Below are 144179 nucleotides of genomic sequence, written 5' to 3' on the forward strand. Positions count from 1 at the left end.
AATGTGGGAATTCATGTAAGAAAGGGGGAGGGGGATTGGATGGGGTAGTATTGATAAGATTTTGAATGTTTTATTATTATATATTTTTTTTTTCTTTATTTATGGGAAATGTTTTATAATGAGGTGAAATTTGAATGGTAAATATTGAATGTATGTCTTAAAATCTAAAATAAAGAGAAATTTAAAACAAAAATTTACAGGAATTGGAGGCTTTTTGCCAAGAGAAATGGTCAGCTTTAGCATCCGAGAACATAAAGAGCCTCATCCACAAATATCACAAAAGACTTCAAGCTGTCATTGCTGTTAAAGGGGGCAATAAATGGTATTAAAAACTGGGGTATGTAAACTTTTGATTGTGTCGTTTCTGTAGTTAAGTTGAAAGCAGAAAACATGGGCATTGCAGATGGCCGGGTGTGTGTGCGTCACATACCTGGAGATGAGAAAGAACCAGGATGCACTTATGGAAGAAGGCAGAAAGCCAGTGGAGGTAGTGTGATGCTCTTGGCAATTTTCTGCAGGGAAACCTTGGGTCCGGTCATTGAATGTTATTTGACATGTACCAACTCATTAAACATTGTGGCTGGACAAGTGGTTAATGTAGCTTCATGGAAAAGGGTATTCCCTGATGGCAGTAGTCTATTTTAGCAGGATAATGTGCCCTGCCACACCACAAAAATGGTTCAAGAATGGTTTGAAGAACACAATAATGAGTTTGAGCTGTTGGCTTGGCTTCCACATTTTACAGATCTTAATCCAAGCTTAATGAAGCATCTGCGGGATGTGCTGGAAAAACAAGACCAATTAATGAAGGCCCCACCTTGCAACTTACAGGAATTAGGGGTCTACTACTGATGGCTTGGTGCTAGGTAGCACAGCATTCCTTCAGATGTCTAGTGGAGATCATGCCTTGATGTGTCGGGCTGTTTTGGTGGCAAAAGGGGGACCTACTTAATACTGGGCGAGGGGTCATAATGTGGGTAAAATACGGGTTTTAAAAAGAGGCCAAAAGGCCATCTGTGCCATATGAACATTTTAGAGTTCTTACCCAATGCTTTGAAGGCTAAAAAGTGGCCATGTGCAAGAATAATTACATTGTTTTCCATTTCCCATTCTCAGACCAATCTAGGATGGTTTCCAGTAGCAAAAGCCTGAAAGTATAACTAAAGACAAAACTTTTTTTTACATGTTTCAGATTAAAATCCATTAAAAAAGAGACGTATGGGTTTAATTTTTTATTTTATTTATACTTACCTAGGTGGATGCTGCATCTGTCCCCTAGCACCTCTAGACTGAGAACTGAGCAACTGAAAATACAGCCGATCGCTCAGTTCTGACAGCTCCCCGAACCAGAGCTGCTCTGCCCACTCTCGCTTACTGGAGCGCTGAGCTGTGGAGGGGCAGGGAGCAGCTGGATCAGGCTCTCAGCAGCTCACTGAGAGGCTGAGCCGGGTGTCAGTCCAGGCACCAGGCAGATCCAGACTTTACTGTTGTGATGACACGGTGCCTGGACTGTTATCAGTGATGTCAGCAGAGAACAGACTTCAGCCCGCTCTCTGCTGAAAATGGATCACAGGAGTGAAAAATGAAAAGCTTTAGCTACACTTTTCCTTTAAACTGTAGGTTCACCTTTACAGAAAAATCTGTAAGGTGAACTTACACAGGTCCCCCTCTTGTGCCTGCTCTACAGGAAAGGCTATGGGGCTGCTGATTGAACGGTGCCGCCCATGTAACGGCGCTGACCAATTAAAATGCTCCATAACGTTTTGGACATTCACCAAAGAGGATTTCTAAGCCCCGACTCCTGACGTGTGTATATATCAGGGCTTAGAACCAGAGATTGGGGGGGGGGGGGCTGTGTAAATTCATCTTACAGAGTTTTCTGTAAAGGTGAACTTACCCTTTAAAAGGAGATTAACTCTCTCTATGGGGTTTATTTACTAAAGCTAAAGAGGGGAAAATTTGTCACAATTCTGCATGGAAACCAATCAGCTTCTAACCTCAGCTTAAGCTTTTTGCTACACAACCTGGAAGACGATTGGTTTCTATGCAAAATTGTGACTAATTTTGCCCTCTCTAGCTTTAATAAAAACTCTTCTTTGTTTTGTTAACCATTATAATTGAAAGTAAAAGAAAATCCTAATTTTTGGGTTGACATCAGAAAAGTAATAGAGGAGAAATCTTCCAATGGGGACACTAGTTCTACTGATCTGGGGGTCCACAAGGAATTACCTTAATTTCCATGGAATGCCTCTTCCTGTTTTGGCTATGGGACAGGTAAATCTCCCCAATGGGACAAAGATTGGCAAAAATAAACCTTATAGGCGTTATAAACCTCCCTTACTCTGTCCAAAATGAAAAAAAGTTTTTCCTATAACTTGATTTAAATATTTTTAATGCATATTTCAAATAACCTTCTCCTAAACACAGGAGTTAGCAATGCAGTTTGGTACATCAGCAGCTAATAGACCCATTTTGTAATGCCACATTTCTGCCTTTGATCGAGGATGAACCCAGCTTGTTGAGAAAGCCTGTGTTTTGGTTTCCTGCACTGCAGATTTACTCGCAACTTTATAAATGTGCAAAAAAGCTATGAGGTCCGACATGCAGGACTTATGTGTGAGTGGAAACTTTTTTATGACAGTGTTACTCTAAGGCTCGATTCACACCTATGCATTTTTAGTGCTTTTGCATTTTCCAGATTTGCACTACAGAACGTGTTCCATAGGAAACCATGTTAAATGGACCGTAGTGCAAATCTGCAAAATGCACTAAAAATGCATAGGTGTGAATCAGGCCTAAAAGGGAGAAACATGATTGTAGGGTATCGTACGCTGAGGAACATTTATGTAGAAACATAGAGTGATTGCAGAAACAAAAGATCAACTGGTCCATCAGATTTAGCCCTTTTGTGATTTTTTTTTTAACATTTTTCATGCGAGTAAAGATCTAGGTTTGTCCCATGCATTCACATATTGTTGCACCTCTTCTGCTGATCATCAACTACTGTTTGACAAAAAATATTTTCTAAGGTTAGTTTTAAACTTTCCTTTTGCTAGTTTGAGGTCATAACCCCATATTCCTCATCTTAGCATCATATTGAAAATACTGCCCTGTTCACAACCTTAAAACCCAACTCTGAGGAAGAAAATGCTTCCTTGTAGTGGGCCAGCCCCCACACAGCAAGGGTTAAATGCTTGTTTAGGTCTAGGGTACAGGAAAAGCAGTTTTGCTTCACAGATAGTCTGCTCCCCTGAGCTCCAGCAGTAGACTGTTCCTCGGGTCCTCACATCTAATTCAGGGCAATTGGCCCAGCACCGGTCTTGATGACATCAAATGACATCGAACTGAAGCATAGAGGAGAAGAGGTTGTGGAGATCAGTCTTACATCGCACAGGAGCTTGCGAGAGTGGATGACCATGTAAGCAAATGCATGAGAGTGAAGGATGTCATGTGGCTTTCTGAAGGATTTCTGTTCCCATCATCATGGAACAGGTACATGCTCTTGACAGCCCCCGGTGGCGATTTTAGGCATGAAAACGTTCACTTAAAAGGAGAAAACCCATAAGAATTGTGGCAAGTAGGGTCATCTCTTCTGCCCATCCTAAATTGTCTGTGTGGGGTATAATACATTTGGTGAAGGTATCGTAACTGTATAAGTTTGTCCCGAGCTGAAATGACTATGGGCCCATAGGAGGTTAGAACTTCCTCCCACTGGGCCTCAGTCATTTCCGGAATCACCTCCGTCCATCTGCTCCTCATTTTTTCCTCACTGGGCTGTTTTTTGGCCATAAGGACCGCATAATAGGTAGAGACACGTTTTGTGTGCTCCGGTTCTGCAAGCAATTTTTCCATTCTTGTGTTTTCCAAAAGTATTGGCCCAGTCCCAAATTGAGCATGAGCCGCATGTTTCAGTCTGGCGTACTGGAATGCCCATGAGTCAGGAATATCCAACTCTCTTTTCAATTGTGCAAAGGTTTTAAGGTCCCCATTGTCAAAGAGCTGATGCAAATAGACCAGGCCATGCCTCACCCACTTATGTCCATTGTCCAGGAGGAAAAAATCTTTTAAACAGGGGTTAAACCACAGGGGGGCATTTGGCGATAAATAGGAGGGTGCGTCCTGTATATGCCTTGTACATGTCTCTAGCACTTGTTTAGCCGGTTTGAGGGCAGTCATGCCACTTTCCGTCGGTACTTCACCTCTAAAGAAAAAATTTAAGAGCGTCTCATAGGAGGAAGCCGCAGCTGCCTCCACTGCTGTCGCTGCGTTGTTCAGCTGCAGAAACATACGCCAATAAGCCTGAACTGTGACGCCAAGTAGTACATGCGAAGATTAGGGATTGCCAGACCCCCTCTCCCCACCAGTAGTTGCAGAATGGTCAGCGATACTCGAGCTGCCTTGCCACCCCACAAAAAGGAGGTCAGCAAGGAGTCAATATAACCGAAAGTCTTTTTAGGGATAAATCGCGGGGCATTGGAGAGTATGTATAGAAATTTCGGGAGATAAATCATTTTAAACAAGTTAGCTCTTCCTAATAAAGTGAGCGGGAGTTCCTTCCATTTTTGTATTCTGTCTCTAAAGTCTCGAATTACCGGCCATAGATTCACCTCCGTGAATGACTCAACAGGCAATTGAACGTGTATCCCTAGGTATTTAAATTGGGTTGTGACTGTCAGAGGACAGCGAGGAGGGGCACTAAACCTGGCTGCGGGTCTAGGGGAAATAGCGTTGATTTGGCCCAGTTAATCCGAAACCCCGAAAAGTCTTCGAATTCCTCGATCACACGGAAGGCTAGCGATTGGTCAGGGTCCCCAAGATAAAGAAGCTGCGTATAACGAAACACGCTCCTCCAACTCCCCAACCAAAAGACCCTTAATGTCACCCCGAGTCCTAAGTTTGGCAGCCAGGGGCTCTATAGCCAGAGCAAAAAGGAGAGGGGATAGGGGACATCCCTGCCGTGTCCCCCTCCTAATCTGAAAAGAGTCCGAAATGTGTCCGTTCACTCTGATACATGCTCGGGGGTCATTATATAGTAATCTAACCCAATTCACAAACCTCGGTCCAAAACCCATTTTATCCAGTAGAGAGAACATGCATTTCCACTCGACCGAATCTAATGCCTTTTTTGTATCAAGTGAGGCTATCACTCGGCTACCGATATTAGCATGGGAAATTTGCATATTCTCATAGAGTCTCCTGAGGTTCATTTGAGTGCAGCGGCCTGGGATAAAACCTGTTTGATCGGAGTTGATCAGTTTGAGAATCACCGACTGCAATCTACCGGCCAAAATTTTGGCGTCAGTATTGATCAAAGAGATCGGTCTATACGATTCACATTCTTGTGGGTCCTTGCCGGGCTTTGGAATAAAAACGATCAGAGCTTCACGCATGGATTCCGGCAAGATACCCTCTTTTTCTGCAGCCACAAACACTTTTAGAAGGCGAGGGACTAAACTCTCCGTGTGGAGCTGGTATCATTCCGCCGGAAAACCGTCCAATGCAGCTGATTTACCCGGTCTGAAGGAGGAAAACCAGCTATTTCTTCAGAGGTGATAGACTGCTCTAAAATAGCACTGTCCTCTAGGGGCAGTAGTGGAAGATCTATATCCTCTAAATAAGAGGAGAGGAGAGGTCTCGCTCCATACAGTTGTATTGGGATTGATAAAGGTCACAGTAAAAATTTAAAAAAGTGTTCAAGATGTCCTACGTATCAATCACTAGGTCGCCCGCTGGGCGTCTGATACTTAATACAGATGTAGGGGCATATAGAGGTCTCGCCAAAAAGGCTAGCAAGCGACCACCCTTGTCCCCAAATTCAAAAATGGAGCGGGTTTGCAATCTAAACTGTCTCGTCAGGTCCTGCCATGCTTTATAAGCGTCAGGGGATGGGTCCTGTATGTATGTCGTTTCTGCAAGAGTAATGTCACATTCTAGCTGTTTCACCTCACAGTCCAGGGCCTTTGCAAAGTCTTTTGTCTCTTTAGCAAAAATTCCTCTCATGGTAGCTTTAAAGGCCTCCCACTGTGTGTGTACCATGGTCACAGCACCATTCTCCCTCCAATAGTGACCCATAGCCTCCTTGCATTTCAATGTCACATATTCCTCCTGCAGCCACTGTGTTTGCATTTGCCATTGCCATCTCCCAGTAGGGATATTTAGGTCCAATGTGACCTCCAAAGGCGAGTGGTCCAACAGTGCCCTGGGAAGGTACCTAACCCTGGAGATAATGGGGAGACCATCTATCGAGGATAGGAGCATATCAATTCTAGTCAACATCTTATGGGTCTCCGAGTGACACGAGTATGCACTGACCCCCGGGTTTTTGTAGCGCCACACGTCCGTGAGAGCATAACTGTCCAGCCATGATGCAAGGGTATTATGTGAGCCAGATGCACACCTGTGCCTGTCCAGAACCCCATTCGACACCACATTAAAATCTCCCATCAACAGCAGTGGGCCTTGTGCTATCAGTACAGTTTCATGTAGAATACTGTCCAATATTTGGAAGGAGAATGGCGGTGGAACATACACACATACCAGACTCAAACACACATTAAACATTTGACAAACCAAGATAGCATATCTGCCGTTAGGGTCTGATTTAACCTGCACAATATGAGCTGCTGCTTTTTTTGTGACTAAAATAGCCACCCCTCTGGAGTACGTAGAATATTCAGCATGTATGACTCTCATAATGTTGGCTTTTTTCAGAGCCATAACCTTAGAACCTTGGAGATGTGTTTCCTGAAGCAGGATTATATGCGGTTTATATCGTCGTATAAAGTCAAAGACAAGGGAGCGTTTTACCTTTGAGTTCATACCACGGACATTCCATGATAATATACTTATTTCACGTACCATGTCTAAGACAGTTATAATATAACGTATGCATTGGGAGAGCATTACCTGTCCAGGTCTCGGCCATCTTTTCCAACCTGAGGGGATACAGAGAGAGACAACAGCACACAGCACCAACCAGCACAACAGAACTACCCAACCCATCCCACCCTGCACACAACCCAAACATCCCAAGCCTATACCCTATAACCATAGCTATATCGACCTCAGGGGGTCATAGGTCGTATTCAACTAAATAGAGCACAAAGCATCAAAAAAAAAAAAAAGGAAAGAAAAATAAAATAAATAAATAAATAAAAACGGGGGGGGGGGGGGGGGAGAAGCAAAAAGGGGAAAAAGGGAAGGGGAGGAGGCTCCTGAGATAGGGAGAGATAAAAAGGAGAAAGAGGCAACAAAAGAATGTTCCCCTTCTGTTCAAGGTGAAAGTTCCGCTTTCTTCTTCGCCCACTGTCTCCTACCAGGAGAACCCCACAAAGGGAACAAATCCTAGGGTAGTATAGTTCAGGGTACAGTCAGAAAAGCGACCTTTACGATCTCAGACAAAAATAAAAAAAAATTCGTATAAAAAGGTCGGACAAGAGAAAAAAAACTGTCCAAATGAGGGTAAAGTATAGGGGGGGGGGGAATATACCCCAACTTATTTTGGAGGAGCGGTAGAGGCGGTTCGTCTGGATACAAGATAGAACCGCACAGGACTAGTTACTTTATAATTGCAGTGTCACAACATAAACGAGGGAAATAATCTTCAGCCTCCTGGCTAATTTCAGGAAAAGATGTCACGGTGTTGCAGGTTTGGTCAAAGAATGTAGACTATGCAGTCAGCTGCCAGCTTCAGGGTGCGGGCGTCCCCTAACATCCAGCCATCGCGATGCTTAAGTAGGGGAGTTAAAGAAGGATACTTTACCCCCGTCTACCACTCTCAGCTTTGCCGGGTAGAGCATGCTATAAGCCACTTGTAGATCTCTAAGCCTCTTCTTAACATGCACAAAGCTGGATGATGTAATCTTTTTACAAAACGCGTAGGGCTGAGCGACGTGCTAACGTCACCTCGTGTGAAGGAGTGTATATCCAGGAAGGACGGGTTTGTCCGTGTGCGTCCGGCTGGCGCAGCGGACTTAAGGCTGACCTTTTTCTTGTACATTGTAAGTGCATTTTATTTTATATTTGGATCCATTTAATAAAGGGTTTTATACTATTGGAGCTTCATCTCTTTTCCATGTAATTGGCGTATATCTTCGAGACATTTAAGTAAACGGGAGATGGTTTGAGGAAGTGTATTCAATAATCTGGTTATGAAAACGGTGGAGTGAGGAGAGCAGCCAGGATCCTTTTCGAAGTGGGGCATAATTGTATACCTACACGCTCTATGTGACCCTCTGTAGTGGGGGGGTCATGAATTTTTGGTAAGGCCTCTTTCACACTGACGTCCCGTTCAGGCCCGCCTGTCAGTTTTTCAGGCGGACCTGAACGGGTGCTCCATAGAGGTCTATGGAGCGTCGGATGTCAGCGGTGACATGTCCGCTGACATCCGACCCGCTCCGATCCGAAAAAGTGTAACGGAGGAAAAAGCTATTTTTCCATCCGTCTGCGGATCGGATCGGATGACGACGGGCACTGTGGTCCGTCGTCATCCGATCTCCCATAGGGGAGAGCGGCGCTGTGACAGGTCCGTCCCTGCGCAGTGTGCAGAGACGGAGCTGTCATCTCCCTGCTCAGCGGGGATCGGCGGAGTGATCCCCGCTGAGCAAACGGATATCCACGGGGCGGATCAGAACTGATCCGCCCCGTGTGAAAGGACCCTTAGAAGTGAATCTGGATATATGGTGGTGGATCAAGCACTATTCACAAGTGGAAGATTTTATTTCTTCATTTGTCTACATTTCATTTTATTTAAAAAGGACTTTTTCTGTATTTTGTCACGATTTATATATTTTTATTAACACACCCCGGGTGTTTATTATATTGTTTCATTTGGATCACCGCTTATGATTCATCCTGAATTCCCTATTTCACCCATGAGACAGGGTGTAATAGGCTTATCTGACATTGTCACATTGTTGCAAAAGGATATGCATGGCGGGTTCTAACCTTCTAAATTTTGCGTTAGATTTATGGTTTAGCGCAGCTTTTTTATTTTTCCGTGTGTTTTTTCCAGATTGGATGAGCAAGATCACCGCATGGATGTTTGCCTTGGCGTTACAAACGCTCCTGAATCGCACGGCTCACCTGGAATCCCCCATGGTGGCTGCTCCGGTACAACCTGAGTCGCAGGAAGTCCCTGCTGCTGCGCCAGTCTCTGTGCAGGCACCCACCTCGAGTATTACCTCTATAAGGGGTGTGTCTGGTTCTGCTCTGCTTCTCCATCGATTTGGGGGCGATCCAGTTCAATGCAGAGGGTTTCTCAATCAGGTTGAGATATACTTCGAAATGCTGCCCCAGGCGTTTCCCACGGACAGAAGCAAAGTAGGTTTCGTGATATCTCTGCTTTCTGAGAGAGCCTTGGCCTGGACTAACCCTCTATGGGAGACGCAAAAACTTGTTGTCTTGAGTTACCCTCCGTTTGTGGCCTCCTTTAAAAGGGTTTTTGACGTTCCCGCACGCTCCGCTTCTGCTGCCAAGTGCCTCATGTCCATCAAACAGAGTACGAGAACTGTTGCCGACTACGCCATTGAATTCCGTACTCTGGCAGAAGAGATTGCTTGGAACAATGAGGCCCTCGTGGCTGCTTTTTCTCATGGTCTCTCAGATTCCATCAAGGATGAGATAGCAGCCCGAGATATACCCACTGAGCTGGAGAGCTTGATCTCGTTTTGCCATCCTCATTGACTCCAGACTCAGAGAAAGACTTTCTCTTAAGGAGTGCTTGCGGAAGCCTTCTGTACGTTTGCCTCTGAGCTTTGTAGTCCCACCCATGCCTCCCTCAACTCCCATGGCTCCTGGTACCGAGTTGGTCAGTGAAGATGAACCCATGCACCTGGGCTTCACGTGTCTCTCTGCGGATGAGAGAGCCTTTAGGAGGAGGGAGAGATTGTGCCTTTATTGTGGCCAGGCAGGTCACTTTTTGAAGTCTTGTCCTACCCGTCCAAGGAACACACGAACCTTGAGGTCCTGTCATGGACAGACCTTAGGTGGCGTTGTTTCGTCCCCAGTTATCCAGAAGGATAAGCCCCTGGTTTTGATCACCCTTTCTTGGGCTGAGTCGTCCATCAAGATACAGGCTCTAATTGACTCTGGGGTTGCAGGCCTGTTCATTGATGCTGCATTTGTTTCGCAGCACTCGATTCCGCTGCAGCTGCGTGACACTACACTTGCCATTGAGGCTCTTGACGGGAGGCCTTTACATCCTGCCCATGTGACTCATGAGACGGTTCCATTGTCTATGGCCGTAGGGGCTCTTCACCATGAGATAATACAATTCCAAGTTATTTCCTCACCCAAATTTCCGCTGGTTATCCTTGGTTACAGAGGCACAACCCTTCTTTTGATTGGCTCTGTGCTGAGGTTCTCTCTTGGTCAGCACAATGCAGTGAGACATGCTTCCTGAAGGTATCCAAGGTCCTGTGCACCGCTTCACTCCCCTTCCTGCCGGAGGAGTACCGTGATTTTTGCGATGTCTTTGATAAAGGTTAAGCCGGTAGTTTGCCTCCACACCGGTCTTATGATTGCGCAATTGACCTTCAAGCTGGTGCCATACCTCCTCGTGGCCGGGTTTACCCTTTGCCGGTCTTGGTGGATAAGGCCATGGAGGAGTATGTTGCAGATGCACTTTCTCGAGGTTTCATCCGCAAGTCCTCGTCTCCTGCTGGTGCTGGTTTCTTCTTTGTGAAAAAGAAGAGCGGTGAACTGAGACCTTGTATAGATTATAGGGGTCTCAATCGTGTCACGATTAAGAATGCCTACCCAATTCCATTGATTACAGAGTTATTTGACCGCCTCAAGGGAGCAACGGTTTTCACAAAGCTTGACCTGAGAGGGGCATACAATCTTGTGCGCATTAAGGAGGGCGACGAGTGGAAAACTGCGTTTAATACCAGAACAGCCCATTATGAATACCTGGTAATGCCTTTTGGCCTTTGTAATGCCCCGGCAGTTTTCCAGGAATTTATTAACGATGTCCTCCGAGATTTGTTGCAATTGTGTGTGGTGGTTTATCTCGATGACATCCTCATATTTTCCAAGTCCCTGGAGAGCCACCACACAGATGTCTGTCGTATACTTCAGAAACTAAGAGAGAACAATCTCTATTGTAAACTGGAGAAGTGCGAGTTCTATCGTGAACAGGTTACATGTCATTTCGAATGCTGGTTTATCGATGGACCCAGAGAAACTGTCGGCAGTCCTACAGTGGCCTCGACCCGTGGGTTTACGTCCTCTGCAGCGTTTCCTGGGCTTTGCCAACTACTATCGGAAGTTTATTCGTAACTTCTCGTCTCTGGTCAAGCCTCTGACTGATATGACCAGAAAGGACGGTAACCCACAGAGTTGGTCTCCGGAGTCCATTAAGGCCTTCGAGACTCTCAAGGCTGCCTTTGTTTCTGCTCCTGTGTTGGCACATCCTGATCCTACGTTGCCTTTTATCCTAGAAGTTGATGCTTCTGAGACTGGAGTTGGTGCCCTTCTGTCTCAACGTCCTAACTCAGAGTGCTATGCATCCGTGTGGCTACTTTTCCAAGAAATTGTCACCTGCTGAGTGCAATTATGAGATTGGTGACAGAGAGCTGTTGGCGATCATTTTAGGCCTGAAAGAACGGAGACATCTCCTTGAAGGTACCACTGTGCTCGTTCTTATTCTTACTGACCATAAGAATCTTACATTCTTGTCTGAGGCTAAGCGACTCTCTCCCAGAAGGGCGCGATGGGCTCTTTTCTTGTCGAGCTTTAATTACATTGTCTCATTCTTACCCGGTACTAAGAATGTAAGGGCTGATGCCTCGTCACGACAATTTTCCTCCACTTCCAAGTCGGAGTCGGTTCCTATGATTCCTCCTGATCGTATCTTGGCTACAGTTCGCACCAGTCTTACTTCTCCTTTGGGTGACAAAATTCTTGCTGCTCAGGTCCATGCTCCTCCTGATAAACCTTGTGACCGCTGCTTTGTCCCAGAGAGTCTCCGTACTGCAGTGCTCCAGACTTACCATTCTCCCATGGCAGCTGGCCATCCTGGGAAGAATCAACTCATTTGGGCCATCTCCCAACAATTCTGGTGGCCTTGTCTACGGGCTGATGTTACTGCCTTCATAGCTGCCTGTCCCCTGTGTGCTCAGAGTAAGACTCCGCGACACCTTACAGTGGGCCTCCTACAACCCATACCCAATGGATAGAGGCCCTGGACTCACCTGTCTATGGATTTCATTGTGGTATTGCCCAACTCCCAAGGCAACACTATTATCCTTATGGTGGTTGACTGGTTCTCAAAGATGTGTCATTGTATTCCACTTAAGAAGTTGCCCACCTCTAAGGACCATTTTTGCTCGGGAGATCTTTCGCTTACATGGGCTACCCAAGGTGATTGTCTCGGATAGGGGCAGTCAGTTTGTCTCCCGGGTTCTGGCGAGCCTTTTGTGCACAGTTGGGAATCCATTTTGCGTTCTCTTCTGCGTATCACCCGCAGTCTAATGGGGGCGCAGAACGAGCCAATCAGTTCTTGGAGCAATTCCTACGTTGCTATATTTCTGAGCATAACAACTGGTCTGCCCATTACCTTGGGCAGAGTTTGCTCACAACAGTGCCTTGAATTCTGCCTCCCGATGGTCTCCATTTATGGCGAATTATGGTTTCCAACCTTCCATGTTGCCTGACTCGTTTGTTCCGCAGAGTATTCCTGCGTTAGAGGAGCATCTCCGTGGTCTTTGTTCCACTTGGGTACAAGTCCAGGAGACTTTGCGTCATGCTAATGATGGGTACAGACTCCATGCTGACCGCAGACACCTGCCTGTGCCTTCCTACCAGGTTGGGGACAGGGTCTGGCTGTCATCTCGCAACCTCCGGCTTCGTGTTCCCTCACTGAAGTTTGCACCTCGGTTTATTGGGCCTTTCCGTATCCTTCACAGGATTAACCCAGTAGCTTACACGTTGGACCTTCCTCCTAGTATGCACATCTCAAATGTGTTTCATGTCTCCTTGTGGAAACCGTTGGTCTGTAACCGATTTACCACCTCGGTGCCACCTCCTCACCCTATTCAGGTTGAGAACCATGAGTAGTATGAGGTGCAATCCATTGTTGACTCCCGTAGGTTCAGTGGGCGCACACAGTACCTGGTGCATTGGAAGGGGTAAGGTCCGGAGGAACGCTCCTGGGTTTCATCCTTCCTCTGACATACATGCCCCTGTCCTCCTCCTCGAGTTACATAGACAGTTTCCCCTCAAGCCCGGTGGCCCTCCGAGGGAGAGGGGGTCATTGGGGGGGGCACTGTCAGGCTGGCTTAACCCTTCCTCCTCTGGGCTGGCCGCTCAGCTGTTGGCTAATTGCCAGCTCTCTTCTCTTTCCACAGTTAACAGCTGTTCCAGATGATGCTCATTTGACCTGCCTATTTAAAGCCTTCCAGCTCACTTTTTCCTTTGCCTTCGCGTTGGTCACATCACAAGGAACCATCTCCTGCTGTTTGCTTCAAGACTGGCTTGCTGACATCCCTCCTGGTTTCTTATCCTGCTTGCAGTTGCTCTCCTTGCATCCCTGACTTCTGGCTTGGCTGATTACCCGATCTGGTTAATGAACTTTGGACTGGCTGACTACCCGATCTGGCTACTGGACTCTGGCTATGCTTGACTACGCTTTTTTCTATTTACCTTTTTATTTTTATTAATAAACAAGTGTGATTTGATTGTACTTCTGTCTCAGTCTGTTTCATGGTTTCTGACACCCATATAGTTACTACTATGGCTCTGTGTCCCGTGATGTACGATAAAGAAAGAAGGCCAATTGCATAGCGAGTTACAAACAAATGGAGGATTTATATTTTCTTGAAATCACATTCAAATCTCTAGTTTAAGCAAAAAGAATGCAGACGCACGTTACAATTTCACAATAAGGATAAGTTCACCTTGAAGAGCATGTTAAACCCAGTTAGGGCCTCCCAAGATGCCCTCTCTGTGACAGTGGCTGAGGGATCTTCTACCTGAACCGGCTGACATTTTTTTAAAACAGCGCAGCTGTGCTGGACTTCCACCCACACAGCTCCGTCATTCATTCACAGACAGCTGTGAATGAAAAAACTACAAGTACCATCTTCAATTGCGGCAGATGTACTTATAGTTTGAATGGGCTGTGGGCACGCGGCTCAGCACCCTTGTAGTTTGTGAATTCTTCCACTAGTACTGAGATGCGGCACAAAGTTTGAGGAAGACTGTGCAGGAGCCTGATATTGCAAGCATGATTTGCTGATTGAGTGTGCAATGCCCTGTAGGCTCAGAAAAAAAAAAAAAAGCATTTTTTTTTTACTTGCAAAATCATGTGCATTTATTTATTTTTTTGAAATGTGAACCTAACCTTTACATCGTATAGGGTTTTTTTTAAGCCATTTCAGCAATTTTTGTATTTATGTCACAAAATACATTCCACATAGCTGAATATTTATTACTTGACGTTCATGTAGCTCTCAACATTTCATGTGTTAACATCCTAAGTGATTTTAACATTTGCATATTTAGCAAACTGCATGGACAAGAGAACATCTGTTTTCAGTAGGGCAAGTTAACAACAATGCATTCTGGTGCAGTGTTCTAATAAAAAATATCTAGTGTGTTGGAATTTAAGTGCCTAGCTGCACTGGAACGCACATTAAACCTTGCAGCTTAGGATACAATACAGTGATTACATAGAATCATTTTTTGAGTGATAAATGGCCCTTTATGACTGTACTGCACTGAGAACTGAAGCATTTACTACTTCACTCTTTATGCTTGTTACTTTTAAATGCGCTTGTCAGGGCTGGCTTAGCCCTTCCTTCTCTGGGCTGGCTGCTCAGCTGTCGGCTAATTGCCAGCTCTCATCTCTCTCCACAGTTACCAGCTGTTCCTTATCCAGCTCGTCTGACCTGCCTACTTAAAGCTGTCCAGCACACTTCATATCTGCCTTCGCCTTGGTCACATCACAAGAAACCATCTCCTGCGGTTCTGTTTTAAGACTGGATTGCAGACATCCCTTCTGGCTTCTTATCTTGCTTGCTGTTGCTCCACTTGGATCCCTGACTTATGGCCTGGCTGATTACCCGATCTGGTTATTGAACTCTGGACTGGCAGACTACTCTATCAGGTTACTGGACTTTGGCTATGCTTTGAATACGTTTACTCTACTTACCTTTTTATTGTTATTAATAAACAAGTGTGATTTAATTGTACTTCTGTCTCAGTCTGATTCATGGTTTCTGACAGCGCTGCAAAACATTACCTGGCTTGGTTTACTGACAGTATAAAGAATACAGAATTTATAGTTAAAAAAATACATCAATTACTGTACTGGTGAATTCCAGATTTACAAAATGAAATGTACTTGTTAAACATTTATAATGGTATTCTACAATTAAACTATTCATGCTCTAGTTTCAGAAATACCAAATAGCTGTAGATGAGGTGTCTTCTCAGTTCAAATTTCACCTTAAAAAGGCAAAATGTTTATAGCAGATTTGATGCTGGCTCTGTTAGTTCATCTGTAACATGTAAATTTAGATAGTGTGTTTAAAGTTTTATTAAATACAGTTCACACTCAAAATCGGGAGGATAATAAGATCAAGACTATCAGAAGAGATGCAGCATGTTGGAAAAACAGCAAAAACATACTTAAATAAAAGCTATTAAGCATAAGTTAAATGTAGTTTTTTTAAATGAGGACTGGAAAGTTTGCCATAACTGCCCCAATAAGCTGCCAGTGCTTGTTTATAGTAGAGCAGTACTAAGGTTAGCGCACTATGTTGCCTTTTTGACCAGTCCACAGTTCTCGGAGTTCTACTTTACAGCCAAGATCTCGTAGTGCTGCCTTGGCTATATCATCACAGTCCTTGTGAGTGCTGCGAGCCTGTAAAATTAGGGATTCAGCTCCCATTTCCAAGATGGGTTGTGAGAAATCCTGGGTACGTGAAACCAAGTTCCGGATAACCATACACGCCTGTTTCTGAGGGAGAGATAAGGAGTGAGCAAAATTAAAAACATTCAGAACAGTACTTTGCAACACTTGCACATTTCCTAATCACTTATTCTTTTAATAATTCCAAGTAAAAAATCCTGTTCATCTTCCAGAAATCCTTACTTCTAGTTTAGGCTTGCCTGCTGGACTACAGAACTTTGCATATCTGCTATCCCTCCCTGTCCCACGCCACATGCATACATCAATTTCTTTCCCAGTGAAATAATGCTGCTGCCTTGACTCTGTCTCATGACACAGGGCTCCATTCCCTAAAGAATATCTCACGAGATAACTGAACCATGTGACACTTTTGTTTTTCCAAAGATTTAATGCAATGCTGAAAATGTTAATTCACTATCACCTTATACGGTATTTATCTTGAAAAGCAAAAAAAAAGCTCAGTAAATACCTCATAGAAAACACCATTAAAGTCAATTCACTAAAGGAAATAAATTCATGAGTTAAATAAGTAGCGGTTCAGGCATGCGGTATTTAACCACCTGCCAACCAGCAGCCGCAAAAATGGCACGGCTGGGCGAAACAACGTTATGTTACGTTGCTTTTCCCTGTGGCCATTAGGGGCACGCGCCCGCTTCTCTCCCCCGGAGCAGATCCCCGCCGGGCTCCCGCGATCGCTGCCGACACACCGAGAACCCAGGATGCGTGTGTGTAAAACACACAGTTTCCGGTGTTCTGCCTAATAGAGTCCGCCCATCAAATGGTGTCCGCTCCGTACTGCGCATGCGCAGTACGGAGCAGACGAAGCTTCGGAAAATCTCCGAAGCTGAATGGTGCCTGCGCCGTGAGTGGAGGTGGTAGCCCCACCATCCAAGCGGACATAGGGTTGTGAATTTTAGAGGGCCCCTCGCGGGCGAGCTTCGCTCGCCACGCTTCGGGCTCGGCCTCGCTGCGCTCGGCTCTTTTTTATTCTAACTCTATGTCCACTTGGATAGTGGGGATAGAACCTGGACTCGCGGCGCAGGCGCCGTTCATCCTCGGCAATTTTCGGAATCTGTGCTCCTGTGTACTGCGCATGCGCAGTACACAGGGGACACTATCCGATGGAGGACGCTATTTGACAAAACACCGGTTCTCTGAGGGGAGAAGAGACAGATCATCTGTTCATACAGAGTAAAAATAAAAGGACATCAATTTTGTCTGTGTGCAACGTCGCACGGCCGTGCAATTGTCAGTTAAAGCGATGCAGTGCTGAATCGCAAAAAATGGCCCGGTTATTCGGCAACCAAATCTTCCGGGGCTGAAGTGGTTAAGGAATGTAAAAATAAAATAGCCAATTTTGAGTAGTCTCTACCTGTTTGGATAAGTTTCTCAACAGTAATGCATAGAAACCTAAATATGGAAAAACACAGAATCATTGGGGTTGATTTACTTAAACTAAAAGGCAACACTTTTTTTTACTTTTGGATGGAGTGTAGAGGGATTAGACCATCTGTCAGGTTTTATTGCTGTCTGTGCCCCTGTTTCCAGAGATTCAGACCCTTTTCACACTAAGGTGCTTTGCAGGCGCTATGGCATTAAAAATAGTGCCTGCAAAGCTCCCTGGAACAGCAGCTCCATTTACTCCAGTGTGAAAACCTGAGGGCTTTCAAATTGGAGCCATTCACTGGTAGGACGTCAGAAAAAGTCCTGTCAGCAGCTTCTTTGGAGCACATTAGAAGTGGTGAACTCACCACTCCTAAAACGCCCCTGCCCACTGAAAACAACGGGGCAGCGGTGCTATACTGCCAGCAAAGTATCGCTGCAGCGGCGTTTTGGGGGTGGTTTTAACCCCTTTTCGGCCGAATAGCGCCGGTGAAATGACGGTAGAGCGGCACTAAAAATACCACTGCTTTATTGCTGACGCCCAGGGCGGCTCAGTGTGAAAGGGGTCTAACCCTTTCTATTTGTTCTGTTTACCATTATCTTTGAAAGTGAAAGAAAACCCTAAATTTTCCCTCAATAAATGATAGAGGGGAAATCCTCCAATAGGGATACTAGTTTTGGTGACCCGGGGCTCCCAAGGGATTCCTTTAATTTGTAGGGATTGTCTTTCACTTCCTATTTTGGCTATGGGACCGAAATCTCACAATCGGCTTCTGTCTAATGAACATGCTGGGAAGCCAGCATCCAATCAGTGTTCAGGCGGGAAGGGGGGCAGTCCCCTTGTCAAAACACAATAGCTCAGCAGAGAGATCGCCGCACTAATATTGGATGTTTTAGTACGGCAAACTACTTTTTTTCTTTTTTTTTTTGGTGCAGTATATTATGGAAAATTTGAACAGATAGATTGACACTTCTGGACTACGTAATTAGTTTGGGACACATGGCTATCAATAATATGTATATTTTCATAGTATCTTATTTACTAGAAAAACAACAACACTGTACACAATATATAATTACTATTTTATATCTCCCAGGTTAAAAGAACTCTCACAGAACTAATCACATAGCTGACTTAACCACTTAAAACCCAAGGACGTCATATGACATCTTTGACTTTAGGTATCATTCAGGTATCATCTTTTAGAGCTGCCGATTCTGTCCAGTTCTGCCGCTTGATCGTACTTACAGGCAATGGACATCCCCTCCCTCCCACGGCCTTCCGGTGCTTCTCCCCGGGCTCTCCTGTGCCATCAGGGCCCCAGAGAAAGAATCTGCCACTGCTGGATGACGAGCATAGAGATTTTCGTTGTTCAGATCGTCACCAGTCATCAATATGACCGTCGGAGGTCCGAGCGCGACGTTATGACATCACGTAAGGGCAGCAGTTGTAAACAAAGCTGGAATGCATGGGATTGTTACACTTTTTTTTGAGCTCATGCTTTCCAGCCTGAAGGAGAGATGTGGGGTCTTCTAGACCCACATCTCTCCATAAAGAGGACCTGTCACGCACTATTCCTATTACAAGGGATGTTTACATTCCTTGTAATAGAATAAAAATGATCAAAAAAAATATATTTTTTTTAAAGAAAGTGGAAAAAATTTTAATAAAGTAAAATAAACAATAATAAAAAAATAAAACAAAGTAAAGTGCCTCCATCCCCGTGTGCTTGCGTACAGAGGCGAACGCACATGTAAGTCCCGCCCACATATGTAAACACCGTTTAAACGGAGAGCAACAATTCTAGCACTAGACCTCTTCTGTAACTCTAAACTGGTAACCTGTAGCCATACCGTTTATTTTTCTATATTGTTATGTGATGTTCTGAAAACTTAACGCCATGTCTGTGTGTCTGGCTATCCTGTACTTGATTATATTTCAATATTTTTATTGAAAGAACAAACTGGTAACCTGTAAAAAAGTTTAAAGCATCGCCTATGGAGATTTTTAACAACCAAAGTTTGGCGCCATTCCATGAGTGTGCGCAATTTTAAAGCGTGACATGTCGGGTATCTATTTACTCGGCGTAACATCATCTTCCACGTTATACAAAGAAAATTTCTAACTTTACTGTTTTGTTATTTTTTAATGCATGAAACTGTTTTTTTTCCCCAAGAAAAACGCGTTTGAAAAATTCTTGTGCAAATACCATGCGACATAAAAAGTTGCAACAACTGCCATTTTTTCCCCCTAGTGCATCTGCTAAACAACATATATAAGGTTTGGGGGTTCCGAGTCATTTTCTAGCAAAACAATTATGATTTTTACATGTAGGAGAGGAGTGCCAGAATAGGCCCGGTATGGAAGTGGTTAACTAAGTAGTATTTTATTGTGCGGAGACTGTAAATTATGAAAACAGTACAAAAACTATTTCAACTTATACAACACAAATTCTTTGTTTGGTTGTGACAATGAGGGGATAGTGGAATTAGTTACCTGTACATTGACATCTTTAGGATGTATCTTCATTGCTTGGAGAGCAGTTAATGCTCCGCCTCCTTCCATAATAACTTTACAGTTCTCAGGCTTACGTAGGGCTAACATAGCAAGAGCTGCACAGCCCTGATCACAGATCTGCAGGGAGAAAGCACATCTTATATCATCCATTCAATTTCCTTATTTCAAATTACCCATATACCTTTCGTCATATACAGTACACACATTGGAAAATAAAATATTAACACTCACCAATGCCTGCATCACTTAAAAGGCCAAGTTCACTTTTTTTAAATAAAAAAAATTTTTTTTTATAGAAAATGTAAATTTTTTTTTTTTTTAACAGCAAAAATAAGTGCCTTTATTATTTTTTTCCGATAAGCCTGCATAGCATTTCACCCACGATCAGTAGATTGTGGGTGCAATGCAAGGCTCCAGGAGACACTGCCTCCAGCTACCTTCAAAAGAGCAGACAGTTACAAAGCTGGAGGAAGCCTCAATGAACTACGAGGGCACTCATCAGCACCCTCACAGTTTATTAAGAACTACAAGCTTGTAGTTCGTTCATTCACAGATTTCTGTGAATGACGTAGATGTGTGGGTGGAGTCCTGCACAGCCGCACTGTTTTTGAAAACGTGACAGTGAGTGTGGGGAGAGATAGACCTGGAGCATGCAACACATTACACACTAACTATGGGTGTAACATGTCACAGATGAACTTATCCTTTGGCTGAATTTCTGGAGTTCAGCCTTAAAGTGGTGTTGCCATCAAAAAATGAAAAGCTGCTTAAAATTAATAAAAAAAAATTAAAACAAATAATTGGCAAAAAAAAAATTTTTTACTCACCTCTAAATACCGGTTGCTAGGGGGTCCCTCGTAGTCTGCCTAATTCATTGCCCGGGCTGGTGACATCACTTCCCCTTGCGCCGCACATTCACCTGGGACCTGTCATGTGTCCCAGGTGACTGTACGGCGTATCACGGTGCCCTGCGCCGCTCGCGCATGCGCAGTGGGTGCCTGGCTGTGAAGCCACAGCCGGGTGCCCACAGTATGCATGACGGCGCCGCGAGCGGAGCGGGGAACGAGGGGGGGGGGGGGCTTCGTTCCCCCGCATCGCTGGACCCTGGGGCAGGCAAGTGTCCGATTATTAAAAGCCAGCAGCTGCAGTATTTGTAGCTGCTGACTTTTAATTTATTTTTTTTAAGGGGTACCCCACTTTAATTTGGAAAATATTCTTGATTACTAGGGGGTTTTATCTAACATGGTGCATGCCACTTCAAATTTACAATTTACATTTTTACTGTGCACAAGAAGCATAACTATTGTTATACTTCTGGAGCTCCAGCACTGGTCCTTCAGGTCTCAGCTCCAACAACTGCAGTGATTGATCCACCACTAGTGAATGTTTGGTGAAAGTCACATTCACTGTTTAAAAGATACCCCATGGTGTTTTAATCACTCCCCGGTGACTCCTCATATTATCTCATGGTAAACTACCAGATCACTACTTTAGGAATTACACAGTATTATTATTTATTAAACAAAAAATGTGTTAGTTCTCTCAGTAATCAGCACTGGGTAACTAAAAGACCATATCAAACCCACCCTTTCTATCCCTATACAATAACCCATCTGTTCTAGGAACACTTGAGCGGATGAGTGTAGTTTTTACTTATCTCTACCAGAATAGAGCATCAAGTGGGAAGAGATCTAAAGCAGCATTTCCACGGAAAGACAGAGATTTGACCCTGCCTAGTCTCTGAACATGGCCTGCCTTGAATCCAGACTGCCATTGGACCACTCTGCCTGTATGCCAACCCTAAGAACCTGTTTACTATGCTTAGCTTGACCCATCAAACATGTCCATGGGAGAAACTTAATTGCAAAAGGAAAAGGGAGAAACCAGCAAGGCTGACTTCAACGCCATTTTCGTATGTTTCCAATGGATGAATCTTCAATGATGTGTGAATCTATGTCTTACTAGGCTCCTAGAATGGGGAGTCTAGCTATCCGGTAAGGGCACATCTTTTACCTTAACGGTGGAAGGTGCACTTTAGGTGTTTCTGTCTTATTACCCCAAGAGACGCGATTTCACGGATTTTCTCATGTTTGGACACTTTATGGACTAATCACCATTATTTAGTGGTTATATTGTTCACAAGTTATTAGCGCTGCAATCTTTTGGTTTTTACACAAAGTGTTCTGTTGTGTTTTTGGCAGCTGCTTTTTTGATTATTTATCACCACTCTTCACCTGAGCAATTACTTAAATTTCTTTTTTTTTTCTGGTATAATGTTTTTATTGATATATAAAGAAAGGGGGAAACCAGATAAATTCCCACGCAGGTGATATGGACATGAAACATGAGTTCACGTAAAAATACATAATAAAAACAAATTATAAGGGTATAGATTATAAACTGACACAGACCCTCAAAGGGGGTCAGTGCACTATGCCCGAGCCTTGAGATCCAGGGGCTAAGGTAGACAAGGTGGAGGGGACACAACAAAAAAACAAACAAACACACACACGCACAACAGTGGGGGGTGGGACAGGTAGGTGCAGAACAGGGTGGTGGGCAAGAGACCCAGAAACGGGACGAGTAAAAAAGAGGGACAAAGAGGGGGTGGGAAGGAAAAAGAAAGGCCCCCCAGGCTGGAGATGGGGTCAAATTAAATTTAGAGTCCTATGCTAGTCGGGAGTAAAGTAGGGAATGCGTAGGACCACCATGGGGCCCACCCCTTAAGAAATTTGGCATGGGAGTCGTGGTGGACACTGGACATTTTTTCATGAATCATAAGGGTCAAGGTATTTTTTATCCTGCTATTGTTCGTTTGGCTGCGATAAATAGGTATGTGGCTAGTTTCTGCTGGTGAGAGAAAAGAGGCCCGGGATCGGGCAATACAGTAATGAAAATTAGGGGTCCTTGCAGAAGGGCACATGAAATAGGGAGGATAGTAGGCAAAAGACTCTTGACCAGAATCCTACAAGATGGGGCAAGACCACCGCCATGTATGCAGTTCATCTCGCTGATCACAACCCTAGAAGTATCCGTCATTGATGATGGGTTTGACTTGGCAATATGGGCTGGGACCCAGTACCAGCGTAAGAGAACCTTATAGGCTGCCTCCAACATGGCAGTGTTAAAAGAGCACTTTGCTATGCTGGACCAGGCCTTACTCCAGTCTGAAAGATCTATGGGGGACAGGTCACGCTCAAAGGCAGTCATTTGATACGACAAGGAGCCAAGACGCCGGAGGGAAGTTATCCAGTGTTACAGCTGAATGTAAAGGAAGCGTTCGGCTGGCGGAGCTTCATGGGTCTCTTGGCTTGAGGACCACGTGGGGAAAGTGTGGGTACTGTGGCAGCACGCAGGTAAAGTCACCTGGTTGTATCCAGGATGGGAAATATGTGTGCCCTAGATTCAGGCTTTATGCAGACTTGTACAACTAGAGGGGAAGAGTTAATGAGCCCAGCTGAAGTAAGTGGGCTCATTAAGACCTCTACAAAAAACCCCAGCATGCTTAGGGAGATGCTCCATCCTGGAACCAGTTTTGTGTGTATAGACTGGGGAGTGTGACACCTGTTCTGTGCGGTGAGTTAACGCCTGTGTGGCAAACCTCTACAACAGAGACAGGGACTGGTGCAGCACAAGGCTGCACTCAGTTGTTAGACAGGGAAACTAAGTGTGTAATTAGAGGTCAAGCTGACCAGGATTTATTTTCATGTTTTTCTTTTGTTTTGGCTGTTATATTTTTTACTGCATGTAGCATGAATAAACCGCACCTTTTGTTTTTTCCACTTACAACGCTGTCTGCTGTGCCTGATTTTGTGTTGTGAACCCATCCAGGGGGTCACACACACCCGCTGCCGAGCTAACCCCTCACAGTACCAAGAAAGTGACAAACCAGTGAAAACCCTTGGGCAGGCCACCACGAGAAAATGCGAGGTTGTTCCAAGCCAGGTGGGAACATAAAAGAGGGGGAGTAGTGGCAGGAATGGGGACATAAGTTTGCCAGAGTACCGTATCGAGTCCCATAATTTCAGACTGTGTATCATGAGGGGCCTGGCAGAAGGAGGTCACATTTTAGGGGGTAGCCACAGTAAGGCAGAGATAGGGACAGGCGAGCAGTTAGAAACCTCCAGGAGAACCCATAGGGGGATGTCAGACGTTGCATGGAGCATGGAGAGTTGGGAAATGTGAGCTGCTTGAGAATATTTCACAACGTCTGGAACGCCCCATAACCTATGAGTATAGAGAGCAGAGCCCAGATAAAGGTGAGAAGTCTGTTCTGGAGTAGCCGCAGAGAGAAAGCAGGGACCCGGACAGGAAGAGCCAGAAAAAACTAAAAGAATCTTTGGGAGGATAGTCATCTTGACCACGTGAATACGGCGGATCCAGGATAAGGTGGGGAATCGCAAAAAGGTCATGAGAGCTGTGATGTGTGGTCATGTGCGCAAAAGCGAGTAGTAATGGTGGAGAAAACTGAAGCGCAAGAAGGGGTCAACTTGATGCCCAAGTAGTCTAGAGAGGAGCTTGCCCAGCAGTAGGGGAAGGAAGATTGGAAATGTGAGGCAAGCGAACCTGAGAGAGTAATGTTCAGGGCAGTTGTTTTGTATGGGTTGATTTGGGGCCCTGAAATAGCAGCAAAGCGGTTAAGAAGGGTCTGGAGGTTTGGTAGGGTGACGATAGGGTTGGTGAGGGTCAGGAGGGTATTGTCTGCTAATATGTTCAGTTTATAGCAATCTCCCGCATAGGGGATGCCCTTGATGTTAGGGTCTGCCCTAAGGGCAATAGCCAGCGGTTCAAAGACAAAAACAAAAAGGACCGGGGACAGAGGGCATCCTTGCCTCGTTCCCCTGGAGATGGGAAAGGAGGAGAAAAGGCAACCAGCACAGTGGACTGAGGCAGACGGGGTTGAGTAGAGGGCCGTCAACCATAGCAGGATCGAGTCTCCAAAACCCCAAAAGCTGTAGCACATATCGCAAATAGTCCCACGAGCGGACATCAAAGGCAGGAGAAAACCGGGGATTTTGCGTTGTTGCAGTAAGGTGATCAAGTGGACAACTTTGCGGACATTGTTTCCCGCTTAACAGCCAGGTACGAAACCAACCTGGTCCCTATGAACCAAGGAACGCAAGTACTTGCCAATGCGGGAACACAGGATTTTCCCTAAAAGTTTCAAGTTTCATTTAACAGGTAAACGCCTGGGGTTCATTGGCCTCCTCGTTAGTCTTGGGAATCATGGAGATGTGAGCCCGTAATGAGTCTGGGGAGGGCAGCACACCTTGTTTCATGCAGTTAAAGTAAGCCATCAGGTGAGGAAGCAAGAGGGGAGAAAACTTGCGATAGTAATTGTCCGGTGAAGCCACCTGGGCCCAGAGCCTTCAAAGTACAAAATGCCCTTAATGGCCTGAGCCACCTCCAATTCGGTGACGTCAGCACTGAGAGTCGCGCAGGCTGCTGAAGAAAGAGGAGGAAGATGAAGATCGTGGAAGAAGTCATCCCAGAGATTAGGCGGGAAGGCTTGCTATAAAGGGAGACCAGAAAGTCTGCCAGGGCCGCAGAGACTTTGTTGGGATCCGAGGTGAGGTCCCCATTGGTGGAACAGAGGCAGATAGGTTTATGGCTGCAAGATGCGACTAAATTTATTTTTAATAAAAATGACAAATGGCAACTCAAGCTGATTGAAATATACAAGCATATTGATTGTACAAGTGTCTGTCTCAGGGGTTCTCCGGACTATCCTATTGCCGCGATAGCCTCGCTTGCACACGATGTCACACGGAGGGCCACCCACTTCACATCAGCGTGCCCTACAAGCCCTCCGTGTGACATTCCGCCCGGCTTCGTGCCATTGTGCATTCCACGCTGGTTACTGCAGTGTTCATCCACTTCCTGCTTGCATCCAGGTGATATAGCGGAGACGGGTGCTTGTACATACAATATCCTTGTATATTTCAATCATCTTGTGAGTTGCCATTTGTCATTTTTATTAAACCATTGATTTTATATGCTGCACTTAGTCTGGCGCCCCTCTGTTTCTGCTTTTTACCTACAGAGTTCACGGCTTCACACCAAGTCATTAAGCGTGTCTTCATTTATGGACCGAAATATATAGGGGTTAAAAAAGGGTTAAAACCGCCAGCAAAGCGCCGTGCTGGCCCATTGATTTCAATGGGTAGGAGCGGTGAATACACCGCTCCAAAAGATGCTGCTAGCAGGACTTTTTTTTACCGTTCTGCTAGTGCACCGATCCACTGTGAAAACCTTCTGGTTAGAAACACTTTAATGCCCCGTACACACGAGCGGACTTAAGTCCGACAGACTTCCAAAGGAGTTCCGTCGGAGTTCTGCTGGAATTCCGACGGAGTTCTGACAGACTTTTCGGCCGAACGGACTTGGCCACACACAATCACACTAAACTCCGACGGATTCGAACGTGATGACGTACGACCCGACTCGAATAAGGAAGTTCATAGCCAGTAGCCAATAGCTGCCCTAGCGTCGGTTTTAGTCCGTCGGAGTAGCATACACACGAGCGGAGTTTTCGAAGGGGACCGGGTCCGGCGGAGTTCCTTCGGGAAAATTTGAAGCATGTTCCATATTCTAAAGTCCGTCAGACTTTGGTGAATCAAAAGTCCGTTGCAGCCCACACACGATCGGATAGTCTGACGGACTCGGTCCTTCGGACTTTGGATGTTGAAAAGTCCGCTCGTGTGTACGCGGCATAAGGGTTTAAAGTAAACTTGGGGAACCCGAGTGAACAACAGAGGGTGAAAATACTGAGATTGGTACATGGTACAGCAGTAGATGTAAATACGATAGAAATACATTTTAAATGTCTAGCATGATGGTATATAAACACAGACTATGTTATATACCATTTATATGGTATAGAACACATACGAAAGCAAACAAATATCAACCAGAGATATCACCATTTTGTTGGCGAGGTTGTAAGATAAGAGGTACAATGGCACACTTATGGTGGGAGTACCCAAAAATACAGAAGTTTTGGTAGAAGGCTAGTCAGATACAGGAGATTACATGAATAAAAATCCCAGAAGACCCTTGGTCTTATTTAGTTCAGAACACAAAACTTCTAATCAAACACTATAAAAATACTGTAATAAATAATTTAATAAATGCAGAAAAATGGTTACTACCAAAAATGTTGGCAGGTAACGGCGAGTCCAACAATATGAAATTGGGTCAAAAGGGTAGATTACATCTATAATATGGAAAAACTATATTATAGTGGAGAGGAGAAAATAGAAAAAAAATTTAAGAATCTGGAGAGGGTGGCTTGAGTTTAAGAGCTCAAGGAAATATATTGAAATGGTTGGAATATAGGAAGGGGCTGAGTGGACTGAGAAAAAAAAAAAAAACGAAAAAGAGGAGCGAGAGTTAAAAGATTAAAATATTATAGAGGAGAGAAGAGAGGATCATTTTTTTTGATGGTTTAAATAGTATAAGGAGAAAGAAAGCTAATTAGGAGGGGGGGGAAGGAAATTGGAAAAGAATGCTGTGAAGGGGATTGTGATGATTGTGTGTGTGTGTATATTTGTATAATGAAAAATAAAAATAGAACAAAAAAATAAATAAAAAAAAACGAAAGAAAGAATCGGCTTACAGGTTGTATTGTCAAAGATTAATTAACAAGCTGAAGTTAGAAGCGGATTGGTTACCATGCACAGCTGCACCAAAATCTCCCCATATGTCTATTCATTTTTACCTGGGCATTAGAAAGGTGTCTGGACATCGCAAGAACAATCAGGTCTGTCCCTCCAGAACTAACTATGGCATCTTTCACATCATCATTGCCAGCAATTGCCCTGAAGGCACTCAATACCTGCTTTACTAGCTCCTGAGAAAAAAAAAAAAAGAAGAGGATTTTACACTAGTCATTTAAACATATTTACATTTAGATTTAAAGTGGTTGTAAAGTCTAAACATTTTCTACCCTAATGCATTCCTTGCATTAAGGTAAAAAATGGTTAGGTGTCAGCATCCCCCTTTTACTTACCTGAGCCCTCATTCGATCCAGCGCTGTGCACGTCTGCCACTCTTCTTTCCCCTCACTTCCAGCTCTCGCTGGCTTTGCTGGGGCATTGGGAGTCATTGGCTGTCAAGCAAAGCCAGAGACGAGGGAGCGGGAGGCAGAGTCCCGCTGTCTGTGTCAATAGAAGCAGCAGTGGGGCTTGGGGACGAGGTCGCACTAGTGCCCCATGGAAAGCGGCTTCCCTTGGGGGCACTGGACAGAGGGGAGGAGCCAGGAGCCCCCGGGTGGGGGATTTGGGAAGAGGTTCGCAGCCGCTCCATGCATTTCCATTGCACAGAGCAGGCAAGTATAAACATGTTTGTTATGATTTTCTTTTACAATCACTTTAATCCTATTCTAGATCTTTTTATGACACAAAAAGCCTCCAATATCCTGTTGTGATCATAGATCTCCTCTATGTTAGAGTTCCCATAACTAATCTTCCTGTGAAGGCAACATTATATTCACAGTCAGAATTTAAAAGTATAGTAAAAAAGGCAAAACTCTTGTTTTCGTTTTGGATAGTGTGCAAATGGATTAGAACACTTGACAGTTTACTGCTGTCTGTGTCCCTGTTAAGGAGAATCACTCTCTATTTGTCTTGTTTACCATTATCAATGAAACAAAATGGTAAACCAGAAAAGTAATAGAGGGGAAATCTTCCCAATAGGGACACTAGATCTGGTGACCTGGGGGTCCCCAAGGAATTCCCCTTCACTTCCTGTTTGGCTATGGGACAAGAAGTGAAGGGAAATCCCCACACAGATGGGCGAAAAAAAGTTAGTTATAATCCTCCCTTGCCTACAGTTCCACTTTAAAAAAAAATACAGTAACTGCTTTACAAATTCACTTGTACATAAACCATTGAAGAAAAATCTTGGTATAATGAAGAATTGCCAAACAAATTTTTACAGCCCACTACTAATCTGACCTTGAATCCTGGCAATTGCTGGGGAATTGGCATGCTTTCCTGTACACCTTGCTGAAGGATCATAGATAGCTAGTGACCTGTGATCCTTTCTTTAAACAGGTACTCTGAGCACCCCACATGTATAAAAAACAAAAAAGGTCCTATCCACATTAAATAAGCAACATCCCCTCAAAAAAGATGAAAACCCAAAAATACAACCCCCTGAAAAATAAGTCCAATTTTTTTCTTAAACCACTTGCTAGCAATAGGCTGTATGTAAGTACCCTGAACTTCAAATAGTACAAAACAAGCCCACTGTTTGCTATGGAAGGGACAACAGTTGCCACAAATCAACAATAAACTGAAATGTAAGAGAAAAAAAAAAAAAAAAGCCTCCCCTAATAAGAACAGCATAAACAGGCAGCAAAGGGGGCGATTGCCCAGACATACAGTTTAAGTGTGGGTTTGGAGAATGTAAGTTTTTTCAGTGGAAGCTGCTTGCCTGTATTGCAAAGAATAATGTCTGTCTTATTACCTGATGATCGATGCAGTCAGCTAGGAGAGCCACCATGAAATTTAGACCACCCATGTCAACAACATCTTGACAGAACTCATTACGTACACAAAGGCGAGAAACTGTAGCACATAGTTCGCTAAGTACTCCAGTGTTATCTGTAAAAGCTAGAAGACAAGACAAAAATCAATCCAGCAGAAGATCAGTTTATTGAAAATTAATCCTTCAGAGATTACAGGTATTGGTGATGTGTTAATATGTCAAATTATTTAGCTGGCATATCGCACTAGTATACTGGGACCACCTGCTTCTGCTTTCTCAAAGCACATTACTAGTTTACTTTAAAATAGTTGATAGGCAAGATCTGATATTGTCCAGTCTTTAACACAACATAACCAATGACCTATCTCTTTACGTTTCTTAATATGAGCTACAACACACTTTCAATGAAGCCCATCATTCTCCTCCACAGAACAGTAAACAAACAGTGGGGAGATTTTTTTGTAAACTGGATAACTTCCCTGTGTAATAATCAGAACTATCTGAGATGCCACATATCCTCCTCAACATTGGAAAAGGCCTGGTAACCATAACTGATGCTTTCTAGGGTTGCACCGATACTAGTATCGGTATTGATACCGAGTATTTGCCTTGTACTGGTACTCAGTCAAATGCTCCCAATGCCTGACCTAATACCTTTGCATAAAGAGGTGGCTCCCGGAAGTTAGTGGGCAGAGAGGGAGGAGCGGACAGCTGGCAAGCTGGCAGCAGTGAAAAGTAAGATGGCCGGGGGCAAGGGTGTGGGTCGCAGCATCGGTGACCCGGGCCGTCACATTTGTTAACAGAATTGGTCTCTGTCGGAGGTTGAACAGTGCAACGCCCTCCTTGGTACACCCTGCACTCAGCATCAGTAAGCAGCAGTCACAAGGTGGCAGCGGACATCTCGTTACCTATCAGTGACAGCCATTAGTGCTGCAAAGATATTATTAGTCTGTATTGTGCTTTGAAAACGGTCACATGACCAAAAAAAAAAAAGTATTGTTAATCGGTATCGGCGAGTACTTGAAAAAAAAAGTGTTGGTACTCGTACTCGGTCTGCAAAAAGTGGTATCCGTTCCACGCTAATGCTTGCTTTTACCTTATGATGAACAAATACCAAATATATAAATATGGACATTTGTAAACATTGGTAGCTTTAGTACATTCATTATTTTCAGGCTTACTGGTCATTTACCTATGCAAGGTTCTGTTCAAAAGAAAAAAGTAGGAATCTACACTGCCAGATATTATATTAAAGCAGCCAAAGCACCCATGGCTGCTGGAATACCTGAACAGTAACTGCACCAGATAGGCTCCTTCAATTTTGCTGATTGGGGTGTTGCCAACAGGGCCACCTACATCCTGACTTTCAGCTGATTCAGCAGGAACTGGGCTAAATTTGAGTCTCGCTTTACACAGCACTGTTAATATATACTTTCTGCTCATCTTTATGCATACCCTTGAATAATATTTATGTAGGAAACAATGGTTACCCAGACTAAAACAAGAAATAAGACTAGGGCCAATTCACATCGATGCGATAACACGAGCGTTGGTGCCATTCTTAATAAATGAATGCACAATGCACCTGCGCTGCAATGCACAGCAAGAAATGGTTCAAAACACAGCCCACTGCTGCAAAATTGTGCATCTCTCTTTTTAAGTGCATTCTGGTACAAATAAATTACGTGTGTTAAAACTGCGCACCAGATCAGGGTGCTGTGGATGGGCCCTTTGGGTGGCTATAGAGGGTATGGTAATAATAAGCAACCTTCTCAGTTGCGACTGTCACTTGCAATTTGGTAGTTTCTAATCTCTTGGGATGTGAAAACAAACACACTATCTGCATTTGGGGACATGCATCCGCACAGATGTCACATTGGAAGCGGCAGCTGTGTACGTGGGACCCCCGCATGCAGATGCACAGAATACTTCTGGATTCTGTGCAGGTAAACACGGCCCTTTGCAGGGATGTACGCTTAAGTATGCCCATGTGAGCGAGGCCTTATCAGTTAACATTGTTCACAGATGTTTGCATATGCTACACAAGGAGTCTTAAAAAAAGTTTCCTCACTTTTATATTTTCGTTGGAAATGGTGAGGGCGGGAGTAGTAGTATTGGGTTGTGCCTGAGAGCGTCCTGTGATTAGTCTGTCTGGCAAGCCCGCTGACCCCGCTGACCTTGCAGTTTTGTATAAGAGTTGTCATGCTGTGGTAAAGATGGCTGCAAAACTGTTGCCACCCTAAGCCAGGAATGGGTTACTTGCAGGATCACCAGGTGTAATTAAAGAGAAAAAGCCTGAAAAAAGGAAATTAATACAACTAATACACCCTGGGACTGGCAAACTTAACTATATTTAATTCTTGATCTTGGGTTTAGACATTCTTTAATAAAGCTCTTTGCCTTTTTTCTGAAACACAAGCAGAATATATAATGCATACCTTTTGCAGCTTCTATCAGCAGTTTCAGGCCTCCATTCTCCAAAACAATCATCTTTGCATGATCATGTGCTTGTCCAAACGGAACCCTAATGTCATCATCAAAGGTCATAATCCTCAAAGCAGAGCAAGCTTCACGCACCACATCTGGATCTGCTCCATGGTTTGATATGGCTCCTGTAAGGTGTCGCAAAATACCTGCTTTAACAAGGTTTTGTCGATTCTGCTCATGCTTCAGGCATGTGTGTCGAGTGAGACGGATTGCCATCAAGGTCACCTCAGCATCTTGTGAATAATTCTCTAAATTATGTATTAACAGGTCCTGTCCAACACCTTCCAGCAAATCAGGCTGTCCATCAGTGAGAGATGACATTGCATAAAGAGCATTCAGTAGCGCTTCCCTGTCATGCTCAGCAAGTTTCCAGGCTTCAAGAACCACTGGATAGGCAAACTTCTGTCCTGCTAGGTACCGATACCCCATCCCCTTTTTACACTGATCCCCAAACTGAATAAGAATTTGAGAGAAACCGCTTGCAGACCCAGAATCCACAGCCAGTCTCAATGAATCCAATGTCTGCAATAAAAAAAAAAACACAAAAACAAAAAAGATAAAAAATATGCCCATCAGTGCAGTCTTACCAGTGCCCATCAGTATGCTTTTACCAGTTTAGCTTATCAGTGCAGTCTCACCAGTGCAGCTCATCAGTGCCCATCAGTGTGGTCTCACCAGGGCAGCTTATCAGTGCAATCTTACAAGTGCCCACCAGTGCAGCTTATCAGTGCCCGTCAGTGCAGAGTGGGGATCAATGACAGAAATCATCCGCATGATAGAGCAGAGATGAGTGATCCCAGCTTAGAGAGGTGGCAGGCGGGTGGGACGGGCGGAGCTCACAGGGAGGAGGTGGAGGACACCACCTCCATGGGCGCCACAAACCAGGGGGCTGCGAGACTCCCTCCGCCCACTACAGTGAGCAGGGCAGAAATACAAGTCCCTGCTCGCTTTTAGACAACTACAGGTGGGAAGTGACAAGACCACTGGCTGAGTATACAGGAGTAATAGCAGCCAGCGGTCTTACAAACAGGATATCACTGGGCAATACCATTGTTTTCAGCAAGATCAGCAGCTACTGCAGAGGAACTACAGAGCTCAGAAGAAGATAGATGGCATAGTTGGTGATCAGCAACAGGGACATGGAAAATAATTTATTCCCGGAGTTCTGCTTTAAAGCAAAATAAGAGATTTCCTTTCCCTGTCACTGGGAAAAAGTAAAAGGGAAACCTCAAGCACAACATCAACCTGACAGGGCTTTCAGCCCTTCCTCAATCCATTAAAAAAACAGACATTAAAAAGATTTTCAGCTGCACTTGGGGTTTTAAAAACCCTTTCCATTCATGTTCTCAAAAGAAAAGAAAACCTACCTGCAGAATTTCATGGCCTGAAGCAGCCTCACTCCCATCACTTTGTTTTTGAACTTCCTTTATTATGTTTGTCAAGTCAACACCTAAATTAACCAGAGAAAAAAAGAAATACTATTTTAAAAATCAGCCGATAATTTTTCTAAATATATACGTATTAAAGCAAAGCTTTATCCAAAAAGAAGCTAAAAATGAATAGCCCAACATAGGAGTTAAAAAACAAAACAAACAAAAAACACTTTTGCGACATTATTCTTCTTCAATACAGAGATTTATTCTATTCTGAAGTATCTTTTTTTCTGTCACTAGACACCTTCACTGATGGCCTGCCCATTTTGTCTGAGCCCAGGTGACTGGATAGTGAAAGGAGAAGCAGCAAAGTGATAAACTCATGTCTCGGTCATTCTCCTCCTTCCCATTAGCATGCTTCAATGTCAGCACATAAACTGACTGCATTAGTGATTAAAGTATTAAGCTGGTCATACATTATACAATTTTCTTATTCAATTTCCTTAAGATTTACCTTCAACTACAGTGGGGAAAATTATTATTTGATCCCCTGCAGATTTAAACCACTTTGACCTACAGGTAAGCCTAGATTAAGGCTTACCTGTAGGTCCAAGAAATATCTCCTAAACCTATATGGTTTGGGAGATATCTGCCCGAAAACAGGCACCGCTGTCTACGGCACATGCCGAATGACAGCGGCAGAGCTGCGAGACCCCACCAAGAAGATGGATGCGGCGGACTACAGGGGACAGCGGCGACTTCGCTGGCTCCCGTGTCAGGTAAGTGACACATAATGGACTACTATGCGATGCATAGTAGTCCATTATGCTTTGCTGCAGGGAATGAAAGAGGAAGTAAACTCATCAGGGTTTACTTCCTCTTTAAGAGTCTATAATTTCTATCATAGGTGTATTTTAAAATGATAGAGACAGAATCTCAACCAGAAATCCAGAAAAACAAAAAAAACAAAAAAAAACACATTATAAATTGAGTTGCAGTTCAGTGAGTAAAATAATAAATATTTGATCCCCAAGAAAAACATGACTTAGTACTTGATGGAGAAACCCTTGTTGGCAAGCACAGAGGTAAGGCGTTTCTTTTAGTTGGTTACCAGATTTGCACACATCTCAGGAGGGATTTTGGTTCACTTTTCTTTACAGATCTTCTCTAAATCCTTAGAGACTGTAAAGTCTTGTTAAAAAAACAAAAAAACAAACAAAAAACAAAAACAAAGTATACTTACCTCCTCTGTGCAGTTGGTTTTACACAGAGCAGCCCGGATCTTCCTCTTCGCTGCTTCTGGCCCCTCCCTCCTGTTGAGCGCCCCCACAAAAAGCAGCTTGCTATGGGGGCACCCAAACCGAGTCACAGATTCAGACACAAAGCCCTGACCTGCCCCGTCCCCTCTCCCTTCTGATTGGCTAATTGACTTTGACAATGGCGCCCCTGCTGTGTCTCAGCCAATCAGGAAGAGAGTCCCGGACATCTAAGCCCCCGTACACACGGTCGGAGATTCCGGCAACCAAATCCGTCGGATTAATTCCGGGAAGAGGTCCGAAAGTGATGTTGCATACATACGGTCGGACTAAGTTGTCGGAAAATCCGATTGTACATAACGTGATGATGTTATTTCGTAACGACGGGACTACGTTCAGGCTAGTAGCCAATAGCTTTGGTCTAAGAATTTGATCTGAGCATGCGTGGCACTTTGTCCGTCGGAGTAGGCTACACATGATCGGAGTATTTCCGATCGGAGCATTTTGTCGGAAAATTTTACCGGCAAGTTGAAAAAGTTGGTCCGTCGGATATTCCGACGGAAACAGTCCGATGGAGACCACACACAGTCGGAATATCCGACAAAACGGTCCGATAGGAAACATTCCGTCGGAATCTCCGACCGTGTGTACAAGGGCTAAGACACTTGTGGACATCGCTGGAGAGAGGTGGGGCTCAGGTAAGTAATTAGGGGGTGCTGGGGAGGCTGCTACACACAGAAGGTTTTTTTTATCTTAAAGCACAGAATGCATTAAGATAAAAAAACCTTCTGCCTTTACAACTCCTTTAAGGTTTTTTGGCTGTCTCTTGGCAATTCGAAGTTTCAGCTCCCTTAATAAATTTTCTATAGGATTAAGGTCTGGAGACTGACTAGGCAACATCATGACCTTAATGTGCTTCTTCTTGAGCCACTACTTTGTTTCCTTGGTGGTATGCTTTGGGTCATTGTCAAGCTGAAAGACCCATCCATGACCCATCTTCAGTGTTCTGGCTGAGGGAAGAAGGTTCTCATCCAAGATTTTACAATACATGGCCCCATCCATTGGCCTCTCAATGTGGCAAAGTCAGTCTGAACCTTTAGCAGAGAAACACCCCCAAAGCATGTTTCTACCTCCATGCTTGAATGTAGGTATGAGGTAGTGCTCATGATCAAGGTCAGTCCCTCTGCTAGGATAACAACTAGTATATACTGTGCACAGGCCTCTTCAGATCACCCCACAGATTTTCAATAAGATTCAGGTCTGGGCTCTGCCTGGGCCATTTCAAAAACTTTAATCTTCTACTGATGAAGCCATTCGTCTGTTGATTTGGATGTATGCTTTGGGTCGTTGTCATGCTGAAAGATGAAGTTACTCTTTATGTTCAGCTTTCTACCAGAAGCCTATATTGACTGGTATTTGGAACTCTTCATAATTCCTTGGCCCTAATTCCAGCTGAAGAAAAACAGCCCCAAAGCATGATGCTGCCACCATCATGCTTCACAGTGGGTATGGTGTTCTTTTGGTGATCTAAAGTGTTTTTGCGCTAAACATATCTTTTGGAATTATGGCCATAAAGTTCAACTTTGGTTTCATCAGACCATAACACATTTTCCCACATGCTTTTAATGGGCTTCAGATGCGTTTTTCCAAAATTTAGCCAGGCTTGGTTGTTTTTCTCTGTAAGAAAAGGCTTCCATCTTGCCACTCTACCCCACAGCCCAGACATATGAAGAATACGGGAGATTGTTGTCACGTGTACCACACAGCCAGTACTTGCCAGATATTCCTGGGGCTCCTTTAATGTTGCTGTAGGCCTCTTGACAGCCTCCCTGACCAGTTTTCTTCTCACCTTTTTTATCAATTTTGGAGGGACGTCCAGTTCTTGGTAATGTCACTGTTGTGCCATATTTTTTTCCACTTGAGGACGACTGTCTTCACAGTGTTTCATGGTATATCTAATGCCTTGTAAATTATTTTGTACCCTTCTCTGGACCGATAGCTTTTAACATCGTTTGGCTGAGCTTCTCCTGGGTCACAGGAGTGCAATTAGTTTTGCACTCCTGTGACCCGTTTTCAGCAGAGAGCGGGCTAAAATTCACTTTCTGCTGACGTCACCTATATCAGTCCAGGCACCGCGTCATCACGTGAGCATAGAGGAGCAAAGCAGGAGGATTGACAGGCAGCAGCTCTCTGCTCGGGGAGCAGAAAGAACCGAGCCATCGGCAGTGTTAGATGGCTCGGTTCTCAGTGCAGAGACGCCAGGGGACAGATGCAGCATCGGACCAATGCTGCATCCACCTAGATAAGTATAAAACTGCAATAGCCCCCAAACCCATACTTCTCTCTTTTAATTCTGAACACAGCTACAGTGCCTTGCGAAAGTATTCGGCACCCTTGAACTTTTCAACCTTTTGCCACATTTCAGGCTTCAAACATAAAGATATAAAATTTTAAATTTTTTGTGAAGAATCACCAACAAGTGGGACACAATTGTGAAGTGGAACGAAATCTATTGGATTTTTGAAACTTTTTTAACTAATAAAAAAATGAGATGATGGTTCACAAATAAACGTATCCAGGTGTTAGAATGGCCAAGTCAAAGTCCAGACCTGAATCCAATTGAGAATCTGTGGAAAGAGCTGAAAACTGCTGTTCACAAACGCTCTCCATCCAACCTCACTGAGCTCAAGCTGTTTTGCAAGGAAGAATGGGCAAGAATTTCAGTCTCTCGATGTGCAAAACTGATAGAGACATACCCCAAGCGACTTGCAGCTGTAATCGCAGCAAAAGGTGGCTCTACAAAGTATTAACGCAAGGGGGCCGAATAATTTTGCACACCCCACTTTTCATTTTTTTTATTAGTTAAAGAAGTTTCAAAAATCCAATAGATTTCGTTCCACTTCACAATTGTGTCCCACTTGTTGGTGATTCTTCACAAAAAATTTAAATTTTATATCTTTATGTTTGAAGCCTGAAATGTGGCAAAAGGTTGAAAAGTTCAAGGGTGCTGAATACTTTCGCAAGGCACTGTACAACCCAAGTTATAATAGGGTGTGCACACTTATGCAACCACATTATTATTTTTTCCCCCTTCCCCCCACAAAAGATTTTCGTCTGTTTTTTAATTGAGTTTTACAGTTTATAGGTCACATCAAAGGCGGAAAAGGTTCTGAAATGACTTATCTTTGTCTCATGTTTTTACATTACAGAAACCCGACATTTTAACAGGGGTGATTACTTTTTATACCCATTGTATTTACTACAGAGGGAGGGGCCGAGATCTCCCTCTCATGTCTGCCGGGTGGTCAGGTGAGCTCCCTCTGTAGAACGTACAAAAGTGGAAGAGAGCGACGGGCGGCCACATGACTGCTGATCAGCAAGGAAAAATAAGGTATTTAGAAGATGAATTAAAAAAAAAAAAAAAAAAAAAAAAAGATATACACTACATGTTATCCTAGCAGAGGGGCTGGCAGTGATTGTGAGTAGTCATTTTTATACTGTTGAGAACGGTACTAGAAGAGGAGGGGAGGGGCGGCTCACAAACGGAGCTGACAGGCATGGAGGGAAGGGGGGAGAGGACGGAGGAAAGCAGAGAGGAGAGCTGCGGATGACGGAGGCATGTAAACTGCCCACGGTATCAGGGCTCAGTAGCCATGATAACCTGTGGTCTGTTTACAGAGGGGAGGGCAGAACCAGCTGGGTATTTTAGGTGATAGAAGGGTTTCAAGTTACACAGCACAAGCACTGTGCTGTTATTCATGATTTAAAAGGAACAGGCCCCCCCTTTTTTTTTAGGGTAACAAATACTCTAAGGAATTATAGAAGATCTGTATAGAAGAGTGGACAAAAAACCCTCCTAAGATGTCTGCTAATTATAAGAAACTTTACCTGCTTGCCAAGGGTTTTTGTCCACCAATTTAGTCATGTTTTGCCTGGTTGCATACAAATTGAAAGCATTTAGTTTTGACCTTATATAATATGGTTTTGGCAAAATTAAAGTAAATTGCATAATGTATGGCCAGCCTTACTATAATTAAAAGATAAAGCATGTTTTCTTTTAGGCTGGGTTCACACTTATGTGAATTGGATGCAGGTTTCTCCACATCCCATTTGCATGACAGGAGGCTGTGACCGGCTCTCAATGGAGCTTGTTCACACATCTCTGGGGCGGCCGTGGAGCCCATTACACAGGGGTCCTGTGCATCTTTGGCTCTACTTAAAGTCCAAATTCAGGCAAAAATTCTGGCCCGATTCGTCCAGGAAACAGAGACGCACCTGACCCCTGCTGTGAGCGGCATCCAAAATAAGTGTGAACCCAACCTAAATCTTGGATGGAGTGGAGATCAATTAGAACACCTACCAGGTTTTTATCACTCTCTATTTCTCCATTAGGTATATTCACCTTCTTCATTTGTCACGTTTACCAATATTACCAAATGTAAAAGAAAATCCCAAATTTGGTTTGTTCACAGAGCAGGAATAGAGGGGACATCTTCCAATTGGAACACTAGTTCTGGTGACACCCCAAGATTCCCTCACTTTGGAGGGATTTCCTCTCACTTCTTGTTTTAGCTATAGGACAGAAGTAAAGAAAAATCTGCCACACCTGGCAAAAAATAAATAAATAAATAACCGACAGAGGTTATAATCCTCCTTACTCTATCCAAAATGAAAAAAAAAAAAAAATTATATAAATAAAACTGTTTTGAATTTAGTTCTACTTAAAAGAGCTGCAATAATTTGAAGCCAAAGGCCCCAGAAGAGGACCTTAGAAGAAGACAATTGGGGACACTCTGTGCATAATCATTGCACAGAGCAGGTAAGTATAACAGGCTTGTTATTTAAAAAAAAAAAAAAAAAAAATTACTTTACTATCACTTCAACCAATCAACATTTGTAAGTACAGACATAATAAATCAGCTGCAAGGAGTAAATACTGAGAGCACCATTTACAGTTCAGACCAAATCTTCATTATATGTCAGCTGTCTGGTACCTTGCGATTCAAACTGTTGAATAGCTTCATTCAAAGCTTCTTCTTCTTCCATATCAAATTCTACCATATTTTCTTGCACAACAGCATCAAACGTCTCCTGTGTTATCCATTTGCATGCCATTTTCAAATATTCTGTGTTAAGTGTTATCTAGAAAAAGATGTTAGAATGGTACAAATGTAAGAGAACACAGATGCTACAATGTTTCCTTAACAAGGTTTAACAATTTTTTTTTTTAAATTTAGGTCCTTTCACACATGCGGACCGTCCAGGACCATCCGACCGTGACATGTCCGATCCGACCCGCAAAATCCAGACGGATGGAAACCCCATTTTCCATCCGTCTGCAAGATCGGATGAAAAACGTGCATGCGGATTGGTTTTCATCTGATCCCCCATAAAGGAGAGCGGGGCTCTGCACAGTGAGCAGAGATGGACCTGTCATCCGCCAGCTCAGCGGAGATCAACGGAGTGATCCCTGCTGAGCAAGCACGGTCCGTGAAAATGGACATACTGTGTGAAAGGACCCTTAGCCTCTGCTGGAGAGCCCACCATGTGGTAACATGGAAATGTTACCCTGCACCATATGCAAAACTAAACCTAATCCAGCTGTTATTATTAGCAAGTACTGGCACTGTAAATGTCTTATGAGTTACTTAAATCAGCGAGTACACACTATAGAGCGATATGCTTTGTTCATATTTCATGTCTGACGTTTACAACCACTTTAATGCATTCCCTGCATTAAAGTGGATGTAAACCGCATTCATGACATCTGACTTGGGCATTTCTCTCCAAAGCCTCTAATACACACTATTAGATTTTCTGCAGATTTTTGTCATAAGATTTACCAAAACCACGTAGTACAAGGGCCTACCTGATTGCATACAAATTGAAACGCTTAGGGTTTGACTCATATTATATGGTTTTGGTAAATCTGAAGATAAAAATCTGCAGAAAATCGAATAATGCGTATGGGATCTTAGTCCCTTCGTTCCCCTGTAATCAGCATGATAACGTCTGACAAGTTCTCCAACACGGGAGATAAAAGCAGCTGAAAATTTGTGTCAGGCAGGGTGCAATAGATTAGCAGAGAGCTTGTCTATTCAGATTACAGCTCTGCAAGCTTCTTTGCTCCTCTGCCTATGTCGAGGGGTGAGTGTGCCTTTCCTCCAATCAATTCTCACAGTGTATGCCCAGACTGCCCTCCCACTGCTGGAACAGGAAGACAAATTTACAGTATCTCTACACCTCTCACATTTTTGTAAATATTTTATTATATCTTTTCAAGTGACAACACTGAAGAAATGACACTTTGCTACAATGTAAAGTAGTGAGTGTATAGATTGTATAAGTGTAAATTTGAGGTCCCCTCAAAATATCTCAACACACAGCCATTAATCTCTAAACCGCTGGTTTACTCACAAAAGTGAGTACACCCCTAAGTGAAAATGTCCAAATTGGGCCCAATTAGCCATTTTCCCTCCCCGGTGTCATGTGACTCATTAGGGTTACAAGGTCCCATGTGTGAATGGGAGCAGGTGTGTAAAATTTGGTGTTATCACTCTCACATACTGGTCACTGGAAGTTCAACATGGCACCTCATGGCAAAGAACTCTGAGGATCTAAAAAAAGAATTGTTGCTGTACATATAGATGGCCTAGGGGGTGGAGCTGGCGACCAAGATGGCCGCACACTGATGTGGCATGCTACAAGGAAGCATGCATCTAGATGATGGGTAGCTGAGCAGCGGTCGTTCCTGTGCAGTTCCTAGTAAAATCCTGTGCTTGGAGTGTGGAGAGAAGAACCCAGAGTAATAGTGGAAATTGATGGTGATGCTGGGAATGAGGTGGACGGACTGAGATGGCTCTTTTGTTAGGTCGGCGGAGTGGGCTCTCCACACGGGTCTGGAGCCGCCTTGCCATCGGAAGAGTTTGCATGGATGGTCCTCGCTTTGAGAGTTGGCCCAAGCTCGGATATCTCCGGAGAGACTCGTAGTGACTCAAGACAAAGCCGTCCTGCGATTTGATAGCGGTGGGCGAGCCAAGGAGAGCGGAGGAGATATTGGCCGTAGAAGGAGAGCATCAGGAATCACAGCTGGAGCGCCGTATAGTCCTGTAAAAGCAGGCAGAGAGCAGTGGTGACCAGCGGAGACCAATACGAGGACTCTAGACGGGAGTGTGGAGAGCTGTCCGAGGGTCCCAGGAAGACTGGTGGAGACGCCGCCTCGTGGCGGGGGGGGCGGAGGGTGGTGGAATCTAGCTTGGAGAGCAATAAAACTGAGTAATCTGGATATCTTGTAGAGAACAGAAGCTTGAGCCTCTGGAACATTGGGCAAGTGAAAATAAAAACAGCATACTAAAACTGTAATAATTATTGCTATTAGGTGTAAGACGGTGATCAGGGTCTGAAAAACATGGCACCCAAAAAAAATCTTAAATTCCCCAATCTAAAAAAAAAATAAAAAAAAAATAAAAAAGGTACAGCAAATGGAGCAAGTAAAAGCAGTACAGGGGCACAATCAACTCAAACAACTGTCATAAAAGAATTCTTTCAGCAACTACAACCACAAGGATTATCAAACATACTAAAGAGTCATCTATGACCTCAGGAACATCATAGGAAGAGATGGGGGCAATTTAGCAACAGTTCACCAATTAATATATTAACAGCACAAACAAATTAAACGGAAAAAGGGAGTTGGGACATGAAAGCATATATTTGCTCTTTGCCCACCAGGGAAGATATATACAGGCTAGGAACTTCATATAAAGCAGAATTATAAGATCTTAAAACATCTGTGCACAATACTCAGGAGAAAGTAGACATAATGGACACTCGGTTAACAGTTAAGGAAAAAAAAAATTGTGCAAGCTGAGGCTAAATTACAAGAACAAGATCAAAAACGTTTAAAGCGTACTATAAATATAATGGATCATCTAGAAAATAGAAATAGAAGAAATATTAGGATTAGAGGCCTACCATAAACAATAAGCCCTGATGATTTAATACCAACACTACGGGGCATTTTTAACATCCTACTACAAAATTCCCCTACAACAGAAATAATATTCGATCAGGTTCATAGAACAGCAGGACTCAGAAAAACAGATCCCTGAAGACCAAGAGATGTAATTTGTAGGATACATTACTTCTACATAAGAAAAAAAAATGATGTTAGTTGCTTGTCAAAATAAAACTATAGATTTTGAGGGGACACAATATTGTTTCAGAACCTTTCTAGACATACATTGATCTTAAGAAAAGCAATGAAATCTCTCCTGGTGCTTCTTCAAAAGAGAGATATTCAATATAGATGGGGATTTCCATTTCAACTCCAGGTGCAACATAATGGCTTAATGGCTACATTTTGAGATATAGAAGACCTGTCGAGATTTTTGAAAACTTTTCCACTCCCTGAAATATAATTACCACAATGGCCTAAAACATATTTTGAGCCTATATCTAGATCTATGAGAGGAGATCAGAGATTCGTCCAGTAACTGTGTCAAATGGACACTATTAGAAGATTGGGAAATAACAACTTGCTGGGGATTGCGGGTATGTGTTTTTGGGATCTACACGTATGGACAAAGACATTTAAATGTTTACAAGGATTATTTATATTTATCACATGCTGTGATACAGGGTAAAAAAGATATTGGGCCAATGACTCCTTTCTTCTCTAAACCTGAGTTTCTACCAGCACTGGAGGCTACCACTTTTTTAAGTGGAATAGGATAGATAATACAAGGATAGTTCAGACCCTAGTGGATAGTAGGATTCCTCAGCTATCTGACATGGGGCCTGAACATGAGCATAAATGGATGCAGTACCAACAGTTATATACCGTATTTATTGGCGTATAACATACACCGCAAGTTTAGGAGGGATCTTTAAGGAAAAAAAAAACAAAGAAAAAAAAAAAAAAAAAACAGACATTTAAATGCTCATCAATGCAGCTTTATCAGTGTCCATCTGCAGCCTTGTCCAGTGTCATTGCAGCCTTGTCATTTTCAGTGTAGCCTTTTCATTGCAGCCTTGCCCCAGTGTCATTGCCGCTTTCCAGCTTAGATCATAGCCGAGTGTACTCGGGTAGACTTGGCTCCACTCACAGTCACAACCAGTCCCACCCTATGATGGACACAGGGACTGGGCGTGACTGTGAGCAGAGCCGAATCTAGCAGAGTACACTCGGCGGCTCGCTCCTCCACTCACAATCAGCAGCAGTATAACACACACCCACGATTTTCCCCTGATTTTAAGCCTCTTCTAAAAGGTGATGCACAAGAAAGCCTGCAGTTTGCTGAAGACAAGCAGACCAAAGACGTGGTTTACTGGAGCCATGTTCTGTGGTCTGATGAGACCATGATAAACTTATTTGGTTCAGATGGTGTCAAGCGTGTGTGGTGGCAACCAGGTGAGGAGTACAAAGACAAGTGTCTTGCCTACAGTCAAGCTTGGTGGTGGGAGTGTCATGGTCTGGGCTGCATGAGTGCTGTCAGCACTGGGGAGCAACAGCTCATTGAGGGAACCATGAATCTCAACATGTACGGTGACATACTGAAGCAGAGCAGGATCCCCTTCAGAGACTGGGCCGCAGGGTAGTATTCCAACATAACAACCCCAAACACACCTCCAAAATGACCACTGCCTTGCTAAAAAAGCTGAGGGTAAAGGTAATGGACTGGCCAAGCATGTCTTCAGACCTAAACCCTATTGAGCATCCTGAAATGGAAGGCGGAGGAGCGCAAGGTCTCAAACATCCACCAGCCCAGTGATGTCGTCATGGAGCTGGTCAAAGTTGATGGGAAGATGGATGGAGCCAAATACAGGGCAATATTAGAAGAAAACGTGTTAGAGTCTGCAAAAGACTTAAGACTGGGGTGGAGGTTCACCTTCCAGCAGGACAAAGACCCTAAACATAAAGCCAGAGCTCCAATGGAATGGTTTATATGAAAGCATATTCATGTGTTAGAATGGCCCAGTCAAAGTCCAGACCTAAATCCAATTGAGAATCTGTTGGAAGACTTGAAAATTGCTGTTCACAGATGCTCTCCATCAAACCTGACAGAGCTTGAGCTATATTGCAAAGAAAAATGGGCAAAAATGTTACTCTCTAGATGTGCAAAACTAGTAGAGACATCCCCAAAAAGACTTGCAGCTGTAATTGCAGCGAAAATTGGTTCTACAAAGTATTGACTCAGGGGGGCTGAATACAAATGCACGCCACACATTTCACATATTTATTTGTAAAAAAAAATTGAAAACCATTTATCATTTCCCTTCCACTTCACAATTATGTGCCACCTTGTATTGGTCTATCACATAAAATCCCAATAAAATAAAATTTACATTTTTGGTTGTAACATGTCAAAATGTGGAAAATGTCCAGGGGTATGAATACTTTTTCAAGGCTCTGTATATAGCGCCATCAGTTTGTACAGCGCTTTACAACATGAGGGAAAACATTACAGTTACAATACAATTCAGTACAGGAGGAATCAGAGGGCCCTGCTTGTTAGAGCTTCCAATCTAGGATTGTACAGTCTCTTTTAGATCCAGGGCTGGTGCAAGGATTTTTTGACACCCTAGGCCAGTGATGGCAAACCTTGGCACCCCAGATGTTTTGGGACTACATTTCCCATGATGTTCATGCACTTTGCAGTGTAGTTGAGCATCATGGGAAATGTAGTCCCAAAACATCTGGGGTGCCAAGGTTTGCCATCACTGCCCTAGGCAAAACCTAATTTTGTCTCCTCCTTGGCCTCGCCCCTGACTTCACCACCTTTGCCCTGACCATGTATATGGTGGAGGAGGCAGGGGTCAGGAGTGTGTAATGCACAGATTGCAGGGTTTGCACTATGTACTGAGTGCAGGGGTTGTGGGGTGTGCTACGTACTTAGTGCAAGGGTTGAGGGGTGCGCTACGCACCGAGTGCAGGGTTGCGCTACGCACCGAGTGCAGGGTTTGCGGAGAGGAGACAAGGGGGGGGGGGGGCAAGTGAGAAATCCCTAGCCCAGTAGAGGTGCGCATGCTCACTGGTCTCAACTGGAGTACGATGATCTGGTCAACGATTCGTTTTGATGCCACGATGCATTGCGATTACTGACGAGCTTCCACTTCTGCTTGGGCCGCCTAGGCAGCCCTCGCTCCCTGCAATCTTCTGGGACACATCACAGGTCCCAAAAGATTGCACAGCTATGTAGAACAGCACAGTGAGACATGCTTGCAGCTTCACAGCCGGGTGCCCACAGTAGTACCTTCTGACTTTTAATAAAAAAAAAAAAAATAAAAATAAAAAAAAAAGACACTCACCTGTCCCACAATCCAGTGAGGTGGCCACCCAAACCCTCCCTTCTCTCCCCCGCCTGTTCACTGCGCTGGATTGTGGGACAGGGGAATGTCTTTTTATTCAAAAAGTCAGAAGATACTCTTTTTTTGTAGCTGCTAACTTAAAAAAAAAAAAAAAAAAATTCACTGGAACTCCGCTTTGAGTTAAAAATAACCTCACTCCCTTAAAAAGTGCACTAGAGGGTACAGACATTCACACACACTGCTGCTGGGAGGGTAGGAGGGATTACAATCCACAGCTGACAAACAGCCCTGTGAAGTTCCCTGTGCTGACAGTACCCTGGCTTTCCTGTTTGCACCTTCCAGCACACTAGTCGTTAACACAGTGGAATGTGCAAAGAGGAATCCAGGGAACTGTCAGCATGGAGCGTGTACGAGGTGTAAGTAGAATACAAACAAATATGTACTCTACTTACTGCTGTTAAAATGACTGTTTTAATAAATACCATGTTATAATCAATTAAGTGTCCCGCTGTGTGTGCTTTTAAAAAAATATGGAACTTCATACCTCATTTCTCAGTACAACACATGGCGCTCATTTGACTGCCCGGTCCACCTCTCTCCTCTCAGATCTTTCCTGATTTCAGCGGAGAAAAACTCAGCTCCGCCCGCCTCTTCTGATCTGATAGCTACAGTCAGCGGGTGGGGCTGAGAATTGCCCAAGGATGTCAGGAGAGATGCGAGCAGAGAGAGGCGGGCCCGGGCAGTCCCATGAGTTGCATGTATTGTACTGAGTAATGAGGTATGACGCTCCATTTTTTTTAAAATGCACACACAGTGGGGCACTTAATTGATTGTAACACAGGATTTAATAAAACACAGTTATTTTGACAATACGCTCAGAAGGCTCTCCTAGGAGGGGCGGGGCAAGTCGGGATGACATCACCCGGCAATCGATTTTCCGGTAGTATGCATCGATGCCACATCAGGGACCCCTGAATCGCGATGCATAGATTAATTTCAGCACCCCTATAGCCCAGTCTGCAGTCCGTGTCTGTAGGAAGGTGTATGCGACATGCCAGCAGTGGGCAGGGCCGGGTTCTTATGGCTGGGTGAGGACAGGAGGTCATTGAGCTGCTTCTTCCAGAGGATCGGTTTACTGTCAGATGCAGCTGTCCCTGGCTACCTGCACCTCCCGCCCGTCCTCTGGCCCTGGTCAACCTGTCCATCAGTCCTGGGAAGGTCTTCAGAACTCTTCTTCTTCCAGGCCAACTGGTCCTGGCCGCCCTTGCTGGTCTTTGCCCATGCCGCCTCCTGGTGCTGTCCTGCTCCCTGCACCTGCTTTTCTATGATCGCCTAGAGCAGCACCTGATTGGTCAGTCTGCCCCTGGGCCACAGAGTGCCAATGGGGGGGGGGGGGGGGGGGGAGTTGGAGTCACCAGCGCTGAGCGCCAACAGGGAGCTGCAAGGAGAAATGTGCAGCACCGCCAGCTTAAAAAAAATAAAATCCTCGCTGGTGCCTGCACCAATGGAGCCAAGTGCTGGAACAGCTGAGGGTTGGGAGGTATGCCCACACACCGACTGATATGTGCTCTAGGCTGGCGCCTATCTTGCATATGGGTAGCGCTGGCCCTGTTTAGATCCACCAAAAACTATGCAAGGACTGCCCTGATGTGATCCTTTTAGTGATGGTAAAGCTTTGTTTATTAAAAAACAAACAAACACGTCATACTTACCTTAACTGTGCAGCTCGTTTTGCACAGAGTGGCCCTCAACACAGTCTTCTGGGGTCCCTCAGTGGCTCCTCCCCACATCAGATCACCCCCTAGGAGAAGCACTCTCCCGAGGGGGGAAGGGGGTTGTGGGTGTGCTCCCCAGCCACTCATTCGGCATCCATATGTACGACTTGGCCCCACCCCCAGGTCATTGGATTTGATTGACAGCAGCGGGAGCCAATGGCTGCACTGCTATCAATCTATCCAATCAAGAGCCGAGAACCCCGGGCACAGGAAGAGACCATCCCCGCCGGATGAAGTTCCAGGGCTCAGGTAAGTAAAACGGGGGAGATGGTCACTGCCAGGTGTTTTTTCACCTTAATGCAAACTCAAAGGTTTACAACCCCTTTAATGCATAGATTGGTCAGGGTTCTCCTTATAGTACAGAGTTTTGGTAAAGCTAAAATGAGATTGCACAATCAAATTATATAACCAACTTAAGCCCCATACACACTATCAGATTTTCTGATGATTCTTTCCTTCAGATTTACCAAAACCATATAATATGAGGTCAAACCTTAGGAGTTTCAATTTGTATGCAATCAGGTAGGCCCTTCTATTATATGCTTTTGGTAAATCTGAAGACAAAAGTCAGCAGAAAATCTGATAGCGTGTATGGGGCTTTAGACAGTTCCAGATCCTTCTATAACCGCTTATGGGTACAGTACCTGATAAAAACAGACGTCTGCAGTTGGCTGGTTGCCATGGGCAGCACATGAGCTCATTATGCCCTAATAACTGATGATAAAACACACAACGTTAACTAGTCAGATTATACCTAAACCTGCAGCATTATAACACTACCTGTACACAAACCTCCTCTCACTAGCGGTCGGTTGTTAGGCGAATTTATTATGGATTTCACCATTCAATCCCCCTCACTGGATCTTGTGTCCGCCCCTCCCTTCTGTGAGCCAGGCCTCGTTTCGGAACATCTCCGCAGATCACATGACCTTCCAAAAGCCCCGCCCACTCCTGTAGACCTGTGCGCCAATCACGTGGGAGGTCCCCGAACGAGGCTTGAATTTTGGTAGGGCATTGCGCGGCGCTTTGAGAACGAGGCCTGGCTAGCGGAAGGAAGGCGCTAAGTACGCGGAGAGGAAGGCCACAAGATCCGGTGAGGACAACTGAATGGTGATATTTGTCCGTGTTTGATTCGTCTAACAGCCGACGACTACTGAGAGGAGACCTGTGTACAGGTAATGTGATTGACTGCTGTAGGTTTTGGAGCAAGAGGGCTGGCTGACCCTACGTGTGATATTAATAGTGGGGTGTCGCCATTCTAGGGAACAATGAGCGCATGTACTTCTAACCTTCCTCACACTGCACCCTTATACCTCAACATTTACCGACCAACAGCTGTAATACATCACCTTGTAGCTGGGCATGCGGCCTCCGAGCTCCTGGCTATGGGTGGAAATGACGTCACAAAACAAACATTAGGCCTGGGGAAGTGGCGGCAAAGGGTAATGATTAGAAAACAATTAGAGCTCCTTTTACAGCTTGCATGGACTTCATCACACATTAAAGTGCCTCATGCTTTTGATTATGCTTTTTATTTGGTTGTACTCCTATGGATCACAGAAGTGCAGTTCGTTCTGCACTCCGATGCCCCTTTTTTCAGCTGACAGGCTGAAGCCTGCTGATGTCACAGAACCAATCCAGGCCCGGGATGGTCAGGATCCACCCCCATGCCTGGACCAGCACCCGGCTCAGCCTCTCAACGAGCCAGCCATTCCCGCCCTTCCACTGCCCGGTGCTCCAGTGAAGCAACGCTCTGCTCACGGAGCCCTCAGAACCGATCGGTGGTGTGTGATCACTTTGCTCTTGTGTTAGAGCCGGGGGGGGGGGAGGCAGATGTATCCACCTAGGTAAGTATTGTTCTGAAAAAAAAAAAAATCCCATGCATCTATTAACCACTTCCTGCCAAAGGTATGACATCATGGATTTTGAGTGGGGATATCTGAATGAAATGCAGCTGCTGGCATCATCCTGATATTTTGTTCAATCAGTGATTCTGTGCACCGTAAGAACAATCATAGTGTTCAGCCGCTTGATTGTTCTCACTAGGGATGAGCTCAGGCGTGTTTGCATGCGCCACGTTCAGAGCCCGCCAGGAATTCAACGCTTCACTAATCACAGCCAGTGAGACCTTGCCCGATCTCTGCAGCCGCGCATCAGGGCAATGTCTCACTGCCTGTTAAGCGCTGCGCCGTCTTACTGATGCATACGAACACGCCTGAGCTCATCCTTCGTTCTCATGGGTGGGGGGGGTAGGGGTGATGCTGCTCGCCTATTTCAATCATTGGATTTGATTGACAGCTATCATTCTATCTAATCAAAAGCCGAGACACCGGCCAGAGGTTGTGCACATCTCCGGCGTGGGAATGAATGGGCTCCGGATGAGTAAGGCTGGGGGGCTGGTGCACTACAATAGGTTTTTCACCTCACTGCATAGAATGCACTGAGGTGAAAAACCAGGAGGGTTTATAACCCCTTTAATGTGCGTTTTAAGTCAAAGCAAGTGAGCCCCTAAATTTTAACATGGCACAGGCTTTTCAATATAAGATTAATGATTTTTACCACATGCAAACTTGAGTTAAAGTGTTACTAAACACAAAGTTGCCTATCTCGCCAGATGCTGCCCAGCTAAGTTTCACAAAATTTGCCACGTGGTTAGAACCAGACATCACAAACGCAACACAATAGGATCTGGATCCCTTTGTTTACTTTAACAAAATGTCTTGTAGCAGTGAAGGCCTAGTTTTGCTGTTATCTGGTGGTACACCTAGATGCGTTATCCTCCACCTCGGCATCTCTCCCTAAAGTATAAGATCCATTATCTTTCCCTGTATCCCTCTAATTTAATGACATGAGTAGTTTAAGGTTGTGCAAAATTATAAAATGTTCAAATAAAAAAACTGTCACAAAGAGAAACACTGCATCAAACTCAAATGTGCACATTAATGAGAAAATAAGCAAGCATAAAGTCCATAAGTGAATAAATCCCAACACCAAAAACGGAATACTGAGATAAAAATTCTAGATCTTCCACCACGAGTGCTCACTATGAAGATGGCCGCTCACCAGAGCTGTTTGACCCCTTTTTACAGGATGGTCAACAAACACGTTGGGAACACTGGATTGATTCCCCTAATGGCATGAATCCACTTCAATGGCCACTCAGGAGCTAGAATGTAAAAAAATTCTCCACAGATTAGTCTCATAATGTAGTCATTTTTAATAAAGTAAAAAATGGCAGCAATAATAGAAGGTACACTCGCATAGCGCCTGGCACTAGATGTAAACGGCGTGAGGGTCAGCTGATCCCTGGGGGTAGCATGCAATCCACGTCTCACTCCGAAGGGGCAAAGCCTAGTGTGGGGTATCAAATATGGACCAGGAAATGACAGATCCGCCGCTAATGGCTCTTCCACTGGCTTGCCTGAGAAACTGTGCTGCCGACTGGTCACACAGGCGATTTAAAGGGTAGATTTGATCTGATCACCTCTATGTCCTAGGAGAACAGGAGCAACATCAATGCGTCACTTTATGTCCAGGGTCTAAATACATTTTTTTTTATTTTTGACCTATTGCATTTAAAGGTAATGAAGAGATCTGGGGTCCCAGATCTCTTCAGAAAGAGCACCTGTCATGCTTATTTCTATTACAAGGGATGTTTACATTCCTTGTAATAAGAATAAAAGTGATAAAAATGAATTAAAAGGACAGTGTAAAAATAAATTAAATAAGAAAAAAAAAATCACTTGCATAGGTTGTGCACGCATGTGTAAACGGTACCGTGTGACATACAAAATTGCAACAATTGCCATTTTATTCCCCAGGGTTTCTGTTAAAAATAAATAAAAGTATGTTTTGGGGGTTAGAAGTAATTTTTCTATTTACAAGTGTAAATCAGTATTTTTTTTTTTTTTAAACAAAGAAAAAATCCTGGTCTTTAAGTGGTTAATGCGACCATGTAATTTGCCTACAAAACTTTAAATGGCCATTCCATGTAATAAAAAAGCTATTGTACACCCCTCTCCAGTGGCCCATGTCTCCTAGATTCACTCTTTCAACTTTTGCTTCCACCTCAGACTTTTCAGTATTCCACTCTTCCTGAAGACTGATACTTGTGTGCCCTGCTATAGTTATACTCTGGTTTCAGTTCTCTGACCCCCCCCCCCCCCCCCCCCTACTACAGGACACAGAAGATACATAAAGGTCAGAGGATGAAACCACTGGGCACTAGGGGTGCAACGGATCGGCACCAATCCGAACGGGCCCCCTCGCTTGGATCGGCACGCTCCGTGGTCTCGGCCTTAGGAAAGGCTTCGGCCTAGTTCCGCAGCGGAAGCCATCTTGGTACGCCCGTCAGCGTTTACAAAGTGATCGCTCCGTGACGGAGCAATCGCCTGTAAACAAACGCCGGTTTCTCTCTCCTCTCTTCTGTACAGTGGAGGGGAGAAAATGGATGGCAGTCACAGCCATTCCAGCAATACTCTGCCAATACTCGCCCAATACTCTGCAATACCCTGCCAATAGTACCCAGCCATACCCATCCATGCTCAGCCAATATTACAGTGGGGGAGATGACGTGGATATTACAGTGATGTATATTGCAGTGGGGACTATATGGTGGTGGCATTTTCACAGGTTTTTTTCAAATTCAATTATTTGCTGATCCGAAAAATTATCCGAGGAACGATACGATCTGTGAGTTTTTTGATCCGTTGCAACCCTACTGGGCACAGAGGGACACACAGGCATCTGACACTCCCAGAAGTGTTAAACTCTGAACATAGGGGACACGGCCACCAAAGACGTTAGTAAATTCGCTCTTCTCTTGCAGGTTTTTTTAGGTGACTGACAGGGTCACACGATACAATGCACATCTTTTCATGCGTGTGGTGTGCTGTAATACAGGAGCCTTGTTTGTTTGTATTGGTAATGCATTTAAAGTGGATGAAAGTGAAATGTACCAACACTTGTGTTGGTATATAAGGCACATTGTGCTTTTTTTTATTTATTTTTTGAGGTTCCTGAGCCTCCAGTAAGGCCAGGCTGAAAATATCACCATGTGCTTGTATACAGTCTTCTTCAATTGGCAACACAATTATTTAGTTATTTTTTGGTACGCAAAAAATTATGAAAGTTACAGCTGGGTAACAGAAATATTGAAGTGGTTCTAAAGGCAGAAGGTTTTTTATTGTGAAGCGGAAACTTTTTTCATAACTTGATAAAAAATAATTTTCAGCAAGGAACTTAATTTCCCTTGAATAATTCTGACACCAAAATTAGTGTGTGCCGTAAATTGCCTCCAGCATTGCTCGTGTTTCTTGTTGCTGCGGGCTGCCCCTGAGCAGCAGTAAATCATAAATTGGAGCTAAACCCATTGATTTAACAGTTTCAAAAAATAGTTCTATTCCAGGAATGCCGGTATTGCTAACTGTCACATTTGCTTGTGTACTCAACCAAACTGTCAAACCATCCAGTGGCTGATATAACTGATCACATGTGCAGCACCATGGCAGTTGCAGATCAATCAAACGGCTTCCTTGGCTGTAAGGGATAGCAAGGTTTAATTCTGCTTTAAGGCTGTCTGCAGATCGTCCTTTACAAACTCGGCAGTGCCTACAAATTTAAATGAACAGAGCATCAGAGCAGGGTGATAGAGTAGCACAGTATATTACTGAATTTTAAATAGTATAGACGCTTTTATTTTTAATGTTTTATGTAGCTGTACCTGGGGCCAGCCTGACGTGATCTAACAAGCCTTATTTTTCTGACTAAAGTTCCACTTTAATGCATTTTATGAATCGAGGTAAAAAACCTCTCTGCAAGTACCCCCTTCCCTACGCCTGCCATACTTGCCTGAGCCCAATCTCAACCCAGTGCTGTGCCAAAGAGCCTCTCTTTACTGGGCAAAGGCAGCAGCGGGAGCTGCACACATTTTGCCACATGAAAAAACATTAACATAAAACACGCAAACAGCAGTAGTCAAAAATGTCCCATGAGCTACTTTGCCACATGTATCCCACATGCATGTTATAGTTTGATTGTTGTGTTTTTATTTTTCTCTAATTAGCGCAAACACTTAGTCCTGCGAGGGAACAGTATTTTATAACTGTACAGATTTTGTGCCCAAGTTCTTGTAACCAATTAAATATTTTTGACTTGCAGTGTTCGAAACATGGCAGGCCAAAGAATTACGCGGGATGCCTTTGATGCTGTAGTACAGGAGAAGATGAAGAGATATAGAATAGGAATGGACCAGGCAATTGCTAACACTGTACGAGAGTTTCAGTTGGAAGGTGAGTACCATGTGAGAGCCTTGTTTAAATATAAAAAAAATAAAAATATATATATAATTTTATACTAAAGATGTACAGCAACACCAGTACTAGAAATATTAATGGCGTACACACAGAAATATTTACTGCTTATAGTAAAGGATTAAAGATAATCAAATTGCACACGTTCAGGTAAAAAATATTCAATGAGGAACATGGAGGCTTCTGACACATTCCTGTTTTACCCACATGTTCGTTGTCAGTCCTTTGGAAAGTATTGTTGCTGGTGGCCAAGCATAACAGCTGGTCAACTAGCAATTTATTTTAGCTTAAGTTTTGCTAGCATAGTTGTAGAATGGCAGAAATGCGTACCTGTGCTGCCCATGTAACTAAATTCCTGGGCACTTGTGATCTCTACTGAAGGTAGGATCAGAGTTCAGATTGACTGCTTATCCCATTGAGCAGAGATCACATGACCAAGTACCTAGACCTCCAGACCTAAAGCCGGCCATAGACTGGTTTTAATCTCGGTGGGTTGAGCAGGGACCAGCTGAAATTTGAACCATATGTGTGAATGCTGATTGTACCTAAATTGAGTACAACCAGCCCATAAGATTCCACAAGCAGTTATTGCTAGTAGCTATTCTAGCCGCTAGCATTAATTGCTGTCTGCTCCTGGCAGGGACAGCTCTACCCCCCCGCTGGGAGAACACAATGGCTCTGCAGCAGGGAATCTCCCATCAACACTGACTGACCACCCGTAATTGCAGAAAATTTTAATTGCTCCGTCTTTGGCTGGCTTAAGGATTCAATTCACAAAAACCCGCTCACTGTCACAACTGGAGATTGGGGGGTGCAGGGGAAGGTGCTACAGTAACATTTTACACCATGTATATAGGTGTACACATAGTAGTAATATTTTAACCAAAGTCATTAACAGTGCTACTAATAAATCTGATAATCAACCAGAGTATAAAATAAAACTTTATAACCATAGATTTAAAAAGAAATAGAAAAGTCCATAAAGTCCCAAAGCAGGTAATTCTTGACGTGCAAAGCAGTGCTCCACGGAGTCCCCAGAGGAAAAGAAAGGATCCTTTAAACAAATTCACCACACAGCAAACTCATAGAAGTAACCTCATGCTCTGTGTCTCCCCCTTTTGGTTATGCACTTACCCATACAAGTTAATTTCAAGCGCTTCTCAAATCACCACTTATTCTACTTCGTATGAGTACTCGATTAGTAAAATCAGTGCCCATTAAAATGTTCGTCAATGGGAGGCTCATTAACAATCAGATTTAGTTGGAAATGTCATGCAAAAAACACAAACAGAAACAACGATCCATAGTGTAACCTGTTTAATTAATAAAAACAGGTTAAACTATGGATCGTTGTTTGTGTTTTTTGCATGACATTTCCAATGAAATCTTGGAATCATACTTGTCTTGTTGGATGCAGCACCAATGCTGCATCTGTTCCCCGGCTCCTCTAACACTGAGAACCGAGCAATTAAACACTGCTGATTGATCGTTTTTCAGAAATCCCCAAGCAGGGAGCTGTTTGCTGTCAGTCACAACTCTCTACTCTGCTCCCTCCTTACTTATTTTGGTGCTGAGCTGTGGAGGGGGCGGGGAGGCTGAACTGGGTGTTGGTCCAGGCATCTGGCGGGTCCAGACTTTGTCACAATGACACGGTGCCTGGACTGACTTCTGTGACATTGGCAGAGACCGGACTTCAGCCCGCTCTCTGTTGAAACCGGGTCACAGGAGTGCAATCCTGTGGTCCATAGAAGTACAGCCAAACGAACTTCGGCTGGACTTATCCTTTTAAGATCAGCACCAGCTGCCTATATAGTGTTAGTTGGTGTTTAGCTTCATTTTGTTAGTCAATCTAAATCTGCTAGTCTAAACCTCCCCCTCCCTCTACACTGACAACATAATTTTCTTCAGGAGACCTTTAGTTAACCTTATTGGCCTGCATGCGATTCAACATCAAACTTGTATGCAGTTTTGTATTTCTTCATACCTTGTTAGCTTTATAAGTACCTGCGGTCAAACACACAAGACATTTGGTCACGAATACTTCAAGCAGTGTATATAAAAATGATTTCAGAGTATGCTGAATTATTACGTAAAATTGTACCCCAAAAACAAATGTATTACACTGCAGCTTGCTAATTCTAGTATGTGGTGGCTACATTTGTTTTATTTTTTTAGGTTTGTTTCTTCTTTTTTTTTTGCCAGGTAATCTAGCCAGTAAGTACATACGTGGCCAAAAGTTTTGAAAATGACAAATATTTTTACAAGGTCTGCTGCCTCATTTTTTTTTCTTTTTTGATGGCAACTTGCATATACTCCAGAATGTTATGAAGAGTGGTCAGATGAATTGCATTTAATTGGCAAGTCCCTCTTCGCCATTAAAATGAACTTAATCCCATAAATGTTTCCACTGCATTTGTGAAGATGGCCTCAGGGCGCCGAAGAAAGTCTAGCAAGCGCCAGGACATTCGGTTGGGGCACCACCAGTGCAGAGCTTGCTCAGGAATGGCAGCAGGTGGGGTTGAGTGCATCTGCACGCACAGTGAGGCAAAGACTTTTGGAGGATGGCCTGGTATCAAGAAAGGCAGCAAAGAAGTCACTTCTCTCCAGGAAAAACATCAGGGACAGACTGATATTCTGCAAAAGATACAGGGAATGGATTGCTGAGGACTGGGGTATGGTCATTTTCTCTGATAAACCCCCTTTACAATTGTTTGGGGCATCCAGAAAAATACATGTATGGAGAAGAAAAGGTGAGCGTTACCTTCAGTCCAGTGTCACTCCAACAGTAAAGCAGTCTGAAATCATTCATGTTTGGGGTTGCTTCTCAGCCAAGGGACTGGGCTCACTCACAATTTTGCCTAAGAACATATCCATGAATAAAGAATGGTACAAAAACATTCTCCGAGAGCAACTTCTCCTGACATCAAAGAACCGTTTGACAAGCAATGCCTTTTAAAAGTTATAACTGAGTGGCTTGGGGAACAAAACATCAAATTATTGGGTCCATGGCCAGGAATCTCCCCAGACCCTAATCCCATTGAGAACTCGTGGTCAATCCTCAAGAGGCGGCCGAACAAACCCCCACAAATTCTGGCAAACTCCAAGCATTGGTCATGTAATAATGGGCTGCCATCAGTCAGGATATGGTCCAGAATGCCAGGGCGAATTGCAGAGGCCTTAAAAAAAAAAAAAGGTGTCAACACTGCAAATATTGACTCTTTGCATAAACTTAATGTAATTGTCAATAAAAGCCTTTGACACTTATGAAATACTTGTAATTATACTTCAGTATACCATAGTAACATCTGACAAAATGATCTAAAAATACTGAAGCAGCAGACTTTGTAAAAATCTATATTTGTGTCATTCTCAAAACTTTAGGCCACAGCTGTATGTTTCAACTTTCTTTACCAGACCAAGCTGTCCAGACAAAGTTGCAGTTAAAGGGTTGAGACAAACCATTTAACATTGACTGGGATGATAATGGCCACTTTATATAAATTTATTTAAAAAAAACAAAACCTGTACTCCAAAAGCAAAAAAAAAACTCTTTGCTGTTGCTGCCTATATAGTGTTAGCTGGTGTTTAGCTTCATTTTGTTAGTCAAGTCTATCTAAATCTGCTAGTTTAAACCTCCCCTTCCCCCTACGCTGACAATGCTTCTGTCCAAAGGTGTCTGCTTTACTATTTCATCCTGAATGCAGACGCTTTTGGACAGGACCTTTTTGTTACTGTAAAGATCACCAGGTGAAATAAAAAGGGGGAAAAACAGCCTAAGATGATACTAATGTGACCACCACATTGGTAAGCTGAAATCTATTACATTTTTGTTTTTGGGTTTTCTACTGCTTTGATTAGCCGTATCGTTTTTTCTATTAATCCCTATTTACACCTAAGCATTTTGTAGCTCGAAGTTCCAAAAAGCTCATCATCCAAAGACTTATGGTTTTCAGTTATACCTGTCCACACCTGAGCATAATGTCACTTGACGCTTGCAGCTCATGCATTGTTCCGAGCTACAGATGTCAAGCGTTTTTGGCCTCGACAACCTTTACTGGGAGCAGCTGAAAAATGAAAAACATGCAATTTTTTTTTTTTTTTATCTCGCTTTCTATTGGCTAAAAATATATAAAATAAAAAAACCTAAGACTTGGACACTTGCAAAAACGCACAAAAATTCATATGTAAATGTTAAACTTTAAATGGTGCCAAACGGCCAAGAACTCTCAGCAAACTAATGTAGATTAATGCAGATGTGAAAAAGTTGGATGACATCCCTGTATAATTTTGTTAACTGTACATTGGGGTTTTATTTCAGCAGGAACATCAAAAATGGACAGCTATGATCCACGTTTTAGAGACCAAGAAAGACTTTCCTTTCGTGATGTTCCACGTGATCATATGAGCAGGAAGTGGGATACCGACGGCAGAAGAGACCGTGTTTCAAATCCTTTATATTTTCGTGAATTAGAAAGGGGATCTTCGGGTGGATTACTTTCAGATCCTTTGTTGGACAGATGGGGTTCTGTTGATCCGCTTTTAAAGGAGAGGTTATACAGAGAAGAAATGTTAGCCCGGGATTTGGATCTTAGTCGCAGGAATTGGGAACTTGAACGTAGTGCTTTATCTAGCTCAGAGCTCAGCATGACCAGGTCAGATGCATATAGAGAATTTCAAAACTCCCAAAGTTTAGAGCTTGGTCATGGACCAGGTAAGCCAGCACGTGGGGTAATGCAGATTTTGGGAGCTAAAGGGCAAGGAGGGCAGCGTCTCAGTGGTGGCGGTCTTTCATCTAAAGCTGGGGAAGCCTCCAGTAAAAAATATAGCCCTAAAAAAAGAGATGTACCAGTTGGAGACGGTGATTTGAGTGAGCAGATTGTAACATGGGCCAGGTTCCACAAGGTTAAAGGTGATCCTGACCTTTTGAGACAACACAAAGCCCTTTTTAAGGTGAAAACTGAAGCTTGTGACATGATTGTAAACTGTTTCAAAGGTCGCCTATCTGTCCATCACACAGAGCTTTGTTTTTCAAGTCTAAAACCCATAACTCATCCAGCCTTGTATAGTCCAAAGATAGATAATGATCTTTTGGATTTGTTAGTTGCTACAAAAACCGTGACCGCTAAGAATGATTTCTTTGATGTAATCAAACCATTTGACAAGGAAATGATGATTTTACAGCAGCGATTGCTGAAATGTGCAACTCCGTTGCTGTTGGCCTGTAATACATTTGAACTAAAGTATCCTATTCTCACAGATCCAAAACAACTGATTAGTGCTTTGGACAACACCATGTTTTTGGCAAGGAAGTCCATGGTGCTTTTGGGACAGACATTTGCATTAGCCAGTTCTCTCAGACAGAACAATGTAATGGAGGTCCTGGGGATCAGTGAAGCAGAGTTAAAGCCCTCAAAGTATCCCAATTTTAGGGACTCTTTTCTGTTTGGGAAGGAATTTATTACAAAACTGAAAGATTGGCTAAAAAAAAGTGGACGCAAGTTAACACTGAAATCCAGAACCGCAGTACCCAAGGAGACCACCGTTGGTAAAGAAGAAACCAGCACTGTATCAGAGAGTGAAGGTTGGTTATTTTCTGATATTTGCTAATATTTTTCCACTAAAGCTTGGAGAAAATAGAAACTTAAGCTTTAGCATGGTGCTAATGTGAAGTGATGTGTTAGAATGTCAATTAACAGGTGTTTGTTGATTCCTAGAGAGATCACAGTACTGTTCCTGGCAGTGCCTCTCCTGTTAGGAGAGGCACAGCCTTAACAAAAAATCCTCACTTGGTCCTCTGGAGACTGCATTTTATGTGAGGAGTCATTCACTGCAGAACTGCTGGAGTATGGCTCACTATAGGAATTAATACAAATCTGACCATGCACAGGCTTAAGAGGACCTAGCAAGAATGTTTTGTGAAACATGGATGTGCAGTGCCCAGTAGGGCCACCCTGTAAAGATCTAGCACAAGGGTGAGTAAAAGACCAGTTGGGCTGCACCTGGGAGTTTGCTTCATTCATTAAGACAGCTTAAACCTAATGTACCGTTTGCCTGTAATTATTTTAATACAGTATATTGCTGTAAATTGTCACGTGTGATACATATTTATGCCACTTTGTAAATGTATTTAGTGGTCTACTCCAACCAGCAGAAAAAAAAAAAATCTTTAAAAGGTCTACACGGCCGTTTGTAACTGTAGAATTATTATAGTTAAATGAGAGACAAGATTAATACCCTTTCTCTAAACAAAAACTGTCATACAGGTACAGATAGTTTTTTTATTTTATTTTTTATTTTATATACCGTAGTTATGATGTTGGGCAGAATCAGGGTTGTTATGCCACCTTCAGGAGAGTACTAGGCTTTACATGTTAACGTGATAATAAAACTAGAACTTTCTAGTTCCGCGATCCCTTAAGTAACAACCCTTCAGCATGCTACTGCAGCCTCAGTTATATTTTGCCTAGTGAAGGAGAAGGAAATGGGAACCCTGCAGGCCCATTGGTCCGTGTTTTTTCCTGCAGATGCTTTGTTTTTTGTGCAAGATGAAAGATCCTGTGATCTGCTATCAACAGCCGACTGGGTGACAGGCTGGATACTCTTATCCTTGTAGTTTCCCCAGCGCTGCCAGCGAGCATGTGCAGGCCGCAGCTATGCGCAAGGCTGGCCACGACGTACCTCAGCTCCAGAGGTGGTCGTGAGCTTTTATGCTCCGGGGCGCACATATGACCGGGCTACTGATGTCTGTCAGTGTGCCGAGGCCAGCAGCCACCCTGTACTGATCAGAGTGTGGGTATGTAAGGGGAATGTCTCCCAGCTTTTCAGGACTGGTAAGTACAGCTCTCCCTGCCTTGGTGGGGCTAAGCAGCTGGGCATTCCCTGGGAGGTCGATTCCGGTGCCCCTCACCTCCCTCTCTTCTCTCCCTGTCCCTATCCTCCCTGTGGGGGATGCTGCGTGTGTGTGTGTGTGTGTGTGCGCGCGCGTGTGTCGTGTGCAGGTGCTCTCCGGGGGTGGGGGGGCTCTCGCCTGTGGGGGGCTGGCTGGCTGTGTCATGAGTGGTTTTTCATGTCCCTCGGGGTGCCTGTGATATCTGCAGTGCTGATCACCGCCATTTTCTATCTCTGTCCCTCAGTTTTTCAGTGTCAGCGGCCATCTTGGGTATGGGCAAGGAAAAGCAAAGCATGCTCTCCTGTGTCTCTGGGCCATTTTCCTTGTGATTTGTCCTTATACTGGATGCCAGCGGCCATTTTCTAGAAGCTTGAGCACGTTTTTTCAGCTTCTCTAGAGACAGCATGTGTTCCTGTAATCCGGCAGCTGTTTTCCCAGTGCTTTATGACCTTATGCTGGACGCTGGGCGGCCATTTTCTTTGAGCCTGAGGACATTGCAGAGCGGTTTCAGCGATATTGGCAGCAGCTTTGAATGACAGAGCGGATTCCTCTGCACCAACCTTTGGGCCCCATAAGCCAGCCAGCCATTCACCTAAAGGTGTTCCCATATCTAACTTATTTTGACAAGTTCCTTTACAAGGAATGGGGTCGACTGCAACAGACCTTTTCGGTCCCCAAATACATGGTGGTGCGTTGCCCCTTTGAGGGAAGACTTCGCAAAAAGTGGTTGGCTCCTCCGGTCGTGGACCCCCCCAGTATCCAGGTTTAAATAAAGTAACTACAATCCCGGTAGAGGGGACTCTTGCATTTAAGGATCCCACAGACAGGAAGGCAGAGGCAGTGGCTCGTTCCTTCTTTACGGTTGTGGGGTCAACCATGCGACCAGTACTGGCAAAACTGTTGCACCGCGAATTGGGAGAACAGCTGGCTTCTCCTGTCTGCGTGGAACTAGCAGACCAACTAGTGCAATGCCTTAAGTATGTTTTGTGATGCGGCCCTTGATACCCTCCCCCTGTTATCCAGGGCTTCAGTGTCAGCAGTGGTGCTGAGGCGCCTGATTTGGTTGAAATGCTGGTCTACTGAACAGGCATCCAAAAAAGCCCTGACGGATCTTCCCTTCCTTGGCAACTGGCTCTTTGGAGCCTCTTTGGATGACATTATTAAGAATGCCACAGGTGGTAAGAGTACTCTACTGCCCACAGGCCAGGAAGGCTAAGGAGCCACACCGTAGGCAAGGGCCCTCTTTTTCCGCTTACAAACTGCTTTTTTTTGTCTGTCCGGAGCCTTCGGCTAAACACCCCCAGCTCGTCAGGAAGGACAGAAATGTCCCTGGAACCACAAGCCTGCGAACAAAAGTGCTACCGCATGAAGGTTTGCCCCCACCAATGACTCGGGTGGGGGGTCGCCTTCTGGAGTTTGCAGCCCGGTGGTCCTCTCCATTGTCTGACCAATGGATCTGCGATCTGATTTGCTACGGCTACAAGATGGCGTTCCTATCTTGGCCGCAAAACAGATTCTTCCCCTCCCAATATTTCTGGTTTACCGGGAGGCCCTCTTGGGGGCAGTAAGGGACCTGCTGAATCACGGGGTGATTGTACTTGTTCCGGAATCTGAACCTTTCCAGGGGTTCTACTCAAACCTGTTGTTCCCAAGAAGGAAGGGGTATGTCCAATCTTGGATCTAAAAAGCCCTCAATCACTTTGTGAAAGTGCAGAGGTTCAGAATGGAATCCGTTTGCTCAGTAGTTGCTGCACTCCATCAAGGGGACTCCCTGGCGTCCTTAGACATCCAGGATGCGTACCTGCACATACCCATATGCCTCCGGCATCAAAAGATTCTGCAATTTGCAGTCGGGAGCCCACTACCAGTTTGTGGCTCTCTTTTGGTTTGGTATCGGTCCCCCCAAACCACCCCCCCCTCCGCCTCAGAGTTGGAGGATGTGGCGATCACCATGCAGGCCCTGCAAGAATTTGGGGGGCTGTTGAACCTAAAAAAAAAGGTTGGTGATAGTACCAAATCGGCGTTTGGAGTACCTAGGCTTGCTGCTGGACTCCGGGGAAGCGAGAGTGTTTCTCCCTTCAAACAAGCTGAAGACTCTCAGTCGCGGTAAAACTGCTGATGAACTGCAAGTGGTCGCCGCTGAGCTTCTGCGCGCGAGTCCTGGCAATCATGGTGGCCTCTTTCGAGGCAGTACCATATGCCCAGTTCCACACCAGAGTCCTGCAGAAGGAGATCTTGACAAAGTGGGACAAATCTCTGTTGTCCCTGGATCGATAGATCCAGGTGAACCAGTTAGTCAGGGGTTCCCTGACCTGGTGGCTGAGGTCTCCGGTGCTTCAGTCCGGGAAGTCCTTCCTACCTCCTGAAATGGACAGTGATAACAACGGACGCCAGCTTATTCGGCTGGGGTGGAGTGATGGGAGTTCAGTCGAGTCGGCCTCTGGTTGACGGAGGAATCCAAGTTGCCGATCAATCTGCTCGAACTGAGAGCGATCAGGCTATGCCTCTCCACGTGGTCAATGAGACTGCAAGGGTGTCCGATCAGGATCCAGTCAGACAACGCCACTGCTGTGGCATACATCAATCACCAAGGAACAACAAAAACCTTGCGCGCCGCACGGGAGGTCACTCGCACACTTCGGTGGGCAGAGCGGCATGTACCGGCCCTGTCGGCCTTTTACATCCCGGGTGTGGAGAACTGGCAGGTGGACTATCTAAGTTGTCAGATGCTGGACCCAGGAGTATGGGCGTTGCATCCGGAGGTGTTCATGCTACTGTGCCTGTGGTGGGGCACACCAGACGTGGATCTTCTGGCCTCCCATCTCAACCGGAAGGTGCCGATATTCGTGTCCAGGACAAGAGATCCGTGGGCAGATGTGTCAGACGTGCTGGTGGCTCTGTGGGATCAGTACCAGCTGATCTACGCCTTTCCTCAACTGGAACTGTTACCACGTCTGCTTCGCAGCATGGAAGCTGAGGAGATCCCAGTAATACTGGTTGGCCTCAGCGTCTTTTGTACACAGACCTAGTGCGCCTGGTGGCAGATGCTCCCTGGCGACTGCCGCTGTGAGAGGACCTTCTGTCTCGAGGTTCAATTCTCCATCCTGCTTTACCGTCGCTGGCTTTAACGGCATGGCTATTGAAAGCCAGGTGTTGAGGAACCGGGGTCTTTCGGACTCTGTGAGCCCAACTATGTTGAGAGCACGTAAACTTTCTTCTCGAAAGATATATCTTCGTGCCTGGAAGGCCTAAATCTCCGTGTGAGGAGAAAGGATGGTGTCCGCGCTCCTTTTCTATAGCAAGGATCCTGCTGTTTCTTCAGCAAGGGGTGGACCAGAAATTGGCATTAAGCACCATTAAAGGACAAATATCAGCTTTGGCTGTCCTTTCTCAGCGACCTCTGGCTTCTCACTCTAGTAGGTACTTTTGCTCAAGGGGTGCAACATGTAGTCCCTCCGGTGCGTCCACTGTTACCTCATGGGATCTGAAACTGGTATTATCAGCACTTCAAAAACCGCCATTTGAAAATATCGGTTTCACCTGTTGACTTTTTCCCAGAAAGTGGTCTTTCTAGTGGCCATCACATCGGCCAGGAGGGTTTCGGAACTGGTGGCCTTTTCCTGCAAGTCGCCCTATCTGGTTCTCCACAAGGATAAGGTGGTGGTGCGTCTGCAACCGTCTTTTCTGCTGAAGGTAGTCTCGCGTTTCACATCAATGAGGACATTGTGTTACCATCTCTGTGTCCTAAGCCGACACATCTTAAGGAGGTGGCCCTTCCTGCTCTGGATGTGGTTTGGGCTCTGAAGGTGTATTTGTCTGCCACAGTTCCCTTCTGGAAGTCAGGCTCGCTGTTTGTTTTGGTGGCTGGTCTCGTCGGCCACCTTTTCCAAGTGGATCAGACAGATTGAAATACTAGCCTATGCCTTGAAGGCGCAGATGCCCCACTTTCTGGTCACGGCCCATTCCACGAGGGCAATTGGAACGTCTTGGACCTTCTGACATCAAGCGTTTGTCTCTCTAGTGTGTAAAGCGGCGACCTGCTCGTCTGTCCACACGTTTACAAAGTAGATAAAAAGGAGGAGGATGGAGCGCTGGTGGGAGCGTCTAGTGAACAGTCATAAGATGGTTGATTAAAAAAATGGAGGTCAGAAAAGGCTTGGGTGTTTTTTGTATGGCAATTCAGAACAGTTTAAAGTTCAGACTTGTGTTAATAAGTTCTGGTGAATGTTGTCAGTGGCAGCCAGCTCCAGAGAGCAGAAGAGACTCTAACATAGGAGAAAAGAGGTAGAGCAGCGCCGCTCTGAGTAGTATGTCTATTAAAACATGGCTTTATTTATAATTTTAAAAGATGTGCACTTAAATTTGAGTAGATAAAAACAGGCATAATAGTTCTCCTTGGCCGTCCTCAGCTATCATCCAGTGTGTCTTGCTGAGCTGTAGTAGGGGATCAGACCACGGTCGCTTCCGGTGGCGTCCGTCACTCCGGGGTGTTTGTGTCCTACAATGAGCACATCAGCAGGCGAACGTCAGCCGCTTGAGATCAGGGGGCGTAGCTACAGCGCTGTCAGTGCATCGAGTGATGCCTGTTGAGGCCGTATAGTTTTGTATAGTTGTAATTGCATATGCAATTTTTTTTATTTTTTTTTGTTAATGCACTGTTGCATTTGTTGCCGCAGTTTTGGTGCGGTTTGAGGATAATGCTGCTCTGAGGGGCACCCTGTTTTATTTATTTATTTATTTATTTATTTTTTTGTGTGTGGGTAAAGTTTGTACTGGCTCCCACATGCCATGGTGGATGAAGTTTTATGCTGTTTTCCCACCCCTCGTTTTGGCACTGCTTGGGGATGCCCCAATGGCTAAGAGAAGCTGTCAGTCGGTGAATATAAGAGAAAATAGGATTTTTTATTATTTTTTTGCACTCGCCATAAAATCCTTTTCTCTGTAATTCACCGACTGACACAGCACCTGCCTTTCATGGTTTTTCTTTTACGTTATACTGCTTGTTGACATACTGAGGCTGCAGTATCATGCTGAGGGTTTGTTACCTAAGGGACTGCCCCTTGGGCGGAACTCGAAAGTTCTAGTTTTATTATCACATGGTAACATGTAATGCCTAGTTCTCTCCTGAAGATGGCATAACAACCCAATGGTCTAAAGAGAGAAGCTGTGTCAGTCGGTGAATTACAGAGAAAATGATTTTACGGTGAGTACAAAAAATACTATTTTCACCAAGTTGTAGGCAAGTGTCTTTCAGTACATGAAAAAATAACTGGCATGTAACTATTACAGCTCTAATTAAATGGCATAAACTACTGTTGTATACCTTCATTAACTAAGACATTGGTAGGTGATGTTAAGGAAGAGATGGCCATAAGACATATTTCAGTGAAATAGGAGTAAGCAATAATGAATAATTATAGCCCCCAGAACGCACTGAAATGTACCTAGCAACACTTTGTTGATTATAGTGGTAAGATGTTCAATGAGGTGGATCTTAACATAAAAGCAGTCAGGTGTGACAACTTCACCAAATGTTGGTGTTGATAAAATATTAAATCGTATAAAGCCAAATTGTGTTAAGCTCCACCATAGCAAGTTACAGTACTTAAAGCATTGGTTCTCAACCCCAGTCCTCAAATACCCTCAACGGGCCATGTTTTGTGAACTTCCCTTAGATAACATGGGTCTTATACCATGTCATTGATATTGATTTTGATTTTAAGCAACTTTGCAAAATAAGATATATCGGTCCTTATACATGGCCCGTAGGGCTTACTTGAGGACTGAGGTTGAGAACCACTTAATTAAAGCATCTGCATGAGTCATTGTATGATCAGAGTTGGATGAAAGCCTTCACAATGGCGGGATAGGACATTATTTAACATGTCGTCATCGATATGTCCAGATGTCTGCCATTCTGTTTCGGTGGCTTTTTTTTTCTAACTTTTATACTTTGATGTTAATAGCTGGAAACTTGCCTGACAGCTATGTAATCCAGCCCTTGTCCATTTTTGATTAGTACTATTTGTAGACTTATTTCAATGTCTGTTCCCTCCATGGTGGCTTTGTAAGATGCATGAGCTGCGGTTTCTTTTTTTAGGGGCTGACTTTTCTTTCTTTATCTTGCAGTAAGACTATCTGCTGACCCTAATGTTGTTGCTACAATAGACCAGCTTCTGGAATACGCAAAAAAAGAAGATAAAGGAGAAGAGGAAAAGCCTGCATTTTGGTAAGCATTTGTGTGCGGTCTTGTTTGCTGGTAGCAAAAGAGAATTCTTTGTCTAGTCCGATTTCAGCCCTGCATAACATACGGTAATTCATTTAGTCAAGTTCATTTAAATCTGCTAGTGCATCTAATGCTGTGTACACACAACCGTTTTTTCAGCCAGAATAAACTCTTGACAGTTTTTCCGATGAAACGAACTTGCCTACACACGATCACACCAAATTTTGATCGTTTAGAACGTGGTGACGTACAACACGTGCGATGGGACTAGGAAAAGGAAGTTCAATAGCCAGTAGCTGCCCTTGCTTCGTTTTTGGTCCGTCGGAACAGCATACAAACGTTTTCCCGATTAGAAATTGATTCCGTCAGATTTAAAACATGTTCTATTTCTAGGTCCGTCAGAATTTTCTGGAAAAAAGTCCGCTGCAGCCCACGCGCGATCGGAATATCCAATTAAATTATTCCGTCTGGCTTTTTCTGCCAGAAAGTCCGACCGTGTGTACATGGCATAACACTACTTTCTCTCCACAATGACTAGGTTCCTGTCCATAGGTGTCTCCATTGCTGCTCCTTTCAAAGTTGGGGGTACCCTAATCAAAAAGTGTTTTGCTGGCTAGATCACCAGCTGAAAAAATGCATATATAAAATTTTCATTTTTGACTTTCACGTTACTTTAGCCACTTCCAGACCACTCGCTGTCTGAGTCAGACATTTGACATTAAATACCGTTGTTATGGCAGCAGATAGTTGCCAAAACCCTGGTAGTTTCTTCAACGGCGGGCAGTCCAAATGTTCTTTAAAAAACATTTCTCTTATATTCACCGACCGACGCAGCTCCTGTCGTAACCATTGGGCAGTTCTGCCCTATTACTAGGAGATACTAGGCATTAGTTGTAATACAACACTCAGAACTTAGTTCCGCCCAGATCCCTTGGGCAGCAACCCTCCATCCTGCCATGCAGTCATCGGTTTTAATTTGCCTAGTGAAGAAGGACCTAGGAACCCTGCGGGCCCATCGGTCCATGACTTTTTGTGCAAGATGATTGATCCTGTGATCTACTATCAACAGCCGGCTGGGTGACAGGCTGGATACTCTTATCCTTGTAGTCTCCCCAGTCCGGCCATCAAGTGTGTGCAGGCCAGAGCTCCGCGCTGGGTCGGCCATGATCAAACTTCAGCTCCAGAGGTGGTTGGTAAGCTTTTATGCTCCGGGGCATACATATGACCAGGCTACTGATGTCTGCGTCACAGTATGCCGGGCCAGCAGCCACCCTGTACTGATCAGTGAGTGGGTCTGTGATGGAATGTCTCCCAGCTCTTCAGGACTGGTAAGTACAGATCTCCCTGCCTCGGCGGGGCTGAGCAGCTGGGCATTCCCCGGGAGGTCAATTCGGGCATCTCTCTCCTGTCCCTATCCCCCCCCCCCCCCTCTCTGGGGGGGATGTATGTGGCTGCTGAGCAGTGTGTCTGTGCAGGGGCTCTCCGGGGGTGGCTCTCACCTTGGGGGGGTTCCTGTTCTTTATGGCCCTGGAAGGTGTCTGTGAGGTTTTGCTGATGTCCTGTACAACGCTGTGTTTACTGCCATAGTTTTCTCCCTGTACCTCATGGAGCTGCTTCGGCGCCCATTTTAGGTGTGGGCAAGGCAGCATGCGCTCCTGGACTTCAGCTGGCATTTTCCTGGTCATCTCCTATACAGGACACTGGCGGACATTTTCTTGAAGCCTGAACACGTTTTTTAGTGTTCTCTAGCGGCAGCATGTGCTCCTGTGCTCTCACATCCACTTTTCCCTGTGTTTTATGTCCTTAGTGCTGGGCGGCCATTTTATTGAAGCCTGAGCACACTTCAGAGCGGTTTTGGTGCCATTTGCAGCTGCTGCCACCGATACAGCATCGTTTTCTCTGCACCTGGGAGCCAACAGGGACTACAGGCACTACTTTCTGGATAGGGTGGTGAGTCTGGCAGGAAAAGGCCCCTCAGCCAGCGACAGTAAGGAGGGTGTGACTGTCACTGTCTTAAGTCCCCTCAGGGTGGCAGACAGGGTAGGGTCAGCATGGCCTCAGAAACTAGTGTTTCTAACCCTGAAATTCAGGCAATTGCAACCAGGTCACCTGCAGACTGCGCAGTGCCCCATGGACACCTTGACGGCGGTCCTCAATTTGTTTGTTGCCAAGATGGAGGCGGTGCATGGGGCGAAGAGTGCAATAAAGTGGCCCCTGACGCCCCCCCCCTCCCCTGGGGAGAGCTTTGACGCAGACTTTAGTCCTGCTGAGGCTGGTGACCCCTGCTCTGTCTTGTCAGATGACGCTGACCAGGACCATTCGGACAGTGAGGATGAGTCCCCGTCCAGGTCCGTGCACGACAAAGCGCTAGTTGGAGCACTATCACAGCTGTGCGTGATACCCTGAAGATTCAGGAGCCAGCAGATCCCTTCGCTGATAGAGCGGTCCCTTTTGGGTCCCGCAAGCCAGCACGTTCACCTAAGGTGTTCCCTTATCGGAATTATTTTGACAAGTTCATGTACAAGGAATGGGGTCGCCCGCAACAGACCTTTTCGGTCCCCAAATACATGGCGGTGCGTTACCCTTTTTGAGGACAGTCTTTTAAAAAAATGGTCGGTTCCCCCAGTCGTGGACCCCCCCCCAGTATCCAGGTTAAATAAAGTAACCACAAGAGGGGACTCCTGCATTCAAGGATCCCATGGACAGGAAGGCTGAGGCAGTCGCTCGTTCCTCCTTTACGGTTGTGGGGTCAGCCATGCGACCAGTACTGGCATCCGCACTTGTGTCGCAGACACTGAGTGGGCAACGCTTTTGCACTGCGAATTGGGAGAGCAACAGTCTTCTCCTGTCTGCGTGGAACTAGCAGACCAACTAGTGCAAGGCCTTAAGTACATCTGTGATGCAGCCCTGGAAACTCTCCTTCTGTTATCCAGGGCTTCAATGTCAGCTGTCGTGTTGCGGTGCCTGATTTGGCTAAAATGCTGGTCTGCTGACCAGGCTTCCAAAAAAGCCCTGACGGATTTCCCTTCCTTCGTGAGCGGCTCTTTGCAGCCTCTTTGGATGACATTATTAAAAATGCCACAGGTGGTAAGAGTACCTTGCTCCCACAGGCCAGGAAGCCTAAGGAGCCACGCCGTAGGCAAGGGCCCTCCTTCTTTTTTTTTTTTTTTTTTCGCTCACAAACTGCTTTTTTGTCAGCCCTGAGCTTCGACAAAATGACCACGGACGGACAAAAACGTCCCTGGAACTGCAAGCCTGTGAATAAAAGTGCTACGGCATGAAGGTTTGCCTCCACCCATGTCTCGAGAGGGGGGTCGCCTTCAGGAGTTTGTAGCCCGCTGGTCCTCTCAGCTATCCGACCAATGGGTCTGCGATCTGATTTCCTCAGGCTACAAGATAGTTTCTCTCTTGGTCGCCAAACAGATTCTTGCTCTCCAGCATACCCGTATCCCCGGCTCGCCGGGAGGCCCTCTTGGGGGCAGTAAGGAACCTGCTGAGCCGCGGGGTGGTTGTACCGTTTCCAGAATCAGAACGTTTCCAGGCATTCTACTCAAATCTGTAGTTCCCAAGAAGGAAGGGGTACGTCCAATCTTGGTTCAGAATGGACTCAGTTCGCTCAGTAGTTGCTGCACTCCATCAAGGGGACTCCCTGGCATCCTTAGACATCCAGGATGCATACCTGCACATACCCATATGCCTTCGGCACCAAAAGTTTCTGCGTTTTGCAGTCGGGGAAGCCCACTACCAGTTTGTGGCTCTTCCTTTTAGTCTGGCATCAGCCCCCCCGAGTCTTTACCAAGGTATTGGCTCCAGTTTTGGCATTGCTGCCGCAACATGGGATCGAGATCGTGGGATACCTAGACTTTCTCCTCCTGAGGGCATCTTCCGCCTCAGAATTAGAGAAGGAGGTGGCGATCATCATGCAGACCCTGCAAGAATTTGGGGGGCTGTTGAACCTAAAGAAGTCGGTGATTGTACCGACCCAGCGGCTGGAGTACCTAGGCTTGCTGCTGGACTCCATGGAAATGAGAGTTTCTCCCTTCAGACAAACGGCAGACTCTCAGATCCACGGTAAAACTGCTTATGAACCGCAAGTGGTCGTCGCTCCGCTTTTGCGTGCGAGTCTTGGGACTCGTGGTAGCCTCTTTCGAGGCAGTACCTTATGCCCAGTTCCACGCCAGAGTCCTGCAGAAGGAGTTTTTGCCGAAATGGGATAAATCTCAGTTGTCCCTGGATCGACAGATCCAAGTGAGCCAGTTAGTCGGACTCACTGGTCTGGTGGCTGAGGTCCCCTGTGATTCAGTCCGGGAAATCGTTCCTACCTCCTGAAGTGGACAATGATCACAACGGATTTGCCAGCCTATCCAGCTGGGATGGAGTGATGGGGGTTCAGTCGACTCAGGGCCTCTGTTCGACGCAAGAATCCAAGTTGCCGATCAATCTGCTTGAAATGAGAGCGATCAGGCTGTCCCTCTTCACATGGCCGATGAGAATTTAAGGGCATCTGATCAGAATCTAGTCAATCACCAAGGCGGAACAAGAAGCTCATCCGCTGCACGGTAGGTCGCTCACATACTTCGGTGGGCAGAGCGATGCGTATCGGCCCTGTCGGCTATTTACATCCTGGGAGTGGAGATCTGGCAGATGGACTATCTGAGTCGCCAGATGCTGGACCCAGGAGAATGGCCGTTGCATCCGGGGATATTCAGGTTACTGTGCCTGAGGGGCACACCAGACGTGGATCTTCTGGCCTCCCGTCTCAATTGAAAGGTGCCAAGATTAATGTCCAGGACAAGAGATCCGTGGGCAGACACGCTGGTGGCTCCGTGGGATCAGTACTATCTGATCTACGCCTTTCCTCCACTGAAACTGATGCCACGTCTGCTTCGCAGAGTGGAAGCTGAGGGGATCCCAGTAATGCTGGTTGCCCCAGATTGGCCTCGCCGTCCTTGGTACGCAGACGTAGTGCTTCTGGTGGCAGACGTTCCCTGGCAACTGCCGTTGCGAGAGGACCTTCTATCTCAAGGTCCGATACTCCATCCTGCTTTACCATCGCTGGCTTTAATGGCATGGCTTTTGAGAGCCAAGTGTTGAGGAATCGGGGTCTGTCGGACTCGGTGATTCGTTAATATTATTATTATTATTATTATTATTATTATTATTATTATTATTATCATTTATTCTTACTACTTCCTAAATTTTCATGACTCCATCAAATCGTATGTGCAGAGCATACTAGAATTTCTTAAGGGGATGTCCAGGACTGTTTGCTCACATTTTTAGTGCCACTGTCTAAATGAAAATCCATAAAGTTTTGTATTGGCAGGGTGAAATATTCCTCCTGACTTAGAACTTAAGTGCAGAGGGCAACCAAACTGATTAGAGGCATGGAGGAGCTCAACTATAAGGAAAGATTTCAGGAACTGAATTCTTTTCTATTTAAGAGAAGATTCGAGAGATATGATCAACATGTATAAATACATAAATGGTCCATATAGTGACCTTGGTGTTGCGTTATTCACTTCAAGGTCCTCGCAGAGGACAAGGGGGCACTCTTTACATCTAGAGAAAAAAGGTTTCGTCTCCAAATACGGAAATGTTTCTTCACAGTAAGAGCTGTGAAAATGTGAAATAGACTCTCTCCAGAGGTGGTTCTGGCCAGCTCAGATTGCTTTAAAAGGGCCTGGATTCTATCCTAGGTGTACGTAATATAAATGGGTTCTTAAATAGTATAGGTAAAGTTTATCCTGGGAATATCAGATTGTTTCTCAGGGGATCAGGAAAGCTAATTTTTCCCCTGCTGGAGCAAATTGGATAATGCTTTTTCTGTTTTTTGCCTTCCTGTGGATCAACACTGGGTATAGGATTGTGTATATGGGATTGTATTGTAGTGTCGCCCGTCGTTCTGCTCTGCCCTGAAAGTGTTTGCCAGAGAATATGGAGAAGAGATTTCAAATCCGCAAACCACTGAACTGGCTGTGTGGGCTTTGACCACTTAACCTCCCCAAAGGTAGAAGGGTGTTAGGGTGTTCAACTTAAAAAAACAAAACAAAAACGTTCTGTAAAGGTGAACCAACGCTTTTAATAGCATAGTAGTAACTTATTGGCATATATAATCTTTTTTTACTCCTTGATATAGTACGTACTGGGATGCAAGGGTCATATTTTTAAAGCAAATATGACTCTCCAAACCTTCACTATTGGTGAATCATTCACAACCTTTCAAAATGGGCACCTGAAACATTCACCTGCATTGAATGTTACATTTCATATTCATCGCTTAAAAAAAAAATGTGCCCCCAGCTGTTTTGTGAGTAGCCAAAACTCTCAAGTCTGCCAAATGGTGCCTCCAGTAAGAAGAGCCAGGAGAGGATAGCATTGTTTATACTAGTATAAAACTGTATTAAAATGCATGTTGGGCTCCCTGTAATTGGGATAGAAAATTTATATGTGCAGTGGTGTTCAAAAATGCTATACACAAAACTGCTACAAGTGCATTTTGGGTACATTTTGTCCAAAGTGTAACTACTAGGTATGCAAAGTAGATACGTTCTTGAATAAACTGATGCCAGGTACAACTGCAGACTTTGAATTCCTCCAAGGCTTCAGTTAATGAGACATTTTAGGGGTTATTGTCAGAGCATGATTTTAGCCAAATTCTGAAATTTTGGTTTTAAGAACATTCTCTTCCATAGGAAAATGAATGTGATAATAAACTGTTAAAAAAAGTCAAATGTGACATAACTTTTATATTTTTGTAGATTAAAACATTTTACAGCTAACACTGTGTCTCTCCATTTAAGGTTCCTATTTGATAAAAGCAGCAATGAGTATAAATATTATCACCAAAAGCTAGAACAGTTCTATAAATCCACACATCACTTGGATACAAAGAATACCCGAACCACAAAAGCAAAGAAATATGAAGAGCCGAGTGTCGAGGCAGTGAGAGCCATGCTGTATGCAAGAAAAGCACTGCAGGTGAAACGGAAGCTTTTTGGTAGTTTGGCTTTTTCAAGAAAGCGGAAAGAAATAAAACCTCTGCATCGGTTGTCCAAAACTATAAAAGCCCGCAAAATAAAGAAAGTGAGCCAGAAAATGGGAAAGAATGTAACTCAGGACATCAAAAAAGAGATTGTAACCCAGGAGGTAAAAATAGATGTAACCCTGGCAGGCAAGGGGGAGGCAGCAACCACCCCAGCGGACCAGGCGGCGGTCAAGGAGGAGGCAGCGGCCACCCCGGTGGTCAAAGAGGAGGCAGAGGACAAGGAGGAGGCAGCGGCCGCCCCGGCAGTCAAGAAGGAGGTGGCAGCCGCCACGACGGTCCAGAAGGAGGGGGCGGCGGCCCCCCCGGCGGTCAAGAAGGGGGCGGCGGCCTCCCCGGCGGTCAAGAAAGGGGCGGCGGCCTCCCCGGCGGTCAAGAAGGGGGTAGCAGCCTCCCCAGCGGTCAAGAAGGGTGGAGCAGCCGCCCCCGCGGTTAAGAAGGGGGCAGCTCCCCCCCTGGCAGTAAAGGAGGCAGCCGCCACCTTGGCAGTAAAGAAAGCAAATGTGACCCCAGCAGTAAAAAAACAGACTGCAGTAAAAAAACAGACTGCAGTCAAACCAGTACAGGATGCTTCAACAAAGCCTTCTTCTAGCAAAGTAGAACCTCAGGGACAAGAGGTACCATGCAAAAGTTCTACAGGCGCCACCAGTAAACTGAAAAAAGATCAGCCATCAGATGCAGAAGCTGAGAGTTCTAAAGACTCACAGATTTCAGATGGTAAGTAGCTGTTTGTGCTTTGACCATGGTTACCATTGATTAAATAATATAGCTGACACCAGATAAAGAATTGCCATAAAGTAAGCAGTTTAAAATGCAATTTCTAGTGATCCTGATGCATAAATACCCCCCCCCCCCCCCCCCCGCCCTGTTTTTAAAATGATGATGCTTGGGGAGCAGAAAAATTATCTGCGCCCACATTAGCCTGTTAAACAAAGCCATTGGCATCTATATACACAGGGGTCATTGGACCCAGGTATCCCTGCATCTTTTGCCCTCTGGATCAACAGAGTATGTGGTTACAAGGTTTGTTAACCTCACAGCCTTTCAGAAGAAAATTTCATGTTACAGACCATGCGCTGTGACTTTAAGAGGCTTCTTACTAAATAATTCAGCCGATTATGCTATGATTTAAACTATTATGATTCTTTAAACCACTCAGGACCATTTTAACCAGTCTTTATAATCTAGGTAATACATTGTTGAAATACAGGCAGCACTAGTGCATTTATTTTTTAAACGTGGTTCATTTATATGCACTGGTTTGTTAAAGCACCAGTTATTACAAATATAAATTTGATGTATATGTGTGTGTGTGTGTGTATATGTACATATGTATATGTGTGTGTGTGTGTATATATATATATATATATATATATATATATATGTGTATATTTTATAAAATTTTACACAAACAGTTGTGCTCATATGTTTACATACTGTGGCAGAATTTTGATTTCTTGGCCTTTTTTCTGAAACTGTGAACGATAACACAAAACATTTCTTTCACTCATGGGTCGTGTTTGGCTGAATTTATTATCAATCAACTCTGTTTACTCTTTATCAATCATGATCGCAACAGAAACTACCAGAATTACCCTAATCAAAAGTTTACACGTGTTTTTGGCCTAACATGCACACAAGTTGACACAAAAGGGTTTGAATGGATTTTAAAGATAACCATCCTCACCTGTGATCTGTCCCCTTTTAATTGGCGTGCGTATAAAAAGTCAGTGAGTTCTGGACACCTGACAGACCCTTGCATCTTTCATCCAGTGCTGCACTGACGTGTCTGGATTCTGAGTCATGGGGAAAGCAAGAGAATTGTCAAAGGATCTGCCGGAAAAGGTAGTTCAAAGGTAGTTGAACTGTATAAAATGGGAAAGGGATGTAAAAAGATATCCAAGGGTTTGAGAATGCCAATCAGTAGTGTTCAAACTCTAATCAAGAAGTGGAAACTGAGAGGTTCTGTTGAAACCAAACCACGGTCAGGTAGACCAACTACAATTTTAGCCACAACTGCCTGGAAAATAGGAAAATTGTTCAGGATGCAAAGAAAAACCCACAAATAGCTTCAGGTGAAATACAGGACCCTGTGAAAACATGTGATGTGGCTGTTTCAGACCAAAATTTAGCTTTTTGGCCACAACCATAAACACTACGTTTGGAGAGGAGTCAACAAGGCCTATGATGAAAGGTACACCATTCCCACTGTGAAACATGGAGGTGAATCGCTGATGTTTTGGGGATGTGCGAGCTACAAAGGCACAGGAAATTTGGTCAAAATTGATGGCAAGATGAATGCAGTATGTTATCAAAAAATACTGGAGGAACATTTTGCATTCGTTGGCCAGGAAGCTGCGCATGGGATGTACTTGGACATTCCAACATGACAATGATCCAAAACACAAGGCCAAGTTGACCTGTTATTGGCTACAGCAGAATAAAGTGAAGGTTCTGGAGTGGCCATCTCAGTCTCCTGACCTCGATATCATTGAGCCACTCTGGGGAGATCTCAAATGTGCAGTTCATGCTAGACAGCCCAAGAATCTACAGGAACTGGAGGCTTTGGAATGGGCAGCTATACCATCTGAGAAGATAAAGAGCCTCATCCATAAACACCACAAAAGACTTCAAGCTGTCATTGATATTAAAGGGGGCAATACACGGTATTAAGAACTGGGGTGTGTTAACTTTTTTGATCAGGGTCATTTGGGTAGTTTCTGTTGTGATTTAAAAAGAGTAAACACAGTTGATTGATAATAAATGACTTCAGCCAAACATTAACCATGAGTGAATTTTTTTTTGTGTTATTCAGTCTCTAGAAAAATGGCTAAGAAATCATAAATTCTGTGTGTGTGTGTGTGTGTGTGTGTGTGTGTGTGTATATGTATATATATATATATATATATATATATATATATATATATATATATATATATACACGCTATGCAGCTGCACAAGTAGGCTATATCGAGAGGGCCATTACTGAGCTAAGTGAAGTCCCCCCCCCCGTCCCTCCCCTTGACTCAGTCAACCACCTCCCCTGGCGAGCACACTTCATAATTAGGAGTACCAACCTAAGCAGTACATTTTGCACCATTGGTGTAATAAAGTTCCTTGGTAACCAAACTAGAGGTGTTTGTTAATGTGGCTCTTGTAATGGGATAAATATTTAAGCTGCCACTGCTAACCCTTTTCAGAAAATGCCAGTTGCCAGACTCACTTTATTATTTTAGTACAGGTACGCCTATTTGCCCACTGCTGCCATTGTGCTGACATATATCAGCGGGCAGCAAGTGGTTAAACCACAGTTACATGACCCAGTGCAGAACTCTAGTACAGCCTTTTTTCAATCAGGGTACCTTGAGGTTTCTTCAGAGTTGCCTTGGCAAAATGCCCAAAAATTGGACACAAGCTAGCATGTGGATGAAGGCTGCCTTTATTTTTTTTGTTACACTAAATCACAGGTTTTCATTGTGCACCATTACAACCTTTTTAGCTGCCGGTGTCTGTAATGACCAATAGCATCAGTTGAAAATGTCAGTTGCCTGCATAGCGACCCACCCCTGCCTCTCCATCAGCAATGGGGTCACATTAGCTGCATGATTGAGAAAAACAGGGAGAAGGGAAATACTAGTCAGTACCAGTTTGCAAAATATTTGCTTTGGAAGAATAAATGTTGGATGTTCTACTTGAACTTGTGGCTGTTGCTGCATTATGTGAAACTATTAGAATAGCTTTTACATTTTAGAATGGGGTGCCTCGAGGGTGTCCATTTTTAAAGGGTGCCTTGACTAAAAAAAAAAAAAAAAGTTGAGAAACCCTGCTCTAGTGCACAATATGATTGGGTAAGTATTTAATTTAAATTTGTGTAGTGCCTAGAAGGATAAGTTGCCTCTAAAATATTATATTGCTCTAAAAAAAAAAAAAAAGTTTTTATATCAACTTATGAGTTTATGTATTTTATTTACAGTTGATGAGAAGACTAAGGATACTGCAATAAAATTAGCTCAATTTGTTGTTCAGATGGGTCCTGAGATTGAGGAATTCAGCATGCAAAACAGCGTGAATAACCCTGAATTTTGGTAAGATGGTAAAACATTTCTGAATAATTAGGGAGGTTGTATGAATGCAAAACAGCAGAGTTGGTATTAATTTTTTTGTCTTCACATCAAGGTTTTTACGTGAGAAAGATAGCCCAGCATATAAATATTACAAAAGTAAGTTGGAAGAGTTCAAGCAAGAGCAACAGGAAGACACATCTGATGTGGATGAACAGGGGAGCGTTAAGACGGGTGATGAAGATGTGGAAATGGGCGCAGAGACTGCTGCCACAGACAACGCTTCAGTAGCTGCATTTAGCCAAATGCCCACTCCATCTAGGCCTCCCATTCTTCGTAAGAGAGTAGCAAAACTCAAGGTTGGCATGCTTCCAGCCAAAAGGGTGTGTCTTGTGGATGAGCCACAGGGTAAGACTATATTTCTATCTGTAGCCTGACTGACTTTGCTGCTTCAAAATGTTATTTCCCATCAGCAAAATGCTCCTAACGGCCTTTCTCGCTTTTTCCTTTCTTGCTTGACCTTTAAAAAATGTATGATGGAAAAATAAATCATTCATATTTTGCGTTCCTTTGGAGCCAGATTGGGTGTTCTAGGTTCTTTTTCCTATTTTACTGCCTTCTTTGTGTGTCTAAAAATATAGAGCTGAAATTGAGGCCTTTTTCACAACCCATTGGTTGAGAGGCTGTCAAGCGTTTCAGAGACGCACTTCTCTGAAACGCTATGCAGCTGCACAAAGTAGTCTATATCAAGAGGGCCATTACTGAGCTAAGTGAAGTGCATCCAATTTGCATAGCAGGAGAATGTGACCAGCTCTCTATGAAGCCGGTTCGTATATCTCCGGGCTGGCTGCGGAGCACACTGCACAGAAATGTTGTTGGGTCTTTAGTGCTGTTTCAGGGATGAATTCAGACAATGATTCGTCCCTGAAGTGGAGAATGGGGACGCACAGCATTCCTGTGCGATCCGCAGCCGGTTACAATGTGACCCAAGCCTTACATACACAAATGGTAGTCATCAGAAGGCCACTGAATTTTACTAAAGTTGTAACTCGAATCAGAAAGAACCTGTTTTTACTTTCTCTTTAGCTCTTAATGCCCAGCTGCTACACATAGATGCCCAGGGCTGCTGTCAGAAATCACAGGTCCTTACAACTTGCCTAACAGGGGCCCCCTTCCCCTGCCCGAAAGTGATTGAGGACATATTTATCAGTCCCTTTCCCTGTAACCTCAGCTGCACAAATGAATGCATAAGAAGTTCTCTGAGGCTTCCTGCTCATTCACAAACAAAAGCATAGTAAACAGTTTACTATGCTTCACTGATGAATGGACACAAGTGGTTGGTAATGATCACTCACTGTTTTCATTCAGGAAAGGGGGCTAGTAAATTACATTACTACTGGCCCCTTCCCCCTCGCCATATTGAAACATCCCCCTGCGTGCCTGCAGCAGCTGCCACTGGGAGAGCAGAGGAAACCTGGCGGGGCACACAGCGCTGCGGGGGAAAGGTGCTGCCGGGGGAGACAGAAGAGGATTGGTGCAATAAGACAGTACAGCCGGACCTACTATTTAGCAGGAATCCCAGACCTTAGTAGCCTTTAGTAGCCCTGTATGTGCCCACAGCCGTCTGAGGCGCACTCACTGTTTTCTCCAATACTGACCAAGCTGTTTCTTACAGTTCTCGGTTATGACTTCTGATCTGGAAGCAGTTGAACGAGCTCCTGACCACATGACTTGTGAGAGCCAGTCACAGCAGTCACGTAGTTGGGAAGCCGTTTTGCCTCCTGGCACTAAAGTCCACTTAACTAAAGGGAAACCTTTTTTTCTCCCCTTTTTCTTCTATTTGTTCTCCAGCTGCCATTGGGAAGGGGTTAAAACAAATATTGTAAATAATGTTAATGTTTTTAAAGTGTATAAACTTATAATGTGACAGCAATGGTCCTTCTTCTTTTTATTTGTGGGTGTAATGATGGTTTTTCTCTTCTCCAATTTTACATACTAATTTCTCCTAATGGCAAATGAAGAAAACTTAAACATAAACTTTCCTCTTTTATATTGTTTCAGACATGTTTTATTAGGGAAAATGTACTCCTCTTACATTTTAATTCTGTGTTTTAGTTCATGATCCAGTTCGTATTGACTATGAGCGTCCCAAGGGTCGTGGAAACAGGAGAAAGGTAATGAGAAAGATCACATTGTATATTTTTGTTTTGAAGTCTTATATATATATATATATATATATTTTAATATTAGATTACTACAGTTTTGTAGGTAGAAACAACCATGTTCCCTGTATTAAAGCTGAAGTCCCAGCAAATATAAAAAGTATCACTGTTTAGTATAGTTGGGCATTCTCTTAAAATAATTTGTTCTTTTAGAAATGATTTACACGCAACTATCAAGTACCTGAATCTGTTTTTATATCTCCAGTCACCCCTTGCACAGCAGCACACAATCTGGGACAGTAGAGCCGCACTGGCTAATCAGGATCTGCTTCATGTATATGCACTGGTAGGAGGAAAGCGCAGATTTTAGACCGGTTGTAAAGTTTTAGCTTTTCTTTTTTGTTTAAAAAAAAAAAAAAAAAAAAAGTTATACTTTACCTGCTCTGTGCAAGGGTATTTCACAGAGCAGCCCCTTACTGCCTTCTGTGGGTTCCCTCGTTGGCACTCTCCAGTGCGCTGCCTCTTTGTTGCCCCCTAAGCATCTGCTTCCTATGGTTGTACAGGTTCAGGCGTACTCCTGAGCCTGGCTGTGTGCTTCCATAGTCATAGTGTAGCCTGGCCCCACCCAGTGGCTCATGCTGCTCTCAGCAAAGCCTGTGAGAGGAGAGAAGACCCGCACTGCAAATAGGCAAAGCGTTGGATTGATACAGAACTCGGGTAAGTATTTGAGGGGTGGGGGGGGGGGGGTGTTTCAGAAAAGGTAAGAAACTTTCCAGTTGCTGTTCCTAACTACGTCCCCCATGACCACTGCATTTATGGGGCTGGGTGGGGAAAAAAGCTTCTGGGATGATGTGTGTTGTGTTTTTTTATATCTTTTGGACTGCCTGTGCAACCTCTCTAGGGTCCAGGTATCGCCTCGTGCTACCAGTAGTGACACTGACCCTAGCCAAATACAAAACTTGTGAAAAAACGGTCAGAAAAGATGAGTAGGGGAAAAAAATGTTAGTGGCCTCCAACTGTAAAACCACTGTTTTGCAGGTCGTCTCGTTGCCCATCTAGTGCACCTGTTAACCACTTCAGCCCTGGAAGATTTGGCTGCTCAATGACAAGGCCATTTTTTGCGGTTCGGCACTGTCGCTTTAACTGACAATTGCGCGGTCGTGCGACGTTGTACCCAAACAAAATTAACGTCCCCTTTTCCCCACAAATAGAGCTTCTTTTGGTGGTATTTGATCGCTTTTTTTTTTATTTATTTTTTTGCGCTATAAACAAAAGGAGGTGCGACAATTTTTTGAAAAACAATCTTGTGTATTGTGTGTGTGTGTGTGTGTGTGTGTGTGTGTGTGTGTGTGTGTTTGTTTTTTTTTTTTTTTTTTTTGCTTTAATAAATATCATCCCACAGTTTAGGCCGATATGTATTCTACATATCTTTGGTAAAAATCGTATATTGATTGGGCAAAAGTTATAGCGTCTACAAAATAAGGGATAGATTTGGGGCATTTTTTATTTATTATACTAGTAATGACACGGCGGTATGTATGTATATGTATGTGTGTATATATATGTATATGTGTGTGTGTGTGTGTATATATATATATATATATATATATATATATATATATATATATATATATATATATATATATATATATATATATATATATATATATATATAAAATGTGTGTGTGTGTGTGTTTCTCTGGACTGCGACATTATGGCGGACGCATTTTTGAAACCATTTACAATTATACAGCAGTCAGTGCTATAAAAATGCACTGATTACTGTGTATATGTCACTGGCAGGGAAGGGGTTAACACTAGGCAATCGAGGGGATAACTGTTGTGTGTTTCTAACTCTAGGGGGTGGGGTGAGACTGTCTAGGAAAGTGATGGTGAACCTTGGCACCCCAGATGTTTTGGAACTACATTTCCCATGATGCTCAACTACACTGCAGAGTGCATGAGCATCATGGGAAATGTAGTTCCAAAACATCTGGAGTGCCAAGGTTCACCACCACTGGTCTAGGAGGACAGAGAGATCGGTGTTCATACATAGTATAAACACACAATCTGTCTCATCTCCCTTGAAAGAACCGGGATCTCGCTCTGTCACGCGGGAGCCCTAGTGGCCAAAAGAAAAAGCGACGTAAGGTAACGTTGATTTACCTGGCCGAGCCTACCCGCCGCAGTTTGGTTGGCAAGCGTTTAAAGGGGAGTTTGGATTCACAGCCAGTACCCTACTGTGCATGCACAAAACACTTTCCTGCTGGCGCATCAGAGGAGAGGGCCGAACTTCCAAAGGCATCTCACTGAGCCTACCCACTGCAATAACCCAGAGGAATGAGATCAATGGTGCATCAAAACACACATTGTCTCCCTCTACTAAGGAAAATTAATAGATTTTTTTTTTAAATTAATATTATAGTTTAAGGAATGGTGTCATTGCACTAATTAGTGCTCTAGTTTTGGTTTAATGGATAAGTGTGATGTGAGCCCCAGGGTCTGAACATAGACATAGATCTAAAATGCTTTATTACTGATAATTCTTTCAGGTCGTGGGGTTGCCTACCCCTGGTAGAGCTTATAAATTTATTTGTAATAGGCCTACCATGCATGGGGAGCTCCTTTTTTTTTTATTTATTTTTTTTAAAGTCCTTTGTGTCTTCGTTTTGTTTTTTTTTTTGATCGGTATTTGTACGCCATTTCTATTGGTACGTGATATCCAATATAATTGGTACCACCCTCAGGGTTTAGGTGGGCTCACACCCCACCTATCCACTAATCCCAAACTACAGCATAATTCACCATTCCTTAACCACTTCAGCCCCGGACCAATAAACACCTTAAGGACCAGAGGTCTTTTTCCAATTTCGCACTGCGCTGCTTTAACTGGCAATTGCGCGGTCATGCAATATTGCACCCAAACTAAATTTGCGTCCTTTTCTTCCCACAAATAGAGCTTTCTTTTGATGGTATTTGATTGCCTCTGCGATTTTTATTTTTTGCGATATAAATGGAAAAAGAGCGAAAATTTTGAAAAAAAAAAGATATTTTCTTCTTTTTGTTATAAGAAAAATCGAATAAACTAAATTTTAGTCACATTGAGGGCAAAATTTATTCAGCCACGTGTCTTTAGTAAAAAAAATGTCAATAAGCGTATATTTTTTGGTTTGCGCAAAAGTTATAGCGTCTACAAACTAGAGTACATTTTCTGGAATTTACACAGCTTTTAATTTGACTGCCTATCTCATTTCTTGAGGTGCTAAAATGGCAGGGCAGTACAACCCCCCCCCCCCCCCCCAAATGACCCCATTTTGGAAAGTAGACACCCCAAGCTATTTGCTGAGGGCCATGTTGAGACCATTGAATATTTTTTTTTGTCCCAAGGGATTGAATAATGACAAAAAATAAAAAAAATTTTTTTACAAAAAGTTGTCACTAAATTATATATTGCTCACACATGCCATGGTTATATGTGGAATTGCACCCCAAAATATATTCTGCTACTTCTCCCAAGTATGGGGATACCACATGTGTGGGACTTTTTGGGAGTCTAGTCGCGCACGGCACCCCGAAAACCAATCACCACCTTCAGGATTTCTAAGGGTGCAAATTTTTGATTTCACTCCTCACTACCTATCACAGTTTCGAAGGCCATAAAATGCCAAAATAGCACAAAACCCCCCAAAATGACCCCATTTTGGAAAGTAGACACCCCAAGCTATTTACTGAGAGGCATGTTGAGTCCATGGAATATTTTATATTTTGCCACAAATTGCGGGAATATTACAAACTTTTTTTTTTGCACAAAGTTGTCACTAAATGATATATTGCTCTCACATGCTATGGGCATAAGTCAAATTACACCCCAAAATAAATTCTGCTGCTTCTCCCGAGTACGGGGATACCACATGTGGGGGACTTTTTGGGAGCCTAGCCACGTACGGGACCCCGAAATCCAAGCACTGCCTTCCGGATTTAAATATAAAATGCTACCAAAAAAACTGTTAGCAATGGCAGGGATCAGGCCTGACTCTGCGATTGCTGCAGTTATGTGTTTAGTGTTTTGTAAGTGACAGTGATCGATCGATACTGCACTTGGGTGGGCTGGGCAGAGGGGCAAAACGCAGGTGCTAGCAGGTATCTGGGCTGATCCCGCTAACAATGCGTTTTTTTGGAACCCTAAACTGCTGGGGATGCTAGTATAGATCTGATCAGATATTGATCTGTTCAGATTCTATACCACTACGGGAGGTTTATGCTTTGCGCGTGGGTGTTAGCGGTACTGGCACTAACCTAGCTCTGCCTGGGGCGACGCAGACCCTGACCCTAAAACCTAATTGATATCACCCGCCGGGTGATCAGGGGGTTAAACCTTTATTGGGTAATGGTGGGTGCCCTGATGCTATAAAAAGCAAACTAACCAGAGTCACCCGTAACACTTATACGGTGATCAGTGGTGAAAGGGTTAACTAGGGGCAATCAGGGGGTTCAAATTTTTATTAGGTAGTATATGGGGGTCCCTGGCGCTATATAAAAACCTGATGGGGAACCTAAATAACTAACTGGCTAACCAGCGTCACCAGTGACACTTATACTGTGATCGCTGGTGAAAGGGTTAACTAGGGGCAATCAGGGGGTTAAAACCATTATTGGGTAGTATATGGGGGTACCTAACGCTATAAAAACCTGGCGGTGAACCTAAAAAAATAGCTACCTAGCGACACTAATGCAGCGATCAGAAAAACGATCGCTTGGTGACACTGGCAAAAGGGGGTGAAAGGGTTAACTAGGGGCAATCGGGGTTAAAACCATTATTGGGTAGTATATCGGGGTACCTAACGCTATAAAAACCTGGCGGTGAACCTAAAAAAATAGCTACCTAGCGACAGTAGCGACACTAATGCAGCGATCAGAAAAACGATCGCTTGGTGACACTGGCAAAAGGGGGTGAAAGGGTTAACTAGGGGCAATCAGGGGGTTAAAACCATTATTGGGTAGTATATCGGGGTACCTAGCAATATAAAAACCTGGCGGTGAACCTAAAAAAAATAACTAGCTACCTAGCGACACTACTGCAGCGATCAGAAAAATGATCGCTTAGTGACACTGGCAAAAGGGGGTAAAAGGGTTAACTCTAGGGGAAATCAGGGGGTTAAATCTTTATTGGGGGGTGATAGGGGGCTACCCTGGACCTAACACTAACTGCCCTGACAGTTTTTACTTTTACAACTGACACTGAATGCAGTGATCAGTAAAGAAATGATCAATGCAATCAGTGACACTGTGATTGAGGGGGGGGGGGGGGGTTTGTGTGCCTGTGTGTACCTATGTCAGTGTAGTGTTGGTGCACACTTACTTTGTGTCTTCTCCTCGTAGTCTGGTCAAAAAGACCGCCCAGAGGAGAATGACATCACTTCCTCCTTCCTGTGTAAAGAATACACAGTGGGAGGAAGCTTGTCATTGGCCAGGAGCGATCCAGAGGGGGTGGCCAGAAACCAACGGCCATCCCCTCATCACGGATCGCTCCTGGAGCGAACCGGACCGCCGTATCCAAGATTCATACTTGCCTAGGTGGATGCAGCATAGGTCCGATACTGCATCTGTCCCCTGGCACCTCCGTACTGAAAACCCGAGCGATTGAACACCACCGGTCACTCTGTTTTCAGAGCTCCATGAGCAGAGAGCTGTAGACTGTCAGGCACAGCTCTTTGCTCTTCTCCCTCCTCGCTCATTGGTGACGTCAGTAGAGAGCTGAAAACGGGTCACAGGAGTGCAAAACGAATTGCACTCCTGTGACTCATAGACATACAGCCAAACAAACTTTAATTGGACTTATTTTAAACTAGAATATAATATTCATTTCAGAAATCAATTCCTCATTTTCCCCAGTAGAGGGAGCCAATATGAGTTTTGCCTATTTTGGCCCCATTCACACCTGACTGTAGCGTTTTCAGGCAGAAAGTCATTCGATTTGCCTGTGTGTTTTGCAGTGATTTTGTGCAGGTCAAAAGGTCACCAATGTAAAAAGCAGAAAAACGCCAAAATTTGCCCCCCAAAAAAAAAGCTCCAGAACTTGTTGGAGCTTTAGGCATTTTGGAGTGGAGATGTGAACCATCTCCATAGAGCGTAATTTATTTATTTTTTTCCCCTCCAGCGTTTTGTAGCATCAGGCTTCAAGCTACAAAACGCTCCGATGTGAAAAGGGCCTTATGGTACGCTTAATTTAGCATGTTATGCCACGGGGAGCTGTGTTTTGTAGCGATATAGATGTAATTCTTATTTAGATGTTTTATTTCTATGGATTTTTATACACTATGAACATGAATTTAAATGGTAATAGGAGGTGTTAAGTATGGCCGGATAGATATACTGGGACCATGTAGATTTCCAGGTTTTTGTCCCCTTACTCCATTTTGGAGGAGTCCAACCAATCGCATCCACCCTTCCATTGTAAATGTAAACCGAAAACAGCGTGTCGTCACTTCCTGAAGATGCCAAATACGGTGAAACCTATGGAGCTGGTAATCGTCGCTTACGGATCCCGTATGTGATACTTAAACCTACTATGCGGAGCAAGGCATGGACCGTCGGCGTGAGCCTGGTATACCCCATCAGCATATGCTGTAGACACCTAGTGCCAGGAAGGCACAGTCTCATGCCAATTCAACTCCTATTGTTTTTAAACTTTTATTTAAAACCTACTACACCATAAAGCTCTTCATTGTGTCCCTGGTGGAGTCTGTTCTCACATCCCCAGCCTTGTCTGGAGCGAGTTTGAGTGGGGAAGGTGCAAACCCAGAAAACCAACAGATTTTTCCAAAAGCACATTTTGACCTACTGTAAAAACAGGTCAAACGCACTTGAGTTGCCATCTACCTCATGAGCACTTGTGAAGCATTTTTGAAGTTGCATCCGTTAAGAAACACTTTATTTTAGGTTTTAAAAAGCTTGTGTTGGGTATTGTCACATTGGACTTCTCAGTTTGCATTTCATATGGTATGGCACATGCTATTATTTGATTCACTTTTTTTGATGATTGTTGGTGCCAACACCTTTTTACTTGTATATAGTTCATGTGTTTATTACAGCACTGACCGAACACGACCTATTCAAATGAATGGGGCTGCCAGCAGTTGCAGCACGGTGTAGAGCGGGCTTTTAGTGGTTAAAACAGGTAGTGAGGAGGTGACGTAATGCCTTGGATCTACCTCGTATAACTTCAGTGGTCCAATGCAAGTGTAAACAAGCCCTTGGTCTCTATTGGTGGTAAAATTACTACATATATCCTATATAATTTTTTTTATTTTTTTTGAGCATCCTCTCTCTCGCTGTTGTGTAGATAGCAAGGCAAAGATTTGGTCATATGGAAATATTAACAGGCTGTACTTAGTTCTAGCTACTTTTTCATTGATCATAATTATTCTCATTACGGTTTTTGCATTGTTTTGTAGATTCTTCTTCCCTTTTTTTTTAAATTTATTTTTATTTATTTTTTCCTCTTAAAGTGGATTTCCACCCAAAAGTGGAACTTCCGCTTTAACCACTCCTCACCCCCTTACATGGCTGTCACAGCTGGGTGCCCATACTTGCAATGACGGTGCCGCAGAGAGAAGAGGAGCGAGGCTTTGTGCGGCAGCGTCGTTGGACCGTGGGACAGGTGTCTGTTAAAAGTCAGCAGCTACACTTTTTGTAGCTGACTTTTTTAATAAACTGAAAAACGTGAGGAACTCCGCTTTATCTTTGACCTTTCAAATTGGTCTGAATTTTGTCATAAAACTGTGTTTACCAAGCATTCTTTTACAAGTAATTTGGTCATACTTAAACCTATTGGTTTGCTTTTCTAGCCTTGTAAATTTACAGTTGATGTGATGCCAATCTAATGTGGGCAATATTGGCTTGGTAAAAGGTAGAGTTTATCTGAATCTTGTTTATGACATGCTATCCTTTTTGTCTTTCCAGAAACCAGCTGATCTGGAGTTTGCTAACAAGAAGTTAACCCAGCACAATGTGGGTTTTCAGATGTTGAGTAAGATGGGATGGCGAGAAGGTCAAGGACTTGGATCCGGCGGAGCAGGAATCAAAAACCCTATAAAAGTGTATGTTGGGGAGAAAAGGTTTAATGTGATTGTTGGCATTTCCTTCAAGGTGCCTTGATTTTCTGTACTTCAAAAACAAAAAAACAAAAAATGGATAGGTTTTGTAGAAGTCATGGACCCCCTTCTCATCTGCAGTTCATATATCAACAGATGTTCTGGGATATTAACAAATGTCCCCTGTTTGAGAACCAGAGAGAGAGAAAATGTACCACTTGATGCTGCAACATTTTTAGTCTAGGTATTGATCTGTTTTGCAATTGATAACCGAGCTAGAATGTGTTTTTTATAATATTGGCCTTGTGCTTTCATTCAACCTAAAAGGTGTGTCGTTTACTCTGCTGAAGTGTGCCCTCTACTTTATCAAATGGAATGATTCCTCACCTATTTAGGGACACAGTGTACTGTCAGGGTTATACTTTCCTCTTCAAGAGGACTGGACACTGGCAAACAAACTTTGTAGGCCAGCCCAGTGTAATTCCTCCAACTCCAGCATGCCTTAGTTGTTTGCTAGTGTCCTCAACTCTTTCTGCTGCATTGCTGCTTGAGCTAGTCTCTAGATGCAGCTATCCAGTTTGGCTTGACTGGACATTCGGGGACAAGTCTGAAATGTGACCTTCAGGCCCTGGGTCCTGCTTGTAGGGCTTTCTAGACTTCAAGTACTGGTAAAAGTTAGCTGCTGAGCACACTTCAGGTCCAGAGCCATGGCTTAGCGCTTGCTCTGTCTCTAAATACTTGCCTTGTGAGTATGCCGTTTGGACTCACCCTTGAAAGCTACATTGTTGGGACCCTTAAGTGTTTTAAAACTTCACAATTTCTTAAGTTTTTACGACCGAAGGGGTTAGCACTTGGGGATAGAGAGCAGGCGTCATTTGTTGGATGGATTGCTCTGCATGCTTTCTAACCATTTAGGGTTGAAGAAATGCCTTCTTGCTGCTGCTTCTTTCAAGAGCCATGTGGAACACTTGATCTTTGGTCTGTTCCAAATCTCTTCCTCTTGATCAACTTCTGTACAACCAGCCTGTGTGTTTTTTTTTTTTTTGTTTTTTTTTCTTGCACGATCAGTGCCGCCAGATATAGCCAGTAACACTGATCATTGTATTCTGATTGCGGGGAACTCTCCATGCTGTCAGTATACAATAACTTTAGTGGGAGGGATACCCCCATCATCACTGACTGTTTTGATGGAGTAATCCAATAATTTATTTTTTCCCTCATTCAACCCTCTGTGGAGTGAATTGGCCTGCTTCCAAGCTATCTGGTTTGTGAGTACCTGAAGCTTTGACTCCTTCCTTGAGCTATGTTGCTTTTCACTTTGTGGTGCAACATGCCCGATTCTTGACAAAGGGTGCAGATTCCGCTCTATTGGGTGCCTCCAGCTCACACTCCACTAATGGCTCCGATGCCTGCAGCATGCCCACTGATATATCTGATGCCTGTAGTTTTGCCCTCTTCAAGGTGTCTGTGCCATCATTGGAGTCCTCCCTAGCTCCCTCGCCATGGCCCCCTCCTCTGCATTGTCCAAGGAGGATTTCACTGCAGTCATGCAGCATTTGATAAGCTACTGATGCTTGCTAACTAACCGCAGTGCGTATAGCACTTTGTTCTATATTTTTATTAGCTGTAGAAGCTGAGATCCAGTAGCTGACGGCACACCCCAAGCTCAGCCCACCGGTTTGTTACTACAGTGATTCTTATAGACTGAAATATGATTGACAATGTTTGTGTTGTCTGTGCACTTTTCTGACACAAGTGACATCACTGTGAATGCAAAGCAGGGGGTTTGTCATTTTAACCCTGAACAGCACAGGCACGCTCACAGCAGCGCTGTGCTGCTCACACATCCTGCCTGTTTACCAGCTGGGAGTGACAGCGGTATCAGAATCCGCTTCCGGTTGTACATACAGGGCTTTTATAACAAATGGTAAGTTGATTTCATCCATGAAACCCTTGTTCTGATGCTGCTGCCAGTGCCACTGCCTGCTTGGAAATGGCATGTGTGATCAGCACAGTAAACAGTACTGCTGTGACTGTGTTAAACTGACACACTCCTGTTTTGTAGGAAATTGAAGGGTGGAGATTGAGGCACATACTGGACCTCAGCTCCTAGTGCAGGATGCACCAATCTCCCTGGCAGGTACTGCACTGTAACCTGTCTTAACCATAACTTTAACCACTTACAGACCGGACCATTTTGCTGGTCAAAGACCAGACCACTTTTTGCGATTCGGCACTGCGTCGCTTTAACTGACAATTGCGCGGTCGTGCGACGTGGCTCCCAAACAAAATTGACGTCCTTTTTTTCCCACAAACAGGTTTCTTTTGGTGGTATTTGATCACCCCTGCGGTTTTTATTTTTTGCGCTATAAACAAAAATAGAGCGACAATTTTGAAAAAAACGCATTATTTTTTACTTTTTGTTATAATAAATATCCCCCAAAAATATATAAAAACATTTTTTTCCCTCAGTTTAGGCCGATACGCATTCTATTAAATATTTTTGGTAAAAAAAATCGCAATAAGCGATTATTTGGTTTGCGCAAAAGTTATAGCGTTTACAAAATAGGGATAGTTTTATAGCATTTTTATTTTTTTTTCATTTAGTCAACACTGATCTCTGCTCCCGATGGCAGGGCGGCATTGAAGATTGGACGTACCTGTACGCCAATATGCCTGCCCGTGCCATTCTGTCGATGTACATCGTCGTGCGCTGGTCGGGAACCGGTTAATCTTGCAAACTCTGCCTGACTCGTCTAAAGCTATTAGGGATCTGATCATTATGCAGATTTTCCCTTGGACATAAAGCGCTTGGATCTCATGCCTGCATCCCTAAAGGAATAGTACAGCCAAAGCTTGTTTGGCTGTAATTCTCTTGAGGATCACAGGAGTGCAGTTCGTTCTGCACGCCTGTGACTCATCGGCTGACGTCAGCCAGTCCAGGCTCGAGCAAGATTGTAACAATGAAGTCGGGATCTTCCCACATAGCTGAATTGGCATGCGCCTTAGCCAGGAGCTTAAGCTGGCCGCTCCCACCTCTACAGCCCAGCGCTCCAGTGAGCGAAGAGGGGACAGAGCAGACTGACAGTCACCAGCTCTCTGCTCCATGGAGCCCTGAGAACCGAGCGATCCGCGGTTGATTGCCCGATTCTCAGTGTTTGAGTCGGCGGGGGACAGATGTAGCATCGGACCGATGCTGCATCCGCCTAGGTAAGTATGATTCTGCAATTAAAAAAAGTCCATTCTTCTTTTTTTTTTTTTTTTTAAGTTACAGCATTAGTCTATTGCCGAAGCACTGCTCCATATGACCTTCAAGGGACAACATCTCTTTGGCTCTGCCCTTGATGCCTTCATAAGATGCCACCAGTTTTTTATTTTTGTTTTTTTATTATTAATTTGATCCTGTGACTCAGTTCGGGGAGACTCCTTTTTTGACAGAGGCCAAGAAAAAAACCTTTGTTACTTCACAACCTGAAATTTCAGGTCCAGGGCCAAGTCTGACACTCAGTCCACCTGCAAACCTTGGTCTTCCAAGTCCCTCAAACCATCAGCTTTCTCCTTTCGTTCTTTCCCCTTCTTTCGTTCGTTCTTTCCCCTTCTTTCGTTCGTTCTTTCCCCTTCTTTCGTTCGTTCTTTCCCCTTCTTTCGTTCGTTCTTTCCCCTTCTTTCGTTCGTTCTTTCCCCTTCTTTCGTTCGTTCTTTCCCCTTCTTTCGTTCGTTCTTTCCCCTGTCATGTCTGTTAGTCTTTGACACTTGGACTGTTTACGTCTTAGATGCTTGGATTTAGGAGGTAGTTTCCAGGGGCTACAAGCTAGGATTTTTTACTTCCATTTTCCTCCCTGGTTCATCACTTCCAAACCTTTCTGTGTCACTGCCTAGATCAATAAGCCTACTAATAGCACTTACTAGTCAACTGGAGCATCGATTTTTTTTTTTCTTCTCCTTAATGGCAGAACAGTTTCAGGGGTTTTGCTCCAACCTGTTTAGTCCCCAAACCAAATGGGAACATCAGCCCGACTTGAATCTTAAGGCCCTAAATGTCTTCTTTTGGGCCCAGAAATTCCACATGTAATTCACCAGCCCTGTCATATAGACTCCCTTCATTAGAGAAACTTTGATTGTGTGGACATGATATAGATATATATATATATATATATATATATATATATATATATATATATATATATATATATATATATATATATATATATATATATATATATATATATATATATATATATATATATATATAATATATTTTTTTTTTTACATTTCCAGTTTGTGGCCCTGCTGCCTTTACTGTCTCTTGCACCACCATGCTGGCCCCTGTATCAGCTTTACTGCATGCAGGGCATTCCCATTGTGGTATATCTAGATGACCTCTTGCTGAGGGAACGGTAGCGCATGTTCTGGCAAACATTGTTGCCCTGACTGTCCAGACCTCGCAGAGGTTCAGTCCTGAAAATTAAAAACCTAGTACTGGAACTGCCCATTGCTTGGAATATCTCGGTCTAATCCTAGATGTAGCTTAAGCCAGAGTTTTTTTTATCACTTCTGCATGAGTGTCCTGGTAACTCAGTTGCCCAGTTCTAGCCAGATCCCTATAAGGCAACATTCTGCTATTGTGGGATATGTTATTCCAGTCCATGGACAGACCAGTTTGTCTGGCACTGAAGACCAGATTATCTCTGGCTTGGTGGCTTTAGATATCTGGCCCTGGAGTAGAAGTGCTTTCTTTAAGTCTTCTGAAAGATCCTCATGTTGAATGCCAACCTGTTTAGTCAGAGAGGTGTCCTGGGTATCTTGTTAGTTCAGAGGACTTGGGCATTGAAGTGGTGTTCCCCTATTAACTTTTGGCAATTTGGTTGTTCCTGCAGTGCTGGACCTCCTGGTTGGAGGGTCATCTGATCAAGATGCAGTCGAACTTTGCTATGGCAGTGGCATAAATCGGCCACCAGGGAGCAGCCATAAATCTTTGTAGCAAGAGAAGCAGTGTGGCTCCTGCCCTGAACAAAACTTAATGTTCCAGCCTTCTTTGCCATTTACATCCCAAGCGTGGTCTGTTGGCAGGCAGATTTTTCCCACTGGCAAAGGCTAGAAAAACCTACTTCCTGTAAGTCTTAATATGGCACGTGGAAGGCATTCTTTGCCTGATGAGAGAGGCTGTCGCCCCAGGAAATTCTTGGTGCAATTCAGTGTCTTCCATGTGGCTGCACCTGTTCGCTCCCCTGTGACTCTGTGGGATCATAACTTGGCTCCTTCTGCCCTTCAAAAACTGCCTTTTGGGATCTTCCCTTTTTTACACTCACTCGCAAGGTTTGTTTCTTGCTGCCATCGCCTCTGCAAGGCTAGAGTCTAGTCTGCAAACCTTATCCTATAAAAAAACGCTTTCTTTTCTTGGACAAAGGTAGTGGTGGTGAAGCCCAGCACTTTAGTTTTTGGCTTTTCCCCTCAGTCGGGACATTCTTCCTTCCCTCTGTCTGACTACAGCTCATTGGATGGATCAGTTACTCAGATCTTCCACCATTGCTTGGATGCGGTCCAGGCGTCGAGTTTATCTCGGAGCCACCCCTTGCTTTAAAAAGACTGTCATTCCTGGCGTCCCCCCTAAAGGTGAACCAGCTTCTTATTCTACCATTTCTTATTCCTTTAAAGCAGAAATGGAAGGGGTGTGGGGTTTATTAATTTTTTTAACATAAGTAGTTACTCTTTAAGAATTAAGTGCCACCATTTCTGTCAGGGCACACTCTGCTAGATCCGTAAGTGTCTCATGGGCTGTTTGGCATCAGGCAAATGTTTTTCTGGTTTGTAAGCATGCCCATCTGGTCATCTGTTTAAACGTTCTTCAAGTGTTATCAGATTTTAAGGCTTCATGTCATTCCAGCTTTGGGCGTAAGGTCCTTCAGGCAGCTCTTGGAGCTGCAGACAGTGCTGTTGTTTTTGTGGGCCTGTTTGTTGCCCACCTCAGTTGGACTGCTCTTGGACATCCCTGCAGTACAAGACTTTCTACGTCCCTCGGTTTTTTGTTTTTTTTATTTATTAATTTTTTTTGTCCAATTCTGTTGGCTGTATGTATAACAGAACGGTAAATGACTTCCTGTGTCACCCAGTGGACTCCAAGAAAAGGATTTTATGGTGAGTACAAATATCCTATTCCCAGCAAACTAATAAAACCAGTGCCACAGCTAGTAGAAGGCCAGTCCTTGTGGACATTTTTGATTTCCTCCACTCAGTGGAATAATTCTATGCAAGAATCTGATCATGAACTTTTCTGAACATCTTTGTTTTCACTTTGCTGCATATGGCCTGTATTAGCTGAAGAAACATTGGCTAGCTAAGTTATACATAAAAGCTAATGATTTAACATCAATAACTGTTTTACCTTTCTCAGGGGTACAGTCTCTGCTGGGGAGGGTCTGGGTACTGAATCAAAAGAACCCGGTCAGTCCAGAGATGACAACTTTGATGCTTTTCGTCAAAGAATGATGAATATGTACAAGCAAAAAATTTCCAAATAAGTTGGTAAGTTAATTTTATTGTAAAAATTGTTTTATTATTGCGACAGTTGGGTCTTGTACACAGTCTAGTGAATTGGAGTCTGTGTGCTGTATAACAACCATTAAGTTTCCCTTATCATTAAACAGGTTAGACCAGAAGGAAAATCTGATTAGGGGCTGTGGGTCAGAAAGACGCCTTATACATTACAGCCCCTTTTTTTTTTTTTTTTTTTTTTTTTTTTTTTGTCGGTTAAACGGCATATATGTCTTGCACGCAGGAAAAAAAATGACATGGAACATGAATACTAATAAGCATCTTAAGGTTTCTACAACTGTAGAGTGGAGCATAAAGTTAAAGTGCACCTGTGCCTAAACTATGGACATTAAAGTGTCTACATATTCTTAAGCGGTAAAAACTTTTAAACAAAGTATTCCTTATCCCTCTAGTAGCGCAGCACGATTCTGGCTAAAATGATAATCACAATTTTTATTTTTTTTGCTTGGAATAAAGATCACAATTCTCGCGGCGTAACATCTTTCACATTATACAAAAAAATTGGGCTAACTTTACTGTTTTATTTTTTTTCAAATTCATCAGTGTGTTTGTTTTTTTTTTCAAAAATTGCGTTTTGTAAGATTGCTGCGCAAATACAGTGTGACATGAAATATTTCAACAGACGCCATTTTATTCTCTAGGGCAGTGATGGCAAACCTTGGCACTCCAGATGTTTTTGGAACTACATTTTCCATGATACTCATGCAGCACAGTGGTGTAGTGGTTGGTACTCACCTAACCGTAAAAAGGATTGCTGGTTCGAATCCCAACCACCACAATACATGCCTGGAGTTTGCATGTGCTCCCTGTGCCTGTGTGGGTTTCCTCTGGGTACTCCGGTTTCCTCCCACACTCAAAAGACATGCTGATATGTTGGCCCTGGTATATGAATGGGGACCTTGGATTCCCGGCTCCTTGAGGGTAGGGACCAATGTGAGTGTACAATGTCCACTCAGGTTGGACTGGTCTTTATTCATCCTTACTAACTATGTAACTATATGTAACTGTAGTGTAGTTGAGCATCATGGGAAATGTGCTTCCAAAACATCTGGGATGCCAAGATTTGCCATCACTGCTCTAGGGTTTGCTAAAAAAAAATGTTTGGGGGTTCCAAGTAATTTTCTAGCAAAAAATACAGATTTTTACCTTGTAGTCTACAAATGTCAAAACGTTTAGTCTTTAGGTGGTTAAACTGCCCTCATCTACAGATCAAAGTTCATTCCTTTTTGTTCTAAGAACAAAATATTACTTTGTTTATAGTCATCTCCAATGTTGATTTAAACTTGGCAGGCTGTCTGCATTTATTTATTTTTGTCAGAAGTGAGCAGAGAACTCTGCACTTGTTGTATAGAATTGGGGAATGCTGTTTTAAGATTGGGAGGGGGGCAGAATTACAATTTTGATTCTTTAACGATTAATCATGCAGCTCTACCCTCTAGCTACATGTATTGTAGATGTACTCAAAAATCTCAGACTCTACAGTTGGGTTTCTAAAAGCTTAGTATTGAAAATTTGTTGAGAGAGGAAGTGAAAAGCCCATGTCCTCAATATGGTAACCCAAACTACAAATCCCTGAATGGGACTTTATAGGCCATTCACAACTTTAACCACTTCAGCCCCAGAAGATTTGCCTGCTCAATGAGCAGGCCATTTTTTGCATTTCAGCACTACATTGCTTTAACCGACAATTGCGCGGTTTTGCAACCTTGAACCCAAACAAAATTGATGGTTTTTTTGTTTGTTTTTTTTTTGTTTTGTTTTTTACTCTAAACAAAAGCAACAATTTTGAGAAAAAAAAACACTATCCTTTTACCTTTTTGCTCTAATAAATATGCCACGTTTTTAACAAATTTTTTTTCCCTCAGTTTAGGGCTAGGCTGATATGTATTCTTCATATTTTTGGTAAAACAAAAATTGCAATAAGCGTATATTGATTGGTTTGCTCAAAAGTTATAGCGTCTACAAAATGAGATTTATGCCATTTTTAATATTTTTTATATATACACACACGTGTGTATATATATATATATATATATAATATATACATTTTTTTTTTTTTTTTTTTCCATTAATGCCAGCGATGAGGGATTTTTATCGGGGCTGTGACATTATAGCGGACACATTTTTGTCTATTACAGCCCCACACATTTTGAGTTTGTGTGTGTTTTTTTTGTTATAGAAGGTTATTGCTTTTCAACAAAAATAACAGTACCAATGTTCTCATAACTAAACATACAGTGACTACATATTCATGAACCTGCCAATAACACAGGAGTCTCTGCAACTGTCATCTCTTCTGCAGTGTGCAAAGACCCATGCGGAACAAACATAATACGGCACAAATAAGCATCCAGTGTATACTCAGAAAAGCCTTTTGAAATGAGACCTGTCTGAGAACTAAACAAAAAAACAATATAAAAACTACTTAACCATTACTTGGGTACAATACTTCAAACTTAGAGGGATACATTATGATTTCAATCTGTATCATAACATATGAAATGGTTACTATAAGACATATAAAATAGAACCCTATAGAGACCCTATTAACTCTTTGGTATCTCTTGTGAATAGTACATCCATATATCTCTAAATTTTTCTTGTTGGTCCTTGACAGTTTATATCCAGCGTTCAGCCTCCATATTATTATCCACTTCCCCTTTCCAAGCAGATAGTGTGGGGTAAGTGGATTGTTTCTAAAATCTGGCAATGAAAATCCTTGTGGCATTTAATAAATGAGGTATTACACTTCTTTTAATAAGCCTTTATAGAAGATGAAATCCCATGAAATAAAAGATGTAACAGGGAGTTTGTGATTGGTCTAAGGAAAAGTTTTTTCATTTCCAAGGGACAATGGTGTCCCAGAATAATCTTGGGGCAGGACTACCAAATGTAGAGGAACGTGCCTCAGTGGTCACGTCCCCTCCAACATCGGTCACGAGCCAGACGGGGGGGTCCTATACCATCTGGTGATAAATTTCAAGGAGGATTCTTGTGTACAGGAACTAATAGACAAAGTATGGGTCAATTTAATGATCCGTTGGATCTGAGGGGTTGTGAATTCCATTCCAACCACCTTCTCCCATTCCCTAATGTAATGGGGCACCATCGATGAGCAGTTTCCTAGTACCAATTTATACATTTGTAAATGTCTGGCATCAGAAAGATGTCTACACATAGATTCAAAAGTTGTAAGACTAGTCACTGGACGTGGTTGGTGATCCAGTTTGGAAATGAAATCTGTCAGTTGGCGATATTTCCAGGTCACAAAAGGGAAGGGTGCCATATAGGGATTGCAAAATTCAAAATAAATAAATGGCAGAATCTACATTCCTTCGCTGGTAAGAACCATGGGTAGCCCCCTAGAGGTGAAGTCAGAGGGGCATAATGATTAGTACTTTTCAACCTATCCCAGATACTCAAGGTCAAACTAGTTAATGGAGAAGTCCAGTCTGAGAGACCCCAGGATGTGTGAGGTGTCCAGGGGGCCTAAGCCAGATCCTACCTGCCAATGCATTTTTGAGATTTAACACACAGCTTTTGCTTCAGTGGTAAAAAAAAAAAAAAAAAAATCATAATGGTTATCTACAATAGAGAAGATATTGGAAATTAGATTTTTTTTTTTTTTTTTTTTTTTTTTCCTAGAAGCTCAGACATCTGTGTTTTTACGTTAGAGGGCTTCCAGCCTGCCAAGATTCAGTTTTCCTTGTAAAGAGGGGAGAAGAGATGATCTCCATGCTTCTGCTGTGAAATTTAACAAATTTCTCCACAATGCCTGCAGCTACAGTGGTAGAGCTCCTGTCCTGGATGTGTCAGGCTGGAGAGCGGAGGAAGGAGTCTGTAAATGTCATTTACCAGCTACTTCCTTTTCTGAATGAACAGAGGCAGTGATAACTGCCTCCGTCTCCTGTCCATTCATCTTCAGTGCAGCTGCGGTTACAGGGAAAGGGACTGGGGAATCTGTCCTCAGTCACTTTCCCTGTCTCAAAGGGAAGATGTCGGGTCTGTTGAGACACCTGATATCTCACCAAAGCCCCCCCAACAGAGCCAATTAAAAAATAATAAAAGGTTAAATAAAAAAAAATTAAAATAAAAAAATAAACACTGACCAAAAAAAGGAAAAAATGAAATAAAAACTACTGACACAGTACATGCCTAATCACTGCTGCATATTCGTGCTACTGTCACATGACATTAAAGTGTCGGTATTGGCAAGTACTCGAAAAAAGTATTGGTACTTGTACTCTGTCTTAAAGTGGTATCGGTGCAACCCAAGTAAGATGCCCAATTCATGCCCCTAGAGAGCCATTTATATGGTATTATGCCTCTTGACCTAAAGTGTTGTTGTTTAACACCACAAAAATGCTGGTCAACATACAATAACACTATGTAATTGTAATCATTGATGATTGAATACATAGTGTTATTGTAGAGTCAGAGTGCTGATTGAGCAGTATTTTTGTGGTGTGTTACTTTAATTGTAATGTAAAACATACCTGAGGAGGTAACGGTTTTCAAGGAAGGAAGCAAGGAGGAACCAAGCCCACCAAAAGCACTGCTCAACACTGTGGCTGTGCAAAAATATGGCCAATACAACACTGAAGGCAGCCATGAGCCATCTCAACATACACTAATACAGCCCAACAAGAACACAACACAGTCATGACAAGTGCAAAAGTTTGGGGGCCTGTGTTACTTCCTCTATTACAATGCTATATTTTACCATTGCAATGGAGGAAGGTTAGCATATCAACATGCTCTGATGTTAGGCTTGCTATTTTTTTAGTCACAATGTTGCCAGCAACTGAGAAAAGTCTTTCAGATGGGGTTGATGTTGCAGGCACAGACAAGTAACTCTTTGCCAGCATGGCCAAAATGGGAAACCTCTTCATTTTCCTTCCACCATTTCAGCGGGTTTTCTTCCTTTAGAATAGCCTGCTCACTGAAATACATGTGTATCTCATTCCGCACAACTTCACTGTGGGTTTCTTGATCTTGGATGTGACCAGTGTCATCCTCGCCATTACTGTGGTGGTCATCTGAATTTTAAGAACAGAGACACTCGCCTCTTCTCAGAAAATTTCATGTCTGCACTGGTTGACCACTGTTCCTCGCATCGATGTTGCGTTTGCTCTTCCTCGTATCTTCTTTTCACTTCAAAAGCAAGAGCTTGGACCTTGAGGTGAACTTTTAAACTGTCCTCTGCTGGCAGGAATTTTAGTTTGTGGAATCTGGGGTACAGGGCTGCTGCAATAAGACATATATTTTCTCCACCATCATCTCTGAATTTAGTTTCCCGCTCCCATCTTGATGTCATCTCCTGTGCAGCAACACTTTGGAAAGCTTTGACTGCTGCTGTCTCGCAAATTGTGCTCTGTATGGATTTTTGGAGGCCCTTTACCAGAGGAGGTAGAGCGGAAGCAGTCACATAGGACTCTCCACTCAAGAAAACAGTAGCACACTCAAATGGCTTCAGGACTTGTTCCACTTCCTCAAGTAAGCTCCACTGATGTTTTAAATCTAGGAAGCGCTTCCCTCATGGTGTGACATCAGGATCGTAAAGAGTTGCAGTCACCGGCCACCTCTGTTCAAGCAGGCGGCTGATCATGTGTAAAGTACTGTTCCATCTTACGGATACATCATTTATTAGTGCATGCTCAGGGGTACCCATTTGTTGCTGCTTTGCTTTAAGCTTTGTAGTGGCCAGCTCACTTTTTTTTTTAAATGTTCCACAAGGCACTTTGCAGCCCTCAGGGTCTTGCTGATCTGGGGATCCCTCAGGGCATGGTTGACAACTAACTGCAATGTATGACCAGCACACCTGAGAGACGAGATGCCATGCTTTTCTTCCAATATACGCAGAGCAGCGACAACATTTGCAGCGTTATCATGGACAACTACATTTACATTGGCCATGGATATCTCAAACTTTTCAGCTGCTTTTTCCACCCAGTTAGCAATGTTTTCAGCTGTGTGCCGATCTTCAAGTGGCATAGTGGTCAGATTGTACGATGTAAGATTCCAGTCTTCATTGATGAAGTGGCATGTGACACCCAAGTATGCCTCTGTGGCAATGCTGGTCCATGCGTCTGTGGTGAGAGCTATTTTTGATTTCACATCTTTGAGTGATGCTTTCAATCTATCAAAATTCTCCTCCTATTTCTTCTCCATCAGCTTAGTGAAATGGGACCTGGAGGGAAGTGTGTATCCTGGGTAAAACGTGTTGATCATCTCATGAAATCCTTGACCGTCTACAATGGAAATTGGTCTCATATCTTTTACAATCATGTTGAGTATGCTATTGGTATATGCAACGGCCATTTGGGGTGTGCAAACGGTGACATCCTTTTCATGTAAGAAGAACTCCTGTACACAGCTTTTCCTCTTCTCGAGAAAAAAACCCCCAGAAAAGACACACAATAAACATTTAGGAACCTGAACCAAGTTTAACCAACATGAATGCTCAATGCTGCTAATAATGTACTTGTACTGCGCGGTGCGTATTTAAAAGGGGGTGCGGGTAGTGTAGTAATTGTAAATGTCTGTCTGCAATTAAATTAATATTATATTGTTGCTGCTCTGTGTATTGGAAGAAAAGCATGGCATCTCTTCTCTCGGCTCATACATTGCAGGAAGTTGTCAAACCATGCCCTGAGGGATCCCCAGATCAGCAAGAGGGCTGCAGTGCAAAAAGTGCCTTGTGAATGTGAAACATTAAAAAAAAAAACATGAGATGGCCACTAAAAAAAAGAAATTAGCACAGCAACAAATATGTACCCCTGGCCCCTGAGCATGCACTAATAATGATGTATCTTACTTACTAGCAGTAGCAGCATGAGCATATAAAATATATTAATAAATATTGACCACAAATGACTCCCATTGTCTCCCAAAATGAACAAAATACTAGCAAGTACGTACTTACAAAGATGGCTCGTCCGTTTGAGGCCGTAGTGCGCCAGGATGTTTTCTTCGGAGGTGCTCGTGCATCGCAGTAGTGCTGCCGTGGTACGCCAGTTCGGTTTTGCAGAGGGAACAAAGGACCATTTTATCTGGCCTCTGTTTAAAGAATTCCCATACCTTTTTTAAAGTCGTGGTCTGGATCTTCGGGCTGCACCTGAACTTTTTTCCCCATTCCCGGGAGCAGGAGCAGCAGCTGTCACCGCCATTTACCCGCGAGATGACATGTGCGTGACGCGTCAACGCCATTCACGGACGTCGACGTATTTTCTTAGTCGACGTAGTCGATTACGTCGACGCGTCGTGGCAGCTCTAATGGTCACCACAGTCAACTACCTGGAATTACCTAGGTTGGTTTCTCAACCTAAAGAAATCTTCCTTAAACCATCAAGGAAATTGGAGTACTTGGGTCTGATTATAGATACAACGCAGAAGAGGGTGGTATTGACCCAGGCGAAGATCAGTGCCAAAAGGGAGCGGTTTCAGGTAGTCGAGGCAAAGAAGAATCCTTCCATTCGGCTTTGCATGAGGTTGTTGGCAAAGTTGGTGGCTTCATTCAAGGCCGTTCCTTATGCTCAGTTTCATTCGAGACTGCTGCAAAACAGTATCCTATCGGCTTGGAACAAGAAGGTCCAAGCTCTAGATTTCCCAATGTGCTTGTCTCCAAAGGTGCGCCAGAGCCTTAGTTGGTGGTTGATAACCAAGAATCTGCAGAAAGGAAAACCTTTCCAGTTACCTGGAAGGTGGTAACAGATGCCAGCCTTTCGGGTTGGGGAGCAGTCCTAGAAGAGGTGACTGTCCAAGGGAAATAGTCCAGGTCTTAAATTACCTTGCCCATCAATATTCTAGAGATTCGAGCAGCAGGCTTGGCCCTTAGGGCCTGGACGTTCATATTACAGAATTTTCCTGTCTGGATCCAATCCAACAATGCCACAGCAGTGTCCTATATCAATCACCAAGGGGGCACGAGAAGTCGTGCGGCCCAGAGAGGTGAATCCTATCCTAACGTGGGCAGAAAAAATTATACCTTGCCTATCGGCAGTCTTCATTCTAGGAATAGAGGGATTGGCAGGGGGGCTACTTGAGTCGCCAGCAGTTGTTCCCAGGAGAATGGTCTCTTCACCCGAATATCTTCCTTACAATAGGCCAAAGATGGGGGATTCCGGATGTAGATCTGTTTGCGTCCAGGTTCAGCAAAAAGATAGACAACATTTGTGTCAAGAACTAAAGATCCGCTAGCTTGCGGAACAGATGCCTTGGTATTTACATGGAATCGGTTTTCACTGATTTATGCATTCCCTCCTGTTCTGCTGCTTCCACGACATCTTCGCAGGATCAAGCAGGAAGGGAAGTCGGGATTCTTGTGGCCCAGGAGGTTTTGGTTTGGAGAGATCATAAAGATGGCGGTAGGGGACCCATGGACGTTACCACCACGTCCAGACCATCACTCACAAGGTCCGGTATTCCATCCTACCTTACAAACGCTAAATTTAACGATTTGGCTATTGAGACCCACATTCTGAAGAAGCATGGGCTGTCGTGTTCAGTGGTATCTACCTTGGTTAATGCAAGGAAGCCGGCCTCCAGAATCGTATATTAGAGTCTGGAAGGCATAGGTCTCCTTGTGTGAATCCAAGGGTTTGCACCCCAGGAAGTATGTCATATGTAGGATCCTTGACTTTTTACAGATGGGGTTAGAAATTAAGTTGGCCTGGAGTACTATCAAGGGCCAGGTCTCTGCCTTATCGGTATTATTTCAGCGACTGCTTGCTTCGCATTCTTTGGTTCGTAGCTTTATTCAGGGGGTAAAGAGGCTTATTCCTCCAGTTAGGTCACCCCTGAACCCCTGGGACTTGAATTTAGTTCTGTCGGCATTACAGAAACGGCCTTTTGAGCCTATACAACATATTCCCTTGGTCCTTTTGACAAGGAAACTATATATTTTTTATTTTTTTTTGCAAGAGTGCTGTCAGTTGGCTGCTCTTTCCTGTAAAGAGCCATATTTTATTTATTCACAAAGATAAGGTTATATCAAGTTTTCATTTAAACTACGGTATTCTACCTACCTTCATTCTTTCCAGAACCCGGTTCTTCCGGAGAAAAGTCACTACGTTCTCTTGATGTGGTGAGAGCAGTCAGTCTACTTGAAGGCTCAGATTCGAAAAATGGTTGTTTTGTTTGCATTTCCTGAAGGTCCTAATAGAGGACAGGCAGCATCAAAATCTACTATTTCCAAATGAATTTGACAAGTAATTGTTCAAACTTATGGTTTAAGGAGGAAGATTCCACCTTTTCAAATCAAAGCGCACTCCCCAAGGGCTGTTATTGCTTCGTAGGCAGTGCATCACCAAGCCTCCATGGCTCAAATCTGCAAGGCCACAACTTGGTCTTCAGTCATTACATTTACCACATTCTATCAGGCAGATGTAAAAAGTCATGAGGATATCGCCTTTGGGCTCAATGTGCTTCAGTACAAGTCCTCTGATCTCATGGTGCCCTCATTTTTTTGTCTTCCTCCCTTCAGTTAGCATTGCTCTAGGACATCCCACGTAATTACTATGGCTCTGTGTCCCATGATACAGGATTTTTAGAACGGCTTGCATGTAAAATCCTTTTCTTTGAAGTACATCATGGGACACAGAGGTCCCTCCCTTCTTTCTGGGATACAGGTGTATTGCTTTGCTACAAAAACAGGTACAGTAGTGGGAGGAGTTATATAGAGTGGACTTCCTGTCTTAGGGTGTGCCAGTGTCCATCACCTGAAGGTGGCCTATAACCCATATAGTAATTACTATGAATCTGTGTCCCGTGATGTACTTTAAAGAAAATGATTTTACAGGTAAGCAGTTATAAAAATCCTATTCTGGAAAATATTGTCATTTCCCAAAGAATTATGGCAAAAAAGTACATCTTCAAAAAACTTGGAATACATTCTGGTGTGGTTTTATGACGAAAGCTCACAGACCAACATACATTTTGGTGCCTGGAATGTTAGATCTGTTTCTGGGTATATTTGACCCACTAATTGCTAAAATGGCACGAATTTTCCATATTGGCTCTAGTTTTTGAGATCCAGCATTAATGCCATATACTACTTTTTTTAGTCTGGTTACCCATCAAAAATCAGGATATAAATATAGCAAAATATGTGAGGATGGACTGGAAGAGGGTGAAACTATCTGGACTTGAAGTGGTTACATTGCTTTTTTAGTACTTGTTTGGAATATGTAAATACTGCAGTATGCATAGTCTTGGCACAGGTTCACTTTGCCAAATATTGAAAAGATTGAAGTGTAATCTGACTATTTTGAAAGCCAGAATATCTTTATTGAATTCTTGTGCAAAAATATCACATGGTACGCAACTTAGAACATTTCTGTGTAAAATACATGCCTGTTTTCTTCTTGATTGCTGTTATTTCATAGATCTTTGCTTTGAGTAAGTTTTGTATCCTCTTTTGGCATCTTCCATAAATAATCTAATACAAAATATTCCGTGGACATTGACAAGATGGTTTGAATCAATTTAGGGCTTATTTTCTAAAGAATCTTTTAGGTCACTTGTGTTTCACACAACCTGTTTGAAGGTAAGGTGACCTAATGGCACTCATTGTGCACTTTTTATTTTTTTTTCCTCACACTGGAGCTTTTCAAGCCCACAGTGGGGGTATAATGGAATGCCCAACAGAATTTGAAACTGATTTGGGAACCATTGTCTTAGAGTGGTGCGATTGCTCAGAACCTGCACTTTATTGTTTGCAGATTTGTGCTGGACCATTGAGGTCATGTGGTGACTGGGCACTTGAAAAATAAAGTACTAAATGTATGGTTGCTTTAAACACTAGATTTACACCCGCGCCTATAAAACAAAATTTTGGCCTAGAACTTTTTTTTTTCAGTGATTGAGACCACTTTTATGTCCATTATGCTAGGTGTGTTGCTTTCCATTGAGTTCAGATTGCAGTGTTTTTCCTCTTGTTTAGGCTTTTATTCTTCAGTACTCCTTTGAGGCTGTATAAAATATAAATATTTTTTATGCCTGCAATTCTGCTAGATTCTTTCATGAAATGTTTTCAGGCATTTACAATAATTATCTACATTTTTTTTTCCTTTCTCGGGAGTTGTAAATGTCATAAGTTGCCATCATGGTTTTGGTATTTAGAGTGCACAATTCAACAGCTATGTTTTAATTCCATTTTTTTTCCTTTAAGTTTTTCCACGAGTTGACTAGTCTGAAAACAAAACTTCCCATTGTGTGTTAAAGCACATTATTTTTGCCATTACAGGAAAACGACCCTTTTATGTCCTCCGAGTCATGCGCTGTATCTGCCTGAGATGTGCAAATCTCCACAATACAGCAGTGCGAGGACATAGACTAGTATCTGATGTTTAAAGGAGCATATGTTACTTTGGGAATAGACTAAGTGTCTAGGCTCCACCAATGGTAAAAATCTATAGGAATATATCGTAAATGGAGACTGTCACAATCCCATATGCATATATAAACTATGTGCAAGGGAAAAATAAACTAGTATCCAATGCATGTGTTCCTGGGCAAGAATATTTGAGTTAATATGCCCTTTAAACTTGACATGCCATGTCTCCAGTGCTATATTCTGTTTTCTTTTTAATTAAGGTCACTAATTTCTGTGGAGGTATACAGTTTTCAGACATTTTTTAATTGTATTATGAAATCTTTACAGGTTCAAGTGCAAAGGGTATTTATTTATTTATTTATTTTTATCCCGTCTAAAGAACCTGGTAATTTTGACTTTTTATACTTTAAGCAATAGTGACAATGCTTACTTCATTTTTAAAGAGTTTATTTGTTTGTTTTTTTAAACCAGGATGGTGGTCATTTTTACATCACTGTTTTTTCTTTATCTTGAGATATGTGGCCCGAATCGCACAGTACTTTGCACGTGTGATAATGTTTTGGTGCCAGGATTTTTTTTTTTTTGCATTGGACAATATTTCAGAACATAATGAACACGAAGCCTTACATCATTCAGTCTTACTTTGCCTTTTTAATGGCAAAAAAAATCCCTTGGAGGCTTGGTGTGGTCATTTTTGTATTTGTTGAGTTTGTTTTCTACATTGAAGTATTCACATTTTGTTTTTTTTCCTTTCAATTTTGCAGGCTCGCCAGGACTACAGAAATCCATGAATTAAATTTCTTTCTGTGTATTCTGGGTCTGACGTTGCGACCCTGTAGCATAGTGTGCAGACCAGAATAATCAGTGTCTGCTTGCAACTTTTTTCTCCTTGTGTACAAAATAGTGTATGTATGTTCTTATTTTCTTTTTCCCTTTTTAATTTTTTTTTTATTTTTTTGACTCTGCAGAAAAGGTGTCTTCCTATTCTATGTTTTATCCTAAAGTGTTTTTAAAATGTACAATGGTTTTCTTGGTAATAAAAATGTCAGTAGCCTTTTCATTTGCTGTTCATAATAGATATTTTTCAGTAATTTCCACTATTTTATTTAAAAGAGGTCCTCTGCTTCACACTTCTGCCTAATACTAGGCTGCACTTGCTTTGTGGGCCCTTTTTAAAATGTAATGCTACAGGAAAAGCATAATGTTATCAACAGTACTAGCTAGGGTAGTGGGTTTCCTTTCACAGGAAAAAATTGTGTTCTAATAGTTCCAGGCAGTGGAAGGGGCTCTGGTCTGTGCTATACGGAGGTAACCTTTTTCTCAACGTGGAAATTTTTCTTAAGAAATGTAAGTAAATGAATATTAAGTTATGAATTGACGTTAGTAATATGTATTTTCTGGCCTATAAAAATTTGTTAAAGAATTGACACCTGTCCAGCACCCAACTCTGACACGGGTGCTCTTCTAGGCAACAAAGCTTGTATTTGATTGTCCGATATAGACCTTTGTCACATTACTACAGAATATTAAGGGTTTTGCCACAATTTGTGGTCATCTGCAGTTTACCTTATTTCTCCACTACAGGTAACCATAGGGCAAAAATAAGTGAATGGAGGCAGCCCACACTACTGTAATGGAGTACGGTCTAACCGAACAGACTGCCAAGGGGACGGTCTTTGCCATTTTTCAATACTATGTCCTATCAGGTTCCCCTCAGATATGTTTTTAAAGCATACTTGTTAACGGACCAGTCAGACCAGAAAATGCTATTCTAGTTTTATAGGCAATTTTTATTTTTTATTCTTTTTATTTTTGGATGAGGTGGGTAAGGATTAGAACCCCTGTCGGGTTTGTCCCTAGCAGCAACACAGACAAAAGTTAAAATGCCTTTCTTAATCGTACATCACAGGACACATGACTTCATGACTACTTGGGGTTGTGCTGCCACGTTCAAGTGAATGGACAGTGTAAAAAAATAAAATAAAACAGGAACCCACCCAGAAATAACCCCTCTCAGCTAAACCTGAGTTATTAGCTGTTTTTTCTAGGAGATGGATGTGTCTACAGATGTCCCTCCTGAAGATCTTCTTTGAGAGGTGTAGTTTTATTTCCTGGCCTATTCCCGACACCCCTATTGGCGTAGAAAAGGGCTTTATTGCGATTGGTCGCTATGGCGAAGAGTCACTTTACTCGGACCCCACATGCAAGAATGGGGGAAGACCTGTAATGTTGGCAGTTGAAGCAGGCTTCTGTGGACAGCGTTCTTCAGGGTTACAATGTATCCATTTATCTCGCTGGCAGGGTGCTTTTAAAGGTGCAGGGCAGAGATCACACTAGAGTCATCGTTTTAAGCTTGTGCACCATTTTGCCGACTCTAGGACTCAAACACATGCATTCATAGGCTTTTGGTACACCACTATGCAGAACTAGTCCAGTGATTCAGCAACAGATTGCTACAGTCCTGCACAGCTGCAACAGACTCACCATTAGGTGCTGGACATAGCAAGTATTGGGGCACTTGTTCTATCTTGGTGTAACTGTCCACAATGGTGTTCTGGCTTACACGAACACTCCTCTCAGCTGGGTAGCAACTACATTTACTGGGTTTTACAGATCTATTAACCTTCTGCAAGCTATCGTTTCACACAGGCAGAGAGATGTGGTGAAGGACGATGAGGTGGGATCTCAGATTCCTCAATAAGTTAGGGAGGACCCCTTTCACAGTTTGCCCCGCAATGGCTCCCAAAGTGTTAGTTCTGAATCTGTTTTTTGTTTTTTACCCTCCATGTCTTGGAAAGTAAAGGGAGGAATGTTCTGCAGCCATTTCTTGTTTGTGAGATCTGCACTCTGGAGTTTTTTGGTTTGGAAAGCCTGGGGCACAAGCATCCCTTTTGCGGGAGTCTGGGTTATCAGAGGAAGAGAGGAGGAGGAGGAAGCTGTTGGATTGGAAATCCTCTGTAGATGAGCCCTTCCAGGAGGAGTCTCAGGGCCCAGAGCTGTTGTAGATGCACAAGACCATGGTGGGCTTCCTGGCAGATGTGCAAAAACTTGAATTTACTAATGCTGGAAATATCTTCCCCTAAAGTTACTTATTTTATGTCCTGGTGGCCACATGTAGGAAGAGATGTATGGATGCTGTGTCTCTTGCCCAGTTTCACTCCAGAGCTTTTCAGCCAAATATCCTTTCAGTATACATTTCTTAAGTTATACAGGGTAGATGTTCAGGCCTCTGCAACTTTTGGGTAGAAGGGCTTGCAAGCGGCCTTGTAGTAGGGTTCCTCCTTGTTCTTCTTTTGGCTTTGGAACATCCCAATTAGTCATAAATATGTCTTCTGTATATCCTGTGATGTGTGTTTAAGAAATTTAGAATGTTTGGTTTACTTGTAAAAGTCCTTTTCTTGGAGTACATCAAATGACACACAGATCCCTCCCCTCTTGTATGTTCTTTGTTTGCGACAAAACTGAGGCTTAGCTGAGCTGGGTGGCGTTCCTGCCCTTTTTTGGTTCATGTCCATTCATCTGAAAGTGGCAGCATAGTAGTCATGAATATAAAGTCCTGTGATGTACTCTGAAAAGTTTTTCAAGCGAGCCAAAAAATATATTTTAATTTTTTTTGGTTGGGGAATGCTAAAACCTCTGTCAGCTCTTTATTATTTGTTTGCACGATACATATTCTTTCTCCCTGTCTGGTAAAACACTTGCCACAGTTTTGCTACTATTGGTGACCTTGTTCTGATAAGAATTTTTTTTTTTTTCAAGTCATTATCTGGGGGAGAAAAATACAGCCAGTGAAGTTAGAACAAGAAATTAGGTCACAAATTCAAAGTCATTTATGCCTATTGCTTTAAAGCTTTAGGATCAGTGTGACAGCTAGCATTTCATAGACTGTGAAGACAACTGTCAGTCCCCATTTGGTGTAACCGCATGCTTTTTATATGACCAAGAGGATGCTACCTATGTTGAAATTTAGCTTTTTTGTTTAAACTGTAACCTAGTCATGAAATAAAGCATGTTGGTAGTAACCTGAGTTGTGTTTTTTTATTCAGAATGGTAAATTTATCCTGGTTCTTCTAAGATATCCTTCTTATTCTTGGAATAAAGTTTTTTTTTTTTTACATTTGGACTTTGTTTTTGCCCAATGTTCGTTCAAACAAGTTATAGGGTAACTCCATTTTAATGGGATAAAGCAAATAACCAAATGCAACGTAAGTTATATTGTAATTGAATGTGATTAAAAATTATCTTTAGTTTTCAATCAGCAGTGCTGTAATTTTCTGTAAAATGCAGTGCAGTATGGCAACCTGGAGGAATTCTGTAACCAGATGTACAGAATGCCACTTGCCTCCCGCACCACACGACATAAACGTAATTTCCATCTTGTGTAATATGCTTCCTGATTTTTCCCAGAAGTCTGCACCAAGATACAAGTTTAGAATTTGAGCATCCCCTGCAACACAAATGTAATTTGAAAAAAAAAGTGATTTTTTTTTTTTTCCACTTGATATTTTGGTGTCACTATACACTTTTTTTTTTTTTTTTTTTTTTTTTTTTTTTATTCAGTAGTTTGTGCTTCAGCGCCACTATTTTATTCAGGTTTTTTTGGGGGTGTTGGTACAACAGAGGTATGTGTATTTTTGCAAAAATAAATATCTGAATACATATTGCACGGTATCTTTGCAGAAGTTGCATACAGTGCCTTGCAAAAGTATTCACCCCCTTGCCATTTTTTTCTGTTTTGTTGCCTCACAACCTACAATTAACATGGATTGTTTGAGGATTTGCATCATTTAATTTACAGAACATGCCCACAGCTTGATGGGAGTTTTTTTTTTTTTTTTTTTTTTTTTTTTTTTTTAATTGTGAAGCAAACAAATAGGTAGGACAACATAACAGAAAAATTCAATGTGCATAACTATTCACCCCCCCCCCCCCCAAATTAGATACACATTTTGCTGCTATCACAGCCCCAAGTCGCTTTGGATAAGTCTCTGAGCTTGCCACATCTTACCACTGGGATTTTTGCCCATCCCTCCTTGCTCCAGTTCCTTCAAGTTGGATGGTTTGTGCTTGTGAACAGCAATCTTTAAGTCTGACCACAGATTTTCTATTGGATCGAGGTCTGGGCTTTGACTAGGCCATTCCAACACATTTACATGTTTCCCCTTAAACCACTCAACTGTTGCTTTACCAGTGTGTTTGGGATCATTGTCCTGCTGGAAAGTGAACCTCCATCCTAGCATCAAATTGCACACAGAGTGGTACAGGTTTTGCTCAAGAATATCCCTCTATTTAGCAACATCCATCTTTCCCTCAACTCTGACTAGTTTCCCAGGCCTGACTGCTGAAAAACATCCCCACAGCATGATGCTGCCACCACCATGTTTCACTGTTGGGATGGTATTCTTTGGGTTGGGTTTGCACCAGACAGTTATCTTTGATGGCCAAAAAGTTCAATTTTTAGTCTCATCAGAGCAGAGCACCTTCCCCCATATGTTTTGGGAGTCTCCCATGTGCCTTTTTGCAAACTCAAAATGTGCAATCTTATTTTCTGAAAGTAATGGCTTGCCTGGCCACTCTGCCATAAAGCCCAACACTATATGGAGTGTATGGCTTATTGTTGTCCTATGTACACCTTTAGGTCTCTATGCTGCCTCTCTGATGCCCTGCTTGCCTTTTTTTTTGTAAACACTAACCCCCGACTTGTACTTCTCAACAACATTGTACCTTACTTGTTTGGAGAGTTCCTTGGTCTTCATGGCAGTGCTTGGTTAGTGGTGCCTCTTGTTTAGGTGTTGCAGCCTCTGGGGCCTTTCAAAAAGGTGTGTATATATGATGACAGATCATGTGACACTTAGATTCCACACATTTCACTAATTATGTGACTTCTGAAGGTAATTGGTTGCACCAGAGCTTTTTATGGGCTTCATAACAAAGGGGGTGAATACATACACGCATGCCAATTATCAGTTTTTTTTATTTCAGAAAAATAGTTTTATGTATATATTTTTCTAATTTTACTTCACCCACTTAGGCTATTGTCTTCTGATCCATCACATATAATTCAGACTTAAAAAATAATAATAATAAATAAACCTGCTAAAGGCTGTAATTTGACAAAATAAGTAAAAAGCCAAGGTGGTGAATACTTTTTGAAAGGCACTGCATGAAGAGTTCAATGTTGTACAGGCATGAAATGCAAACAACATTCTGGCAGTAAGGCCTCATTCACACCTATGCAGTTTTAGTGCATTTTGCAGATTTGCACTACAGTCCACTTAACATGGTTTCCTATGGAACACTTTCTGTAGTGCAAATCTGCAAAAAGCACAAAAAAAAAAATGCATAGGTGTGGATCCAGCCTAAGAGGTTGCCATATGTCAATGCTGTGTGTTGGCACAAAGTTGGCTTTCATGTTGCTGCTATTTGCACCATATCTAGACATACATATGGTTAAGACCCCTTTCATACTAACATTCTGATCGTGTCTGCTATTAATTTTTCAGGTGCATCTGATTGAATCTTCTATGGAGTAGCTGGTGTAAATGGACCTGTCTGGTTTACGCCTACCTCCAATCCAGTCTGATGCGATAAAAACAGACCGATGGGGATCTATTCCCCCCTTCCCTCCAGCAGATTGGATGACAGTCCATTTAAATCCAGCTGCCCATAGACAAGAACAGGCTGTCTGCTCTCCTTAAGCGCAGCGGACACAGCTGCCATCTGCCTGCTCAGCGGACAGATCACGTTCAGAGCAAGCAGATCACAGGTGGTGTCTGCCCCATGTAAAAGAACCCTAATGTTCTTAGCGATGCCTTCCCAGAAAGTTCCACCTAAAAGCTCATGTGGTTTGGTGTTCTAAGCAAACATGACTTCAGGTATGGGAACAGGTTGGTTGGAAAATGCAGTGCTATGACAAGAAAAGGTTTTTTTGTCCTGTATTGCCTGCAGTGCAAAAGCACCTCAATAGTGCATGCTGCATTCAAATAAAAGCAGCGTAATGAATAGCAGATCAAATGCTGCCTTTACTATGTAATCCTGAGCATTTTATTGGTCCAGGAAGTTCAAACTGAAATCTGGTCAGGACTTTTATGGTACTTCCTTTTCACTTGCATTATGGACCATTAAGTGCTTAGAGCAGACCTACACTGTACCCTAACCCTAGTGGTTCTCAAACTGTTTCTGCTATGACCCCCTTATAGAAACAACTGACCATTTCCTCCTGTCCCATCTTTACACTCCCCCCCCCCCCCCGCCTTTCAGGACAGTGCCACCCCTTGACAAGGAACACTGCCATGTTAATGCCCTTTCAAATATAGCTGATTTCACCTTGCTATTGGTTTTAGTGTTTCCTCTGCCATGGTGGAAGCGCTGCTGGGGGACTAGAGGGGCTGCATGCTCTCCAGGGAGCGGGTTTTAGCAGTACCTTCAGATTTAGCTCTTCTGACCAGCCCAGCACCCCCTCCCCCCCGGTGCATGTGGGGGGGGGGGGTGTTTCTCCAGTGCCTCTGCCGGCTCATGGGAGTGAAGGTCTGCCCCGGGAGTGAGCTTCTCGGGGTGGTGGGGGGGGGGGGGGTTGGGTGTGCATGCATCTCAGCCCCGAGTCCTGGATGGCAGGTGACTTGGGGTGTAGCAGCAACTTGTTCCGTATGCAGGGGAAAGAGGTGGAGCCTCTGCCTGGGGCTTCCTTCTGGCCCTCGAATGTGGGGACATCAGAAGGGGAGCACCCTTTTAAAAGACACGGGTCGGCTGTGGCGCTCGGGATGGAGGAGACTAAGTTGCCAGCAATGATGGCAGAAGCAGGCGTCCAAATTCCCAGCCGGGCCTAGGTAAGGGAGGTACACAGGTGCCTTCTTTCCGTTTATTATGTGCATGTTTATTTTTTTTTATTTATTTTTTTCATAAACCTGCAGCTGCCTGTTGAGGGTGCATGTCCCATTAACAGTCCAGCAGGGATGGGAGGCTCCGTGAGGCACATATAGTGGAGGTTTTTTTGGGTTCTCTGTTCCTTCCCTCTGGAATGGTGTGGTGATAATAAGTATAGGCTAGCCCTAACATGGGGGAATCCCCATTCCAATCCTCTGCCAGGAGGAGGTCCACTATCCAGGTATAAGATCAATGAAAAAGGCAGAGCTAAAAATATAAATCAAACCTTGAACAATATATCAAGTATTGTGTGCAAGTGAAAAAAAAAAAATCAATCTCAATTATAATGAATCTAAAACAGAACATGTATATAATGAGTAAAAACAGGTGAGAAAGTCCCAAAGCTGAAATAAGACCATGGTAAACATTTGGAGTCACCCACTACAGTTGTTGCTTAGAAGTGGGGTCCAAAGGCCTCAGCAGGCATGTAGAGCATCAGGATTAGTGTGTCCTCCACCTAAGATAAGGGGTACACTTCTACCGGAAAGAGTGGATTCGAATGTCGGCGACGAGTCAAGCGAGGATAGCCCGATCAGCTTTCCAAAACTATCCAGGGAATCCAAAGAGCTCCAAGAACGATTCCAGGGAATCGTGCAGGTAACCGTGAGGCTGGAACTCTGATGTTAAGTAGCCAGGCCGGAAAGCCAAAAGCTAATTACAAGATCACATTGTTGAGTCATCAAAAAGTTCACATTCTTCACTTCTCTCAAAAGTGGTAGCGGCTAGTTCCTACACAGTCCAGGTATAAACTGACTTTGGAAGAAGTGGATGACTTACTTAAAGCAGTGTATACCACCTTGGATATACAGGGGGAAAAGGACGAAATTATTACATAAGATGTACCAGGGGCTAGGTGAGACCAAACCGTGTTTCTGGTCCACAAGGTACTGGCTGAAACATAGGAATGGAAGGAGCCAGAAAAGGATAAGTTTCTCCCCAGGGCCCTAAAAAGGAGGTTCCCTTTTAAAGAAGATGGCTTTAGTGTGGAACAAAAGGCCAAAAGTTGATGCGGCCTCTTCCCAAGTTTCAAGGTGTACGGACCTCACCTTTAAAGACATGGCTAAAAGGGCAGATACTGCTGAGGAAGGCATGAAATTTGTCCTTGTCCAACGTGAAGCTGGCAATGGCCTCTACAGTAGTAGCCAGGAACATGGAGTGCTGACTAGATCAGCTTAAAGGGCACGTGATAGCAGGCACCTCCTAGAAAAGATTTTTTAGAATTCTCTACGCTCATAAAAGTGGTCAAGTATATGGCGGATACCTCAGCGGAGTCCATCAGGATTTCCGCTAGCTCCTTCGGCATTATCAATTCGGCCAGGCAGGCCCTATGGCTCAAAACCTGGTCACGTTTTGAAAATGAAACTTTGCGCCATCCCGTTTTACAGGAGGTTTGATCGGGCCCGAGTTAGACACCGTGTTGGACAGGACGGCAGATAAAAAGAAAGATTTTCCGCAGAAGAAGAAAGTTGTACTGCTAAGGAAATTTTTTTTGTCCTTCTCAGGAGCCCCAAAAAGAAAAGGAAGGGGGTCAAAAAAGATCCTGGAATCCCCAGAGGGGGAGAGGTAGAGGGGTGCTCTTTAGACCCCCCCCCTCGAATAAGCTGCTAAGAGACGACAACCCCCTTTCCAGATATGGCATCTCCAGTTCAGGGCTGCTTTCCTTTCGGCCTTTCTTCCTCTCTCTGAGTATTCACAAACGTCCTGGCGGAGGCCTTGGATTCCCTGAGACTGAAAGGATCACCATAGTGCCCTATCTGGACGATCTACTTTTTGCGGAAATCAGAAGATTGGGTAATAGTCAACCTTCAAGTAACTCAGAGGCACCTATCCAGTTTAGGCTGGCTCCTAAATCTTTAGAAGTTGAATGTGTTATTCCTGCTTTGCAAATAAGGTTCCTAGGGTAATAGATAGATTCGACACTACAAAGTCTTTCTCCCGGAAGAAAAAGTAGAAAATATTCAGTTAGCCCTGAGAGAGGTTCAATCCAACCTGTAAGTTTCAGTGAGGAAGGCCTTGTCGGTGCTAGGCCTGTTGATAGCGGCAATTCTAGCAGTACAGTGGGACAGGTTACATGCTCGTCTTTTGCAATGGGGACATACTCCTGAAATGGTCGCATCAGGAATCCTTGGAGAAAAAGATCAAACTAGGAACAAGAGCAAGAAGGTCACTTTGGTGGTGGAGGGATCACAGAAATGTCTCAGTAGCCTGGTTGTCGGGAAAGCCAAAGGGAGTCCTAACAATGGATGCGAGCGTGGGGGGTGGGAGGCTCACTTCGGAGAGCAAAACCCTGATGGAGCTAGTTCACCAAATCCTGTCCTGGTCAGAGTCAAACCTGGCCTCACTATCGGCAGTTCATCTAAAGGGCATGCAAAATGTCCTAGCAGATTTTCTCAGCAGAAGGGAATTAAGAGTCAGAATGGTTGTTAAACCAAGAGATCTGGATCGTCACCAAAAGTTGGGGTATCCCCCAGGTGGGCCTGTTTGAAAACCAGTCAAACGCAAAAGGTGTTGGTTTTCTTTTCTCTTCAAAGGGAGGGTCAAGCACTTTGGGTGGATGCGTTATCTCACAAATGGGACTCTTTACCCCCCCCCCCCCCCCCGTCCGTGGAACCTACCTGTCGGGGAAGATCTACTGTGCCAAGGTCAACTCTATCATCTGCATCAAGCATAATTCAGCCTAACCACCTGGTTTCTGAGGAGAACCTATTAAGAAACAGAGGTCTGTCAGAAACTCATTAACATCCTTCTGTTAAGTAGATAGGTCACCAGATCAACCTATTTTAACCACCTCAATACAGTGCACTTACACCCCCTTCCTGACCAGACCAATTTTCAGCTTTCAGCGCTCTCACAGTTTGAATGACAATTACTCAGTCATGCAACACTGTACCCATATGAAACTTGCGTTCTTTTTTCCACACAAATAGAGCTTTCTTTTAGTGGTATTTAATCACTAGTGGGTTTTTTATTTTTTTTGTGCTATAAATAAAATCAAACGTAAATTTTGTGAAAAAAATGCATTTTTCTTTGTTTCTCATACATTTTTGCTAATTGGTAATTTTTCTTCATACATTTTCGCCAAAATTTATACTGCTACATATCTTTGGTAAAAATAACCCACATTAGTATATATTATTTGGTCTTTGTGAAAGTTAGAGTCTACAAACTATGGTGCCAATCGCTGAAAATTGATCACATCTGATCAGGCCTTCCGTACATCAGGTGTATCTCATTTCTTGAGACACTAACAAGTCAGGAAAGTACAAATACCCCCCAAATGACCCCTTTTTACAAAGTAGACATTCCAAGGTATTAAGCAAGTAACATGGTGAGTTCTTTTAAGTTGTAATTTTTTTCCCACAATTCTTTGCAAAATGAAGATTTTTTTTTTAATTATATATTTTTTTTACTAAATTTGTCATATTATCAGGTTATTTCTCACACACAGCATATGCATGCAACAAATTACACCCCAAAATACATTCTGCTACTCTTCCCGAGTACGGCGAAACCACGTGTGAGACTTTTACACAGCCTGGCCACATACAGAGCACCAACATTAAAGTGGCACCTTCAGACGTTCTACGAGCAAAAATGACGCATCTCATTTCTCAACCACCTATTACACTTTTGAAGGCCCTGGAGTACCAGGACAATGGAATTTCCCATAAAATGACCCCATTTTGGAAAGCAAACACCCCAACGTATAATCTTTGAGGCATAATGAGTCTTTTGAATGGTCAATTTTTTTCCAGAAGTTTTTGGAATATGTGGAAAAAATTAAAATGCATTTTTTTTTTTTTTTTTTTTACACAAAATTGTCAATTTATAAGATATTGCTAACACATAGCATGTATATAGCAAAAATTACAACCCAAAACACATTCTGCTACTCCTCCCGGGTATGGCGATACCACATGTGTAGGACTTTTACACAGCCTGGCCACATAGAGAGGCCGAACATTGAAGTAGTAACTTCAGGCGTTCTAGGAGCATAAATGACACATCTCATTTCATTCCTACCCATCACCCTTTTGAAGGTCCTGGAGCACCAGGACAGTGAAATTACCCACAAAATGACCCCATTTTGGAAAGCGAACACCCCAACGTATATTCTATGAGACATGGGCTGCAAATAGGTACTCGGGTACTCTGATGGCCTAGTGACGGGTACTCTGATGGCTTGGTGACTGGTATTTGTGTACTCTGAAGGGCGGTGACAGGTACTCTTGGACTGTGACAGGTACTCGGGTACTTAAATGAACTGTGACAGGTACTCAGATTAACTGTGACAGGTACTTGGGTACTCAGATGAACTGTGACAGATACTCTGGTACTAAAATGAACTGTGACAGGTACTCAGATTAACTGTGACAGGTACTCGTGTACTCAGATGAACTGTGACAGATACTCGGGTACCATGATGGACCGTGACAGGTACTCGGGTACCATGATGGACCGTGACAGGTACTCTGGTACCATGATGGACCGTGACAGGTACTCGGGTACCCTGATGGACTGTGACAGGTACTCGGGTACCCTGATGGACCGTGACAGGTACTCTGGTACCCTGATGGACCGTGACAGGTACCCGGGTACTCTGATGGACCGTGACAGGTACCCGGGTACTCTGATGGGCCGGGACAGGTACTCGGGTACTCTGATGGGCTGTGATTGACAGGTACTATGAGGGCTGGTGACAGGTCCTCTTTATTGGGGGGGGCAAATCGGTGTGCTTGATGTGTACTGTAGGCGGTAACGAGATGTTACCGCAATCTCCTCCTCACACACGATTGCTGTGTGAGGAGGAGAACCCGGTAACATCTTGTTACCACGGTTTGTTTACATTTTAGTAATCGGCTGTGAAAGGATCACAGCCAATCACGTGGGTAAACAGCCGGCCAATGGCTGTTTACCAGCGTCTGTGACTAGCAGTGTTCCCGGGGAACACACTGCCACCGACGTGATCGCGCGCATGCGCCGTGCACAGTCGGGGTGTGACCATCTGTGATCGGCCGTGATGAACAGCCATAACCAATGGCTGTTCACCCCCTTCGGTGGCGAGCGGTGTCTCCGTGACACGCCACCACCGAAGAAACAGGGATGCGCGCGCATGATCGTGTTCACTCCCTGTTTAAATGGGAGGCCGTCATATGACGGCCTCCCGCCACAATAGGTGCGCCGCCTGGCCGTCATTTGACTGCCGGTGGTCAGCAACTAGTTTAAAGTCTGGAAGTGTTATTACTCCTGGTATTCCAACAAGAACTTTTACTTCAATAGCATTATTTCCATTTTGGAATTTCTCCATGAAGCAATGGAGACAGGACTAGCAGTAAGCACCCTTAAAATACCGTTTCATGGGAGTCGTTGGTAATTCAATTTTTTTTTCTTTTTTAAGACCATGGCCAGGATTAGGCCTAGGCCCCTTATTTTCCCAAAATGGGATTTATCTTTGGTTCTTAGAGGGCTCACTAAGGTGCCCTTTGAGGCTCTAGAAGGTACATCTTTAAGATTAGCAGTAATGTCAGCACGTAGGATCAGCAAGATTCAGGCCCCATCAACTGAGGTGCCTGACAGACAGGATAGTAGTAAGGACAGATCCAGCCTTTTTTTTTTTGCCAAAGGTGTCTTCTGCTTTCCGCCACATGCAGGAGATCATACTTCCCACGTTCTGCCCAGCACCCTCCGGGCTGGGAGAAGCCTTCCACACCCTAGATGTCAAAAGGTGTCTCTTAAAGTACCTGTAGGTAACAAAGGTCTTAGGAAATCATCTTCCCTGTTCATCTTGTTAGAAGGAATTCGCAAAGGAGTAAAATCATCCAAGAGTAGATTGGGAAGGTGGCTAAAACAGGCTATCAAGGAATCCTAACTGGCTTCAGGAGAAGAACCTCCAGAGAGGATAATGCCTGATTCCACATGGGCAGTGGCCGCCTCATGGGCAGAAAGGCCCAGGGCATCACTGGAACAGATATGCAAGGCAGCCACATGGTCCAGCTTCTCGACTTTCATAAAACCTGTTGCCAGCCTCAGACCAATCCTTCGGCAGGAAGGTCTTACAAGCTGTGGTCCCACCCTGAAGTAAGTTCTCGGTTATCATCTACAAGGTGCTGTCCTGAAAGGCGAAAACCTTAGAATTACTGGTGACTGTATTTCTCTGAGCCTTTCAGGACAGCAGCTATTAATCGCTGGTGCTTAGTGTTTGTCTGCTTATATCCTCCAGCATGTTGGAGGAATTCTCAGTAACAACTGCTGGCATAATGGAAGTAGCTGTATTTAAAGGGGTGTTAACACAGAAATGTTTCCTGTGAAGAAGTGTAGCTGTGCTCTCTCCAATGTGCTGTCCTGAAAGACTCGTAGAAATACCATCCCAGGGTAAATCTAAATCCTCGTACACACTATCAGATTGTTGGCCAACAAAGCGTCAGACTTTTGTCTGAAGGGCGTGTACCAGGAACTTGTCTTGCATACAAACTGTACTACGAGGAATTTCAGCTCTTGAGCACCTTTGGGCACCTTCTATTAATGTTGTGTTTGGTGAGCATTGATTCTGAGCGTGCGTGTTTGTACTTTCAACTTTTGCGTGACGGACTTGTATACAGATGATAGGAAAATCTGACAACAGACCTTTGTCCGCTGAAAATTTACTAGCCTGCCATCCAACATTTGTTGGTGGAAAGTTGGACAGTTCTCTGATGGAGCGTACTAAAGCCGCGTACACATGTAGCCGTCTGTCCGACGTACTAAGTCTGGCGGACTTCCCGCCAGACCGTCCGTCGGTCTTTCCGAACGGGCTACTTGCCCACACACAGCACTTTTTCAGCGGACTAATACGGTGTACTAAGTCCGCCGTACTATCCGCCCTACTTTTGAAATGAACGGACTCGCCCACACACGCGGAGGAAAGTCCGCTCATTTCAAGCGGGTCTCCAGGTAGGCGGGGCCCGTGAAGGATACGTCGCTGGCCCCGCTGCCTGGTATGGACTTAAAGGGGAACCCCAACGCCGAAAAAAATCGGCGTGGGGGTCCCCCAGGTCCACATCAGACCCTTGTCTGAGCACACTACCCGGCCGGCCAGGAAAGGGGGGGACGAGCGAGCGCCCCCCCTCCTGAGCCGTACCAGGCCGCGTGCCCTCAACATGGGGGATGTCTTGGGGAAGGGGGGGCCGCGCGGCCCCCCCACCCCAATGCACCTTGTCCCCATGTTGATGAGGACAAGGGCCTCTTCCCGACAACCCTGGCCATTGGTTGTCGGGGTCTGCGGGCGGGGGGCTTATCGGAATCCGGGAGCCCACTTTAATAAGGGGGCCCCCGGATACCGGCCCCCACCCTATGTGAATGAGTATGGGGTACAATGTACCCCTACCCATTCACCTGTAAAATAAAGTACAAAAAAACACAACACACAAGATAAAATAGTTTATTGCACAGCTCCGGGGGTCTTCCGTCTTCGGGGGTCTTCTCGCCGGACTCCTCCGCTATCTTCTTGTAGCTCTTTTGCTAGCGGAGGAGCCCGAAGAAGAAGAAGAAGAAGAACGGAAGGCGGCGGAAGACCGGGCCACCGCCTGTAAAAGAGCTAGAAGAAGGCGCGGTGGCCCGGCAGAAGAACCGAAAAGGGGGACAAGACCCCCTAAGTCGGAAGAAGAGGCCGGCGGCGAGGAAGAAAGCCGGGCTCCTCCGCTAGCAAAAGAGCTACAAGAAGATAGCGGAGAAGTCCGGCGAGAAGACCCCCGAAGACGGAAGACCCACGGAGCTGTGCAATAAACTATTTTATCTTGTGTGTTGTGTTTTTTTTTGTACTTTATTTTACAGGTGAATGGGTAGGGGTACATTGTACCCCATACTCATTCACATAGGGTGGGGGGCCGGTATCCGGGGGCCCCCTTATTAAAGTGGGCTCCCGGATTCCGATAAGCCCCCCGCCCGCAGACCCCGACAACCAACGGCCAGGGTTGTCGGGAAGAGGCCCTTGTCCTCATCAACATGGGCACAAGGTGCTTTGGGGTGGGGGGGCCGCGCGGCCCCCCCTTCCCCAAGGCATTCCCCATGTTGAGGGCACGCGGCCTGGTATGGCTCAGGAGGGGGGGCGCTCGCTCGTCCCCCCCCTTTCCTGGCCGGCCGGGTAGCGTGCTCGGACAAGGGTCTGATGTGGACCTGAGGGGACCCCCACGCCGATTTTTTTTCGGCGTTGGGTTTCCCCTTTAAGTCCATACCAGGCGGCGGGGCCAGCGACGTATCCTTCGCGGGCCCCGCCTACCTGGAGACCCGCTCGAAATGAGTGGACTTTTCTCGGGCGGGAAAAGTCCGTTCATTTCAAAAGTACGGTGGACTGGCACACACACGGCCGAATTGTCCGCCGAAATGCGAGTCCGGCGGGAAGATTGGAGTGTAAAACTACTTTCTAAGTACGCCGTACTTTCGGGTCAAAAAAGTATGCCGGAGGCTACACACGGGGGGATTGTCCGGCGGACTTGAGTTTGCCGGACTTTTCCACCCGCTTGTTTGATCGTGTGTACGCGGCATAAGTTTGATTTTAGGCCAACAGTCTGTCCTCACACAATTCACTGGCGCAAATCTGAACGTGTGCACAAGGCTTAACTAAGGATTTTTTTAAATATACAGTATAATGGCCATTGGAAACAACATGGTCCAAATTTTGCTTTAATACATTTAAAGTAACCACAACAGCATTCCACCTTTATTGCAATGATTTCAAGATGCACATAAGTCGGCTCCACAAATTCTTATCCATGTAAACAAAGCATAGTGTAATTAATGCTGTTAACGTATGTATATGCACCAAATGAAGGTCTCATGTTTTATCAAGAAGCTATTTAAATAGAAACTGCAGTCTGCTCACATAATTTGTAATAAAAACCTCTTTTCTGAAGCTTCCCTCCAACCACTTTTCTTATTTTATATATATATATATATATATATATATATATATATATATATATATATACATACTGTGTTTCTGTACTTGCCAAATATGCTGCAGCAATCTCCCTCCACGGAGTCTGAGAATCGAGAAAATGGAGGTTCTAGGAAGATCTGCTATGTACCAGCCAATATCCCAATCTTAGATATAGTCAAAAATGTGCCCTCAAACGGGCGGGACTTTATAGGCATGACCTGTGAGACATAACATTTTATAAAAAAAAGTATTATCAAAAAATAAATATTGTACTCATGCAATCATATACTTAAAAAGTATCTATACAAATTGCTTTTGAATGTGCAGTGTTCTCGAGAAATCGCAGTAACTCACGCACTCAAAATCTAAATGGGAAAATAGATCATATGCATTTGATGTAGCCTACGCATTACGGAGTCTTTATGTACTCCTCCTTTAGGGGTAATTCAATATGCACTTTATTATAAATGTAGCAATCTAGAATATAGAAAAGATATGCATATTTTCAAACAGCAACATAGACAGACAAAAATAAAAATAAAAAACAGAATTCTATAGCCATTTGATGCTCATATGTACAGCAAGAGCGCTAGACTTGAAAAAGGTTGTGAGGAAATGGCGAATAGACCAGAGTGATAAATAAGTACAACAAAGAACAAAAAAGATTAAAGGAAAAGAAGTCTGCTTGGTGGGATGAGTGAGTCCAAAGATCCCCTGGGTGTGAACTGGGACCGCTGCAGCAGGTGGCTAGGAATGGAGAGGAAAAATGTATTAGAAATCTATAGCTGTGTGTATATATATACATGTTTTTAAATGGTTGAAGAAACCTATCCAAACGTATTGCCAAGTATCCTCACATACGGAGTCAGACCAATGGATAAAGAGAGGCTCATGTATTCATGCTTAAAAGACCATTAAGGAAGATCATATACTGCCATATCTGTAAAGAATATCTACCTCAAAAGTGGTGCTGGATGAAGGACCTCACAGGGTAAATAGATAGAGGTGGGTAGGGATGAGCCGAACACCCCCTGGTTCGGTTCGCACCAGAAGTTTCGTACGGACCGAAAATTTGTACGAACTTTAGAACCCCATTGAAGTATATGGGACTCGAACGTTCGAAATAAAAAGTGCTAATTTTAATGGCTGATATGCAAGATATTGTCCTAAAAAGGGTTTGGGGACCTGGCTCCTACCTCAGGGGAAAGTTTTTTCGGGAGCACTGATTTTAATGACGATTAAAGTGAAAAAAAAAAGTGCCCGCTGGGCGGGGGTGTCTATAGTATGCCTGTGAAGTGCCACGTGTTTCCCGTGTTTAGAACAGTCCCTGCACAAAATAACATTTAACAGAAAAAAAGTCATTTAAAACTGCTTGTGGTTTTAATGTAATATCTGGCTCCGGCAATATGGATTAAAATCATTGAGAAAAATGGCATGGGTAGCCCCCCCTGCCCCTTACCAGCCCCTTTGGGTCTTGTACGGATATTAAGGGGAACCCCATACCCAATCCATATTAAAAAAAGGAAAGGCGTGGGGCCCCCAGGCCCTATATACTCTGAACAGCAGTATACAGGCGGTGCAAACAAGACAGGGACTGTGTAGGTTTGTTGTGTTAAGTAGAATCTGTTGTAATTTTCAACTGGTACATTTTTAAAGTGTAGCTCCAGTCAAAAAAATCTATCTTTAAGCTTTTTGGAAAACATAGGGAAGGGTTATCACCCCTGTATAATTTGTTTTGCCATCCATCTTTTTTCATCTCACTTCCTGTTGTCTCCTTCCGTTTGCAAGTAGGAGACATTTGTAAGTTGGATGTTTGAAAGTAGGGGACTGCCCTATATGCTCTGCAGAAATGGCGGAACAAGGTGTTGGTGTTGCCACAACATTGTAAGCCCTCAAAGTGACTCTTGGTGGGCGCCTGAGCGCCCTGCTGTGAACGATTATATCAAGAATTGTAATTACATGCCATTGTTGAACAGTGGTAGAAAAATTGGGCCTTTGGTGCTTGTGGTGCTGGTGCCACAACACTATAAGTCCTCACAGTTACTCTCGGTGGGCACAGGAACGGGCCCTGCTGTGAAATATTATATCAAGAATTGTAATTACATGCCCCTGTTAAACAGGGGCTGAAAAATTGGGCCTTAGGCACTGGTGCTGGTGCCACGACACTGCAACCTCTCCCATATACTCTAGTTGTAGTGCAGAAATGAGCCCTGCTGCAAAGCATTGCATCAAAAATTGTAATTAAACGCCCCTGTTAAACAGGGGCTGAAAAATTGGGCTGGTGGCATCACCCAGAACCAAAAATGTTCTTCCAACATATCAGCGGAAGAGGAAGAGGATAGACAATCAACATAACAGGACAGTCACTCAGCATCAGCATAGGCAGTCTTGAAGGGATGTGATATTTAAAAAAAAAATATTCGTTTACATCAGCTTCAGGTGCTTGGTAGCTGTGGGTGATCCAAGACTGATTCATCTTTATGAAGGTCAGTTAATCAACCGAGTCGGTGGACAGGCGCACCCTGTGATCGGTAACAAAGCCACCAGCAGCACTGAAGGTGCGTTCCGAAAGAACGCTGGATGCAGGACAGGCCAGTAGCTCAATTGCATACTGTGCAAGCTCTGGCCAGTGATCCATCCTCAAGACCCAGTAAGCCAGAGGATTTTCGGTGGGAAAGGTGTCCAAGTCTGACCTTGCCCCTAGGTATTCCTGCGCCATGTAAATCACGCTGGCGATGGTTGCTGGAACCGATCATACCTTGGGGCTATGGACTAAAAAATTGTGTGAACCCATTGGTCAGACGGCCACCTTCTCCACCGCTCCTTCTGACCGATGCCTCAGCAACACGTTGTCCAGGACCAGGAGTTTGTAAACTCCCAGTCTCTGGGAACGCGTTGCACAGACCTTTCTGCAAAGCCTCCCGGAAATGTCTCATCCTCTGCGACGGCAAGATAAGGTCGGCAACCTTACCCTTGTACCATGGATCAAGGAGAGTGGTCAGCCAGTAATGGTCCCTCTCCTTGATCCGAAGAATACGAGGATCCTTCCGCAGGCTTTGCAGGATCAGGGAGACCATGCAGCGTAGGTTAGATGAGGCATTCGGTCCGGAGTCCTCTGGGTCACTAAGAACAACATGATCCGCAGCTACCTCCTCCCAGCCACGTACAAGTCCACGGGTTTCTTGGGACTGTAAATCATTCCTACAAGACTACTGCTGATGCTGAGTGCCAGCCTCCACCTCCATGTTGACACAATCATTCTCCTCCTCCTCCTCGTCCTGTGTGATGGGTGGGACAGCAGGAACACTGTCTGGATAAAGGGGGCCTTGAGAGGCAAGGAAGTCCTCCTCTTCCTGCCTCTAGTGCCCTGTCCATTATTCCACGCAGCATATGCTCCAACAGGTGGACAAGAGGTACAGTGTCACTGATGCATGCACTGTCACTGCTCACCATCCTTGTGGCCTCCTCAAACGGTGACAGGACAGTGCATGCATCCCTGCTCATGCCCCACTGCCGTGGTGAGAAAAAACCGAGCTTCCCCTGACCCTGTCCTGGTGCCGTAGTCGCACAGGTACTCATTGATGGCCCTCTGCTGCGTGTGCAGCTACTGCAGCATGGCCAACGTTTAGTTCCACCTGGTGGGCAGGTCACATATAAGGCGGTTCTTGGGCAGGTTCAACTCCTTTTGGAGCTCAGCCAGCTGAGCACAGGCATTAATTGATCGGCGGAAATGCACACAGACTTTCCTGGCCTGCTTCAGGACATCCTGTAAGCCGGGGTACCTGCCCAAGAACCGCTGCACCACCAGGCTAAGGATGTGAGCCACACAGGGCACATGGGTCAGTTGTCCCTGTCGGAGGGCGGAGAGGAGGTTGGTGCCATTGTTGCTAACATCCAATCCTGGCTTAAGCTGGTGTGGCGTCAACCACCTTTTGGCCTGCCCCTGCAGAGCTGACAAAATATCTGCCCCAGTGTGGCTCCTGTCCCACAAACAAACCAGCGCAAGCACGGCATGGCATAGTTTTGCCTGCGTACTTGCGTAGCCCCTTGAACGCCTACGGAGCACCACTGGTTCTGAGGATAGAGCACTGGAAGAGGCCATGGAGGAAGAAGAAGAGGAGGGGGTGGAGGAGAGAGGTGTGTCACAACCAGTAGTAGCATTTTGGAGGCTTTGTGGCGGAACAACCTCCAACACTACTGCACCTTGTCCTGCATCCTTCCCAGCTGCCAGAAGAGTGACCCAATGGGCCGTGAAAGACAGGTAACGTCCCTGTCCATGCCTGCTGGACCATGAGTCAGCGGTAATATGCACCTTACCGCTGACCGCCCTGTCTAGCGAGGCAAGGACATTGCCTTCCACATGCCGGTAGAGAGCCGGAATCGCCTTCCGTGAGAAAAAGTGGCGTTTGGGGACCTGCCACTGAGGAACCGCACATTGTACAAACTCACGGAAGGGGGCCGAGTCTACCAACTGAAAAGGCAGCAGTTGAAGTACTAGCAATTTAGCCAAGCTAGCATTCAACCGCTGGGCATGTGGATGGCTGGAAGTGAACTTCTTTCGACGGTCCAGCAGCTGGGCCAGGGAAATTTGTCTGCTATAATCGGACGTGGGTGTACTGCTAGCAGAGTGCCCGGAAGCACTTGGCTGTGACACACCTAATTCTACACCTTCATTCCTCTCAGAGCAGGTTTCAGAGAGGACTGAAGGTCTAGTGGGGTTGGAGATCCCAGCTGATGAGGAGCAAGGAGAGGTCCGCTTTGTTCTTTGGTGTGGGTCTTTGAGGTACGCTTGCCAACGAGCTGCATGGCAGGTCAACATATGTCTGGTCAAGCATGTGGTGCCCAAGCGGCTGATGTTTTGGCCACGCGAGATACGCTTGAGACATATGTTGCAAATAGCAGCAGTGCGATCTGATGCACTCGTCTCAAAAAAGGCCCACACCAAAGAACTTTTAGAATAACGGGCAGAGGCAGCGCCCTGCACAGGCGGAGCTCTGCGGCGTGATTCAGTCGGTGTGCTGCCCCTAAGCTGGCCCCCTGGAGGGCATCCTGCCACGTTGAAGATGTGCCTCCTCCTCCTCTTCCTCTCTCTCTCTCCTACCAGTCATCCACGTGGAGTCAGTGCCCTCATCATTCCCTCCCTCTTCATTGCTGGAGCAAACCTGGCAGTATGCTGCAGCTTGTGGAACATGACTGCCAGATTGCTGTCCTTGAGCATCCTCTCTCTGCACTAAAGCTACTGCCTTCCTCTAGCTGAGTATCATCGATGCGTTGGCAGCTGCTTTGCTAGTACCCTGAGCCTGGGTGAGAGAGGATGAAGAGGGCTTGGTCATCTACTCTACCAAGTGTTTGGCATGATGCGGCTCAACACGTCCAGCTGCCGAAAATAAGGACAAGCGTGTCCCATGGCCACGTGCTGATGACGATGCACCGTGTCCACGACCAGCACTGTTGTCTCTAGACACAGAACCTGCTTGTCCTCTTTTATCGGCTTGTGCCTGTCTGCCTCTCCTTGTTGGCCTTCCAGACATGGTAATGGCCTGAAGGGAGATGGGAAAACCAGCAATTGGGTAGTGTATATTGTGCTGGAGGCACACAACACCCACTAACTCCTGCAGATGCCTTTATTATAGAACAACAGGAATTAAAGAGCAGATTCCGGTGTATGCTGTGCTGGAGGCACACAACACCAACTAACTCCTGCAGATGGCTCAATTAGAGAAGAGCTATATAGGTGGATAATGGTGTATACTGCGGTCAGGGGACACAGACAACACCCACAAACTTCTACAGCTGACTGAAAGCTGAATTACAGAAGAGCAATATAGGTGGATAATGGTGTATACTGCAGTCAGGGCACGCAGACAACACCCACAAACTTCTACAGCTGACTGAAAGCTGAATTACAGAAGAGCAATATAGCTAGCTATATAGGTGGATAATGGTGTATACTGCGGTCAGGCACGCAGACAACACCCACAAACTTCTACAGCTGACTGAAAGCTCAATTACAGAAGAGCATGAAAGCTAAATCGGTGGATAATGGTGTATACGCCGCTCAGGGCACACAGACAACACCCACAAACTCCTGCAGATGGCTGAAAGCTCAATTACAGAAGAGCAAGAATGCTAAATCGGTGGATAATGGTGTATACTCCGCTCAGGGCACACAGACAACACCCACAAACTCCTGCAGATGGCTGAAAGCTCAATTACAGAAGAGCAAGAATGCTAAATCGGTCGATAACGAACGGTGTATACTGTGTTGAAGGTACGCAGAGAACACCCACTAACTCCTACAGACGCCAACACACTACACAAGGCCGCCGTGCTGGCGGCCTTATATAGTGTGGGGCATGTACTACACAGCCTGAGCTATGATTGGCCACAGGCATCCTGCCTGTGGCCAATCATGGCTCTCCTCGCTGCCGGCGCTGTGATTGGCCAAGCATGCGGGGGTCACAGTGTATGCTTGGCCAATCATGAGCCAGCAATGCCCTGCGATGAGATGTGGCATCTCATCTCATAGCGAACCGCGCCAGCACATAGACTGGCAGCTGTGCTAAAAATGGCATGTTAGTGGAAGATGGGACGTAGATGGAGGGGAAACAGGGAAATGGCATCAACCCTGGAAAAATCGGGTTGATGAATGCCCACCAAGAGCAAGGGAGACCGCAGAAGAAGGGCCGAGCAGACAGAAAAAATAGATTAGTGACCAAGCACCAGATCCATAAATACTCCGTCCAGAACTGCCCATACTTGCCGGGATCGCATACAGACAGACCCAATGGCCCACTATATATCCCACCATCAGAGAAAAGAGGACATAAAAGAAAATGACGATAAACTGAAAAAGGAAAAAGCGTGAAAAAATATGAAGTAACGTGGGAGGAAATTAATTTAATTAAATAAATTAGATGGAAAAAATTAATATCCACAGAGCCTGGCTGCAACCATTTTAATGTGGGCAGCTGAAGCTGCTGCCTGTTCACTTCCTGTATTTACACAGAGGCACACCTCCAGCTCTGTAGCCCTGCAGCTCTCAATGGCCCTTTTATGACTCATCCCCCTTTCTCACAAGAGAAAGCTGTGTTTTTGTTTTGTTTTTTAACTGTAGGGGGCGTGTGACGTCACTGATAGTCTTTCCCTATGACATGGAACAGACGATCAGTAACAAGCTCACTAGAAAGCATGGGGAGAGGATTGTTTACACTTGCCTCTCCCCGTTTTTCAGCTCTGTGACAAGCAATCGGGTCCAAGGGTCCCGCGGCCATGGTCACGGAGCTCAGGAACGGGTCGCGAGTGCGCCGCTGGCAGCGCACGCGACCCATGGATGGGCTCTTAAAGGGTAACGTACCTGTATGTGCTTGTGCCCAGCCATGCCATTCTGCCCATGTATATTGGCGTAAGGCGGTCCTTAAGTGGTTAAAGAGGACCTGAAATGTGGAAGCTGTGCTCTGTGTTATTGCTGGTTTGTCTCTTCAGCTCCTGTGCCTTGCTTGTGTTTCCTATGCCTACCAGTTGTGACCCAGACCATGCCTGACTACTCTTGGACCTCTCCTGCAATTGACCTTTGGCTTGCCTCCTGGACCTCTCTCTCTGCTGATTCCTGTGTTTGACCCTCAGCCTCCTCCTGGACTTGTCTTTAGCCTACTTCCTGTGTTTGATGCCCTGCTGTTTGACCTCCTGTGTATGACGTCGGCTTGCTCTCAGATTCTGAACCTGGACTTACTTGTGTTCCTGTTGTTTCAAGCTCAGGTGCTAGAGCCCCAGCCGGGCATTTCTCCAATCGATGAACCTAGTCCATCTTGCATGGGTACCTCTTCTCCTAGAAGACCTGCCTACGTGTCACCTGCTGGCAACCTGTGCCTCCTCATGCCCAGTGCGTGCTGTTCCACTCTCAGGGGTACTGTGCACCCAGTTACAAGGTAAGCCGCTCTCAGAGGTCGACGGAGCTGGCTCACCCCTCGAGGCTCTCTGCCAGCAGGTTGCAACCCTCACCCAAGCTGTACAGCGACTTCAAGATGGCTACTTTTAGATTGAGGGCCACCTGCAGCACCTGGCTATCTCTCCCAGTCCTCCGAATCGGTGTATGTGGGTTTCATCATCTCACTGCTATCTGTCGAGCCACAGTCTTGGGCCCATAACCTCTTAGAACAGAAGTGTTCCCCTCTTGATTCTGTAGAGACTTTCTTTGAAGCCATGTCACACTTGTACGATGATCCCCAACGTACCACCATGGCCGAAGCCATCCTGCATTCCCTAAACCAGGGGAAGAGACTGCTGCGGTGAGGACTACATTGTGGAATTTCAGAAATGGTCCGGGGACACCAACTGGAATGAGGCCGCCCTTAATTACCAATATCGCCTGGGTCTCTCTGAGACTTTAAAAGATGAATTTGCCCGGGTAGATACCCCTGCATCCTTGGAAGATCTGGTCCAGTTGGCCACTAAGCTTGACCGACGTCTACGGGAGCATCGCTCCGAACATCTCCAGTCACCAAGACCAACATGGATGTTACCGCGGGTGCCTCCTGTACCCGCACCTGTTCCAGTTTCCGCTCCTTCTACTGGCTGGGTTTAGTCCGGGCTCCGCTCACTCCTGACGAGAGACTCCATCGGCATGAAGCCAATGTTTGCCTATACTGTGGGGAAGCGAGGCCATTTCCTATGCAGTTGCCCTGTGAGACCCAGTAAGTGCCAACCTCATGTTGCTGTAAATTCTCAAATTGCGGGTTCTGCTCAGTCTCACCTTGTCCTCCCGGTCTCATTACAGGTGGCGGAAGAGGAGGTTCGGCTAGGAGCCATCATTGACTCTGGGGCCTGCAGTTTCATGGATGTATCATTAGCTCGGAACCTGCACATTCCACTTTGCACCAAGAAACATCTCCAAATCCACCTGGCTGATGGCTCCTTACCCTGCTCAGGTCCTGTGACCCAGGAAACAGAACCTATACTGACTTCTACAGACTCTGGTCACCGCAAATTTCTTTGCTTTGACATCATTAATTCACCTATGTTTCCGATCATCCTTGGGTTCCCATGGCTGAAAGCTCACAATCCACGGATCAACTGGAGCAAGAGAGAAGTGCCCTTTTCCTCTGCCTATTGTTTGCAACATTGTCTCCTGCTGACCTCCAACAAGTCCACCTCCTGCCTAACTATACAGACAAGTCCTGACAAACTTCAACATGTCCCTCCAGCCTATCGTGATTTTCTGGACATTTTTGATAAAAAAGGTCGATAGTCTACCGCCCCATTGGCCTTATGATTTCCTGATTGATCTGCTACCCGGTTCTGAAATTCCGTTTGGCCAGATTTTTCCATTCTCAGAGACTGAATTGGAAGCCCTACGCTCCTATATAGATGAGAACCTGGAAAAGGGATTAATCCGACTATCCTCCTCACCAGCTAGCGCAGGCATCTTTTTCGTTGAAAAAAAAAAAGAAGATGGTTCTCTCAGGCCTTGTGTGGACTACAGGGAACTCAATAAAATCTCTATCAAGGACAGGTACCCGCTTCCTCTCATCCCTGAACTTTTTTAACGTCTAAGCCCTTGTACACACGGTCAGAGATTCCGACGGAATGTTTCCTATCGGAGCGTTTGGTCGGATATTCTGACTGTGTGTGGTCTGCATCGGACTGTTTCCGTCGGAGTATCTGACGGACCAACTTTTCCAACTTGCCGGTAAAATTTTCTGACAAAATGCTCCAATCGGACATACTCTGATCATGTGTAGCCTATTCCGACGGACAAGGTGCCACACATGCTCACAATCCAATTCGGACACGGAAGCGCTCGCTCAGGTAAAACTACTGCTCGTAATCAATATAGCACATTCGTCACGCTGCAATGTTAAAAATTCTTTCATGAAGCGCATTCTCTTGTTCTTTACAATGCTGCAAGAAGGAACTTCTTTTGATGCTCATAGTCACACACACTTCTCCCGAACGTATTTCCTGACTCTTTTTTACTAATTTCAGCAATACAATTTTTGAATTCGTCACATCTACACAATTAAATTTTTTGTTTATTGTTTTTTGGGTGAATTTTGTGTTTGTTTGTTTTTCATAAACATCTCCTTTTTTGACAGTTTGCTCATCTTTCCATTTTTTGGGGTGTGTTTTGTGTGTAAACTTACCACAACAACATTATTATCTTTTTTTCTTTTTTCTTTTTTAATCTACAGGAGGTTGTTTAGTGTTGGTACCCCTTGTTATTCATTTCACTTTGTATTTTTGAAATGTACTAGCCTGCTCACAAATAAACTGGCCTTTTTGAAGTAAAACACATACGCAAGCATTTCTTCGAACAAAAAAAACCTTTATTTAGGTGTCAGTAACAGATAAAGAGGGAGGCAGCGATGGAGAAACTGGGGAGATTAGCGAAGCCTTTGGCCCCCAGGGCACACATCAACTATTTAAACGCAAAACTTGGTGGCCTGAGGAGTACATGTCTGAGGGAGAGAAGTCTGGTCCTGAAGTCCAAGAAACCCGGAACAGCAGCAGATGACATCTATGTTCCCAGGCTGTGGTACTACAACAGGCTGCATCTTCTGTCAGACCAGACTGAACCCAGGTCATAACACTCTGGTCTTCCTTCCATGCTTCCTTCCAGGCTGTGGCTGTGGTGCTGGAGGTGTGGCAGAAGGAGGAGGAGGAGGAGGGGCATGGGCCAAATTACACAAGTCTTTTGTTTGTGTCATTTGGCCCAACAGACCCTTGTTGAGGGTGTGTATAATTACCTCCTCACACAAGAGCTGTTGCCCCTCCTCCATTTTCTCCAGTTTGCATGCGGCAAAGGCTTCTTTATAGGTAGGTTTGGCTTGGAGGGCCGCTGAAGCCTCCCCGATCAGCCTCAGAGCCGACTCCTCCACATCCCCCCCCCCCTTCTCGCCCTTTTGTGTGGAAGGCGGAGGGGAGGGACCTGGCATTTTGTCAGGCTCCTTTGCCCGCCCACCGCTTGGCTGCCGCTTACCCCCACCTCCTCCTGGCTACCACTTTCCACAGCCACCTCCTAGCTGCTGCATTCCACATCCTCCTCCTGGCTGATGTCTTCCTGTGTATGAAAAAGGGACATAGTTTTAGTTTTTGGTTCATAAAACATGCACAATTTTCACATCAAGACTGTTGCAAATTGTTAACCAATACAAAAGACTATCATTCTGAGCCAGTGGCGGAACTACCGCCATAGCGACCCACGCGGTCGCTATGGGGCCCGCAGTCCGGTATGGGGCCCGAAGCCTAGGCAAACCGCTGCCGAATGGGGCCCGCTGCCGAGCGGTGCGGGGCTCGGCAATGCATTAGCAAGCTTCTGTCCTGCCCAGAACACCGGCGTCAGCCCCCTCCCAGCGTCGTGACGTCACTCGGCCGGAGGCTCGATGGGCGGAGCGTCAGTGCTGAGCTACTGCAGCCTGCATACACGAGGAACCAGGCAGCACCGCCGAGGAGGAACCAGACTCAACCTCACTTGCACAATTTGCATTGCAGACCATTCATTGCAATCACAGAGGTACTGTACAAGCTAAATTAAGCTGATGCAATGATGGGGCCAGACTGCAGTCTAAACATTTTGAACTGTCTGTGAGTTTGACTGATTTTTATAATATGCAGCATGGCGGGGGGGAGGGGGAGGGGGGTAAATGTCCTGCACTGGTCACTGTAATTGTATTCATGTCCTGCACTGGTCACTGTCACTGATGAATGATTTTACTGGTCACTTTTGAATGATTTTACTGGTCACGGTCACTGATGAATGATTTTACTGGTCACGGTCGAATATTTTTACTGGTCACGGTCGAATGATTTTACTGGTCACGGTCACTGATGAATGATTTTACTGGTCACGGTCACTGATGAATGAATTTACTGGTCACGGTCACTGATGAATGAATTTACTAGTCATGGTCGAATGATTTTACTGGTCACGGTCACTGATGAATGATTTTACTGGTCACGGTCACTGATGAATGAATTTACTGGTCACGGTCACTGATGAATGATTTCACTGGTCGCGGTCACTGATGAATGATTTCACTGGTCGCGGTCACTGATGAATGATTTTACTGGTCACGGTCACTGATGAATGAATTTACTGGTCACGATCGAATGATTTTACTGGTCACGGTCACTGATGATTTTACTGGTCGCGGTCACTGATGAATGAATTTACTGGTCACGGTCACTGATGAATGAATTTACTGGTCACGGTCACTGATTAATGATTTCACTGGTCGCGGTCACTGATGAATGAATTTACTGGTCATGGTCAAATGATTTTACTAGTCACGGTCGAATGATTTTACTGGTCACGGTCACTGATGAATGAATTTACTGGTCACGATCACTGATGAATGATTTTACTGGTCACGGTCCAATGATTTTACTGGTCACGGTCACTAATAAATGAATTTACTGGTCACGGTCACTGATGAATGAATTTACTGGTCACGGTCACTGATGAATGATTTTACTGGTCACGGTCACTGATAAATGAATTTACTGGTCACGGTCACTGATGAATGAATTTACTGGTCACGGTCACTGATGAATGAATTTACTGGTCACGGTCACTGATAAATGAATTTACTGGTCACGGTCACTGATGAATGAATTTACTGGTCACGGTCACTGATGAATGAATTTACTGGTCACGGTCACTGATGAATGAATTTACTGGTCACGGTCACTGATGAATGATTTTACTGGTCACGGTCACTGATAAATGAATTTACTGGTCACGGTCACTGATGAATGAATTTACTGGTCACGGTCACTGATGAATGAATTTACTGGTCACGGTCACTGATGAATGAATTTACTGGTCACGGTCACTGATGAATGATTTCACTGGTCGCGGTCACTGATGAATGATTTTACTGGTCACGGTCACTGATGAATGAATTTACTGGTCACGGTCGAATGATTTTACTGGTCACGGTCACTGATGATTTTACTGGTCGCGGTCACTGATGAATGAATTTACTGGTCACGGTCACTGTTGAATGAATTTACTGGTCACGGTCACTGATTAATAATTTCACTGGTCGCGGTCACTGATGAATGATTTTACTGGTCACGGTCACTGATGAATGATTTTACTGGTCACGGTCACTGATTAATGATTTCACTGGTCGCGGTCACTGATGAATGATTTTACTGGTCACGGTCACTGATGAATGATTTTACTGGTCACGGTCACTGATGAATGAATTTACTGGTCATGGTCAAATGATTTTACTGGTCACGGTCACTGATGAATGAATTTACTGGTCACGATCACTGATGAATGATTTTACTGGTCACGGTCGAATGATTTTGAACTGTCTGTGAGTTTGACTGATTTTTATAATATGCAGCATGGCGGGGGGAGGGGGAGGGGGGTAAATGTCCTGCACTGGTCACTGTAATTGTATTCATGTCCTGCACTGGTCACTGTAATTGCATTCATGTCCTGCACTGGTCACGGTCACTGATGAATGATTTTACTGGTCACTTTTGAATGATTTTACTGGTCACGGTCACTGATGAATGATTTTACTGGTCACGGTCGAATGATTTTACTGGTCACGGTCGAATGATTTTACTGGTCACGGTCGAATGATTTTACTGGTCACGGTCACTGATGAATGATTTTACTGGTCACGGTCACTGATGAATGAATTTACTGGTCACGGTCACTGATGAATGATTTTACTGGTCACGGTCACTGATGAATGATTTTACTGGTCACGGCCACTGATGAATGAATTTACTGGTCATGGTCGAATGATTTTACTGGTCACGGTCACTGATGAATGAATTTACTGGTCACGGTCACTGATGAATGATTTCACTGGTCGCGGTCACTGATGAATGATTTTACTGGTCACGGTCACTGATGAATTATTTTACTGGTCACGGTCGAATGATTTTACTGGTCACGGTCACTAATGAATGAATTTACTGGTCACGGTCACTGATGAATGATTTCACTGGTCGCGGTCACTGATGAATGATTTCACTGGTCGCGGTCACTGATGAATGATTTTACTGGTCACGGTCACTGATGAATGAATTTACTGGTCACGGTCGAATGATTTTACTGGTCACGGTCGAATGATTTTACTGGTCACGGTCACTAATGAATGAATTTACTGGTCACGGTCACTGATGAATGATTTCACTGGTCGCGGTCACTGATGAATGATTTCACTAGTCGCGGTCACTGATGAATGATTTTACTGGTCACGGTCACTGATGAATGAATTTACTGGTCACGGTCGAATGATTTTACTGGTCACGGTCACTGATGAATGATTTTACTGGTCACGGTCACTGACGAATGAATTTACTGGTCATGGTCAAATGATTTTACTAGTCACGGTCGAATGATTTTACTGGTCACGGTCACTGATGAATGAATTTACTGGTCATGATCACTGATGAATGATTTTACTGGTCACGGTCGAATGATTTTGAACTGTCTGTGAGTTTGACTGATTTTTATAATATGCAGCATGGCGGGGGGGAGGGGGAGGGGGGTAAATGTCCTGCACTGGTCACTGTAATTGTATTCATGTCCTGCACTGGTCACTGTAATTGTATTCATGTCCTGCACTGGTCACTGTAATTGCATTCATGTCCTGCACTGGTCACGGTCACTGATGAATGATTTTACTGGTCACTTTTGAATGATTTTACTGGTCACGGTCACTGATGAATGAATTTACTGGTCACGGTCACTGATGAATGAATTTACTGGTCACGGTCACTAATTAATGATTTCACTGGTCGCGGTCACTGATGAATGATTTTACTGGTCACGGTCACTGATGAATGATTTTACTGGTCACGGTCACTGATGAATGATTTTACTGGTCACGGTCACTGATGAATGATTTTACTGGTCACGGTCACTGATGAATGAATTTACTGGTCACGATCACTGATGAATGATTTTACTGGTCACGGTCGAATGATTTTACTGCTCACGGTCACTAATAAATGAATTTACTGGTCACGGTCACTGATGAATGAATTTACTGGTCACGGCCACTGATGAATGATTTTACTGGTCACGGCCACTGATAAATGAATTTACTGGTCACGGTCACTGATGAATGAATTTACTGGTCACGGTCACTGATGAATGAATTTACTGGTCACGGTCACTGATGAATGATTTCACTGGTCGCGGTCACTGATGAATGATTTTACTGGTCACGGTCACTGATGAATGAATTTACTGGTCACGGTCGAATGATTTTACTGGTCACGGTCACTGATGATTTTACTGGTCGCGGTCACTGATGAATGAATTTACTGGTCACGGTCACTGATGAATGATTTACTGGTCACGGTCACTGATGAATGAATTTACTGGTCACGGTCACTGATGAATGATTTCACTGGTTGCGGTCACTAATGAATGATTTTATTGGTCACGGTCACTGATGAATGAATTTACTGGTCACGGTCGAATGATTTTACTGGTCACGGTCACTGATGAATGATTTTACTGGTCGCGGTCACTGATGAATGAATTTACTGGTCACGGTCACTGATGAATGATTTTACTGGTCACTGATGAATGAATTTACTGGTCACTGATGAATGATTTTACTGGTCACGGTCACTGATGAATGATTTTACTGGTCACGGTCGAATGATGAATGAATTTACTGGTCACTGATGAATGATTTTACTGGTCACTGTGGAATGATTTTACTGGTCACTGTGGAATGATTTTACTGGTCACGGTCACTGATGAATGATTTTACTGGTCACTGTGGAATGATTTTACTGGTCACGGTCACTGATGAATAAATTTACTGGTCACGGGCACTGATGAATAAATTTACTGGTCACGGGCACTGATGAATAAATTTACTGGTCACGGGCACTGATGAATTAATGTACTGCCACTGCTGATCATGGTCACTGATGGTGATGATTGTGAACTGTGACTGTGAGTTTTATAATATGCAGCATGGCGGGGGGTAATGTCCTGCACTGATCACAGTAACTGCTGTATTAATGGACTGCCACTGGTCACGGTCACTGATGAATGATTTTACAGGTCACGGTCACTGATGAATGAATTTTATTAGCAGTGGTTTTGTTTTGTTGTTAAAGCGTTGTTCCAGCCGTAAAAACGTTTTTTTTTAAAGTCAGCAGCTACAAACACTGTAGCTGCTGACTTATAATATGTAGGCTGATCCTTCCCTCCTATTGCGTGCTGGCGCTGCCATCCTCACTAAGGGAATTAGGCAGTGGAGCCTTGTGGCTTCACTGCCTGTTTCCTACTGTACATGTATGACTCCCCTGGCGATTTCTGAATGGGCAGCTGTCTTTTGTGACACACACGGGTCCCAGAAGACACTGTGTCCAAATTTCCCAGAAATAAATGTGAGGAGGAGAAGACCGAAGATCACCGTGGAATAAGAAGTGGCAGATTAGGAAAATCTGCCTAGCAACAGGCATTTCTGGTGAGTAAAACATGTATTTATTTATTTTTTTCATTTATTTTTGTTGCATTTGTATGTATTTTTTCAGGGTGGACCTCCACTTTAACTATATAATTGAGGAGTAAGGGTCTTTCCTTGTACTGTATTTTTCAGTTTCAACCATAATGTCCAGTTACCATCATCAAAGTGGCGCTCACAAGCGTAAAAAGAAAAGGGAAGACACCTACAAAACCGGGAAACTTCCAAAAATCACACATTTTTTTAATGTGCCCAATGTTGGTCAGAGCTCTGCAGCAGACCATGATGCGGAAAAAGTTGCTGAGGCAAGCCCAGAAAGCCTTGACCCCACAATTACTGACATGCCAGTACAGGAGCAATTTCTACCTGGCCAGTTTCCCCTAAATGAACCGAGTACAAGCCAAGAGTTAGGTGGTGTTGTTCAGGAAAATATTGAAAAAGATTATCCTGAAACTGAGCCATTTGCAGCAGCCGATGTTCACTTGACTGGTAGTGACATAGCTGTGCTAACCGACATTGCATCTACAAAATATATCACAGACAGGGCAAACTTTCCAATTACAATTACAGATGCACATGTGAAGAGATTTATAATCACTAATGGTCCTTGCAGACCTACAGGGCCCTTTAAGAGAGACAATGATGAGGAACAGAGGTGTTTTTCAGTAAAATATTATGAAAAAACAACAAAAACAGGACTTAAACTACCCATTACCTGGCTCTGTTATTCTCCTAAATTGAATGTTGCATACTGTGAACCATGCTGGTTGTTTGGTGACCGTAGAAAGCTAGGCTCTGAACCAGCATGGGCAAAGGGGATACAAAAATGGAAAGGCTTGTCAACAAAAATACAGGTTCATGAAACATCTCAAACTCATATAGATTCTTGCATAATATATGATCAGTGGCGTAAAAAGGGAACAATTGATGAGGAAAACGAACAACAATTAAGAAAAGAAAAAAACTTTTGGAGAGATGTTTTAAATAGAATTGTGAATGTCACCTTGACTATGGCTATGAATAACATGGCCTTCCGTGGCCACAGAGAAAAAATAGGAGAAGTCAACAGTGGAAACAGTGCTACATTTGCTACAATTGCTACAGTTACCACAGGGAAAAGTCAAATACCTTAGTCCAAAAATTCAAAATGAAGTCATAGATATTTTGTCAAAGCAAGTTCTGAATGACATTTTGTCTGAAGTGCAAAATGCACAGTTTTACTCATTGATTATAGATACTACTCAAGATATCTCTAAATGTGATCAAATGAGCCAGGTTCTCCGATATGTTTCTATTGAAAGAGATCCAAATACGAGAGCAAAACAAATTAACATACATGAGGCATTTCTTGGATTTAATGCTATTCATGACCAAAGTGCTGCAGGTATAGAAAAAGAAATACTTGCATTTATTGATGATAAAGGAATTTGTTTGGATAAGTGCCGTGGTCAGGGCTATGATGGCGCTGCCACAATGAGTGGAATCTATTCTGGTGTGCAGACTCGAATTTTGCAGAGAGAGGAAAATGCACTTTATGTTCATTGTGCAGCACACAATCTTAATTTGGTCCTCCAAGATGCTGTGGCAGAGATTACAGAGGTCTCAAACTTCATGGGTGTGGTTCAACATTTACACAATTTTTTTGGGGACAGTGGAAAGCGGTGGGAGATCCTGTCTTCATTTACCAGCGAATCCTCTGTTACACTGAAGAAATTGTGTCCCACACGCTGGTCATCTCGCTATGAGTCGCTGCTTGCCTTGCGTTTTCGTTTTGTAGATGTGCTTAAAGCGCTATCAAAAATAAGTCTTGTAGCTACCAAAAAAAGTGAAAGAGAAGAGGCAATGGGGCTGAAAAAAAAATTGGAGTCCTTCCAATCTATATTTCTAATTGTTCTACAAACCAAAATTTTCTCAAGCATAAATTCTCTATCTAAACTCCTCCAGTCAGAGAGCATGGACTTGTCCAAAGCTTCTCATTTAATTAAGACAGCCTTGGATGAGCTATCCAATTTCAGAAACAGTTTTGGGGAAGCCAGAAATAATGCTGTATTGCTTGCACAAAAATGGAATATTACCCCCAGATTTGAAGCAAAACGAATTCGCACTGTCAGAAAGCATTTTGATGAATTGTGTGTTGATGAGAGGTTAGAGGACCTTGAAGAACGTTTCAAAATCAACGTTTTCTATAGGTGCTTAGACATAATAGTAAACCAGTTGTCAAACAGGTTCCAGGGACTTAATCGGGTTGTTTAGCGCTTTGAAATTATTCAACCTGCAGTTCTAGCATCAGCATCGGATGATGATTTGTTTAAAGCTGCCTCAAACCTGCAACAAAAGTATGAAAAAGACCTCTCATCAACTTTTGCTGGTCAGCTTCTAAGTTTTAGATCAGCACTTAAAGAGGACATTCAGAAATTGTCCTCTGTGAAGGATCTTGCTCGTTTGCTCATAGTTGAGAATAGCGCTCTTTCATCAAATCTGCCTGATGTGTGCATAGCGCTGCTTTTATTCCTAACACTACCTGTGACAGTGGCCTCAGCAGAAAGATCCTTCTCAAAACTAAAACTTATAAAGAATTATCTCAGAAGCACTATGTCTGAGCAAAGACTATCTGGGCTTGCTATCCTAAGCATTGAAAATTCTAGAGCAAAACGGCTGGACCTAAACCACATTGTGGACACTTTTGCAGAATTGAAGGCACGCAGACGTGTTTTCTAAGTTGTGGTGTTTTGTGAGTATACAAGTTGGAAGAGTTTTCAAAGTTCATGTTTGGTTCTGTTGCCAGCTATAGCCTTTCTTATTTGGGTTAAACCATGGGGTCTATTTATAACCTATTCGCAGAACCATTCACCCTCTAAAAATGTCAAAACATTTATTTTTGCCACTTGGCACAAAAAGATACGTTCTTTGTTTTTTGGTATTTCAGGTCAAACTTATGGAATGTAATATTGTATTTTGACTATTAGATGAAGCTGAGGAGCATGGGAAATATGTTATAAATAGAACCCTTTGGTTCCAGTTTGGCAAATAATAAAGTGGAACTTTAGGCAAATATTTGAATAAATGCATGGTAGAATTGGCAGCTTATGTTTGAGTGAGCAGACCTAGAAGGGGGCAAAGGTAAAATGGTGCACACCTGACTGGCTTTCTAAGATCGCTTTGATGTGTAAAACAGAAAACTGGCTGAACTGAATTATAAGTATTTGGTAAATATTTTGTCTGAATTCTTATATGTATGTCAGCTTTGTACTTTGTTGTGTTGGCTAGAGTTCCACTTTACTTGTTTAACTAGCCTCAGTTGTTGAATTGGCCGGTTAACCAATACATTTCTTTTTACATAGCTGTCCACAGCTGCCCCACGTGCCCTCTTTGAGCATTGTAAATCAGGCAAAATTTCATCCTATGTGAATCAAATTTTTTTTTTTAATCCAGCGAAAATTAGTTTTCTGCATACACTCTTTTGTAAAGTATGTGTAGACCTTGCCCATTTACCCAACAAAATCTTCCTGTTTGATGACAAATTACACCTTTCTAGTCAATTAAATCAAAGGATGCTTCCGCACTGCCTGTTTGGTTGGAAAACAGCTTTGGAGAGAAATGGATAAAATCAAATAAAAGAAAAATAGTAAGATATTGTTCATTTATCATCATCGTATCTTCATATTTTAGATCAAGATTCACTCTTTTTCAGGTTGACTGACTGTTTATAATGTTCTGTTGCCTTACATTTGGCTTATTTTTGGCTGTTGGCTGTTGAAACCATGGCTTCTTTTCCTTTGGTTATTTTTAAAGACATGTTGAAAATATGCACGTTAAGCATCAAGATCTAAATCAAGTAGGTGTAAACTCAAAAATTAAGAATTTTATGGCAAGTTAAAGTGCATAGAATGGAAGACCTAATTTCTTCCTTCCCTTACAAGGTTGTCATCCTGTTAATTTTCCTCATAAACCGGTGCAGTTTGCGTTGTTTTCCCTTTAAACATAAGTATAAGAGAGTAATAGTAGTACACACAATGCTTTGAATTTTGCATTTTATTTACTATATGGTTATTTAAATTTTTGTTTTGTTGTTCAAAATTAAAATAAGCTGTTGCCTGGGTACTGTGCCACATGAGTGTGGTAATCTGTTGTTCAATGGAATTAGTTGATTTTTTTTGTGGAGGGGGCTGTTTGCAGGGGGGCCCCATACAACATTTTGCTATGGGGCCCTGTGATTTCTAGTTACGCCCCTGTTCTGAGCCCAGCATTTTTCTTTATTGTCCCAAAGGTTTTGGCCACTACTGTCTATTGATATGTGAAACACTTTCTAAAATCAGCAATTAGTGAGCAAAAATCAAGTTAATATCATTCATTTTTACTCCCAAAATATGTACAATACTATACCTGGCTCAAGCTGGGCTCCCCCAGTTCTTCCTGAGTGGAAGGCCCAGGTTGGGCGTCGGAAGACTCTGCGGGTGTGGAATGTAGCATAGGACGCGTGGAAGGAAGAGTAGAGAGTGATTCCCTGGCCTCAGCCTGGTCTGACAGAAACTGCATCCTGTTATAATACCACAGCCTGGGGACATAAACATCATCTGCTGAAGCTCCAGATTGCATGGACTGCAGCACCTTCTTCCTCTCCTTCAGATAAGTACTCCTCAGGCCACCGATTTTCACTTTTAAGTAGTGGATGTCTGCCTTGGGGACCACCGG

At 44.0% G+C, this 144179-nt stretch overlaps 2 protein-coding genes across 6 annotated transcripts; one reads left to right on the forward strand and one right to left on the reverse strand.

The window, feature by feature from the left end:
• Nucleotides 1-14406: 14406 nt before the first annotated feature.
• Nucleotides 14407-48903, reverse strand: ARMC6 (armadillo repeat containing 6). Of its 4 annotated transcripts, none has more exons than XM_077475471.1 (8): nucleotides 48860-48903; nucleotides 39420-39567; nucleotides 33164-33246; nucleotides 31748-32318; nucleotides 29289-29434; nucleotides 27538-27669; nucleotides 19797-19934; nucleotides 14407-15964 (listed from the first exon to the last, which is right to left on the reverse strand). In XM_077475471.1, exons 1-8 carry the CDS (start codon nucleotides 48872-48874, stop codon nucleotides 15752-15754), a joined length of 1446 nt encoding a protein of 481 aa, XP_077331597.1. In that variant the 5' UTR covers nucleotides 48875-48903; the 3' UTR covers nucleotides 14407-15751. The 4 variants fall into 4 exon arrangements, with proteins under 4 accessions (XP_077331597.1, XP_077331598.1, XP_077331599.1 ...); XM_077475472.1 differs by lacking the exon at nucleotides 48860-48903 and adding an exon at nucleotides 48303-48462; XM_077475473.1 differs by lacking the exon at nucleotides 48860-48903 and adding an exon at nucleotides 48291-48454.
• Nucleotides 48505-110206, forward strand: SUGP2 (SURP and G-patch domain containing 2). Of its 2 annotated transcripts, none has more exons than XM_077475469.1 (11): nucleotides 48505-48685; nucleotides 53670-53800; nucleotides 58143-59402; nucleotides 66840-66939; nucleotides 73740-74698; nucleotides 77955-78066; nucleotides 78158-78450; nucleotides 80158-80216; nucleotides 88167-88303; nucleotides 94689-94819; nucleotides 106949-110206. In XM_077475469.1, the coding sequence occupies exons 2-10, from the start codon at nucleotides 53680-53682 to the stop codon at nucleotides 94813-94815; spliced, it is 3168 nt and encodes a 1055-aa protein (XP_077331595.1). In that variant the 5' UTR covers nucleotides 48505-48685; nucleotides 53670-53679; the 3' UTR covers nucleotides 94816-94819; nucleotides 106949-110206. The 2 variants fall into 2 exon arrangements, with proteins under 2 accessions (XP_077331595.1, XP_077331594.1); XM_077475468.1 differs by having other exon boundaries at nucleotides 48506-48685; nucleotides 58140-59402.
• The last annotated feature ends 33973 nt before the right edge of the window (nucleotides 110207-144179 follow it).

This window comes from Lithobates pipiens, unplaced genomic scaffold (assembly GCF_037356315.1).
Source record: "Lithobates pipiens isolate NorthernLeopardFrog02 unplaced genomic scaffold, aLitPip1_a1.2 Scaffold_13, whole genome shotgun sequence".
Classification (NCBI taxonomy): Eukaryota; Metazoa; Chordata; class Amphibia; order Anura; family Ranidae; genus Lithobates; species Lithobates pipiens.

Coding starts and splice junctions, on each gene's coding strand:
- ARMC6 (XM_077475471.1), bottom strand. Junction 33,247..39,419: donor TCAACAGTTTGAATCGCAAG/GTACCAGACAGC, acceptor TGGTTAATTTAG/GTGTTGACTTGACAAACATA. Junction 19,935..27,537: donor GACACCTTTCTAATGCCCAG/GTAAAAATGAAT, acceptor TTCTCCCTGCAG/ATCTGTGATCAGGGCTGTGC.
- SUGP2 (XM_077475468.1), top strand. CDS start 53,680: ATGGCAGGCCAAAGAATTACGCGGGATGCCTTTGATGCTGTAGTACAG. Junction 74,699..77,954: donor AGACTCACAGATTTCAGATG/GTAAGTAGCTGT, acceptor TTTTATTTACAG/TTGATGAGAAGACTAAGGAT. Junction 78,451..80,157: donor TCTTGTGGATGAGCCACAGG/GTAAGACTATAT, acceptor TCTGTGTTTTAG/TTCATGATCCAGTTCGTATT.